The sequence below is a fragment of the Taudactylus pleione genome, unplaced genomic scaffold (genome assembly GCF_031769625.1).
Source record: "Taudactylus pleione unplaced genomic scaffold, aTauple2 ptg000330l, whole genome shotgun sequence".
Classification (NCBI taxonomy): Eukaryota; Metazoa; Chordata; class Amphibia; order Anura; family Myobatrachidae; genus Taudactylus; species Taudactylus pleione.
Genome location: NW_028284731.1, coordinates 4843865 through 4988043, shown reverse-complemented (window position 1 = coordinate 4988043; position 144179 = coordinate 4843865). Strand labels below are relative to the sequence as shown.

Sequence of the window (144179 nt, the reverse complement as noted above, 5' to 3'; positions counted from 1 at the left end):
AGAGATGATCGGGTTCGGATCTCAGAGATCCGAACCCACCCGAATTTTGAGATCCGGGGCGAGAACCGAACGTGCGTTTGGTTCCCCCGCTGGCTGGATCTCAAACTGAGGCAAAACCATAGAGACGAAATCTCGTGCCTCGCGAGCTTTCGTCCCTATGTATATAAGGGACCACGTGGCGGCCACCATATAACTCTGGAGACTGAACAGGGAGGGTGGGTAGTGTAGTGCTGGGAGAGGTAGTACTATTTACCTGTGCTGGTGCTGTACTGAGCTGTCTGCTGTGTCCTTGGCTGGTGCACTGCTGATCCATCTGTTGCTGTCACTGCTGTGCTGTCTGCTGTGTCCATCTGGGCTGCTGCTGTTGCTGATCCATCTGGGCTGGTGTTGTGTTGTCTGCTGTGTCCATCTGGGCCCAAGTTCTGGACCCGAAATTTTTTTTATTATTTTTATTTTTTTTCTGTGTGTGCGTGTTAGGCTTAGCCGCACAAGATACAGCAACGCAACCTAGTGCTGCCCGACTCCAGTCTGTGTTCTGGGCTGAAGTTCTGGGCCCGAAAAACAAAAAAATAGTATCTTTTGTCTATTTATTTTCTGTGTGTGCATGCATGTTAGGTTTAGCCGCACAAGATACAGCAATGCAACCTAGGGCTGCCCGACTCCAGTCGGCATCAATCTGTGCTCTGGGCCCAAGTCCTGGACCCGAAAAAAAAAAATTGCGGCTTTTGTCTATTTTTTTTGCTGTGTGTTTGTGCGTGTTAGGCTTAGCCGCACAAGATACAGCAGCAATGCAAGTTGCAACCTAGTGCTGCCTGACTCCAGTCGTCATCAATCTGTGCTCTGGGCCCAAGTTCTGGACCCGAAAAAAAAATAAAAATAGTGTCTTTTGTATATTTTATTTCTGTGTGCGCACGACTGCACGTGTGTGAATTTTGTAACCGCACCTTGGCTACACTATTGGTGCTTGTGACAATGCTTCAAGATTGCAGAAAATATGGAGGGCTGTCACATGACAGGAAAGCAAGGCCAAGAACCACATGTTGTAGCTGCCGCCAGCAGTCATCATGATAATGCAAGTTCGTCAACTTAGATGTCCTCTATGAAGGCCCATGCCCCAGGGCTTAAGTCACACCATGGATATGGTAAAGCTACTTTTACTGTAGTAAAGAAAAAAAAATCAAAAGGCAAGTTGCTTTTAAATAAACAAAAAATTGGCAATATGCCATTCACTACACGAAGTGGCAAGGAAAGGATACGGCCTTGGCCTTTATTTATGTTGACTGCTGGTTCTGATAGCCCTTCTGCTTGTAGTAGTAGTGGTTGTGGTACCATTAAAAAATTGAAAGTTGTTAAGAAGAGTAAGACAGCTCCGGAAAAACCAACTGTGTGCCCTGAGACATTTAAATCACAAATCCCAGAGGAGAGTGCAAGTGGGTCCGTGGTTGCCATGTGTGAGCCAGACCTAAATACTAGTGTACTGGAGGATTCTCCAAGTTCCAACATTTGTGTGGCCTCTGTAAATGTGGGGAACGGCAGTCAACATCTTGCAGACGTAGTCAGTGAGGATGCTTCTGTGGAATTGCACATGGAGGAGGAGGATATTTTGGTAGTTGAAGGCGCTAAGGATTATTATTATTATTATTATTATTATTATTATTATTATCCTTTATTTATATGGGGCCACAAGTGTTCCGCAGCGCCTTACATAGTACATAGAACTAATAGGTGAACAAGAAACAAGTAACATACAGTACCTTACAGTACAGGACAAGGACACAACTTATATACATTGCTGAAATAGTGATTAAAGCACTCACAATAAGCTGCCGGGAATTGGCGGTCCCGTGTTAGGTGCCCTAATGGGGAGTAGAGAGTAGAAGAAAATGTAAAGAGAAGCACATGAGGTAAGAGGTCCCTGCTCGTGAGAGCTTACATTCTAAGGATGATGAGGATGTTGATGATGAAGATGTTGGTGATGAGGATGTTGATGCCGAGGATGTCCTCTGTGTAAGTAAGGCAACAGCTGTTGCCCATAGATTGAAAAAGCCAAAGCCCATTGTTGTCAGGTCGGGGCAAAAGACAAAAACATCTACTTCTCACGTGTGGAATTATCTCCACCCCAATCCGGACAGCAGTTGTCAAGCCATATGTAACCATTGCCAAGCAAGAGTGAGTAGGGGGAGGGACCTAAACCACCTAGGAACATCCTCCTTGTTATGTCACTTGGAGTGCATTCATCAAATATCAAAGTGTATGTCGCCAAGTTCCAAAACTCAAAACATAACAAGTCCAGTGTCACCAACCTGCTCCCTCTCTGTGGGATCCAAGCACCTTCGATCTTCACCACCAACCCCTGCATCATCAACATCCTCATTCGTCATTGGGAGTAGTCCTGCTGAATCCAATGTTGTTATTCGAAGCATGACTGACTCCTCTCCTATCCGTGATTCCTCAGAAGGATCCTTGATGACTATGCCTGTTGCTGCTGCTGTTGCTGTGAGTGGATCTTCATCCCAGAAGGGGACAAGGAGGAAGACTACTTGTAGTGTATCCTCCAAAAATAACAATTAACTGTGCGTCCAGTATCCACCATTACTGCAGTGGGTTTTCAACAGTTAATTCAGGTCCTGTGTCCTTGCTACCAGATCCCTTCTAGATTCCACTTCGCTGTACAAGGACATTAAAAAAACCTTATTAATGTCCTCAGAAATGCCATTGTACCCACTGTCCACTTGACCAGCAACCACTTGTTGAAGATTGCATGACCAGCAGGTTCATGTTAAATTTGCCCTGCCATCAGATGAAACAAGAGATAGTAACTCGGTAGAATTCTACCCTCTATATGCTTTAGCAGATGGTTGAACAGCAAAAGGCCATCCATGGCTATACAATGGCCTATGACATAGGCCGTGGAGGGGGAATGCACCTTACTCAAGCGCAGTGGAGAATAATTTCCGTTTTGTGCAAGGTTCTCAAACCCTTTGAACTTGCCACACGTGAAGTTAGTTCAGACACTGCCAGCTTGAGGCAGGTCATTCCCCTCATCAGACTTTTGCAAAAACAGCAGAAGAAACTGAAGGAGGAACTGAAATGGAGCAATTGCGCAAGGTATGTCGGACTGAGGATCATGCCCTTGATTCACTTCACCAGGATCCAAGAGTCGTCAATCTCTTGAAATCTGAAAAATATATTTTGGCGACCATTCTGGATTCTAGGTTTAAGTCCTACCTTGTGAGTTTTTTTTTCCAACAGACCGAGATCTAAAACTATGCAAAGAGCTGTTGGTAAAAAAATTGTCAGCTGCAGCCACACGTGAAACGTCATCATCTCCTCCTTCAGTTCCTGCAGCTGCCAGGAAAAAACTACATTTTTCTTACAGAATGCCGGCTGGTCATGCAGATCGTTCACCAAAAAATTACATCTGGTCGGTCTGAGAGAACTGCCTACTAGTGACATGTCTTCTACCGTGACTATGTGTGATACGGTCTCCATTCACAGAATGGTGGAGGACTATTTCAGAGATAACATCCTAATAGGTATGTCAGACAGTCCATTTCAGTATTGGCAGGAAACCAGTGTCACCACAACCCACCCTGTTGTTTCCCTGCAGCTGACTGGGGCTTGCCACTGAGATGTGCTAGGAGGAGCAGGAGGATCATGGATGAGAGATTTGTATTGCAGCTATTGTAAGCAATATCAGCAGCATGTCCCCGGGGCTGGGGTACATGTGCATATTTCGCAGCCTCCATGCGCACTCCCCAGCTGCCGAACATGGCAATGTACAATGTCCTCTTTGCACAATGTACCTTGTATTTCCTGGGCTTCCTTTTGAGCTTCCTCGCCATTGTGCCTCTGTCCGAGAACAGTGCTGACTTCCATGGGAGGTTCCTCCTGTTCACCGAGGGGTGTGTGGCTGAGTGGGAACATCACACCTGAGACGGAGCACTCCACTGTGGAGGAGTGGTGGCTGGAGTCCGGCCTGCAGGGTCAGCGTAGGGATGGACATTGGAATCCGATTGTTTTTAAACATCAATGTTTTTGTTCCGATTGTAGTGTTATTACCATTTGATGGTGGTGGTCCATTGTTTGCCATCATCAAATGGAAATTATTATTTGCACATGTACTAGCCATGCCATTTGAGATGCTGAAACAGACACTAGCAGTTCATGGCAGGAGGGATGGCAGATACTATAGTGAGAGGAAGAGAGCCCAGAGCCCAACCAGACCCAGTAAGGTGGAGCCGCAAGTGGCTTTCTCATTTTCTGAAATACTACAGTAGTTGTAGTATCCTGATATTGAAAAGTTGAGTTTTTTTATAGATCTGAAGAAATCGACCCATGTTCTGTGATAGCTGGACAGTCATAACTTTATACCTGAGACGATGTGTATGCCCAATGGCTTGGTCAGATTTTTCTGAAATTAGAAAGCTGAAGAACCATGAGCATTAGTAGATGCTGCACTCCTACTGTAGATGATGGAGCCCTTTATCCTACCCTCCTTCTAATAGTCAGAACAGCTCTCATGGAATTTCATGGGTGGATTTACTTTTAAATTTTGATCAATTATAGGCTTCATAATGACACTTTGTTTTGTTAAGAACAAATATGCCACTTCCTTTAACTGGTAGTTTGTTCATCAACTCTTGATTATCTTTCAGTTGCCTGGGGCGTCTCTTTCCTGTTTTCTAAATTTGAAACACTCTTTATCTATATTAAGTTTCCCTTTCTCATCCATCACTAGTTTTTGAAAGCATTTATGTAGTATATTTACATTCTAGATTGGGATATTATATACCACTATTTGCATTGATCCACCTCCTAATGCTTTAGGATGTCAACAATCAAATTAGTCTAACCTTCACCTAAATTGAACCTAAACCCCACCCCAATTGCACCATAACCCTAATTGAAGCCTAACTGTAGCCAACGCTAATAGCAGCTTAATCCTAACATTAGCCTAAGCTTAACAGCAGCCTTACCCTAACTGCAGCCAAGCCTTAATTGTGGCCCAACCCTAACCGCAGCTCAACCCTAACTCTACCCTAACCACAGCCTAATCCTAACCCTACCCTAACTGCAGCCTAACCCTGAACACAGCCCAATCCTAACCCTACCCAAACCAGTAGCGCATGCAGTGGGGGTTTCTGAGTACCCAGAAACCCCCCTGACGGACCAAATTTGTTTTTAGAGACGGAGATAGCATTGTCTCCGTCTCTGCACTGCTTGCGGGCGTGACAGAGCTGCTGTGGTTCCACAGACAGAGAGCTCTGATTGGCAGAGCTCTCTACAATGGATACATGTGCAGCCGCAGCGGGCAGGTGGCGCTGCTGTGTGTCACAGTCCCTGCTGTGCTATGATTGGTTGGCCTTGAGGAGGCATCTCAGTTCAGCGGCAGTAGGGGGTGGAGCAGATGCTTGTCTCCCGGTCACTGCTCCCGCTGTTTCCTGTCATGCTGTGCGGATGCTCCCGGGCTGTGAAGGGCCATCACTGTAGCTGTCGTCCTTGTGCAGGTGCTCCGGCGGGCCTGGCTCAGCTCCAAGTCCTACATCTTCAGCCGGGAGGGAAATGCTACACATGCCGAGCAGCAGCAGCTCCGCTCACATGGGCTCCGGCGGTAACCCTCCTCCTTCTCCCTTCTAATGTTTATGTAATGTTTATGTATGTATGTATGCTGTGTATAAGTATGCTTATGTGTGTTTATATATGCTGTATGTAAGTATATATGTATGAATTAGGGGTGTGCACCGGCCACTTTTCGTGTTTTGGTTTTGGATCTGGATCTTTCTTCGTGTTTTGGATCTAGATTGGTTTTGCCAAAACCACCCTTCGGTGTTTTGGGTTCTGGGTTTTGTGTTTTGGATCTGTATTTTTTTTTTAAAAAGCATAAAAACAGCTAAAATCACAGAATGTGTTGATTTTTCTGCTCCTATGCTATTATCAGAGCCGTAACTAGACTTTTTGGTGCCCTGTGCCAGAAAGAGCATTGGTGCAACCCTCATTTTTCAAAGGGACATGATGCACCCAAAAAAGGGAATGGCCTCATGGGGAAGGGCCAAGAAAGAGTTAGGGGAGGCCAGGAGATGCTGGGGATGAAATAAGAGGAAGCTACAAGTGAGAATGATAATAAACAGAAATTTGACAGGCCCAAACAGCGCCCCCTGACCTGTGGTGCCCTGTGCGATGGCACTGGCCGCACTATCCTAGCTATGGCCCTGACTATTATTAACCTCAAAAACCTTAATTTACACTCATTTCCAGTCTATTCTGAACACCTCACACCTCACAATAATGTTTATATGTCCAAAAGGTTGCACCGAGGTAGATGGATGACTATGCTAAGCGACATGAGTGGGCGGCACAAACACGTGGCCCATCTAGGAGTGACACTGCAGTGGCAGACAGGATGGCAGTTTGAAAACTAGGCCGCAAACAGTACATAATGCAAAGAAAAAAAAGAGGTGCAAGATGGAATTGTCCTTGGGCCCTCCCACCCACCCTTATGTTGTATAAACAGGACATGCACACTTTAACAAACCAATCATTTCAGCGCCAGGGTCTGCCACACGACTGTGGCTGAAATGATTGATTCGTTTGGGCCCCCACAAAACAAGCTGGCAATTAATCTGTCCCTGCACAAACTGGCTCTACGGAGGCAAGATGTCGTCCTCATCCTCCTCATTCACCGATTCCTCACCCTCTTCAGTGTGGTGTACATCCTCATCCTCACAGAGTATTAATTCGTCCCCGCTGGAATCCACCACCACAGGTCCTTCTGTATGTTCTGGAGGCTGGTCTCCCTGGAACAGTTGACAATTAATTTTTATGAACATCATCTTCTCCACATTTTGTGGAAGCAACCTCCTACGCCTTTCGCTGACAAGGTTCCCGGCTGCACTAAACACTCTTTCGGACTACACACTGGAGGGGGGGCAACTCAGGTAAAATAGAGCCAGTTTGTACAGGGGCCTCCAAATTGCCTCTTTTTCCTGCCAGTACATATATGGACTGTCTGACATGCCTACTTGGATGCTGTCACTGATGTAATCCTTTAACAGAAAGACGCACGCTTGTCGCTGCTGCTTTGAGGATGCAGGTGCGGCTACAGCCCACACAATTCACAAAGACAGAAAAAAAAGAAGAATTTCTTTATTGTTTGTGGAGCGCACTTTGAGGGTTACACCACCCTTTAACAGACAGACGCACGCTTGTCGCTGCTGCTTTGAGGATGCATGTGCGGCTATTGCGCATACATTTCACAAAGACAGAAAAAAAAGAATTTCTTTATTGTTTGTGGAGCGCACTTTGAGGGTTACACCACCCTTTAACAGACAGACGCACTCTTGTCGCTGCTGCTTTGAGGATGCATGTCCGGCCATTGCGCATACGTTTCACACACAAACACAGAAAAAAAGAAGAAGATTATTTTATTTTGGTTGGAGCGCACTTTGGGGGTTACACCACCCTTTAACAGACAGACGCACGCTTGGTGCTGCTGCTTTGAGGATGCAGGTGTGGCTACTGCGCATACATTTCACACACAAACACAGAAAAAATATTATTTTATTTTGTTGGAGTGCACTTTGGGGGTAACACCACCCTTTAACAGACAGACGCACGCTTGTTGCTGCTGCTTTGAGGACAGGATCATATGCAGTGACAGTAGACTTGTCAGAAATTGTTGGCACGTCCTTCAGTCCGGACTAGATGTCCCAACCGGCCCTTGACTTATGACACAGGCGCACACTTGGTGCTGCTAGTGTATTGATGCACGTGCGGCTACATCGCACACAAGTCACAAACACATAAAAAAAAAAGTTTTTTATTTTTTGGAGCACTTTGAGGGTTACACCACCCTTTAACAGACAGACGCACGCTTGTCGCTGCTGCTTTGAGGATGCAGGTGCGGCTACAGCCCACACAATTCACAAAGACAGAAAAAAAAGAAGAATTTTTTTATTGTTTGTGGAGCGCACTTTGAGGGTTACACCACCCTTTAACAGACAGACGCACGCTTGTGGCTGCTGCTTTGAGGATGCAGGTGCAGCTACAGCCCACACAATTCACAAAGACAGAAAAAAAAGAATTTTTTTATTGTTTGTGGAGCGCACTTTGAGGGTTACACCACCCTTTAACAGACAGACGCCCGCTTTTCGCTGCTGCTTTGAGGATGCAGGTGGAATCTAGACGGGATTTGGAACCGGGGACACACTACCTCCATCAATTGTCTAAATCCCACTGCACTAATGGCGGATACCGGACGCACGTCTAACACCAACATAGCAGTCAAGGCCTCAGTTATACGTTTTGCTTCAGGATGACTGCTGTCGTACTTCATCCTCCTCGCTAGGGACTGTTGGAGGGTCAATTGTTTAGTAAAAGTAGTGGTGTTCCTACTTCCTCTCTGGGATGATGAACAACTCCCAGCAGCAGCAACAGTACTAGGAGGAAGTGGTTCTTGATCTTTCCCTATTTTATTTTTATCGGAGAAAGTTTGGTCCTCCATTTATGTTATATTGATATATACGTGCGGCTAAGGCGCACACAAACACAGAAAATAATTTTTTATTTTTGTTGGACACTAGTGCACTTTGTGGGTTACACCACCCTTTAAGAAATGAGCCAGCCGGCCCTTTATTTATGGGACACAGGCGCACGCGCCACAGTGCACACAATTCACAAACACAGAAAATATTTTTTTATTTGGTTTGGAGTGCCCTTTGGGGGTTACAGCACCCTTTAATGGTCAAGCCAGCTGGCCCTTTACGTATGACACAGGCGCACGCTTGGCACTACTTTGTTGATGCATGTGCTGCTACTGCGCACACAATTCACAAACACAAAAAAATATATTTTTTTATTTTGTTTGGAGTGCACTTTGGGGGTTACAGCACTTTTTAATGGTCAAGCCAGCCAGCCCTTTTCTTATGGGACACAGGCGCACGCTTGGCGCTGCTCCTTTGTTGATGCACGTGCAGCCACAGTGCACACAATTCACAAACACAGAAAATATTTTTTCATTTTGTTTGGAGTGCCCTTTGGGGGTTACAGCACCCTTTAACGGACAAGCCAGCCGGCCCTTAACTTATGACACAGGCGCACGCTTGGCATTACTTTGTTGATGCACGTGCTGCTACTGCGCACACAATTCACAAACACAAAAAAATATATATTTTTATTTTTTTTGGAGTGCACTTTGGGGGTTACAGCACCCTTTAACGGACAAGCCAGCCGGCCCTTTACTTATGACACAGGCGCATGCTTGGCACTACTTTGTTGATGCACGTGCTGCTACTGCGCAGACAATTCACAAACAGAGAAAAAATATTTATTTTTTTTGCACTTGGGGGGAGAACCCCTGATGGACAGAGCACCACCTGGACAACACTACAGCACCCCTTTAGGACTGGGATACTGCACAGGACTTTGGAGGACTGGACACAGCCCCTATGGACAACAGCAGCACAGCGCAGCACAGCACAGCACAGCACAACACTACACTACACAGCCCAGCCAGCCCTAACTCCCACCCTCCCTCTTCACTGTCCACAGCCAAGTGAGAAAATGGCGCCGACGCGGGTACCTTATATAGAATCCAAAACCCGCGAGACCCGGAAGGCGGGATGATGACGTTTTGCCTCGATTTCAGATCCGAGTAAGGCGGGAAAAGTCGAGCCTGACTCGGATCGGAATCGGATCGGGGGGGCTCGGGGGGGTTCGGATTTCAGAAATCCGAACCCGCTCACCCCTAGTATGAATGTATGCTGTGTGTAAGTATGTATATATCTTGTGTGTAAGTATTCTTGTGTGTGTATGTAAGTATGCTTATGTTTGTGTGTGTGTCTGTGTGTGTGCTGTGCGCGATTATGCTTATAAGTTGTGTGTGTGTGTGTGTGTATGCTGTGCATTTACACATGCTTTTATGTGTATGCTGTGTGTGTGTGTGTGTGTGTATATATATATATATATATATATATATACATATATATTGTGGCAGTATCACCAGAGATGATGCTGGTGAGCAGCAGATTCTGTGTGTGGCAGGAGAGGTCCACCGTCACAGTACAAAAGCATTGTAGGAAGATGTTTAATGGCTGCCTTATGGAGAGAGCTCAGGTGTGGGCTGATGAGATGGCAGACCAGTCAGGCTGCTGTTGGAGACAGTCTATGTGGGACTGTGGCAGCCAGAGAGCCCAGTGAAGCTGAGTAAGCCATTGAGGTGCCAGGAGGCCTGGGTCTGTACCTGCAGGAGGCAGGGGGGATCCCAAACTCTCAGACTGTGTGACATTGAAGCAGCTGGGCTGCATAAAAGGAAAACCTGTGTAGGGCAGCGGATGATTCGGGGTGATCCTGAGAGAAAGTTTGGCGCTGTGGGGGGAGAGATAGCAGGAAATGGGAACCTGTGTAGGGAAGGAGTTCGGGGGTGCCATGGATTGGGATGGGGAGTTTGGATCTGTGTGAGGGGAGAAAGATCAGGAAAGGGGAACGTGTGTGTGAGTGGGGGGGGGTCGGGGGTGTCAGGTGGAGGGATAGTTTGTAGCTGTGAGAGGAGAGAGACCAGAAAATGGGAACATGTGTAGGGCAGGGAGGTCAGGGGTGGTCCGGATGGAGAGGGGGAGTTTGTAGCTGTCAGGGGAGAGATAGTAGGGAAGGGGAATCTGTGTAGGGGAATGGTGGGGCACGGGGGTTGGGGGTGCCGTAGATTGTTAGGGGGAGTTTGGATCTGTGTGAGGGGAGAGAGAGCAGGAAAGGGGAACCTGTCTGGGGAGAGGGAAGGGGCGCTTTGGATGGGGGGTTGGAGTTGTGTGAGGGGAGAGATAACAAGAAATGAGAACCTTTATGGGAGGTACCATGGATTGGGAGGTTTGGACTTGTGTGAGGTGTCAAAGCTGGATAATTGGCTGAGACAGAATCGGTTTAAAATTAAATCAGCATGACGCCATTTTGCGATAAGCAATGAGATGCCATTTTGTGACTGGATGCCCAGCGCCATTTTAGTGAATCTCGCCCATTATAAGTACATACGGCGATGCTATTATTTAGTGTCGTGCGATTCCAATGCAATAGAAAGAAGTTAAAAGTCCTCATCATATAAATACTGACAGTCACTAAAACATATAAAATGATCAACCCTGCAAAACACGTACCATGGTGCACTCCACAAACACGTAGTCACACAATGCTAACTAGCGTTTTTTCCCAAAACCCCAATACTTACACACTGCACACTTACATAAAAAGGTTCCCTAGCATTAAAGTGTAATATTCAAGGTTTATTCAGTATTATTAATGTTGTGAAATAAATGTAATTTGATATCTAAGGTTTAGTACATGGTAAGCAGACAGTGTTTGGTGTCGTTCTGATCCACTGTGTCTTTGCAGATTTCCGGTACCATCGGTGAGAAGATCGCAACATGTGTCTGCAAACTATGGACCATAGAGAGTTAAACATTAAAATGTACTCTGTAATGTAGCCAGCTTAGATTTATTATGCAGCGGGAAACAGGACACAAAGAGCTGTTGGAGGCTGGATTGTGTCCATACGAACTGACCTATGAAATATACTGTAACAGAAGAACCAGGAAGAAGAACCAATGGAATCATGCCAAACTGCTGACGGAGGTTTCTACTTTGATGCCGGGATCTGGGTCCAGAGCGCGTGCGTATGTAACAACTGTACCTTGGGTCTGTATAATTTATTTGCGCTAATTGTATTTAGATCACAGCGTGTAACCATCTGTTTTTATATTGAATAATAACTTTTTGTGCTTTGGAACCGCACTCAAAGTCTGAAAGCATTTATTTCTTGTGCGACTCATAACGCTAAATAGCAACAATTTTAGAAGGTATAGACAGGCAGGAATCGATAGTTGGGGGATCGCAGTGTGAATCACGCTACTGGTCACTTAGTAACACTCGGTCAGCGATCTCTCAGCAAAAGGGTGGAGGCGCCATAGCAGGAAAGAATGCATTGTGCCTTCGAAAATCTGCTACAACTTTGTTGCTGAGAGTCCGCTACCCATTAGTGTGGCTTAAGGAGCGCTGATTAGAATCCAGGGACAAAGGAGGAAAAAATTTGTTTTCCTTCATTGATAGATTTTTATGTTAAAAAGGGGAAGTCGCACAATAGCGTAAGAGTAATAATACATTTTGTGTAGTAGTCGCATTATTGTGTATGCGACTAGTCACACAATAGCGTATACGTATTTCCTGTATTGCTGCCACGTGTTTCAAACAAAGCCGTTGAGATTGCATTGATAGATAGCATTGTTGTAAATATCTTGATCAGTGTTGCCATAGTCTGGGAAAACGTGTATTTTTCTGCGCAGGAAAAAGGTGTGTAACAGTGAATATTTGTTGGTATGGGTAACATGTTCCCTAGTTAAGGGTATCGTAGGACCCTTAAGTGCTAGGCGCCTAGTGTCGGCCTAGTGGCTCGGTAGTAGATACCGCAGTCTATACACATAAGCAGGTGTAGTTGTTGACTTTGTTGTAGTTTCGGCTCTCAGTGTGATTGCAGTATTCAGTGATCAGTTAGGGTAATTTGAGCATTGTAATTGAACCGCACAGTTGTGGCTAAATTGTGATTGTGAACTGAGTAGAGGGTGGACGAAATCACTGAAAAGGGTATGTGTTATTGGAATGCCTACATGCTAGCAGTTGAAAGATAGTCAAAAAGGGATTAGGTACGTGGAAGCAGCCTGGTTATTCTTCCATAGGTGTGTGGGCACATCCTGTTAATATCGTCCACAGGTAAGTGAAAGTATCTTGACTTTCTTTCACCAGTCTAAATCTCTATTGAAAAGCTTAGGGTTCTCCCAGAATGGGAGCCAAGCAAACGGTAGAGATGTTAGATGATGTGCTGCTGTTGGAAGCGCCGCTTGGGCCGGCACGGCATATTATGCATACTAAGGCCCTGATTCAGAGCCGGACGCTCTGACCAGAGCGCTCGCTCTGAATCAGGGCCCACCTCCATAATTATGGAGTGTCCTCCTGGACGCTCGTATAGCTGTGGGTCACCACCCATGCGCAGTGCACACCATCGACCCACTTGCGAGCGGACAGCCGCTCGCGAGTGGGTCTGAATCAGGCCCTAAGTATGGTGCTTATGCAACTAGGTACTGTGATGTATGGTATAAAATGACGATGAAGAGTGTTAGACCCCAGAATTGGCAGCTTTGATAAGGAGGTATTGAACAATGTCTGAGATAGCATCAGTAGGGTGCATTCTTGAATGAAAAAGGTAAAATATAATGAGTGTTTGAAGTTGTGGCAGCATGAGGGGGATGCGTGGCTTAAAGGTTTGCACGCGACGCAAACTAGCATCACGACCATTTTACAGGAGAGTGCGCATGCAGCGCTAAACTGTGGTGTGTGTGCGCCATGAAATAGCGCGCATGTGCAGCAAGGTAGCGTTGCGGAAGGTATTGTCAGTGGTTCACGCTCACCACCACCGCCCTATGCGGATGGGGGTGCAGGTACAGTCAATGTAAAAACCCATCAAAATTTAACAAGTAACTTGTACCCTCTCTTGAGTAATCACAAAGAAAATGTTTTTGATGCGGATAATGAACCTGTCGTTATATCTGCCATTTCTCATGCTGTACACATGTTAGATGCTCCATCACAACAAACACAAGTGGTGGCCCCATCTTCATCAGTGATAGTACAGGAAGTGTTAACATCCACTGCACCCGTAGAGGAAGTTGTTAACCACATACGTAGCAGTAATAGACTACATCCCAGCCAGGTAACAAGGTCAAAAGTAGCAGTGCGGTCGGTCTGCATCCCATACGGACAATAACTGTCCCAAATGGGAATGCGGATGCGAACGGTGTAGTGCCCACAAGGGAGGTAGCAATGCATTGTCCTTGGACAAGAGTGGAGCTAAGGGGGTCATTCAGACCCGCTCACGAGTGGCAGTACCCCACTGCGCATGCGCACGACGGAGGGAGCTCCGTCGTGCACATGCGCGAGACCCGGGGAGCGACGGGCTTTCCATCGCTCCGGGTCTCGCACCAAAGGGGGCGTGCTGTCGATGTTGATTGACAGCACGCCCCCTTTGGTGGGCGTGACGGGGGCGTGCCTGCCAGATGAGGCGTTCCCATGGTCAAGACCATCGCGACCATCATAATGGACACTCGCTATAGCTGTGGGTGGTCACCCACAGCTATACGAGCGTCCAGGAGGCCGCTCCATTTTTATGGAGGAGGGCCCTGATTCAGAGCGAGCGCTCTGGTCAGAGCGTTCAGCTCTGAATCAGGCCCTAAATTCCATAATGAATGATTTCCCTGATCCTAAAAAGGAATTAGCCAAATGCCAAAGATTTTTGAAAAATTTGGGTAGTGCTCATGAGCCAACCAATAAAGATTGGCGAGTGATATTAAGGGCTTGTCTTCCACACAAAACCGACGTGAAAAAGTTTATCATGGATTGCGTATTGGATGGAGATGTTCTCTTAACAGAAGAGAGTAACCAAGGTAACATTACCCGCATAATAACTCAATTGGGTGTATATTTTCCAGTAGTAGTTAACTGGAGTAAAATTTTCACCATAAAACAAAAAGAAGAAGATTATTGTACCCGAGCTCTGCAGGCTATCACCCAGTACACTGGGATAGAGGATATTAAAGATAGCACTCATAACAGGGGAATGATCATCACGGTACTTATGGATGGTCTAAAAGACCTTCTAAAGACCCGAGTACAGACCTCACTACCTGGCTGGAGAGGAGTTACTGTAGACACACTCATAGAATCCGCTATTGAACATGATAAAAACATCCTCAAAAAGAGAGAGTCCCAGAGCGAGAAGCTAATGGCTGTTAGTTTTCAAGCTCTAGAAGGAATGACTGTAACATCACAGCCACCAGACACACATGCACCTGTACAGATACACGTCCTCACCAATTCTGCACCACCGCAAACACAACCCTACCCCACTTATCACACACAGCCACAAAACCCATACTATCCACAACCACCATATTACCTTCAAAATCCTTATCCACACCCACAATCTTTCCCTACCGCCAAACCCATACAGCAACCCTTCCACCACCCCACTCACGAAGGTGCTTTAACTGCAACCAAGTGGGACATGTAAGTAGGAACTGTAAGGTGAAGAAGGTAGGACCCCCTAACCAGGGAGTATCTGGATATCCTCATAAGGGATATACACAGAGTACAGGAAATTTCCAACAGTCACCAGCTCCAATTGTGGCCTTAAATACTGTATTGGAGAGAGAGAGTCAACGCTAGGGGTCAGGTCATACCTGTAGTCTATAGATAGTCAGGTTAACGGGAAGTACTAGGGAAGTACCAGTGATGATGGTTGATGTAGCTGGTACTAAATATCCTTTTTTTGTAGACACAGGGGCGTCCAGATCAGTGATAAAATCTCCAGCTAATTTACAGGTGACCAGCGAGACAGTACCAGCAATGGGTGTAATGGGTAAAAGTGCAACATTATCCTGTAACCAAATCCACAGAGGTCACTATCGGGCCATTGCATACCAGACATTCTTTCCTCCTGGCAGCAGTGGCTCCTACTAACCTACTGGGAAGGGATTTGTTATGTAAGATGGGATGTGTCATATATTGTACCCCTGATGGTATACTTCTAGATATCCCAGAGAGAGTTGCGCACGAGGTGAGGGATATGTTGGACACTCTCCAAAGGATAATGTATCACTCTACTGGTTTAAGTAAAAATCCATCTCAGGTAGATCAAATGTTATCCCAAATTCCAGATTCACTTTGGACCAAGGATGGACAGGACACTGGATTAATGGCAAATGTAGCTCCCGTAATGGTAAATCTAAAAAGCGGTAGGCAAGCTCCAAAAATTCCCCAGTACCCATTAAAACAGGAGGTAGAGTTAGGGGTTTATCCCATAATTGAGCGAATATTACAGCAGGGAATTTTGGTCTGTACGGCAAGTGTAGCCAACAGTCCTATCTTTCCTGTGAAAAAGAGTGGTGGGAGGGGTTATAGGCTGGTACAGGACCTTAGAGGGGTTAATAAGGTAGTAGAGAGCCAATTCCCCATAGTGGCGAATCCAGCTGTCACTCTCATGCAGATCCCACCAAATGCAACCCATTTTACTGTCATTGACCTCTGTTCTGCCTTCTTCTCTGTCCCTCTTCATCCTGACTGTCAGTACCTATTTACTTTTACATACAGGGGTGTACAATACACATGGACACGATTGCCCCAGGGTTTCATAGACAGCCCCAGTATCTTCTCCCAGGTCTTACACAACTGTTTACAATCTTTTCAACCTGCCAATGGATCTGTTCTAATACAATATGTGGACGATTTATTGTTGTGTTCTGATTCGTTTATGTCATGTTTAAATGATACTAAACTTTTATTGCTTCATCTCTCGCAAACAGGACATGAGGTTGCTAAGGACAAACTACAGCCATGTCAGTCCAGGCTTAAACCAGTCACCCATGTTGGTCATTAGAGCTGTGGGTGTTAACCCACAGCTTAACGATCAACAAGGAGGTGGCCGTTCAGGATGCAAGCAGCCGCCCTGATTCAGAGTGACCGCTTGCATCTAACGACCGCCTCTGAATGAGGCCCTTAGTCTCTTCCTCAAAGCCCGACCATGTCATACACACAGAGGAAACAGAGCAGGCTTTCCTTAATCTTAAGGATAGTCTGACAAGAGCACCTGCATTGGGAATACCTGATTATGAAAAACCTTTTGATTTATACTGTACGAAAGCTGATGATTGCGCAGCAGGTGTCCTCACACAAAAACATGGTGATGCCAGTAGGCCCGTAGCATACTACAGTGCACGATTGGACACTGTGGCAAGATCACTCCCAACGTGTTTAAGAAGTGTAGCAGCAACTGCTCTATTGGTCAGTAAGAGTGAGGATGTAGTATTAGGCCCATATACCCCATGCTGTATCTGCTTTGCTGAATTCTGCCCAAAACAGACATGTCTCCTCAGCTAGGTTCACAAAATGGGAACTAGCCCTAATAGCACCTGCAAACATCACCATCAAACGGTGCAGTACGTTAAACCCAGAAACATATTTACCATATGTGCCACAGGATGCACAAAGGGTGGAGAGAGATCAGTGGCTGGTGGAAGGTTAGTTCTGCAGGTATATTGATGCACATGATTGTATGGAATATCTGATCAGACCTTTACTGCAAGACCTGACATACGGGTACGGGATACACCTTTAGAAAATGTAGATGTGACATTTTACACGGATGGGAGTTGTCATAGACACACTGACACTGGAGAGTTATGTACAGGTTATGTTGTTGTAAATGACGAAGACATCATAGAAGCCAAACCTCTTGGTCCACCTCACTCGGCCCAAGTGACAGAGCTGGTGGCACTAAGAAGAGCATGTGAATTAGCAGAAGGCAAATCTGCTATATTTAAATATTTACACTGACTCTAGGTATGCCTTCGGGGTGGTACATGATTTTGGTGCTCTATGGCGTCTGAGAAATTTTATGACAGCAGCAGGCACACCAGTCACACATTCCAGACATATAAAAGGACTACTGACAGTGTGACAGTGATCCAATTGCCTAAGGCAGTGGCCGTAATTAAGTGTAAAGCCCATACATGTGAGGATGATCCGGTGTCACTGGGCAATAACAGGGCAGACGAGGCTGCCAAATGGGCAGCAGATTTAAAAGTGAACATGCCAATTAACCAAATGATGTTTCAAATGACTGATATTCAGAAATGAATTGAGATGCAAAATTTGTGTTCCATTCAGGAAAAGGCAGTCTGGAGGTGCAAGGGCTGTGGGAAAGAGTCCTCTGGACTCTGGAGAGATGGACAAGGTAAGTCAGTGGCTCCCAAGGCATACTACCCAAACCTGGCTTAGGCAGCGCACGATCTGACTCACTTGGGAAAGCAAGGTATGTGCAAGTTGGTGAGAGCATACTGGTGTGCACTGGGTTTTTCTTCTCAAGCGGAAAAGAGAGCAATGTCCTGTTTGACCTGCTTGAGGAAAAACATTGGGAAAACAATCCCCACCGAGCCATCCCACATTCCTCCGACCAATGGACCATTTCAGGTAATACAAATTGATTTCATCCAATTACCACCCTGTAGGAATCTCAAGTATGTATTGGTGTGCACTGATGTGTTTTCTAATTGGGTTGAGGCATACCCAGCTGCCACTAATACTGCTGTGTTTATTGCTAAGAAGATTGTTCAGGAGTTTGTATGCAGATATGGTATCCCTAGAATTATTGAAAGTGATAGGGGTACTCATTTCACAGGTGATGTCTTCCAAAACATGTGTAAGTTGATGGGTATTAATAGTAAACTTCACACCCCCTATCGACCGCAAGCCAGCATAAAGGTGGAGAGGATGAATGGTACCATTAAAAATAAATTAAGTAAGATCATGGCAGAAACTGGACTGGGGTGGCCAGAATAACTACCGCTTGTCCTTCATAGTATCAGGACAACTCCTAGACCCCCTCTCAATCTGTCCCCCTTTGAAATACTGTTTGGTAGACAACCTCATTTGAGTATAAGTCCGCAGGAAGATTTGAAAAGTAACAACGAGGTTACTGTAAGGTATCTTATAACAATGAGTAAACAGTTAAAGCAGCAACAGCAGAAACTGAAATTGTTGTCACATGACATGCCTGAAACAAACTGTCATGATGTTGAACCTGGAGAATTTGTTATGATCAGAAATTTCTTGCGTTCAGGTTGTTTGACAGATTGGTGCGAAGGTCCATATCAGGTGTTGCTGACGAGTACAACTTCATTGAAAGTGGCGGAGAGAGATGCCTGGATCCATTCCACTCACTGTAAGAAGGCCAACCAACCAGTGGAGAGACAAGGCAAAATTGAGGCAGATAATGTAGACCTGTCAAATGCGAGTCTGTTACAGGAAGGTTAAAGGTTACAGTGAGACACCTGAGCTAAAGACATTTGTAGATCATTGTTCTCAGCAATGGATTGGTCTGCTGTGGTTATCTTTGTGTTTTCTCCCAGAGTTCTCATTATCTTGGGTTGTTTCGGGATCTCTGGTTTCTGTGATGGAGGACAGAGGACGGAGAGGGGAGCTGATGGTGATATCAATGGAGTGGAGTTGAGAGAAGGAGTGCTAAACCAACTGGGGGAGTATCTGACCAAACCCAGTACAGTAATTGTTAAGAGATCTGCTTTGTTGGAAACTCGGAGACAGTGTGAAGGTCTATCGTCTGACGATTATTGTATTTGTGAGTTTTGTGGGTCCTTAGTTGATGAGAATTGCATCCGGCAGTGCCAACCTAAGTATAACCAGTATTGGGGTAGGTACCAGACTGACTGTTGGGTGTGTTCTCATGTGCCCCAGGGACAGCATAATGTAGGGTTAGTGCCATTTCCATTAAATGTCTCTGAGGTTTTAGAACTGCAACAAGGGAAGACGCTGGATGGAAAATTTCTAAACACCAAACCACCTCATTTTAAAGTCCACCAGTACCAAGTAGGTAAATCACTTTTATGTTTGAACATCACCGACTCCAATAAACCAGGAAGTTGGGAGGTGACTGGGAATAACCAGATGATGACCTTCTCACTAAGAGCCTATAAATTTTGAACTGTTATGCACAATTAGGTTAAATGGGAGACACTTCTGATATCGGTATACATTAAGTAACACCAAAGAAATGGTTGGCAGAGTACCAGAAGGGTACTGTGCCAGGGTTATACAACCAGAAACGTGTGTTAGCCAGATGGGAGAACCTGAGATAGGATCATTTGTTAGGGAAATGTGTTAGATGATCATGTTGCATTCCATTCCTTATGTTCTCCCCGATGATGTATATTTTATATGTGGAAGGAAAGCGTATAAGTGGCTCTCTCCGAGTTCCGAAGGTTTGTGTTATCTGGGAAGAGTACTCCAGAGGTTATGACCCTTACACATGGTGAAATGTTTGGTATTCATAAAAACACACCGTCACCATATCTTCACACACAGTATGAACATAGAGAAAAAAGAAATATGATACCTGGTGATGTACATAAAGCCACACAGTTAATTAGTGAAACAGCTGGCTTTCAAGTCTTAGTCGCATTGGATCCCACCAGGATCGCTCGGGGTACACTAAATTTCAGATATATTCAAGATCTTGCCAAATTAATAGATAATATCACCGAGATGTATGATGACACATTTAGGTACACAGGTAAGGAGTCACAGGCCTACAAGAAAGAACTGGTGCAACACAGATTAGTATTAAATTATTTAACAGCTGTCACTGGAGGGTACTGCGTGACCTTAGCCACCCAATTTGGTGTAAAGTGTTGCACATATATTACAAACGATATCAGTGACCCCAAGGAGGTGATAGACCGGGAGATGGACAAGATTCTGCAGCTAAAATGGGAATTTCGGAAGAACCATAATGCTTCAATGACTGAAGTAGAGGAGAAGGTAGAGGAATGGGTTTCATGGTTGAACCCAGTGAAATGGTTCTCCGGTCTAGGAGAGTGGGTACAGGAAATGGTTGCTAGCATAGGTAAACTCCTGATCCTTATATTGGTTGTCATCTTAGTAATTGGCATATGTGTCAGGTGTGTTCCTACTGTGTTGAAATATGGTAAATGTAAAGATAAGGTCCCAAAGGAATGAAATTATGATGGTGGTCAGTAGTAACAGAATGAATACCAAGGTAATTGAAGAACTGCATTACAACCCTGAACTAGAATGTACCATCAGATGATGTGTAAATTTAGCTATGCATGAAATGTATTATGAAATGTTATTTTAAACATCTTAAATAATGTAAGTCCCTATCCCCTTCAAGACTTCCTTTATAGGTTAGGTGTATCCCCACATCTTTCCCATGATTTCCCAAGATCCGCGGTGTGCGTATAAGGGTAGTTTTATGTCCCCTCCTAGAGACACATTATTGATGGATTAAGAACCACCTTGTGCCATCCCATAATATAACATTAAATAATATGTCATAATGTAAGCCTAAATTAATTTTTAAAATCAGAATGTGATAGCGTGTTGTTTGCTATCAAAGGGTGGACTGTCGAAGCCGGATAATTGGCTGAGACAGAATCTGTTATAATTAAAATCTGCACAATGCCATTTTACGAATGGCAACAAGACGCCATTTTGTGAATGGCCGCCCAGCGCCATTTTAGCGAATATCACACATTATAAGTACATACGGCGATGCTGTTTTTTAGCGCCATGCGATTCCCACGCAATAGAACAATGTTAAAAGTCCTCATTATATAAATACATACATTTACTAAAACATATAATATGCATAAACAAAAGCATAAACTTAAGTCCCAGCCCTGCTGGGCACTAACTACACAGCAGATTTCCTTGCTACAACAATGGTAGGGCCTATTGCCCTTACCATCAACAAAACATGTGCACAGTAGGGTTTTAACCAAGTGTCTCTGAACAGGCTAGACTGCCAGCTCTCCCAGGTAAGAGACACTCAGCCACAAACAAACCCAGCTTAAATGAGCCAGTTCCAGGTGGAAGCCCTAATGAGCCTGCTACCAGGCTGAAAGGCCCAAAACCTGAAGTGGCCTGTGGATGGAGCCCTCCCTCTCCTCACATCCACACCCCCAGGACCCATTCTGGCTTTTCACAGAAGCTGACATTACTAGCCTGCTTTTCTAACAGACTTCTCCTGGGGTTTTTAAAAGACATAAGACAGGAATCTGGGACAAATATAGAAGTCATTCCACACTTATCCAGTGCTTCTATCACAATATATATATATATATATATATGTATATACATATAATATATAACATACTCACTAACACACACATATATACAAATTAACACATATATACATGACACATACATATACAATAAAATATACACAGTAACACACATATACACAATAACATACATAAACTCTAACACATACATGCATACATACATACACACACACACAGTACACATACATAATATACTTACACTCAATGCAGCAGCTGCATTGTACAGGTTGCTAGTGGGGCAGACACCTAATTTCATTAGACCCTGGCCTCTAGCGATGTAATGCCGCAATTCGCGGGTATGTGGGGGCAGGGCTTGTTGTATTGGCTCTGCCCATATTGTGGCCACTGCAGGGGAAATTAGTGTGTGGTCTGGACTCCGGAGCTAGCTGGGGCTGTGTGGTGGACCCAGTAACCCTCCTCTTCCCGCCTGCTATTCAGTCACTCTGAGTCTGTGACAGTGCAGGCAGCGGGTCTCCCTGGAAATGGAGGTGGGACCGTGTGACATCATGACATCACGCGGTACTCATGCTGTGCTCCTCTGGGAGCATTTTGACCAGCCAGATTTCTTGGGCCAAAGGGGCCTGTCCACAGGCCCCTTGGATCCTGCCAGACCCTAGGTGAGCACCTAGGTTGCCTGGTGGAAAATCCAGCCCTGCCTAGTCTGCATGGCACTGTTATCATGCTCAAATTTATGCTTTTTCTTTTCTTCTTTTTATTTGCTTTTGTGGTTTTTTTGTATGATTTCAATTTTTTCTTTGTTTATTCATATATTGCTTTATTTTATACTTATGTTTGGTTGATTTATAGATATTTCTTTTCATTTGTTTACTATGTGATATTTGTTGGATACATTTATGTTCCTCATCTGTATCTGTCTTTATTTCTATGACATTCTGTATTGTATTGATATTTTTTTGTCAAAGATACTTTTGAATCAATACAACACATTTAAAAATAAACTTATATCAAATTAATTAAATGTTTCCATTAATTATGGATCTGGAGAGTAACTTATTCTGGGCCTGGTTCATAGGTGGACAGTCGCTGAACCCGACCTCTCCAAGGCACATCGGGGTCTACCTAACCACCCCCCTGTTACATCCCTGTAATGCCCACTAAAATTCAGGGCTCTTGCATCCAAATTCATTCTGCATCTCCCAGCATTGACCATTGGTACACATGTGAAGTGCTACTCGGATGCATGCGGTATCGACATTACATATACCTCTGAATCAGGCCCTCTATATTTTCCAATAGATTATATAGAGTACACCATTTCTAAACACATTGCTGTTGACCTTGTAAGGATAAAGCTTCTTTTAGCCCTACCATGTCTTGATTTATTCTTTCCACATTTTTCCTATTTTGAAGCATAGTAAATCCACAAATATTTAAGCAAGATACCTTTATTTATTTATTTTTTACTTTATTTTAAGTGAGGAATGTACATAATTCAGTTAAAGAATCAATAGTGCATTTCCAAGACATAGCCAAGATCGGGGCAGGCGACAGACGGTTCATCTCCGGGGACGTAGCCAAGGTCGGGGCAGGTGGCAGACAGTGCATCTCTTGGGACGCAGTCATAGTTGGGATAGGTGGCAGACACTGCATATCCATGGATGTAGCCGAGGTCAAGTCAGGTGGCAGACAGTACATTTTACCAGAGATGTAGCCGAGGTTGAGGCAGGCTGCAAACAGTGGATCTCCAGTGACGTAACCAAAGTCAGGGCAGGTGGCAGACAGTGCATCTTAAGGGACATAGCCGATGTGGGTACAATAATCAGTGCATCTCCTGGGATGTAGCCAAGGCAGGGGCAGGTGGCAGACAGTGCATCTCCAGAGATGTAGCACAGGTCACAGCAGGCTGCAGACAGTGCATCTCCAGTGATGATGCAAAGGTTGTGGCAGGCAGAAGACAGTACATCTCTGGGGATATAGACAAGGTCAGGGCAGGCAGGGGACAGTGCATCTCCTGGGACGTAGCCAAGACAGGGGCAGGTAGCAGACAGTGCATCTCCAGGGATGTAGCAAAGGTTGCAGCAGGTGATAAACAGTGCATCTCCTGGGATGTAGCCGAGGTCGAGGTAGGCCGCAGACAGTGCATCTCCAGTGATGTAGCCAAGGTTAGGACAGGCGGCAGAGAGTGCGTTTCCAGGGATGTAGCTAAGGTCAGTACAGGTGGCAGAGAGTGCATCTCCTGGGACATAGCTGAGGTCAGGTCAGGCAGTAATCAGTGCATTTCCAGGGACATAGCCAAGGTCAGGCAGGCAGCAGACCATGGAGTCCTTGTGAAGTGTGACTGGGGATGCAGTTTTTCCAGTCTCTGTCTCTTCCCAGTTAATTAAAGAGAAGAAGAGGTGTTCTCGCACATTATTTACCTCGAGCCGGAAGGACTGTTCTTTGCACAGAAGCTTTCTTAAAATGTCCTCTGTTACAGAATCAGTAAGGCCTGGGAATGCTGGTTCTTGTGTAAGGATCATTGCCTCTACCTCTGATGTTGACTCTCCAGGGAAAGGGTACGATCCTATGGTGAGTATATACAAAATAACTCCAAATGCGAACCAGTCTACACCTGTACTGTATGGCTGGCAGTTTATCATTTCTGGAGCATTTTAGCCAGGTGTCCCACCAAAGACTGTGCATCGGTTTTTCCAAATGCATTCAATAGGGCCAAACCAAAGTCGGTGATCTTGACATGACCGTCAGTGGTCAGCAAAATGTTATCCAGTTTTATGTCCCGATGAATTATTCCTCTTGAATGCATAAACTGCAGTCCACAAACCAGTTTAGCAGCTATAAATGTTATTATGGTGAGGTCCAGCTCTGAGGTCTCATTCATGAAATTGAACAGATCTCCTCCACCAGCCAGTTCCATTACACAGTATAGATAGCTCTCTGTGTGGAAGGCTGCATAACCATGGATTAGAAAATTGCTCTCATGTGCCAATTCAAGGACCTGACATTCTACCAAACTGTCCTCATATTTTATAAGTGCTCTCTTCCTTAAGATTTTAACTGCCACTCTTTCCCTACAAATAGCATCTGTTGCCAGCATCACTTTGCCATAACCTCCCTCTCCAATTATTGAATGGAAAATAAATTTTTCAACTGTTAGAGGGACAGCCTCTGTGCTTTGGTGGGTGGTGGGCATAGAGCAGCTCTCTTCTGTAGTTTGTTGAACTGGTGGGATGCCTGATTTGCCTCTGCTAATTGCTGTTATGAATTGATTTTTCTTCTTGTTTAGAAATCCAGAAAACAGGTCCCAACATCTCTGTATAGCTGCTTTGCATGTTTTCTTTTTGTTTGTCTCTTTTTTTGAAAGGTTTATATGGCCTGCCCAATGACTGCATCCCTCCCCTGGATCTTCAGCAATGTCAAAGTTTCTCCTGCATCTCACTCGCCAAAATCTGGGACATCTGCTGCATGCTCTTATGAACTGATCTCTTTTCTTTTTTAGAAATCCAGCAAACCTGTCCCAGTCTCTCTGTACATCTGCTACAAATGCATTGTTTATTCTCACCTCTCTCTTTGCTGGTTTTGTCTGGCCTGCCTGCTTTCCTCTGCGTCTTTCTGCTTTTCTGGTCTGTTTTCCTTGGTTTCTCCGTCTTCCTGCTTTATCTGGAGTTTTTTTTCTCTTACTAGTTCCCATGTTATGTCAGAAGACAACAATATGGCTCTTAGAGAGTAAAACAAACTTGTAGTATCACAAAAAGTGACCGCGCAGTTTGGAGTTTCTGAAAACAGAGTTTCAGGGGTGCTGGCAGCTGTACAAGTAGATGTGTGATGCCATCAGTAACCGTGATGTCACAAGCAGCTACAGTGTGCAGTTGAGCTTAGTCCTACAGGTCCCATACATTATGACAGTTGACGAAGATGAAAGTTTCATCTTGTCCAAACTCTAAACTGTATAAGATTAAGGGGCCCATTTATAAAAGTTAATTTGAGGTAAATTTGCCGAAAACACATGTTTTCGGGGGTTTACCTCAAATATTAAGTATCCCCCGGATGTATGAATGAGGGACCGCAGCAGGTATCTCCAATACCTGCTGCGATCCCTCCATTGCCGCTGGCAGCTGCCTCCCCCATAGGTTTCTATGGGGGATGCGATGCAGCCAAATGTATCAATATCGGGAATGCAAAGCATTCCTGATATTGACCCCAGCAGCTAACGCTATCTGAAGATAGCGTTAGCCGCTGTAGTCTATGGGGACTTACCGCATTTCTGCCAGCGGAGGGATCTCCCAGATCCCTCCGCCGGCAATGGGCGCCGCTCATGTGCAGTCCGCGGGACGGCGCATGTGCAGCAGTCCCACATGCACCCCGGCCACATCGCAGGGACGGGCTCTTTTCGGAGCCCGTCTCCCTGCATGTGCCGGATAGTACATTCAGCCGGTATGAACGCATTTTGCAATGCGTACATGGGTGGTACTGGATGCCCTGATCGCATTGCAAAATGTGATCATTAATAAATGGGCGCCATAGAGAAAGAGTTCCTGTTTTCCCTATCTAGAATGTATTTGTGCCCATAGTAAGAATATTTCAATTATAGCCAGTGGGTTCCATTCAGAAAGATCACAGACTTATCTTTGTGATACTTTCTGCTATGTATTATAGAAAAAAATGACCAGTGACCTATCAGGCTTCATTTTCACTTTGGGGCCTATTTATCATAAACAGCCCTTTTGTTATAATATGTGAGACTTTTATGTCAATAAATGTAAGATGTCTGCTGGACAGAGATGTGACCCCACAGACCAATAGGAAGCTGCAGAGAGATGATTGGTCTGCGCAGTCATAGTTCCATCTGGTGCATGTGCAGCACAGTAGCACACATGTTAGCAGGCAGTTTATGTGGATATACTACAGGAAAGGAGTTACTCAGATAAACGTTAACAATTAACTGGTAGTTCACTTATAAGAGGTGACAGGTATTATTACTTATATAATTGCTTTTGAGTTTTCTTTGAGCATAATTCTTAATCAGTTGGAGTGATCCCGTTATTTAGTGATGTGATGTTTGTTTTACAAATGTGGGGTAAATGTAATAACCTGCGAGCCGGCACCGCTGCGGGAATACATGCGAGTATTCCCATATTTTTAAAGCAGCAAGCATGTTAAAGGCTAAATCAGCTTCGTTTAGCTTTTAACATGCTTGCTGTTTTAAAAATACGGGTATGCTCACATGTTTTGCCGCAGCGGTGCCGGCTTGCTGTCTATTACATTGAGCTCATGGTATGCATGGCACTGTCAGATTTAGTAATAAGTCTAACTCCCAAAAATAATCCATAGTGCGCAGTGAAGCTGATCTGCTGTTCCATGAGAAACAGGACGTGAGATGTTAAACACAGTGTGATAGTAATAAACTTTGTTAAATACATTTCACCAATATTTCTGGTCACGTTGATGTGCTTCCTGAGGTCACCTAAGTTGTGCTTAGATGACTTTGAGCTCACACCATTTCTGTATGGTAAGCATGGGGTGGTGTGTTTTGTTGTGTAACTATAACAATGTTCAAATCCATAAGAAACAGAAGTAGGATTTAGAAAAAAAAAAACAAGATGTGTGATTGTGCTGATAGTCTTCTTTATATGGGTTGTTCCAAATGTGTTTGGCACAGGTGTGAGGCTTCCTCAGTAACTAGCATGGTTGTAGCAGTAACACAATGCAGGCACAGATGAGTCTTTTTGATTGGATTCCTGGGGATGCTTAGTCCCATGAGATTCACTTTTACATTCCCATCTAGAGGTATATTTACTAAAGTGCGGGTTTTTAGAAGTTGCCCATAGAAACCAATAAGATTGTACTTGACATTTATCTAGCACCTTATAGAAGATAGTAGCTAGAATCTGATTTGTTGCTGTGGGCAACTTCTCAACTTCTAAAACCCGCACTTTAGTAAATATACCCCTAGTTGGGAATGTAAAAAGTTAATTTGAAGTGACATTCTACAACCCATATTCTTGTCATTGTCCAATAGTTAATTTAAGATGGACATGTAGTTGGCCTCTTTCCTGTTCCTTAAGAATCCACACACAGAAGCTTTGATGGAGGACTAAGCAGAAGACTCAATTTCCATCAATGTAGCATTAAATATTTAATCCATAATCAATTTCCTTATTAGGGGGGTTCACAGATTTGCCTTTATTTTAACTTTGCTTTATGGTGCATACACACGGTCAGATTTTTCCTTCAGATATGAACGATAACGATTTAAAAATCGTTCAGTCGTTCATATCTGAAGGAAAATCTGACATATCTGACATGCCTGAACGATGGACGATCTACAATGCTCGTTCCCGTTTGTCAGATAACGATATCTGACATCTGATGTGTTTGCAGTCAGACTTGGACGATTCCATTCATTTTAATGCAGTCAAAAATCGTTCAATCGTTCAAAACTTTGGTAAAAACGTTCAAATCGTTCATCTGACAAATCTGACAAATCTGACCGTGTGTATGCTCCATTACTTCAGAACTTTTTCTTCAGATAACTGAAAGCCTGGCCTTCTTTATCCAGGGCTTTCACCAAATCTTCATTAGGCCCAACTTAATGTGAAGCAGAGGTTACATTGATTTTACGTGGCTCAACCAATTGAGTGTTTCTCTCCATTTGTTTTATGTCTACAAATATACATGTAATAGCCATTATTGTTTACCACTATTACCCCCATGTGGCCATACAACCTGCATATCTCCCAACATTGAAGTTGTGCAAAATCAGGTCATGGGGTGTGGTAATATGTTGAAAAGTGCTAGACTGGCCCTTTCCCCTTTTCTACAACCACTATACTGCCACAGTCACCAGTTGTAAGTACGTAAGGCGTAAGGCACACATTCACTGCTGCTCTGCACAGAAGAGGAGTAGTTTATTGAAATACCCACCAGATGTATTATTATGATAATTCAGCACTTAAGTGTCTTAATAAAAAAAGAAAATCATGCTAAAATGTAGCCTCCCAAAAAAGACAAAATTATGTGGGTTGAGCCTGACGCACCTCACCTTGATTCCGGCTCTGCAACAATTATGTTTGCTTAGCTTATGCCAGAAGGAATAAAGGTATAGAAATGGATCTTGACAGTCTTAGGGGGAAATTCAATATGCAGTAGTAATTTATTGCTGGCTGTGTTCCCCCAGGGCTATTAAATTAGCCCCAAAGTGCAGCACTTACCTTGATGAATTTTTTTACAGATTCTGTGTGTTAACGCCCATTAACATGTCAATTTAATAGGCGTTAACATTGCATGAAAAAGGGAGCCAAACATATAAATTCTGAAGGCTACCCCCCTTTTTCACCCGTGAAAGCTTATCGGTTGTAATTGAATTCCCCTCTGAGTAGTAAATACCCAAGATACTGTACATTACCTAATCTGTACATAATATAACACTGCAATGAAGTGTCATGTATATAATACCCCTTTTCCACCAAAATTCCGGGTCTGACCCGGAGTTGGAACAGGGGCACTGATTCAGAGCCGGACGCTCTGACAGAGCGCTCGCTCTGAATCAGGGCCGTCCCTCCTTCATTTTGGAGCGGCCTCCTGGCCGCTCGCATAGCTGTGGGTGACCACACACAGCTATAGCGAGCGGCCAAAATCATGGTCGCGATGGTCAAGACCATCACGACCATCGGGCTTGCGACGAGACCCTGCGGTAGGGTCTCGCTGCCGCAAGCCCGGGAGTGCTTTTGGCTCTATCAGAGCCAAAAGCACTCCCACTGACTAGTGATGTCAGTGGGGCCGGCCCCAGACGGTAGGTGTTCCCATAGGAACGCCTCCGTCTGGGCAGCCACGCCCCCGGCACGCCCACCAAAGGGGGAGTGCTGCCAATCACCATCGACAGCACGCCCCCTTTGGTGCGAGACCCGTAACGACGGCTTGGCCGTCGTTATTCGGGTCTCACGCATGCGCACAACGGAGCAGCCTCCATCATGCGCATGTGCACTAGGGCAACATCGACCCGCTTGCGAGCGCTCAGCGCTCGCGAGCGGGTCTGAATCAGGCCCAGGGTTCCTATCCGGATCAGACCCGGAATTTAGCTGGCGCCAACTCGGGATATTCCCGAGTCAGCGCCGCTCACACCGCAGTTGGGTCTGCATAGACCCGGCTTATCCGGCGTGAAAGTGGATGTTTGGCTAGTGGCGCACTGCAGGTCATCAAGACCCGGAGTGCGCCGTACACACAGCAGGGTTTCACGAGCTACGCCCGTGTTAAACCCTGCTATTTACCTGGGTTGGATTGCCTGGTCACTCGACCCGGCAATCTAACCCTCACCCCTTTTACACCAAGGAGCTGCCCGGGTTAACCCTGCAATAACCCGGGTTAACCCTGCAATAACCCGGGTTTTAGCTCCGGTGTAAAAGGGGTATTAGTTATACTGTAGTCAGAATATCGACAGTTATAATGCAGACATAGTTAAAATGTTGACATCTGTAAATGTCAATATGGACAGAATGTCAACATTGTACCGTTAGGGTTAACATTACAGTTAGGTATAGACTTAACCTAAAACACTGTGTCGGCATTCTGATCACTTCGACATTTCATCAGTGTGGACATGCTGAATGTTGACATAGTGAATGTCGACATTACAAACATGTTGACATGTGCAATATCAACATAACAACCATGTTGATATTCTCGTAGTGTTCATTCTAGCACCTTGCATCTGTCACAACCCGTGCAGTTCCTCTTTCCTGCCTGGGGTGTCGCTCTCTGCTCTGGTTCTTCTAGCACACTTTGGTCTGTATCTCAGCGGGTTGTTGCATTAGCTGAGTGTGCTAGAAGCACCAGAGCAAATAGCGACACCCCAGGCAGGAAGAGGAACTGCACGGGTTGTTACAGGTGCAGGGTGCTAGAATGAAGACTATTCTCATGTTGACATTATGAATGGCGATGTGATGAATGTTGAACTTATACCAGTGTCTGGACACTATTATTAATAAATTCAAAAGTAACATTTACCATGTAAAATTAATGAAATACAAACACAAATACAAGATAAATTGACTAATTTAATTAAATTAAATATCCAATGGGACTTGCAAAATCCCACAATTGTCCTAGATTTGGAAGAGGGGAAGTGGATCTTTACCATTGCTTATGGCAGTGTCCAGTGGTTCAGGGCTTTTGGAGACGGGTGAAACAGGAAACCGAAGCCCAATTGGTCAATTATATTCCATTCACTCCAGAATGGGCCATTCTGGGTATCTTCCCAAGTGGTTAGAGGGTTACTCATGGTAGTAGGAAATTATTATTGGTAGTGAGTGCGGCAGCAATGAAAACTTTACTGCAAGAATAGATACACCCTACCCCTGTAAACTTCCAATTATATAGGGACAACATCCATTTTATCTTTCGTATGGATTGGCTGGAGACGCTGTTTGGTAAAGAGAAGAAGGTAGCTTTATTTTTTTACACATGGGAAAGTCACAGCACCACTCTACAAACTTTAATGCAGTCTCTTCGTAGCATATGTCTGACTCAGTGATATGAGACTCGTGCTGTTCTTGGTGATCCTCCCATTGTTGTGGCTGAAGGATGAGTGCCAGAACCTCTGTTTCATGTACTCTGTAGCTCCCAGCTTTCACTCCAGCTCCGCCCAGCGGCGGATTGGGCCGCCGGAAGCCGGGCCAGTTCCCACTGGGCCGGTCCCCTTGGTGGCCGGCAGCCGCCCAACCCACTCTTCAATTAGTGTATTGCATTCTGCTACCACGATTAGGGGAGCGCAGCATCTTAGTGACAGCGCCCCCCCATCAACAGTCTAACCCCTCCTCCCCCGGGCCACCACTCTTCCGTCCCGCTGCCGCGATCGAAGCTTAGCTCCGGTCGGGCAGCTCAGCTTCTGCACAACTGCAGAGGCTTAATGACGGAGGAGCTGCAGCATTTGCAGAGCACGGGGTCGTCAGTCAACACTGACGGCCCCGCCTCTAGCCTCCAACACAGTAAGCAGATGCAAACCGGAAGTACTCTGGCTCCAGTATGTGCGGTGTCACCTCCTTCCCTCATCCTCCGTTGCCCGCTATCAGCAGCCCCTCTTTTTCTTTGGGCCATCCCATCCTGTCCCCTGGGGCTGCTTGAGATGATGAACTGGACCACGCAGGGAGGCGGGGTGTGTGCAGCTGTGCATGGGACAGAGAGGAGCGGGACACGGATGGCAGGGGCTTTTCAACACACTCTGGCTGAGTGAGGATGATATCATCGCTGAGAGAATGATGGCGGTGAGCTGAGCTGACCCTACAGTGGAGGTGATTATTGTTTCTTTCACTCCTATCCAGCCCGTTTATTTCCACCACTACTCCCATCCTGCCCCCTTCTCCACACCACTACTCCCATCCTGCCCCCTGCTTCACACCACTACTCCCATCCTGCCCCCTGCTCCACACCACTACTCCCATCCTGCTCCCTGCTCCACACCACTACTCCAATCCTGCTCCCTGCTCCACACCACTACTGCCATCCTGCCCCCTGCTCCACACCACTACTGCCATCCTGCCCCCTGCTATCCACTATTACTCCTATCCTGCCCCCTGCTTTCCATTATTACTCCTATCCTGCCCCCTGTTCTGAACTACAACTACTTCCAGCCTACCCACACTATTACTCTAAGCCTGCACCTGCTCTGCCATTACTACTACTCCCATCATGACCTCAGAAACACACTACTACTACTCCCAATCAACCCCCTGCTTCTCAATACTACTATTCTCATCCTGCCCCATGCATCCCACTACTATTACTCCTCGCATCCTGCTTCCCACAACGGCTACTCCCATCCCGACCCCAGCGGTGGTGGAGTTTATGAAGTTTGTGCTCCAGGTTCTGGTGGGGATGTACACTGCGCACCCTATTTTTTTTTCTTGTGGAGCACAATGTGTTTTAATATTTTTCCTGCAGTGGCCAATGTGTTGTTTTTTTCTTGTGTGGTCCAATGTGTTTGTATTTTTACCTATGGGGCCCAATGTATTTGTTTTCTGTAGGGACGAATGTATTTGTTTTTTTTATCTGTTTGGGGCTGGTGTGTTTTATTTTTTTCTTGTTGAAGCTAATGTGTTTTTATTTTTTCATGTGGGGGCCATTATGTTTTATTCTTTCCTGTGGAGGCTAATGTGGTTTTTTTTTTCAGTCGGGTGTCATTGTGGGTATTTTTTTTACTGTGGGGCCCAGTGTGTTTTATTATTTTCCTGTGGAGACCACAGTATTATTTTTTCTTGTGCATTGTTTTGTGCATGAGTGTGAGTGACAGTGCGGATCAGATGCATGCACCAAGTAGTGTATGAAAATGTGTTGGGTGTTACTGGGCGGTTACAGAGAGTTGGCTATAGGGACGCTGAATTGCTCACAATGCAGGCCATACTCACTGTACATGGATGATCTGCACTTAGCATAGGGCTGTTGAAAGTTCCAATGGTGCAACCGATGGTGGTGTCTAAAGTCTTCGGGGTCTATTCACTAATCCTTGGAGAGAGATAAATGGAGAAAGATAAGTCTCAGCCAACTGCTCCTGTCATTTTTCAAAAACATCCTGTAACTTGACAGTTAGGAGCTGATTGGCTGGGACTTATCTTTCTCCATTTTATCGCTCTCCATGGATTATTGAATAGACCCCTTAGACACTGAAAGCGGGCGTCTCAGTCCTTGCATATCTGGACTGTACACGAGGGAATGACATTGTAGCAGTATTATCTTAAAGTCACAGATGAAACTGTAGCAAAAGACGCAAGGATGGCTGCAACTATTTCCAAATGAGAAACAGGCCCTATGAGAAGGGATCCCTCCCCCTTGACAGACCCCGCCCCCATTAGGGCTGCTTCCATAAATTTCCCGGGCTGGTTTTCCATCCCAATCCGCCCCTCGCTCCGCCTATTGGCACCGCAGATACCTTCTACTTCCCAACGTTTGGGCCTTAGGACAGGATGTACTAAGCATCGCATCGGTTATCCGGTACATGCTGCTTCTCTTTGGGAACATACCGCGGTTGATTACCGCGGTATGTACCTAGAATTTCGCAATGGACAGCTCTCCTGATAAGAGCTGTCCTTTGCGATGCCCCCAGACAGAGGCATTTACGGGTTTAACACTCAGAATCCCTCTGGCATCCTTCTGCGCATGCGCAGATGGCCGCCGGCCGCGGGGGGTGATGGGAGGGATACGATCGTATCCCTCTCAGGGGGAGCGTCCCAGAAACAGGCTCATAGGCTTCTATTGGGTAAGATGGCGTTACCCACCAGGACGAAGAGCCGGAATGCGATGCATTCCGATGCTTTGTACATATGGGGTAAGTTGCATATCCCCCAAAAACTGCATTTTCGTGAACTGGAGTCCTGTGGACTGCGTTTTAAGCTGTGTACACACTAAACGACTGTGTAGCTAGCGATGCAACCCACGACCCCAGCACAGATGGGTCAACATATCTGGTGGTCTGTACACACTGGACGATCTGGTGCGCTGCATGGGATCGTCAGCCGCATCGCCTGATTTTACTGCATGTACAAAAGATCAGTCGATGCGGCTGACTACTTCATGGGAGCGCGCACTGCACGATGTAGTGCACACACACTGCACGATATGAACGATGCCTCGGAATCGGCCAAATCGTTAGCAATATCGTATAGTGTGTCCCATCTTAACTGTAAAATGCAGTGTAAGAATAAAGCTGCCCAGTAGTTCTACTCCATGTGAAAAATAGGTTGGGAACGGGTGGTCGACAGTGATGATTTCACCAGTCACTATATCAACCTCACATTGGAGCCTATTTATTAATGGTCGCATTTGCAATGCGATTTGGGCACATTACCGCCCATGATCACAATGCAAAATTCAATCATAGCGCCGGGATGTATCATCCGGCACCCTGCGATATGTCCAGAATTCTGCCAGGGCTACTGTGCATGCAAAGTCCCACTGACTGCAGATGCACGGCCGCTGGCTAATAATGAGTGGTGTAGCCCATAGGCCAGGGATGGGGAACCTCAGGCCCAGGAGCTGTATAAGGCCCCAGGAATCATTTGGTCTGTCCCTCTGAGCTTTTTTCTGCTAGCCTCATCTGGATCGCAGGGTGTCTGTAATGGCACGCTGCAGCTAGAATCTATGCAGCAGTGCTGCCTGGAGCATCTTTAGGCTGCTTCAGACTGTCACACCACGGCCCTTACAACTCCCCCAGAGCATACTCAGGATGTTCCAGGCATTGCTGTAATCACTGGCGATTGTGGCCCCGTACCTGTGTGACATCACATGGAGGGGGCGTGGCCTGTCCTGGGCCCGCGAATAATGTTATATATATGAAAATGGCCCTTGGCAGAAAAAAGGTTCCCCACCCCTGCCCTAGGCTATAGCGGTCAATGACATCTGCAGAAGGCGATAGCTGCGGGGGCCAATATCTGGAATGCATCGCATTCCGGATGTTGGTAAATTTGGCAGCATCACATCCCCTATAGAAACATATGGGGGATGCTGCGGTCAGCGAGGAATCGCAGTAGGTATTTGCAGATTCCTGTTGCAGTCCTTCTCTTTCATACACCTGGGGAAAATATGAGATATGGTAAGAACTTACCTTTGTTATCTCTATTTCTACGAAGTCCATAGGGTTCCACAGGATACCTTGGGGTATAGGTGTGACGTCAGTCATCGGGCACCATAGAGTTAAGCTTTCAGCCTCCCAGGATGCACTAGGGTCCCCCTCCTATACCCCGCCCCCGAGCCAAGGCATCTCAGTTAGTTACCAAGCCATAGGCCGGAGGAGGAGAAGGAAGAGAGAGAAAAAAAGATCTGGATACACACAAGAATCACATTCTCACCAGAGGGAGACGGAAAAAACGGTGACCAGAGTAAAGCCCATCTGCAGCACAGGTGCGACAGGGTGGGAGTCCTGTGGAACCCTATGGACTTCGTAGAAATAGAGATAACAAAGGTAAGTTCTTACCATATCTCATATTTTCTACTTCAGGGTCCATAGGGTATCCACAGGATACCTTGGTGATGTCCCAAAGCAGTATCCTTTAAGGGTGGGGACGCTCCTGTGCTGAAAGGAGAATCCGCCGCCCGAAGGAAGCATCCTGAGAGGCGAAGGTGTCAAACCTGTAATACCTCATGAAGGTATGGACAGAGGACCACGTAGCAGCCTTGCAGATCTGGACTGCAGAGGCACCACGTCGAGCTGCCCACGAAGGACCCACAGACCTAGTGGAGTGAGCCTTCAGAGAAGGAGGAACCGGCAGGCCTTCATGAAGATAAGCTTCAGAAATAGCCATACGGATCCAGGCTGCCAAAGTTTGCTTTGAAGCAGGCCAACCCTTTTTACGGAAGCCATAGAGGACGAGCAAGGCGTCCGACTTCCTAAACGAAGAAGTGCGGTCAACATAAGTCCTTAAGGCCCGCACATCCAAAGTGGCCTCACTCACTGAAAGGCCAGGTGAGTTAAAGGCCGGAACAACTATTTCCTCGTTAACATGAAACTGGGAAACAACCTTGGGAAGAAATTCAGGCCGAGTGCGGAGCAAGAAAGAGCCCCTAAATCAGAAACACGTCTGGCCGAAGCTATGGCCAGAAGGAAACAGTCTTAGCTGTTAGCCATTTAAGATCCACTGAGCCCAGTGGTTCAAACGGCGGTCCTTGGAGAGCTCTCAGGACCACAGCCAAATCCCAAGGAGCCACAGGTGGAACAAAGGGTGGCTGAATGCGGAGAACACCTTGCATAAAGGTGCGCACATCCGGGATTGTAGCAATCCTACGGTGAAATCAGACAGACAGGGCCGAAACCTGTACCTTCAAAGAAGCCAGGCGAAGCCCATGATCTAGTCCCGCTTGTAGGAAGGCGAGTATCCGAGACAGACGAAACTCCCGCGGTGCATAACCTCTCGGTCGACACCACTGGAAGAACGTATGCCACACGCGAAGATATATCCTCGCGGAAGACGGGTTCTGAGCTCATAACATGGTACGCACTACAGAGCTGGAAAACCCCCTGGACCTTAACATGGCTGTCTCAACAGCCACGCCGTCAAAGACAGCCGAGTCAGGTCCGGGTGAAGACAAGGACCTTGGTCGTTTCGGCAACCGCAGAGGACTGTCCACGGACAGACCCTGAAGGTCTGAGAACCAGTGCCGTCTGGGCCACGTGGGAGCTATCAGCAGGAGCGTCCCTCCTTCCTGTTTGAATTTCCGGATTACTCGTGGAAGAAGGGAAACCGGAGGAAACAGGTAAGCGAACCGGAACGTCCACCGGACGGAGAGAGCATCCGCCAGAGATGCCTTTTCGTCTCTTGTGCGAGACCCGTACACCGGCAACTTGTTGTTGTGCCGGGACGCCATGAGGTCGATCTCTGGAAGACCCCACTTGTCCACCAGAAGTTGAAAAACGTCCGGGTGCAGGGACCATTCCCCTGGATGAACGTCCTGGCGACTGAGAAAGTCCGCCTCCCAATTTAGCACTCCCGGGATGAAGACAGCTGATATGGCCGGAAGATTGCGCTCCGCCCATACCAGGATCCGAGACACCTCTACGAGAGCCGCCCGACTTCGGGTTCCTCCTTGCCGGTTTATGTAGGCCACGGTGGTAGCGTTGTCCGACTGGACCTGCACTGGGCGACCCTGGAGAGCCCAATGTGCCTGCTGGAGGGCATTGAAGACCGCTCGGAGTTCCAAGATATTTATTGGAAGCTCCGCTTCTGTCGGAGTCCACCTGCCCTGGAACAAGTGTGGACCCGAAACTGCTCCCCAGCCCCGAAGACTGGCGTCCGTTGTCAACAGGACCCAATTTGGTACCCAGAACGGACGTCCCTTGTTGAGATGGGTCATCTGCAACCACCAGGCAAGGGACAGGCGAACCTCCGGGGTGAGCACTATCGTCTGGGATTTGAGAGACTGAGGCAGCCCGTTCCACTTGGACAGGATCAGATGCTGCAGAGGTCTGGAGTGAAACTGGGCATATTCCACCATGTCGAACACCGACACCATGGAGCCCAGTAACCTCATCGCCGAGTGGAGAGACACCCGGCGACTGTGCAGACAACTGCGCACCCTCGACTGTAAAGCAGAGATCTTTTCCCCCGTCACAAAGATCCTTTGCTGTCCCGAGTCCAATAAGGCTCCGAGGTGCAGAATCCGCCGTGACGGGATTAGAGTGGACTTCTGCCAGTTTATTAACCAGCCGTGCCGTTGCAGTAGCGCAATGGTCAGGTCCAAGTGGCGCAGAAGGAGCTCCGGAGATCCTGGCACTAATAAAAGGTCGTCCAAGTACGGCAACATGCGGACTCCCTGCAGCCGCAGAGAAGCCGCCATCACCTTGGTGAACACACGCGGTGCTGTCGCCAGGCCAAAAGGCAACGCCCGAAACTGAAAGTGGTCGCTGCGGATTGCAAACCTGAGGAACTGTTGATGGCGCAAAAGAATAGGGACATGCAGGTAAGCGTCCTGTATGTCCAATGACACCATGTAGTCCCCAGGTTTCAGCGCCAGAATGATGGACCGTAGGGTCTCCATCCGAAACTTCGGCACCCGCAAAGACTTGTTGAGAGCTTTGAGGTTGAGAATCGGACGATACGACCCATTGGGTTTCTGCACCAAAAAGAGATTGGAATAGAAACCCTGGCCCCTCTGGGAGAATGGAACAGGCACTATAACTCCAGCCTGGAGCATAGTGTGCAAGACCTTCCGCAGCTCCGTGGCCTTGTTCCGGTCTGATGGTAGACCCGAGGTGAAAAATCGAGCCGGGGGTCTGTGCCGGAAAGAGAGGGCATACCCGTGGGAGACCACCTCGAGAACCCAAGTGTCTGTCGTGGTGACCGACCATCACCGGGTGAACTGCAGCAGGCGGCCTCCCACTTTGGGATCCCCCAAAGGGAGGCCCGGACCGTCAGGCCGCAGGCTTGTCATCTGGCTTATGGGCCGGACGTCTCGTACTCCAGGCCTGCTTCCGGGGCTTGGCCGATTTCTTGGGACCAGCCTGTCGGGGAAAAGACTGTGGTTTGGGCCTGCCCTGGGCCCTATAAGACCGAAAGGACGATGGTCCTGAACCAGAAGGGACAGCGGCCGACGGGAGACATGCCGATTTGGCTGCCGCCAGTGTGGCTACAATCTTGTCCAGATCTGGACCGAAGAGAACTTCTCCATTAAAGGGCAACGCCTCCAAACCCTTTTTGGAATCAGCGTCCGCCTTCCAGGATCACAACCACAAGGTGCGATGAGCAGCCACCGCTGCTGAAGAAATTCGAGACACCAGGGTACTAATGTCTAAGGCCGCCTCGTTGACATAAGTGGCCAAATCACAGAGATTACCAATCAACTCCGCCTGCTCAGCCGGACTCGATGGACGCCTCCAACGAATCCGCCCAGCGCTCCATAGCTCTGGCAACCCAGCATATGGCCATAGCCGGCCGCGCTGCCCCCCCCCCGCAAGGGAATAAGCGGACTTCAGGCAGATCTCCACCTTGCGGTCCGTAGCATCCTTAAGGGAAGACATGGATGGCATTGGTAATGTGGCACTACGGACAAGACGTGTCACATGAGAATCCACCTGTGGAGGGGATTCCCACTTAGCAAAATAATTATCCGCGAACGGATAAGCCACCGCCAGACGCCTCTGCGGCTGGTATCGCTTGCCAGGTTGTTTCCACGCCTCCTCTAAATGGTCCACCAACTGACCCGAAAGAGGAAAGACTGTGGCGTCACCCTTCACATCCTTAAAAAAGGCATACTTGGATTTAGCCACTGGGGGAACTTCGTCCTCAATCACCAAGGCTGGGCGGACTGCCCGAATAAGTCCAGGAATATACACCTTGGACCTAGTGTCTGCGTCCTTAGTATGGAGAGGTTCCTAATCGTAAGGATCCTGAATCTCCCCATCATCAAACGTCCCTTCGTCATCCTCATAAGGAGCCGACAGAGACGCCACCGGCCGTTCATGTGGCCGCATCACAGACTCTCCTTGCAACACATCCGACAAGTGCTGTACAGAACTCGTCAGGGAGTTCAAGAACCCACGCCGGCTCCTGAGAAACCGGGAGAGGGGAAATAGGGAGACTGCGGGGTACCACCAAGTGTCTTAGGAAACCCTGCATGGGTGACGACACCACTGATTGCTGGGACAAACCCATCTGCGTAAACGCGGGCTGCGGAGCTAACTGGCCCACTAAGGTTGTAAGCACCTGAGCGAAACAAGCCCAGGGCGGCTCCTGTACCGGTGCTGTAACCGTAATAGGCCGCGCCAATGACAAACACTGCCGGCAGAGGCCCTCCGTGCTACCCTCCCCCCCTCCACGTAGTACACTGTGGCCGGAGAGGAAAGTCACTTTCAGACATGATGGTAGAAAAAGTATGTGACCCCTCTCACCAATTGTTTTAAAAAGGCGAGAGACCACCCTGCAGCACCGCACTGCAAGGGCTTTAGCAGAAAGAACAGGGACAGTAGTAAGGCTGACAGTCAGAAATGGAAAGTACAGGCAGCAGCGCTAGCACAGTCACATACAATGCAAAGAAACTCAATTCCTGCACTAACCAGCGCTGATAAATCAACTACACAGACACAGAGTCTGGTAGGACACAGCGCTGCATACACAGACCTGACCACAGCGGAGGAGAGGGGGGGGACCCAGACCACGATGCCTCCGTCCAGACTTCCAGCAGCGTTCACCATGCGTTTTTTGAAGATGGCCGCCGAGGAGCAGAGAGGAGGCTGGCCTGGGGGAGGAGCGCTGCCACAGGGCCAGTCGGCGTGTTGCAGAGAGGGCTGTGTGCAGCGGGGGAGGCGCCGGCTGTGAGACAGGGAAGGCGCGCTCCCCTGGCATGCATTTAACCCCCGGGACGCCGCAGCGCTACCGCACTGCTGCGGTCCGCTGTCCCAGGGGGGTAGTGGAAGCGCAGGTTATATACCTGGCTCCACGCTGCAGCCAGTCCCCAGGGAGCCCCCTGCCTGGGGACTCTGGACCATGTAACAGCGGGGACCCACCGCGGGACCCCGCTGCTTACCTTGCTGTCCCCCTTGATTCCGGCCATGGTCCGGAACATCTGGGGTCACCGCTAGCTGTGACCCCAGATGCTCACCAGCATCCCCGGATCTGTACCGGCATTCTGGTATCGGCGGGAGTGTAGGGAAGACAGCATGGACGTCAGGACTGACTGTCCATGCTGTACTTCCAGATGTGCAGCCACAGCTGCATGCAGAAAACTTCAGGGGCTCTTCTTAGCCCCCACTCCAACAGGTGCACCCGACTCTGGCTGGGCACCAAACTAAACTGAGATGCCTTGGCTCGGGGGCGGGGTATAGGAGTGGGACCCTAGTGCATCCTGGGAGGCTGAAAGCTTAACTCTATGGTACCCGATGACTGACGTCACACCTATACCCCAAGGTATCCCGTGGATACCCTATGGACCCTGAAGTAGAAAACTTAATATTTGCAGTTAACCCTTGAAAACATCCGACATAGCCGCAAATATAGAATGGTAAATGGGCCCCTATGCCGTTGTTTGGATCCCTACCTGGATGAAATGCTTACAGCAATTGACCCATGCGGGTGATAGAACTTTAAACAAGCCAATAAGCAACATTTTAAAGTTATATTACCCACAGGGCAAAATGCTATAACTAGCATTTCATCCATGGACTGGTGACATCTTCACTGTTGACTGCATAACGTGCAAAAGCAATATTCCTTCAAAAACAATATTTTTATGTATTTGTACATCACAAATACTGGAGACACGCTGCTGCTCTCAGGCGTCAGAGCGGGGCACAGTCACACACATTTCTGCTGCTCATCGTAACGAATTGGAGCGTGTGTGCGGTTGGCCATGTGTCTGTATTAGGCCCACCCCCTGCCGGAACACTCCCGCATCCCATGCTGCTGGCCCAACCTCTTACTGCTGGATTTCGGGGTCTCCCAAGTCATGGACCTGCAGCTCCTGGAGCATCGGGTGCGGGTAACCAGCATTGACAAATCCGGGCTGTGGTTCTACACTCACCCGCTCGTCAAGTTGTTGTTCTTACGGAATCGCACCAGGTACTTGTCCGGGAAGGTCTGTGTTGGGGCATTAGAGTCTCCCCCAGGGGGACTGTTCCCAGCACCCCCGTGTCCGCCTGCTTGTTGGGGACAATTACTGGGGCGTCTGCAGGCACATAAGTTCTGTAACAAACTGATTATCTTAGATATAATGCTGTTTTAGTTACTCATTATAGTCGTGTTATATGACACAATGCACAAGCTGTGGACGCTGATGTTACTGGAAAACCTGTCTACTTGAGCATATGTTGCCAGCTAGGTAACTGAAAGTTCAGACTTGGATGGATTTAGCACATGGTTTTATATCACATATCATTGAATAATTCCAGAAAGTCACCCTTTTGTATTACTGTAGAAATGTGTTTCCAGAATACCATTTCAATTCTGTGTCCTATACAGTAGTGGTAAATTGCATCATATGATCACAATAGTTTGCAATTCGGATTCCCCATATTATGATATTTTTGTGACCTGTCAGTAACGCCTTGTGTTCTACCTTAGTGGGAAAAAAGAACATATGTTTATCCTATCTTAAATTGGTTCAATTTTGAACGTGGGTCAAATAAACCCTGTTCCTGTGGGATAATTGCGTTTGATAATATCTGTCTATACTTTATCAATCAGTCTTTTTGCATTACTGTATATTTGCCTTTATTTTTCTGCTTATGAAATGCACCACACTCCCCATATAACTATCGATAACTGGTGGTTTCTTTTTTGACAGCTGCAAGTTTTTTAGCTTGACGGAAACTCCTGAGGATTACACATTGATGCTGGACGAGGAGGGATTCGAAGGTATACCTATATATTAGTATACAAAAGAGGAATGTATATTCTGGCACACATTGGAAAACTGATATGGATAATAAAATCTATTTTTTAAACATCAAGAGCATCTAGTGTCACATGTTTATAACCATAAATGTAATCACAAACTATAAAAACAACTTTTGTTACTTAAAACGGACTCTGTGAGGTCTGTATAGATTAGCAGCTGCTACAGTTACAATTTACCATTTAGGCCCGTATTCAATTGCCGTCAAAAAGCAGTTTTCGGCGAAAAAGATTCACCGGTGACGTCATTTTGCCAGGCGAGAGCTTATCCCCGTATTCAATTCCAAAGACTTTTTTCGTCGGTGCGAAAAGTCTGCGCCTTGTAACCAGCAGAAAAGATTCGCCTCTGAATGCAGGCGAAAAACAGTGCAGAATTGGGGGTTTGGGGTGCAAAGTTGCAGGAACACCCCTGCAGCCTTGGGACAGCCCCCAAAGGTAAACTGCATAAAAAAAAAGTTTAAAAAATACTTTAGATCACCACAAAAAAGTACTATGATTTTGGTGGCAAATAAAAACAAAGTTGGGGGACAAACTTAAAAACTAGCGAAATAGACTCCAGGGGGTCCCCCAAGTATGCCCCAGGTTTTTTTTTTTTATTTCAGGTACTTGTTGAAGGTGCGTTTTTTTTTTTTTTTTTTTTTAAACCTCACTTTAGCGAATTTTAAACATGCTTGCACCCATTTTCATGTACCCCAAATTTGCTGGGACTACTTATTTTTGCCCAAAAAACCTGCTAGATGCTATTCTTCACCACTTGTGCAAAGACGCTAAATAGCAGCTATTGAGAGCATTTAAGCACCACAAATATCTTCAGCAGACCTATTCGGGGGAATCTATAGTGATCCCCAATGTCAGTGCATCTTTTGGGGGGTGTCAGGCTGATTTCCGCAAATCTGGCAGCACTTTCGCCTGTTTGAGTTTCGCCGGGACGCATTTTTGCGTCCTTTGGAATTGAGTAGGGGAAAAGCGGTTGTGCACACGGAAAGTGTTTTCTCCAAAAACACATGATGTAGGTGGAAAGTCCGTCAGGCGAAAAGTCTGGGACTTTTCGCTGGCAATTGAATACAGGCCTTAATTCCCATTCCTACAATACAATACCAGTGTTCAGGTATATACAGTGTGTGTCTCTAGATCAGTATATGAGTTGTGTAGTATGGACATCTGATCTCAAAACTTGTCTATAATTGTGTTTATTCTAGCACCCTGCACCTGTCACAAGCTGTGCAGTTCCTCTTTCCTGCTTGGGGTGTCTCTGTCTGCTCTGGTGCTTCTAACACACTGAGTTGAAACATAGGGATGGCCATCAAAGTTTTCAAAACATCTATGGTTCCCGGCTGATGTTAACTAGTTTTGCCATCGATGTCAGAGAACCAATAGTTTTCTGTCATCGATGGATGAGTGGGAGCTGATGGTTTTATTTTCCAATGGCAGGATGGAGCTTAGCCCCAGTGTCCGCTAAGCCCTGCACCCATTTTTGATTGGCCCGCCTTGCCCACAGCAGAGGTGACCATCGATGGTGTGCAAACCATCAATGGTTCATGTGCCATCGATGGTAATCACAGATGGACCCATCGATGGACACCCCACTGATGGCCCTTTCTAGCTGAGATGCAGACCAGAGTGTGGTAGAAGCACCGGAGCAAAGAATGACACCCCAGTCAAGGAAGGGGAACTGCAAGGTTGTGACAGGTGCAGGGTGCTAGAATGAACACTAATAAACTGAGTATAATTGCACATACTGAATTCTGATTAGGTTACATAACTACAAAATATCTTTATCTGCAAAATCATGGTTTCTAATAGTGTAGTGGATATATAGTAACTGACTTCTCGCTATTGATATAATCACTGATTAAGTAATACATCAGTCAGTGACAACAAATATAAAATAGTCTCTTTATTGATTATTTTGTGTCATTTTGTTTGTTCCCTTTTTTCCTGTTGCATATTAGCTGGAACACTATCCATGTGTCATTTATTATAGTATATAAAGTTGTCCAGAATATACATGGGTTCCCTAACTTCTGCTGCTCTTGCTGACCTCTCCTCGCCCCTGTCAATTAATTCTCTTTAGAGAATGACAATACACAGACAGTAGGAATATGCGGTAGTAAGAGGAGCAGCAGGTGCATGGAAGACATTGGAGACTACTAGATATCCCAAGTGTTGGACCCCAGCTATGTAACCTATGGAGTAGTGTGGATTTTTCTCCCAATAATAAGTTTTCCAGTTTTTGGTGTAATTTTCCTTTAAACATTCAATAATCTGTTACTGCTCCATAGAGTATTACTATGCTCAGTTAGGACCCTAAATCTCAACATACACCTGTAGACCTGGTGCTCATACTAGTTACCTGTGTTATATAACTTTTTTTTTTTGTTGTGTGTGAGAAATGTTATAGGTGTAACTGTGGGACTGTAGCATCTGGGTTATTGATAACATGGCAGACATGGGAACAGGATGCTATTCTTACTCATAGTAACTTTCATGTTCCATATGTGGAATATCATGATACCTTTCAGAAGGTTAGATGGAAACTACTTGTTTAATGGCATCTTCTCAGAGGTGTATGTCATTAATTGTTTATGTAAGCTGTGCTATGAGTTTAAATGTGAACCTATTTGTGACCATGCTTGAGCACCATGCAAATACATGATGTATGGATAGGGAAACGCATAGAAAAGCTGTCCCTGCACCTTCCCACCGTTGCATATGAAATGCTTCTACTGAAAACTGTTTGAGCTTGGCAGGACCGCTTTCCACTGTTGGAGAAATGGAAAGGAAACTGTGTCAGGAAGGAAGGTGGGACGCCCTGCTCTATTATGATGGTTGCAGTGAGCTACTCTTCCTATTGCTCTGCTACTATTACATGTGAGGTTATTGTGCTGACTGTATTTCAGACACTGTAATTACAGCTTATTGTCCTGAGTGCAAATTCTCTGTTCCCTTCAGGGTTCAGTCTTTGTTTTCCCTTTAGCATAGCCTACAAAGGCCCCGGGGATCAGCGATTCTGTGTAATATATCTACCATTGCTGCACTGGGGCTTAGTGATTGTGTGTATTATATGTACCATTGCTGCACTGGGGCTCAGTAACTGTGTGTAATATATATGTACTACTGCTGCACTGGGGCTCAGTGACTGTGCGTAATATATATACCACTGGGGCTCAGTGACTATGTGTAATATATACACCACTGCCGCACTGGGGCTCAGTGACTGTGTGTAATATATATGTACTACTGCTGCACTGGGGCTCGGTGATTGTGTGTATTATATGTACCATTACACCACTGGGGCTCAGTGACTGTTCGTAATATATACACCACTGGTGCTCAGTGACTGTTCGTAATATATACACCACTGGGGCTCAGTGACTGTGCGTAATATATACACCACTGGGGCTCAGTGACTGTTCGTAATATATACACCACTGGGGCTCAGTGACTGTGTGTAATAAAATATATACACCACTGCCGCACTGGGGCTCAGTGATTGTGCATAATATATACACCACTGGGGCTCAGTGACTGGTGTGTAATAAAATATATACACCACTGCCGCACTGGGGCTCAGTGACTGTGTGTAATAAAATATATACTTCACTGCTTTGGACACTTGATGATTAGATGTCTTTGTAACTCTACCATGAACTCTGGGATGTGCCATTATGGAGTCTGTTTGTTTGAAGGCAAAGCCATTTTCTGTCTATACCATATTTTAGGGCAGGGGATTGCGAGGTGCAATGTCATCTTCAAAGTAGAGCGTCCCTAACCAGGCTCTTAAGTGCCAGATAAAGGTGTGAGACTTTGGCCTTTACTTTGCATAGCTCAATACTTGTGATGTTTGCTGTATTTTTTTTAAACTACTAGGAAAATCTCTGTCCTGCTGACCTCGTATTCTCTAATATAGCCACTTTTATCTGCACACAAGTGTCCCAATATGTGCACCCTGCCCTAGAATAAACCAACCAGGTCATTAACAGGCTTAGAAAGTTTGTTACAAGATGTCTGCTTTGTGTACCTGGTTATATGCTATTGTCCGGTATGTTCCTCTCTGAGGGGGCAGATGTACTAAGCATAGGAGAGAGACAAATACCCCTTTCACACTGCCAGCAATGACCCGGGTTATTACACGTGAACATGTAGCAACTCAAGTTACTGTGCTGATGTGAAAGGGCCCAGTTGAAATAACCCGGGTCGAGCGACCAGGCTTTTTCACCCAGGTAACGAGCAGTGTTGAACACGGGTTAAACACTGCTCACGGTGCAACCCGGGTCCCATTCACAGCATAGCAAGAGCCGGCGCTTGGAGATGATCTCGCACGCGATGGTGGTGATTTAATCGACCCGGCAGTAAGCCTTTATCTCTTTCCAAGGCTTAGTACATCTAGCCCTGAGTGTGAGCACCTGGATTTGGCCAAAGTGGAAGTTGATCCTCATGCTTGGTCTGAGTGACTAGATATCAGACTAGAATCTGATTGGCTTGTATGGGTCACATAACTTATTTTGCATGGCTACATGTGCACCAGTTTTTATAAATGCCCCCTTTCTTTGCTTTATGCTGTACATAGTTTGCAGAAGTCACCGATTTTTCCTCTTCACTCTGTCAAATATAAACTATAGAATATTTGGTTATACACCCTGTTAAGTTTTACATTCCATGAAAATATTTGTCCTGTTTCTATTTAGCCATTAACTTTAGATTTGCTATAAATATTATGTCCTTCAAGGAAGACCAGGAACATAATGTTTTTCTATGCAGTGCTCATTGTAGTCTCTTTACTTGAAGGCCAACTGTCTGTCCTCGTCAGTTTTATTAATGCAATATTTTAGCATACTAATGTGAATAAAAAGCTGGTCGTTCTCTTTAGAGCAGCTCCTCCTGTTTAGGAAAGCGCATATTCCAGTTTTTCAAACTTAGGTGCAGGACCTCCATTAAAGTAGCTTGTACTCAGGGGGGGGTCTTTAGAGAGGAGGAGGCTCGTGTGCATCCCCCGACACGGACCCCCTCCTCTCACTCCGCACAGCGCTGGGAGACCTGATGCGGTACTTTGGAGAGGTAAGTAATACAAAGTATGGGTGTGCCGGGCCCCCCTGGATCCAGGGGCCTGTGTGCACCGCACACCCTGCAGCCATTATTGATACGCCCCTGCTTGTACTGTAGTATAGACAAAGTACCTCTTGTAAAGCATAAAGGTTCTGTTATGGAACCCTTGAAATATTCATCTAAAACACAAGTACATCAGATGTGATTTTTGACGTGTAGAGGGCATGATTCAGATTAGTAAGTAAACCCAATGGTTTACACTCTAATCCAATTTTTTGGTGGTCTGCGCATGTGCAGAACTGGTCCTGCGATCTTGCTTGCAGATTCCCCTACCCCCCCAAGCCGCAGCATTATTGACATGCTGCAGGGTTTGGGGGGTGGAGTGGGGGCATGCCTGGGCTGGGTTTCTGGAAATGGGGCAACATCGCCCCCGTTTTCTAGGAGTGCCGAGGTCTGTGTGGGTGGATACAGATTTCCTGGCCTCACAAGCTGCCAGCCTGAGTAAGCTGAATCTTACCCTGACTAGCCGGTGCTGCCACCAGGGTGACCAAAGGTCGTGATGGTGATCTGATGCAGCGACTATGGATGGTGCACTCGAATCGCAATTGCTGTCAGGAGGCATCTACTTCCTATAGACATCTCCTGCAGTATTTAAATATTTGCTGGACGGTATGCACAGGCGCGTCCTTGAGGCTCTGCAATACTATCCACATCTGATTCAGGCCCCCTTCTTATTACAAAGACTATGAACTATTTACGGTCATAATACCAAAGATGCATCTTCTGAAACACAATTCTGCCATCTCCAACAAGCAGTATATACAACGCTTACAGTTAATGGTCCTGATAACTTTCCATACGATTGTGTGTGTGTGTCATACTGTTTCCAATTAGCAAATGCTGACATTATAACACTAATATTAAGTAAGATGTGTGATTAGCATTTTAAAGGCCTGAAACATAATATTGTCACTTCATTTTTCTGCTTTTAATGTGATATTGTGTTTGACAGAGCTTCCAAAGTCTGATTTCCTGCATGTGGCGGAGAACACGTGGAGGGTCCTAAATGTGCTGTCCAATGGCGCACAGACTGGAGGTGTTACAAAGATTGCTAAGTCTGTGATTGCTCCCCTGGCCGAACATAATGTGTCTGTGCTGATGCTCTCTACCTACCAGACTGATTACATTCTGGTAAGAGCCCTCACATTGTACTGCATGCTTCATGGGGTTACTGGAAAGTGCCACTTTAGGGCAATAACAGCCTGGTTCTTGGAGTTTATGCCAGCCATGGGCATTGCATGCTATGGACCAATGCACATATTAAAGAACCACAAAAAGAAAAAATTGAACCCCCAGCAAAGCTAAAATGTGACTTATTTGCAGATCCTGGTAATTGTGTCATGGATACAGATATGATTACTCCGCTCTTTTTGCAGTCACTAAGGAGCGCTGCTACAAAGTGTAATCAATAGGGCACAGTCTGGAAATTCTGTGGAATTTTTGTTTTGTTTTGTTTTTTGTACTTTTGGGCATATTTCAGATTATATGAAATAACCTTCTGCAGAAAGGGTCAGATGTTCTGAATAAAAAGTTCCAGAATTGTGTTTTACGGAAAAAAACACCACCTTGTTGTTATAGTGTATATACATTATTATCTTACAAGATAGTTAAAATTACAAACACCCTTCTACCCAATGTTGTTTTTATTTTAAATGCAAAACAGTGTCCTGCTTGATATAATATAGAGATTTTTTGTTTTCGCATTTCACAGCTTAAATTTTGTAAAAGGCTGAATAGATTAGAATTTGTACCCTTCAAGGTAACTCTTCAATTACTGCCTTTTATAGGTTCTGCCCGTGTTCTCTTGTATAGTACTTGGGAGATATAATTTGCTTATTTTTTTATTCTTTATTCTAAAATGTTCTGCCTTTTTATGCCTGAAAGTGCTGCCTGATTCATAGGCAATGTCCCCAACAATCCCACACACTGCACTACTCAGCAGCCAGCTTCTTCCAGAGCTCAATGTCAAAGAATTTACCCTGCAACCTGACCTGTGCAGTGGCTGAAAGTCCATGCAGGGAATGAGGTGCACGGTGTCTATTGCTGGAAGAAGGCTCACATTTATAAACGGCACCACTGTAGTCAGTCTCTCTCTGCTGGTCATTACATTAAATTAATGGTAATTAGAGTTGGTAATTTCCATCAAAACTCTTACTAATTTTGTGATGTCTGGATCTGTAGTAAACCTGTTAAATAACATGGAAAATCCCTCTAAGTGAAGACTATTACAAGACTGTTTTATAAAGAGAGCTCCATCTTCACAAATTTAATGCTGCAACCTTTTTTTTTTTTTTTCTTTTAAAGAAAAGGTAATTAATTCCTTGCCATTACTTCTGGGTTATGCATAGTGAGGTGTGGAGTCGGACACTAGCTAATTGAAACGGGCTCCCATCCCCTATATAACCCTCCCCCTTCTACCCTAAGCTCAGTCTTATTTTTAGTGCCTTGCAGTAAGGCATTGGCTAGGTCCTAGCTTTTAGTTACGTTTAATTTCTTTATTTTACTGTTTTGTTTGGGCGCTTAGTTCCCGGAAACAGGCGGCAAGCACTAGCAGAGTGGGAGTAGATAGTTAGAGGTTTGTGTGAACCCTGTATCCCACTCTAAAGACGGCCCCTGAGAGAGTCGCCAAACTACATAGTTCCTGGGTCTCTCTCCATACCAGACACACATCTGAGGGGGCCGCTGGCAAAGAGAAGGTAATTAATCTTCTTTGGGTTCCATAGGGTCCACAGGAGCAGGGCCGGCCGGCCCATTACGCCAGGTACGCAGTCGCGTACATCGCCAAGTTGTAAGGGCGGCAGAGTCCCGCCACTGTCCCCCCAAAGATGCCGGAAATTAATTACAATGAGTCACACTGGTTCCTTTTATGCCGCTGCGCAGCCAGCCACAGCCGCTGCCTAAACGGCTGTGGCTTGCTGCACAGCGGCATAAAAGGAACCAGTGTGACTCATTGTAATTCACACTGGTCCACAAGTTGATTAATGACTGGCCGGGGACGGCCGGAGGGAGAGGAGTGGCCAATCTCTTCTCCTCCCCTCAACTCTTCCCCTCCTGAGTGACTCAGCTTACAGGAGTCTTTGCCCGGCTGGAGGGGGAGGAGGGGCCTCGCTCTCTCCTCTCCTTAGTTCCTCCCCTTCAACCCCAGCTTCCTCTCTCTCTGTGCTACTGCTTGGATTCCGGGGATCTGACGTCACAATCTCGTGACCGTCCCCGGTGTTAAGTACTCCAGGGTTAGGAAGAGCCATCCACGCACTGCAGTTCTGGCCCCAGGTAAGTAAATTTAATTACTTTCTATTTGTCATGCATTGTCTGTCACCCTCTCCCTGTTGTCACCCTGTCCCTGTCACCTAGTGCTGTCACCCTCTCCCTGTCGTCACCCTCTCCCTGTCGCCTAATACTGTTACCCTCTCCCTGTCACCTAGTGCTGTCACCCTCTCCCAGTCGTCACCCTCTCCCTGTCACCTAGTGCTGTCACCCTCTCCCTGTCACCTAGTGCTGTCACCCTCTCCCTGTCACCCACTGGCTGTCTACCTCTCTCTGAATACATATCTTAGGGTATAATTGTAGCATAGCACCCTGGTTGGTCCTGCTGTATAGGGACCCTATAACACTTCATACATTTTCATGTAGGGGTCTGTGTGTGTTTTTTTTTTTTTTATGCGGAACCTATGTGTTTGTTTTTTTTCATGCTGTGGCCTATGTATGTTTTTTTTATTTATCACTTGGGGCCTCACACAATGGAGGTTAATGTGTATGTTTTTTTTTTTTCCCTTATTGGGTCAGTATGTAGTCAGGAAGCTTCCCGACTGTGAAATCCCGGCATGGCACTAATGATAGTCATCTAAAATATAGACGCCTATCATTATCCAGTTGCCAAAATCCCAATGCCCGGCATACTGAACGAAGGTGAGCCGGGCGTCGGGGGGCGCCAGCGGAGTTTGACTAGCGATGACGCTGGGTCCGGGACTGCAACCGGAAAACACAGGTAATGTGGTTACCCGCTTGCGGGGATCCACGTGGCAGTCCGTGTCTCCGGCAGTGGAGACCTGCCGGAGGTTGCTGTTGTGGGGAACCAGGAATGACTGCTTCTCCCACTAGACCACCAGGCCATATAAATCTGGCGCTGGGGACAGTGACGGCGGTGATGTAAAAGGCCAGTGTGCCCGGTGGATTGATGCAGTCTAGGGGAGGTAGGCTCTCCCCGGCAGCCTCTCCCCCAGCCCAGACACCGATCCAGAGGCGAGGTTTTCGTGCGTCTGGGTTGCTCCACCGTGCCTCCCTTGTATATGAGATGCCCAGAGTCCACTTTCAAGTGCTCTACTGTGGCTGCGAATCTCAGGAGGTTTGGTTAGTCTCCCTGTATACCTCTACCTCTCCTTTGGTGGCCAGGTTATAAAACTTATAAAAAGTTGTGCTTTTTGTAGTTGACTTAGATCATATTGTAAATATATTGCTTAAATGTATTGTATGTGACTAGTTCTGCTGTTCACATTTACTAGATATTTGTGAAGGTGGTCACATTGCATTGCTACCTTTTTATACTTCTATTTGCTAAGCGTAAAAGGGAAACTAGTTCATGCAGGTTTTATTTATGACTGTCAGTTATAACTATCACTGCTATTGCTCCATTTAACCCTCAATAGAGGTGTGTAAAAGTTAAATTGTACTTCACATTTGCTTGTGAAGACTGAGCTGTCCATTCCCCTCTCTCCTAATTGATTAGAGGTGCTCAGCCGCAATTGAGTGTTTACTGAGGGGAGTCTCTCCTCTCCTCTCTTTCTCCCTTTCACTATCTGGCTGTTAGCATCTGCATGTCTGCAGATGTTACAGGTGAATATGGCATTAGCCGTCTAAGCCTATATATGGACTGCACCATCCTCTCAGTCCACCCTGCTTTCAGATTCTGATATCATCTGAGGAGGCAGAGGATACATAGGCCCAGAGGGAGAAACCTATCTCAGAGAAGAGGGTTGTCATTCATCAGTGGATGTTCCTCTCTAGAAGGGGTGGTTAATTCACTCCTCATTGTACCGGCTCCTAAAAGCCTAATAATCCTGGTTTTCAGACACCAGAAAGTGATTTAGGCTGGACTACCCCAATCTGAACTACTCACTGAGTTTATGGGGGAAGCATGGAACACTCCAGATAATTTGTTCCAGATTCCAAAAAGACTAGCGTCTTTTTACCCTCTCCCATAGGGAGAGTGCATTAGGTGGGAAATCCCCCTCCCTACTGGGGATTATTGTGTGTCACCTTCCTAAAGGGTTACTCCCCAGAAGGTTGTTTGCACAACTCCCCCATCAGATTCTTTCTAGGCCCTTGCCCTCTAGTAGACCATTCATGTCTTGCTCAATTCATGAGTGATCATCCCGGTTCCTTTGGCTAACAAGGAAGGAGTTATTACTCAGATTTCTTTTTGATTCAGAAGCTAAATGGTTCTCATCGCTCTATTCTGAATCGGAAATCTATCAATAAGTTCATCCATGTGCTCAAGTGTGGTATGGAGACACTTCGGTCAATTATGCTGGCAATGGAACCTGGGGATTTCATGGCTCCCTGGACATACAGAATGCATGTCTGCATGTACCTTTGCACTATGCCACCAAAGGTTTCTGAGTTGCTATCCATCAGCAACATTACCATTGCCCTTTGGTCTGTCCACAGCCCCTCGGGTGTTTACCAAAATAATGGCAGTCATGACTGCTCATCTCAGAAGGAGTCTGGATACCGTCATGCTTGGACAACCTCCTGATATTGGCAGTCTACGGAGGTTTTACAACATCCTCTCCAGCTGACCACTGCCTGTCTGCAGGAGCAGGGCTGGATAATCAATTGGAAAAAATCTTCCTTTTTTCCAACATAACAGGTGATACATCTGGGGGTGCTACTGGATTCCCTGGCACAAAGGCTCTTTCTTCCAGTGGACAAAATTTCGGCTCTGCAATTGCGGGTGCGCAAATTGCTCTGCAATCAGAGGGTATCCATTCACTCAGCAATGCAGGTCCTGGGGTCCGTGGTATCCACTTTTGACATTGTGGAATATGCCCAGCTCCATTCCAAACCTCTACAATGACCGATTCTCTCCCGGTAGAACGGACAGTATTATCTAGTGCGGTCCCAGACGATCTTCCTCTCTCGGGAAGTTTGGTTTTCCCTCTCATGGTGACTGCAAACGTCTCATCTGGACAAGGGTTGCCCCTTCTGGATACCAGATGGGGTACTCTTCACCATAGATGCCAGCAATGACAGGTCATCATACTTTTCATAAACATCTTTGTGCAGTATACAAAAGCACTCATTCAAGCACAGGATATCCTAAAGGGCAGGCCTGTCCAAATCCAGTCCGACAACGCGTCCGCAGTAGCCTACCTCAACCATCAGGGAGGCACGCAAAGTCGCACGCAAAGTCTGGCAGCCACGAGGGAAGTTACAAACTTTCTGATCTGGGCAGAATGTCATCTTCTGGCAATATTCATCCCTGGAGTCCTAAACTGGGAAGCAGACTTCCTAAGTCATCAGGACATAGACGCCGGGGAATGGGCTTTTCATCCAGATGTCTTTCAGATCCTAGTGGACAAATGGGGACTACCAGAAGTATACATGATGGTCTCCCGTCACAATCACAAGGTCCTCAGGTACGGATCCAGAACCAGAGACCCATCAGCCGCATTCGTGGATACTCTGGAGGAAATAGGTATGCCAGATTGAAGTCCCATCTAACTTCCAATCTCCCTCCTCCTAAGGTTCATCAGGAAATTCAAGCAAGAGGGCGGCACATGTATAGCTCCTGCTTGGCCCAGACGCAATTGGTTCACCGACTTACGGATCCTGTCAATAGACACTCCGTGGCCTCTTCCTCTAAGGCTGGACCTGTGTGCACAGGGACCCTGCCTGTATCCAGACCTTCCTCGTCTGTCTTTTGACGGCGTGTCTTTGGTTCTCAGGGCTCTACAGACTCCCCCATTTGAACCCCTGAAATCAGTAGGCCTCAAATGGTTGACAGCGAAGACAGCTTTTTTTTCTTGCTATCTCCTCAGCCCGCAGGGTCTCTGATTTGGCTACGCTTTCTTGTCGCACCCCCTTTTTGATTTTTCACCAGGATAGACCATTTCTTTTTACCCCAGGGCGGGTTACCTTCTTTAAAGTAGTATCCCGTTTTCATGTAAAGGAAGAAATTGTGGTTCCAGTCTTCAGACCTGGCTGTAGGTGAAGCTTCTCTGGATGTTGTACGTGCTTTACGTATCAGGACGCGGCGCCGCTGCACGTGCAGGTGTGCCGGGCATAACGTTATCATTCCAGGCAGCAGGTAGACTCCAGAGAATGCTGAAGGCTAGAATTACATCAGGTGTCCTGAGTGAATAGGACTGCGACGGCGTGCCCGGACACGCTTCCCCAGGTATTTTAGTTGCAGCAGCTCATGCGGCTTCAGAGCAACGCAACAGTATAGCTGATGAGAGCAGCTGCGTCTGTTTAGAGGAGTTTCACAGCAGATACAAGGGGGTAGCTGTGTCCTAACAAGATAAGCAGTTAACTAGGATTATTACTTATGGGTATTATTAACCTGGTGATTTTTGGGGCTTATAGTATTGTGATTTATATACAAGCACCTTTTTTACTGCTCTTCTCGGGAATCTAGGCAGTAATATACAGGGATATACTAAGATTTGTTTGTCTTTTGGTTTTTGCAAAGAATAAGGACTTCTAGGAGTCTGGGTTTTATTTGGACTTAAAGAGATGGGTGAATTGGTCTTAATTAGCCTCTACTTGGTTTTTTGCTGTTCAATCGGTGCTATACTTTATATCCATAGGAATTTAAATAGCTATCTGTATTGGTTAGACTTGTCTTGTCTGTCCTTTTCAGTATGGATAAGATAGACAAGGGTTCTAAAAAAACAGGGATCAGTCACTGTTTATACTTGTATAAAATGTGAGAAAAAATTTCCAAAAGGTACAGAGCCAGGGTTGCTCTGTGCTGGTTGTTCACAGGGAGTTTCATTACCTGGAGGTTCGGCTGAACAGCCGGTGATGCCTGATTGGACCAAGTCTATGATTGAGGCCATAGGTGAATTACGTCACTCTCAGGAAAATATGATACCCTGTGCTCAAGCTCCTACTTTGTCTGATCCTTCGGTAGAGCCCAGAATATGGGACGATGTCTCGCTCCGATGGCAATGTCCCTAAATAAAATGGTAACGTCTGCAGGGGCCACAGCTGCTAAGAGATATTCAGGCCATTCCTCAGTGGATTTTCCTAGAGAAGAGTCTTTAGCAACCTCTTCCCACGCAGAAGGGGAATTGGATTATGACTGGGAAGACACTTCACACTGGGAGGATGACTCCCATTCTGATTCAGTTTCTATGATGATGGATGCAGTCAGGGAAATTTTGCAGATACAGGAAACAGCTATTTCAGAGATTAGTTCAGTTTCTTTCTTTAAACCTAAAAAGAAACATATCTGTTTTCCCAGAATGTTCACATTTTGAAGAAATATTAAAAGAAGCCTGGTTAAAAACCTGATTGAAAATTTCATATTTCGAAAAAATTTAAGTGTCTTTATCCCTTTTCGGAAGAGGATACCGTGCTGTGGGAAGTAGACGGTTGCAACGTCATCAAGCAGCTGCCGGGAGCAGATTACAGCAGCCATATATTAGCCGGGATCAGTGCCAACGGGCCCACTAACAGTGAGGGCACTTTACTACTGTACCTCCATGATGATGGCATCGCAAATATGATGAAGTACACTACGAAACTGCAGAGTGCGCTTGGCTCGGGCCAAAACGGGGATTTTCTGAGTTTTGACCGCATCTTTGGCTTAGTACATCCCTCCCTTAGCGATTATTTATTGTTTTCTTTGTCAATACTCTTCAGAGCTTATTGAAGGAAGACCACCAGCAAGTATCATTGTGTCTATGTAGCACTTGACAAGATTTATTTTTATTTTTTTTAAATCAAATTTTTTTATTTACTTGTAAGTGTATATAGCAATATGACACAGAACAATAAAGTCCATTGACAAGGGTATAAAGAATCAAAACACATAAGCATGAAAGTAATTACAAGAAGAAACTAAAACATTTTGAAAGTATAGCACAGTAAAAATGCATGTAAGAGAATCATGGGGGGAATAGAAAGAGAGGGGAGAAAAAACGGAGCCATGGACTGTTAAGAGATGTAAGAGAAGAGACCAGCATAAAATACTCAGAGTATGTAACTTGGCACTTGTATAATGTTTTCTGCTGTGTTATTTACTCCATGCTTTCTCCATGCTACTGATAGTCGCTGAATAATATGGTAGAGGATGGGTCAACAGATTTCCAGTGTGCAGCTATCAAACACTTGGATACATTCAAGATATAGCTCGGGAGGCTCTTTGAGTGGCTGTTGATAAGATAATAGTAGTTTATATAATGCTGAGAAGAGGCCCTTGGAATTGCGACAATTTCGACATAATGATTCCAGCGGGAAACCCTGTTGAGAGAATTATAGAAATGCCCGAGCTGTAGATACTGGAAAAAAAACTATGGAGAAACAATCTGAGCAAAAGGTATAAAAATGGGGGGAACAAGCGTAGGGGCACAATATCTACAGGAAAGAATATTATGTAGAATCCATTCACTAAAAGCCTTGCGATTTAAGCCTGCTGGAAAAGCTTGTTCCACAGAGGGATTAGTAAGGGGTGAGAAGATCGTAGATTGAATCTACGAGAACAAAAGTACCAAGCAGACAGTAAAATTTAATATTGGGGAATGACTTTGCACAGGAGGACCGACTTGAAGATGGGGATCATAATAAGCTATACAGGGAGTAAACCTGAAGGATCTCCTCCTCAATGGTTGTCCACATTCTATGGTGCAGTGGGGAGTGCCCAAATATGCATTGTGCTAAATGTGTGGCATGTCCACATCCCCTCAGAATGTCCTTTTTGAGCAACCTAATTTCCGCACAGAACTTATCAGCCCAGATAAAGACCATAAGAGTCAGTTGAAGGTTCTTTAAGATTTTCAGTGGAATAGTAATTGCCAGAGATAGCTGCAGTTCAGCCAAACCAGGTAGTAATCAACTTTTTCTGTGAGGTCAGATCAGTGAATCGCTAATTAAACCAGGAAAATAGGCAGCAATTATAATTGACTGTATAGTCTTAAGTGCTGTATATCCCTAAATACTTCATTTTATGAAAATTTGCTAAATGACCCAAACTCTGCTAAGAGGTTTGGAAGGGTGATGTGTGGTTTAGTGATCATCAAGCTCACATCATCAGCATAGAGGGCCAGATTGTGTTCCCAGGGCCCGACAGACACACCAGGCTGCCAAAGGTTCCATAAGCAGAGCAGTTAACAGAACCAATAAAGAGCAGTAAGTCCCCTATGGAAAGTACCTGTAATCTCCATGCTTAATCTCCGAGCAGTAAGTAATCTCCGAGCAGTAAGTCCCTACGGAAAGTACCTGTAATCTCATTTACTCCATGCTTTCTCCATGCTACTGATTGTCGCTGAATAATATGGTAGAGGATGGGTCAATAGATTTCCAGTGTGCAGCTGGAAATTTAATATTTGCTCACCAGAGTCTGCTAAATAAAGGGCTAGGCCACCCTGTTCAAAGCTTTTTCAGCATCAAGGGCCACGACCAGAGTTTGGAGGGCATGGGTTTTTGAGCAATATACATCAGATCATTGATCCTTCGAGCATTGTCAGCAGCTTGTCTATTTGGGATGAACACCACCTGGTCTTGGTGCATCGAAAAGGACACAAGCCTACACAACCTATTTGCCAACATTCCGGAGCTATATAGGCCTGTAGCTACTTAGTTTCAAGGGATCCCTTCCATGTTTATGGACTAGACAAGCCATTTGTTTGAGGATTGAGTGGGTTATTGCCCAAATGAGCTACTATTCATCCTCCTGAAAAAGAGTAAACAGTGAATTTCCTGTGTGGCGAGATTAATGCATGCCACTTGTCAGTGAGGATTTATATACTATATGGGTGCTAAATGCAAAGTGAATGAACAGAAGAGAAATCTAAATCAAATCAATATTTGGTGTGACCACCCTTTGTCTTCAGAACAGCATCCCCTACCCCTCGAGATCACTGGTTTTGCAACATCATCACCATCATCAATAAAGAGCACACAATTGAATTGTACTTGATAGCCAGAGTGAAAATCTTGCAGTCCTGAGTCCTGTCATCCCCAGTGGATTATTAAGCGGTTTGCACACTGTGTTGGAAGAAGTGATTTCTCCTCTTCCTTTGGTACAAAGGGGCACAACTTCTATTCCAAGCTTTTCTTGGGAGAACATCATTAGGAGGTTTTCTAACAGATCATGATCTAAGTAACCCAATCAATTTATGCAAAACTGTTCTGTATGTAGTCCATTCAGTCAATTCAGATGCCGTAGAGCAGGTTTTCTGTTCTCAAGGCACCCTAACAGTACAGGTTTTAAGGATATTTGTGCTTGTGCATAGAAGGTATACTCAAAATGAATGAGGCATTGATAAAGTCACCTTTGCTTAAGCATGGAAATCCTTAAAACCTGGACGGTTAGTGTGCCTTGACGACCGAGTTTGGGAACCACTAATATAGAGAATTACTTTACCTCCATAGATCTACAACCTCTCCACATTCCTTTCATACCACAGCATCAGTTTTTCAGATATTTCATACTTTGTCATCACTTGAAGAATCTTTATCAGTAGTTCTCATGGCTACTCTCAGGAAACAATTGCAGGATGGAGTTATCTGGATGATATTCTTGTGGCTGAATAGTTGGAGCTCATTGCCCAAGCAAGAACAGTTCAGATTATGAACTTCCTACAGGAACATGTTTTTATTCTCAATATGGCAAATAATCATCTTGTGATTTTCAACAGCTGCAGTTCTTGGAACTACAGACAGACACAGCACGAGACATTGTTTTTGACAGTAAAAAATTTAAGTCACTTCAGTTTCTAGCATTAAAACTTTAATTTCAGCAACTGGCCTTGATAAGCGGGGAGAGGTCTCTGTCCCTCAAGTCTATGTCCCTCCTTCCTCAGCCATCTCTACCTCGCCTACTTCCTGCACTCAGGTCCCCCTCTACACACTCATGCCTCAAGTCATCTGTCTGTTTCCCCTCTCCCCTAGATTGTAAGCTCATAGGAGCAGGGTCCGCCTCCCCACTGTCTCACAGCCTTCTTCTCTAGCACTTCTATGACAGCCTTCACCTTCAGAGCTGTATTATGTTTGGAGAATTGTGTTGCTAATTGTCACTTGTGCTCTGTTTATAAGTTGGTTACTGTAATGTAATGTTCTGTGTACCCTTTACTGTATGTACGGCGCTGCGGACCTCTTGTGGCGCCCTATAAATAAAATGTAATAATAATTGCCTCGTTATTATTATTATTATTATTGCCTTTATTTATATGGCACCACAAGGGTTCCGCAGCACCATTCAAAGTACATGATCGAGTGAGCCAACTAGCAGACGGTGACTTACGGTACGAAACAATGCAGGACAAGGACATGGTTTATAAACATTGCTGCGATAGCGATCATAACACTCAACAAGCAGCAGGGTATAAGCAACTAAGTGTTAGGTTTCCTTGTGGGGAGTTACGAGTAGATGATAATATGAGGAAGGGAAGGAGAAGCGCATGAGGCAGGAGGTCCCTATGCATGAGAGCTTGCATTCTAAGAGGGACGGGCAGACAGACAGGGCTGACATAGATGGGCTTGCTTTATTCAAACATGGGGGCTAAACGCAGATTCCCAATCCTCAGGCACTCCGCGTGCACAGGACCTATTCTGTGAGTGTGCAGAATGGGTCCTGCGTAATCACACGCAGCCCTTTTAATGCCTCTGCCTGATTGACAGGCAGAGGCATTTAAGGGGCGGTGTGTGATCGGCCGACGTTTTCAGGAAGCGGCAAGGCCAGGGACTGCGTCGACGGATGCAGTTTCCTGGCTTACTCAGCTGGCTGATGGCCCGGCGCCATCCACCATCGCGACAATTGACCACCAATGATCGCGATGGAGATTCCAGCCTGCGGTCTCGGTCGCAGTACTGGGATCGCAAATGCAGCAGGGAGTGTCATACACCTCCTGCTGCATTTGCATATTAGTAAGGACGGAATTGCAAAGCTGCCTGCGTGCAGCTTTGCAATTACGTCTGATGCAGAATCACTGCCATACTCTATTACGTTGGATCAAGGATGTCATTGCAAGTTTACCAGTGAGTAGATGTGCAGGAAGTTCTAAAGGTGCATACTACAAGGGTGGTAGCAACCGCCTGGGCATGCAGAGACCAAGCCTTTGCAGATGGTCTTTCCAAGGAGAGTAATCTCTTCATACCATTTTACCAGACATTATCTTCTGGATGTAATGTCTTATACTGATACTGGGAGCGGCGACAGATCATTACACCTGTCAGGGAAGGTGGATGGCTCAGGAAAGTCACCTACCGATAAATATTTTGGAGCTTCGTGCAGTGCACAGAGAGTTCGTTCTGGCGCAGGACCTCAATCAAGGCAGGCCTGTTCAGATTTGGCCCGACAACGCGACCGCAGTGGCCTACATCAACCACCAGGGAGGCACACGAAGTCCGACAGCCATGAAGGAAGTGGCAAACATTCTGCGGTGGGCAGAATGCCATCTTCTAGCAATCTCTGCAATATTCATCCCAGGAGTCCTCAACTGGGAAGTGGGCTTCCTAAGTCATCAGGACATACACGCCGGAGAATGGGCTCTTCATCCGGACATCTTTCAACTCCTGGTGGACAAGTGGGGACTACCGGACTTAGACCTCATGGCGTCATGTGACAACCACAAGGTCCCCAGGTACGGGTCCAGAAAAAGGGACCCCTCAGCCGCCTTGGTGGATGCTCTGGCGGTGAGGTGGGACTTCAGGTTGGCATACCTGTTTATTCCAATCTCCCTCCTCCCAAAGGTTGTCAGAAAGTTCAAGCAGGAAGGAGGCAGGATGATACTAATAGCTCCTGCCTGGCCCAGGAGACATTGGTTCACCGATCTGACTTGTCTATCCATAGACAGTCCACGTCTTCGTCTGGCTACCTTGAGACTTCAGGTTTCTGCATTGTCTGTTTTGGGTTACAACACAGAATTGCCACCCTGCCAGATGTTAGAACATTTTTGCAGGGACTTCTCCGCCTGCAACCGCCGTTTGTCCCTCCGGTGGCACTGTGGGATTTATCTTCGGTTCTCAGGGCGTTGCAAGCTTCTCCCTTTGAACCCTTGGATAAGGTGGACCTTAGATGGTTGATAGAAAAGATGCTTTTTCTCCTCGTTATTTCCTCAGCTTGCAGAGTTTCTGATTTGGCAGCACTGTCATGGTGCTCCCCATATTTGATTTTTCATCAAAATAGAGCTGTCCTCCGTACTAGAGCAAGTTACCTTCCAAAGGTGGTATCCCGTTTTCATATGAATGAGGAAATTGTAGTCCTAGCCTTTCAGTCTTCAGACCTTTTCTAAGGGTGAAGCTTCCCTGGATGTGGTTCGAGCCCTGTGTATCTACGTAGATTGTACCAATTCCATCAGGAATCGGATGCGCTCTTTGTGTTATGTGGGTTTCACAAACAAGGCTGGCCAGCTAGCAAACAGACTTTAGCTCGCTGGCTGCGTATGACTATTTCTCAGGTCTATACACAGGCTGATCTCCCTGTCCCAAACAAGGTGACAGCACATTCTACTCTCTGTGGGACCATCGTGGGCAGTTAGACATGGCGCCTCAGCTGAACAACTCTGCAAGGCAGCCACTTGGTCTTCCATCCATACCTTTATGAAATTCTATGCATTTGATACTTTTGCCTCCCAGGATGCTTCCTTTCAGTGGTGGATTCTCCTCTCTGCTCAGGAGCATCCCCACCCTTAAGCTAACTGCTTTAGGAGTCCCCAAGGTAGTTCCTGTGGACCCTATGGAGCCTGAAGAAGAAAATAAGAGTTATAGTTTAACATACCTTTTTAGTTAACTTTTTCTTCAAGGTCCATAGGATCCATAGGGCACTCACCCTGACACACCTAGCCTCGGTTGGGATCTGTTCCTTTCTTTTTGTATCACTGATTACATTTATTTTCCCGTGAATGGGTGGGTAGGGGCCCCAGTGCATTGCTTTGCCCAGGGTCCACAATGCTGTTAAGACAGCTCTGCATAAGGGAACTGCTTTAGGATGTCCCCAAGGTAGATCCTGTGGACCCTATGGAACCCAAAGAAGAAATACAGAATTATAGTATAACCTACCTTTTGATCACTTTTCTTCGAGGTCCACAGGGCACCCACTCTGAGGCACCTGACCTAATTTGTGATCTGTTCTTTAAGCCTTTTTTTCACAGATTTCCTCTTTGCATTGAGTGTTTTTTGTGTACATTGTACTTCCTTCTCCACTTTCCATCCCTGGCCGTTAAGCTTGTTTGCAAACTGAATGCTGGGGGCGGGGTATATAGGGGAGAGGCCCTATGCATGCTGGGAGCTTGAAAGCTTGTAAGCTGTTTGGTGCAATGGATCACTCCAACTACATACCCCCCAAGGTAGTTCTTGTGGATCCTATGGACTTCAAAGAAAAAGAGTTAACTAAGGTATGTTATACCATAACTCTTTGTTGCATTGTCTTTACTGTAACTATTGATTATATTTAATCCACCCTTTTTCTTTCATATATTGTGGCTACCATGCAGTTTTATAAGAAATGTAGAGAATTATTACCAGTAACTTTAATTTCTCTGAAATAATCCTTGTCAGCCCAATATTTCCACTAGCGTTGTCTGTGCCTGATTCATTACGGATCGCAACTGCGAATGCAATAGCGATTATGCACGCAGTCTCATTGCGATAGTATGCTTATCCACTGCAATCACTATGCCATCGCAGCACAACATAAGGACGCCCACTTTACCTTAACACATCCGTAATACTTAGCAAGGCTGTGAAATCATCAGAAAATCCGGCGGCCAACACCATGCTTCTGGATGCGGAGGGGGAACAATATATCGGGCGGTTGTACACCAGATTGTGTGTACGGACCGTCCGATATATTGTGCCATCGCATCTGCTGTAGCTGGATACACCCATCGCCTAGTGTGTACCAGTGGCGGCTCCAGAGATGGGGCTGCAGCACAATCCAAATTTCAAATAGGGGAGCCACATCTTTGAATCCCCAGTATTTCTCTATCTGCTGCTGCTGTGACTACTTTAGGTGTGATTTTATTGCTATATATCCTCTCTGAGGATAGTACAGGATGTATTGACATGAATTCGGCAGCTGTTCATAACAATATTGGCTACAGCAGCCTGATTGTTCCAAGTAAAACATTTGCATTTGGCCGGCTCATCCATGTCCTAGAGAAGACCTTTTTCCTGTTGTTGGTTCCTTGACAACTGACTTATACCATCTGGATGACCATGGCAACAATATTACTTAGAATCTACAACCCCCCTCTTCTACAACTTTTGTTGTTTACATTGTCCAGTCTTTCAATGACCCCAAATGCCTTTTTTATTTGGAGCAATGTTTTCCCAAATTCCTAAAAATACACTGCATTAATGTTAGCAAGATTATGGGGAGATTTTGGTGGAATCTGTATGATCCTGACAACGGCTGCCAGACATGGGTGAATATCCTGATCGTCCCTAAGGTAAGTATTCACTAACCTAATTCCCTCCCGTTACCCTCCTTAGGGGTGCCTAACCCTAACCTTCCCCCCCCCCAGTGCCTAAACATAACCCCCCTCTTCCCCGCCGCCTAAACCTAGGTCCCCATGGAGGGGGTGCCTAACCCTAAGTCTCTCCCGGGGGGGGGTGCCTCACCCTAAGTCTAACAGCCCCCCCCCCGGAGCCTTAAACCTAAACGAATACCCCCCCCCCCCCTGCGGCTGTCCGCGCTCGGCGCCTGGCATCACTTCGGTCGGTCTAGATTTAGACGCCTGTCATTTAACCCTCGCCGGGATAAAGCGATCGGGAAGCCGGCTGTCGGAATTAGGTCCGCCGGCTTCCCGACTACATATCATTTTGGTCCCTGTGTACTTCAAAGGATCAAGAGAAGCCCAATTGGTGATGTAGCACTTGGTGCCCACTCTGGGTTTAATAAATAAAATGTCTCCACTTTCATGTGGTCTGTACCTTCAGCCCCAACTAATATTTAAGTCTGTGTTTTATTTCCCAACCAGAACAGAGATCTGTCATGGCCATTCTAACTTTTTCTTCTTGGACGTGAACCTGTGATTTAAGTGGTGGGTGTGGAACACATTGGCATTATTTTTTAAACTTTCATACTGATTTATTTTTTAACTGTCACATATTCATATAAGACTATCTATTTTTTTTTCTAATTAAATAATCTGTTCAATGGCAGTCATCACATCTATTAAATAGAAATCTCAATACAGTGACTCTTATTTGCTAGCTGTTAACAGACAGCTCTAAGGGTCTAGTAGTAAGGTAAATATGTTTAGGACCATTTAATAATAATAAATTGTTACAAATATTTTTAACCACTTGCAAAGTAAGTTCAGTTTAACTGTAGGAATACAGTTATTTTCCTTCTTTGGGCGGTATTCAATTGTTTTGCCCCTCTACGAGCCCGACAGGAGCTATTCAATTGTTGCTCCCGTCGGGCGTGATCAGCTGCCAGTGCGCCATGTCAGCTCGCAGCCCCACTGGGGGTGCGAGCTGAAATGTGCGAAAAGTGACCTGTTTGGGCGACCAAACTGCACTTTTTGTGATCGCATCCAGCACTTTGTTGAATACCGCCCTTTAAATTCAAAGGAATAATGATGTTCATACAGTATAATTACCTTGTATCAAGCAAGATTACACACAAGATGTAGCTTCATTTAAGATCTTTTGTATTCTCATTACCATTGATTTTCAATAACAAACCTTACATATACTATAAAAAAGGAGCAAAGATGGTGTAAGGCTTATGGCAATACAATATATTTTATTATGGTTTTATATTTGTTTGTGGTGTTGGTGTGTGTCCCATGCTGCTAGGTTTTGTGTGTGGGTGTGTCTCATACTGGGAGAGATGATAAAGTAGTGAGAGATAAAGTACCAACCAATCGGCTCCTAACTGACTTTTTTTCAAACACGGGGCCTAATTCTGCAGCGATTGCAGCTGCAAAAATATGCTAATGCCTGCCACAGCTCAGACAGCATAAAGACATAAGGACGCCCACTGCTGCCTTCTCATATTTATCCAACATCCGTACCATTGGCGCACATCGGCCAGTCATGCAGCATTTATACCACGTCTGACCAGCCGCAGACACTGCAAGTCTCGTTGCACGCAGAGAGCTCTTAAGCTGCATATGCAATCGCTGTGGCTAATTTATGCACGCCCATGAAACTGTTCAAACGGACAGACACGCCTGCTGTTTTCTGACCACTCCCCCATCACCACCCCCCAAACGCTGATAGTCTGTGACTCACTTTGTGATGGATTCCTCTGTGCATCTGTAATCTCAATGAAATCGCTGTGCGCACGTAGTGCGGCTTGTACACATACGCAGTAGCAAACAATAGCTCAACTGCGCACGTAATCGCTATTGCATTCACTGCTGAATTAGGCCCACAGTCTGTAAAATGACAGGAGCTGATTTGTTTGTACTTTATCTCTCTCCACTTTATATTTCTCCAAAGCTTAGTACATATCCCTCACTGTATCATAAACAGAATATAAAAGGTGAATCTGGCTCCAGTGTAGCACATTTACCATCATTTTGATTCGCATCAACCATACCGTATATTCTAACACTCAATTAAGTTAGCTATGGCACACTACATGTGGGGAAAAAAAATACTAAGGGCCAAATGTAATAGGTAGTCTGTTTTAGTAACAGTACAAACTCGCACTTTTTAAAAGTGCGAGTTTGTACTGAAACTCGCAAATTCAATAGCCTGCGAACTTTTCAGCTTGAGGCTACTGCATTTGCGAGTTTAGGCGAGTTTAGGACTATGTAAACTGACACCTTTTAATGCGACTAGCATTAAAAGGTGCGAGTTTTAGAGAAGCCATCACAGATCAGTGAGATCCGTGATGGCTTCTGTGTGTGTGTAAAAACAAACCAAAAACGTGCACCCCCTCCCCAAAAGCATAACCAGCCCCGGGCTTTATAAAGCCTGTTCTGGTTCTAAAAATACAGGCGCCAAAATGCGTAGGGGGCCCCTGTATATTAAGAACCAGCACAGGGCTTTGTTGAGATGGTCCTGGTTCTGGAAAATCAGGGGACAAAACGAGTAGGGGTCCCCTGAAAATTCCAGAACCAGCACCAAACTCGCGACATTGTATAAGTGCTAATAATAGATACCCCTGATGACGTTCTACTTACATGTCGTCATAGACAACATGCATTGGGTTGATATCCTGATCTAGTGTATGGCATTATCTACCTGGTCCCCCCCCCCCCCATCCAGGAGCAGCTTGGATCATCAGCAATGCCCTGAATGTTGCCATATTTCTCCAAACTGCACTGTTCCTTGCATGTCTTCACCGCAGGATCCCTTTATGGTACACAGGCCGTGCTCTACTTGGCCTGGGAGACATACCAGCACTCAACATTCTTCCTGCTAAGAACAGAGCACTTCCTGGAACTATACCTGGGGCCTGCAGTGGGCAGCCAGGCACAAGTACAGGTAGAAGGATCAAGGTGTTGGAGACTGGACTGCGAGTAATGCAAGCAGGAGAGGGACAGTCCCCATGTGTCACACATAGAAACTGTTGCTTGCATTTTCGGCGTGCCACTGAAAACTCTTTTGCATGACACATCTGGCATGCATGCTGGGAGATGCCACCCTTGGTTTATAGTCTTTCATGTATCTCTTAATGTATATGATTTGGTTTTTTAAGCTTACTGAACTTTATTATATTGTGACACCATCAAGGCTTTAAGACCACTGCCCCATGCTTGACTCTAATATGTTTACTGTCTTCCTTTCTCCTACTGCCTTAACAAATTAAGCTGTCATGGACAGTGCACTCTTCCCTTATGTCTCCTCTCTGTCCACTCTAACTTGTAACGTTCATGTTTGTCTTGTGGATCTTGTCTATATGCCTTGTGATTTGTTCATTAGTTGCATCCATGCACACTTTATTCTGCTCCGACTGTTCCCTTTATGTCATATCTCTATAACTCTGTATGTCATTGGGAAATCTGTGGCGAATTGTAAGTCAACTTTGATGAAATATCTAATCCGCAAATCACGTGGCAGCAACGCAATGCATAAAAGCATGGAGACCTGGTCAAAAGGTTCAATTTGTTGTAGAAATATTATCTATGTGACTTTGACCGTGGAATGATTATTGTGCCAGACGGGGTGGTTTGAGTATCTTCTAAAACTGGGATTTTCATGCACAGCAGTCTTTACAGTTTACTGAGAATGGTGCCCAAAACTAAAATCATCCAATGAGTATCCGTTCTATGCACAAATATGCATTGTTAATGAGAGGGGTCACAGGAAAATGGCCAGACTGGTTCAAGCTGAACTCAAGTAATCATACGTTACAGCACTGTTATGCAGAAGATCTCAATCTCCGAATGCAAAGCAGGTCCAACCTTGATGGGCTACAGCAGCAGAATTGCACCATGTCCCCCCACAGTCAGACAGGAAAGTGAGGCCGAAGTGGGCACAGGATCATCAAAACTGGATTAGAAAAACCTTGCCTAATCGATAGAACCGTCTTTCTTGCTGCAAGTGATCCATGAATACGTTCTCCCTTATGTGAATAGTTAAAGCTAGTAGTGGTGGTAATGGGGTGGGAAATGTTTTATTGGCACACATTAGGCCCTGTAATACCAATCAAGCATCATTTAAATCATACTTTCCAACTCTCCCTGATTTGTCTGAGAGACTCCCTGAAATACTAGCAATCTCCTGACTCTCTGAAGAGCCTAGTAATCTCCGTGATTGCACGTTTCCCACAATATGAAGCTGAGATATATAAAGAGAGACTTACATTCAAATTGGATAATTAGTATAATTTCCCTGCATTGGTTACAAAGGCACAATGATCCCAATGGTTACATGTATTTTCTGAAAAGTATCAGTGTGTTTTCATCAACAAGTAGATCTTGCTAACTGTTTTGGGTCTCGTTTACATTTGGATGTAAGTAAAGTTTATAACACGCCCCTCAGATGTAGCAGAACACGCCCACTTTACTGCCACGCTCATAGGTGTTGCTTTCACAATCTCCCTGAAATGCTTTTTCAAAAGTAGGCAAGTATGGTTTAAATGCCACAGCTTACCTGAGTATTATTGTTGGCCATGTGTATCACTATATTGCCATAATTGTCCCATTTTGTAATTGCTACTTCCAGCAGGATAACCTGTCCTATCACAAAGCACACATCATCTCAAGCTTCTTACATAAACATAACAATGAGTTCAGTGTACGTACTCCAAAGTCACAATCTCTTTCTCAAGGAGTATTGTTGGAATGTTGTGGAACTGGAGATGCAAAGCCTGACTATACAATCTGCAGCAACTGTATTGTACTATCCTATTAACATGGACTGCTATAGCATATTTTATTTTTTATTTATGTGTGCCATTAAAGGGGGCGATTCAATTGTTTTTTAAGGCGTGATAATTAAAGAGCGCCCAGTGTTGCAATTCAGTTGTTCTGGGCACTCAATTATTGCCCTCTTTGCCCTGGGTTTAGCAGTGTAAAATGGCTAAACCAGTCTAAAGTTCTGGTTAGGGTGTGCGAACTGCGGTTGGCGTGCCCTAACCAGGGGGTTTCTCACACATTTCTGCTTGCACCCTCCTGTGGGTGCGAGCAGAAATCCCGGCGCCAGCAGCTATCGCGCCCTGATGGCGATAATTTTCCGACAGGCGAAAAGTCACAATCGGCGAAACTTTTTCGCGGATCTCGGCTTTTCACATCTAATTGAATACGGGCCTTTGTGGTTTAGTCTCTTGGCTCCTGGAAAAGTGGGCAACCCTCCCACAACCCACCATGCTCTGTGGAAGTGAATGGCAAGGGGCATGATGACAGAGTTCGCTATGAATCTGATCATCACTGCCCTGCCCCCAGCTGGCGAATGCAGAGTTTGTGTTTGTGTGTGTGTGTGTGTGTGTGTGTAAGTAAGAGATCTGTACATTGATAGACTTTTGGTTTAGAGCAAAGCCAAGTTGGCTGCTGAACCTATAGGAGTTGAGATGTGTATATTAAAATAGCACAAAGACTGCTCAATCTGTTACCCATGTGCTGTTTATATAGCATTGTAAGATGCTAGGAAAAGGGATCGATGTAGCATATTTAGGGGACGCTATGGGACTGCAAACAAGAATTGTCGAGTCTGGAGCTACTGTAAGTGCGGCATATAACGACACTTCCATGCTCGTACTCGCAGGGCGAGTCTAATTGAATTGAAGAAGTGGCTAAGTTACCCTTCCACAAAAATTGTCTCATGTTATGGTTTTGAGAAACCAGCCTCATTGCTTGGAGGCTCATGTAGATTACTCTTCTATAAGGGAAAACCCAATCCATAAATCCATCCTCCACGCTTCTAGTTAAGGACACTTTCTTGTGCATAATGAAAAGATCGTTTCTTGTGTGTTTGATAGGTAAGGATGCATACAGTATTTCACAGCAGCAGACTGGTCTAAAAAGATGCTTCATTACAAATTTTAATAGTTATACAAAATGGTTTGCTTAGCTTGTATCAATGTATCCAACTCAAGGTTTCACTATTTATATGAGAGTTATAATTATATGAGAGTTTTGTTGATCCAGAGTGTGGACCTCATTCAGAGTCGGTCGTTGCGGCCGCACGGTCGTACGGGAAAAGGGGCCGGATATGCAAATGATGCACTCGCAAGTTGCGTCCCTAAGATCGGATCTTTAGCTGGCCGACCAAGGGGAGGAAGCGGCCGGAAGACAAAAAAAATACGGCCCCTTCTCGTACGCATTACATGTCATCTCTGGGCATATAAGGATTAATCGAGACCATCGGGAACCATCGGAACTGGTCGTAGAGCTTAAGGTTGACCATACCCTCTCTTAAGCTCTACGATCATGTCAGTGTAAAAACCTCCCATGTCACATGTGCCATGACGCTACTTTGTTAATTATGCACTCCCATAAAACGCTGTTCGCATAATTAGGCACGCCTGCGTTCGGATCTCCACTCCCCCGTTTTCAAGCACCTTCCCCTGTTATCACCCACAAATGCCTCAATCTGTCACTCAAACTACCGACCTGGCTGTGTTCAAGGAGAGAGAAATTTCTGATCGTAGCAGCTAGTTTGCGCACACGCATTGCGAACTTTACGCATGCGCAGTTTAGCGAACATCGGTGGCGTACGACCGTGCGGCCGCTACGACCGACTCTGAATGAGGTCCTGTGTCCTTTAAACTGAGCATCCACCTATTTAACACTATACCTGCCTTCAGGGATCTATCATATATACAATTATAAAATAGAACAGGATTCGATAGCCTCTGGATTATCAGTTGTTGTGGAACTAAAAGTCCCAGCATACCCTGCAGTAATATCTGATCATCTGATTTATAGGGCCATATTTACTTATGAAATATTCTAATTGGCTCACATCCCAATTTTGCCTTTGTGTCCTCTAGCTAAAAAGGAGCCCCATCAGCTTTTTGCCAGACTGATATGGTTTGGGAAATGATGTTCCAGCTGTTAGATACTCTTCTAGATTTTTTTTTTGCTGTAGCAATACCAAGTAGGGAATTTCATTAATTTTTAAGTTTTAAATATTTTAGATCTGCATTATTGTCACAACGATAAAATGAGGTTAGCCTGAAACACCCATGTCCTGACAGGTTAGGTACAGACATTTATTGGCTGATTCAGTATGGAATAGTAACCAAAGCCAAAGTTTATTTTAGCCGAATGTATTAACTTCAGAATAAAGACAACTCTCTCTGTCATAGGTACGGGATGATGATCTGCCTGTGGTTTTCCACACACTTTTGGGTGAACTTAGGATCTACAGAGAGGAGAATGGAGACTTGGTCCCAATGAATCTGAGTGAAGCCAGCAATGGCTTGAAGACAAAGAACTGTAAGTTACTTATCAGAGGCCTCTGACTTGTGTCATTTACTCTCAATGCTACATTATTATTTTAATTTTTATAGTCAAAACTCTGGAGTACAAAGTGAATTGCAGGTGAGGCACTGCCTCTCCTCTCTGCCTTTTCCGCACATCCCTGATCAAAACTTTCCAGCACTATATACTTCTGCACCTTTGTATAATGCCCACATGAACCTTCAAGTTCATATATGTATCTGTAAATCTGGCTCTGCTACTAGCAAGTGCCTCCCCAGCCATTTACCTCACCGCACATCACTGGCATTGGTATATCTACAATGGGTCCAGGGACGCCCACACCCTGCACCCATAATTATACTTGCCTCTCCGGAGTCCCACATCGGTTGGCACTGCCATCTTCTCTGTGCTTGCGCATAACCTTTCTTTCTACTTGAGGGTCCATAGGGGGTCCACAGGGTTGACCTTGGAGTATAGCTGGATCTGGATCCACGGGCACCACGCAGTTAAAGCTTGCTGCTCCCAGGATGCACTTGGGTCCGTCGTCCTCTATAGCCCGCCCCCGAGCCACAGCACCTCAGTTTTAGTTGGTGCCCGGCCGGAGTCGGGTCACCCTGGGCAGTGGGGCTGCATAAGCAGCCCCTAAGCTTTATTTTTTATTATTTTTCAAGAAGATTTTATTTATTTATTTTTTTACTATCTTCAGAGCGGCAGCATCAGACTGTCCATCTGGACGTCCACGCTGCCGCTCCAACATCCCCGCTGTTGCTGCAACGCCAGTACTGATCTGGGGATCGCAGCGGGACCCCGGAGTCAGTACTAGCGTGGCTCCGGGACCTCCCACTGACTGCTGCCGGACAAATGGGGCCTGGTAAGCCGCGTGCAGCGCTTTGCGCTGTGCGCGGTGGATCTAATGCAGTCTTCAGCCACCGATCTCTGGGGACAGACCGGCGGCGTTTGTAGCGGCGGCGGGCTCCCCCTTCACAGGAATACCCCGCGTGACCGCTGGACCACCAGGGTGTAAGGACCGGAAGGGAACCGGCATCCCTGGGGTTAAACACTAGCCAGGGGAGGCAGCCTTCCCTGGTTTAGCAGCTCCTCCCCTCAGCCCAGCGCGCCTTCTCTCATGCGTGCTGGCATCGCTGGGCTGTTCCTCTTGCGGCCACTCCTCCTCAGAGCTCTCTGGCGGCCATATTCTTGTGGCTAATGCAGATCTCCCAGGCGGTGCGTGGACCGGTCCCCTTGCGTACCTCTCCCCTGCAAAGGACAGTGTTCGCAGCGCTATAGCCCTCCCAGACACTGAATCTGGGAGGTTGATTGTAGCGAAAGGTGCAGTGAGTATAACTTCTCTGCATGGTATGTGACTTTTGCTAGTGCTGCTGTCTGTGCTTATTTCTACTTACTGTCAGCTTATCCCTATCCCTATCCCTTTCCTTCTCCTACGGCCCGCAGGTGCGTGGGGGAGGGGTGTTCTTTCTGTGTACTTCACTTATATAGATCTACGTATTTGTGAGGTCCGTCACATACAGTGGTGTGCTACACAGTACCATATTGTGAGCTGTTTGTGTTGCATACGTGGAAGTGCATGGGTGTTATACGCCTCACCTCTTCTCGGTGATACGCTTTTATTGCAAAAGTTATTGTGTCATGTCTGATGAGGAGAATGAGCGCTCCGTGTTGTTTTCCTGCCGGCACTGTTCGGCAGGGGTTGATGGGGTGGATTTGTCTCAGGACGGTCTGTGCGGGCGGTGCCAGCTGGTATCTGGTCCCTCTAAACCCCTGGTGGCGCAGGATCCTCCTTGGGCGATGTTTACGCAAGTGCTGGCGTCGATCGCGGACCGGCTTACGGTCCCGACTGTGGTCCCTTCTAGGGCGTTGCCCCAGCCTACCATCCCCCGTTCCCTGGGTGTTACGCATCTGGTGCAGTCTCCTCCCAGGTCTCAGACTGTGGGTCCTTATGCGGGATTGCCTGTATTCTTGCAGTCTCCCACGGTGACGCAGCAGTCAATGGTACCCTTTCAGGGGTATCCTCAGACGGTTCCCCCTCCCTGGGTGGATGTCCTCTCCAGCTCTGTTCAGAACCTGGCGGCCTCGTCATCGGCTTTTCAGTCAATGTTACACAGTGATTTGCCCCCAAGGCGTCCAAGCGACCCGTTCCGGCTTCACTGGCGGCGCAGTTCACGGACATGGAAGTGTCTTCGGATGACTGAGAGATCCATGAGGACTCTGACTCGGATGCCGGGGCCGACATTAGTTAGGGCGGTGCGGGCCATCCTTCATATAGAGGAGGATGCGCCGGCTCCCAGGTCGAAGTACCCTAATTTTAAAAAGGCCAAAGTAGCTTCGTCTGTTTTTCCCCTGTCCGACCAGTTGACGGATCATATGGCAGGGGCCTGGCAGTTACCCAGCAAGAGATTCCAACCGCAGAAACGGTTGGCATCCAACTATCCTTTTCCTGAGGCTCATTGCAGGAAATGGGAAACTCCCACGTCACCCGCTTAATTAAAAGTGCTACGTTGCCTTTACTGTCTATCTCCTCCCTGAAGGATCCCACGGACAGGAAAGTGGGGACTTGTTTAAAGTCTATCTACTCTCTCTCTGGGGCTGTGGCCCGTCTGTCCATGGCCATCTCTTGGGTGGCTAAGGCCATCGAGAGCTGGGCCAACGCTTTGGAGGATACCTTTCCGGATGATGCTCCGGATATCCAGAGAGCGTTGATAGGACAAATGAGGGATGCGGCTTCCTACATTGGGGAAGCATCGTTGGATGCAAGCCTGCTGAACTCTAGGGTGTCGGCTGTAGCTGTGTCGGTGTGTCGGTCCTTGTGGCTGCGGTCCTGGAGAGCTGACGCAGACTCCAAAAAGGGCCTGGAGGCTTTACCTTTTAATGGAGAGTTGCTTTTTGGTCCAGACTTGGACAAAATAGTGGATACTCTGGCTAAATCTAAATCAGCCTTCCTCCCTTCGGCTTCAGCACCTGCAAAAGTACGGAGCTCTGCCTTTCGGTCCTTTCGGGTTCAGGGCAAGGCCAAAGGACAGTCCTTCCCGAGGCAGTCAGCGACCGAGACCGCCTCTAAGCCCAAGAAGCAGGCCTGGAGTGCGAGGCGCCCTTCTTCCAAGCAGGAAGATAAACCTTCTGCCTGATGGGACGGGCCTCCCTCTGGGGGACCCCAGAGTGGGAGGCCGACTTCTTCAATTTGCCCAGTGCTGGCACAATACCACCATGGATGCCTGGGTTCGAGAAGTGGTCTCCAGGGGTACACCCTGTCTTTTCGGCACAGACCGCCCCACCAGTTTTTCTGCACGAATCCTTCTCAGGACAAAACCAAGGCTTTACAGATTGAGGAGGCTATAGAGTCCTTGCTGAAAGCAGGGGTCATTGTTCCCGTTCCTCAATCACAACGAGGGACGGGGTACTATTCTACTCTGTTTCTGGTGCAGAAACCCAATGGTTCTCATCGCCCTATCCTCAATTTGAAGTCTCTGAACAAATTCCTCAGAGTTCCCAAATTCAGGATGGAAACATTACGTTCCATCATTCTGGCGATGGAACCTGGGGATTACATGGTGTCCCTGGATATCCAGAACGTCTACCTCCATGTTCCGATAGCACCTTCGCACTAGCGGTATCTGAGGTTCGCTATCCTTCAGCATCATTATCAGTTCCGGGCGCTACCCTTTGGCCTCTCCACGGCACCGAGGGTATTCATAAAGGTTATGGCAGTCATGGCCGCACATCTTCGGAACCAGAATGTACGGCTGTTGCCGTATCTGGACGGGCGAGCTCCCCGGAGGTACTGCTTCAACATCTCCACCTGACGATCCCTTGCCTGCAAGCGCACGGGTGGTTGATAAATTGGAGAAAGTCCTCCCTGATTCCATCACAGCGGATGGTTCATTTGGGAGCCCTGCTGGATTTTCGTCAGCAAAGGATCTTCCTGACTCCGGAGAAGGTCTCCTCCCTACAGCTGCGGATACAAAGTTGTCGCCTGTCATTCCATTCGGCTATGAGAGCTCTGGGGTCCATGGTGTTGACATTCGACAAGGTGGAATTTGCCCAGTTCCATTCCCGGTCCCTGCAGGGGCTGATTCTATCGGAATGGAACGGGTTACCTCACCGGATCCGCTCTCAGATGCTGGTGTTGTCCCCAGAGGTTCGGCAGTCTTTGACTTGGTGGCTTCAGACAGCTCATCTGGTCGAGGGGCGCCCCTTTTGGATCCCGGACTGGGTCCTGCTCACGACGGATGCCTGTCTCCGGGGTTGGGGGGCAGTGACCGGCTAATTGTCACTTCAGGGTCGTTGGTCTGCGGAAGAAGCACTTCTCCCCATCAACATCCTGGAACTGCGGGCGGTATACAGGGCCCTGCAGTCGTCCGGCCCCGCTCTTCATGGAAGGGCGGTTCAGGTGCAGTCCGACAACGCCACCACGGTGGCATATATCAACCACCAAGGAGGAACTCGCAGTCGGGCTGCGATGTCGGAGGTGTCTCGCATCCTTGTTTGGCGGAGTGCCACATTCCAGCGATCTCGGCGGTCTTCATCCCCGGAGTCCTCAATTGGGAGGCGGACTTCCTCAGCCGTCATGACGTGCATCCCAGGGAATAGTCGCTTCACCCAGAGGTGTTTCAGCTACTCGTGGACAGATGGGGGCTGCCGGAGCTGGACTAGATGGCCTCCCATCACAATCACAAGTTGCCCGTTAACGGGTCAAGGACAAGAGACGCAGGCGCATGTCTGGTGGACGCGCTGTCGTTGAAATGGACGTTTCACCTGGCGTATCTGTTTCATCCGATATCCCTGCTTCCCCGGGTCCTGCGGAAATTCAAGCTCCGGCGTGGCCCAGACGTCCTTGGTACTCCGGTCTGACGAGCCTCTCCATCAATGCTCCGTACCTTCTTACTCAGCATCAGGACCTGTTGTCTCAAGGGCCCTGCCTTTACCCGGATCTGGGTCGGCTGTCTTTGACTGCGTGGCTCTTGAGACAGCCGTCTTGAGGTCTCGGGGCTTCTCGAGTTCGGTTATTGGTACCATGCTCAGAGCACGCAAGCCTGCTTCCACGCGGATTTACCACAGGGTGTGGCGCACTTACTTTCAGTGGTGTGAGACCAGAAGCTATGATCCTCAGGTATTCCGAGTTTCTAGAATCTTGGAATTTCTTCAATCAGGTTTGGACCTCGGCTTACGCCTTGCCTCTTTGAAGGTTCATGTGTCCGCTTTGTCAGTGTGGTTCCAACGGCGGATTGCTACACTGCCAGATGTTCACACCTTTTTCCAAGCTGTTCTCCGAATCCAGCCTCCCTTCGTGCCTCCTGTGGCTCCTTGGGACTTGGCGGTGGTGCTACGGGTCCTGCAGGGTCCTCCTTTTGAGCCTCTTGAGTCAGTGGAACTCAAGTGGTTGACGTTTAAGACCGTTTTTCTCCTGGCAATTGCTTCTGCCAGGAGGGTGTCAGAATTGGGGGCGCTTTCCTATCGTCCTCCTTTTCTGATTTTTCACCAGGACAGAGCGGTGCTCCGCACTCGTCCAGAGTTTTTACCTAAAGTGGTTTCGAAGTTCCACCTCTTTCAGGAACTTGTTGTGCCAGCTTTTCAATCGCCTGATCTTTCCGCTGGTGAGGCTTTGTAGTCTGGGCGCTTAGAATCTATGTGGGCCGGACTGCTTCTGTTAGGAAGTCTGATTCGTTGTTTGTCCTCTTCGGTTTTCACAAGAGGGGTTGGCCTGCCAACAAACAAACGTTAGCCTGTTGGCTTTGTTACGTTATTTGTGAAGCTTATGCACAGGAGAGTTTACCTGTGCCAGCCTCTGTTAAGGCTCATTCCACTCGTTCTGTGGGTCCCTCTTGGGCTGCTAGACGTGGCGCCTCTGCTGTTCAGCTGTGTAAGGCGGCCACTTGGTCTTCAATTCAGACGTTTTTGAGGTTTTATGCGTTTGACACCTTCGCCTCTCAGGATGCATCCTTTGGGCGCCGGGTTCTCCTTTCAGCACAGGAGCGTCCCCGCCCTTAGTTGAACTGCTTTGGGACATCCCCAAGGTCAACCCTATGGACCCTGAAGTAGAAAACAAGAGATATGGTAAGAACTTACCTTTTGTTATCTCTGTTTCTACGAAGTCCATAGGGTCCACAGGGCTGTGTGGCTGGTCACCGGTTTTCCGTCTTCCATTTCTGTGAGTATGGTTTCATGTGTGTTCCAGTCTTTCTTCTCTCTGTTTAGTATCCTCCTCCGGCCTTGGCTGCTTACCAACTGAGGTGCTGTGGCTCGGGGGCGGGGTATAGTGGAGGACGGACCCAAGTGCATCTTGGGAGCAGCAAAGCTTTAACTGCGTGGTGCCCGGGGATCCAGATCCAGCTATACCCCAAGGTCAACCCTGTGGACCCTATGGACTTCGTAGAAACAGAGATAACAAAGGTAAGTTCTTACCATATCTCTTGTTTTGTGGCAAGTGATGGGTGAGCTTGTTTCTAGTTAGCTCCTGCATCTCCAGCTCATGGAGCACCAGGATGATTGATAAACAGACAGATATAGATATATCTATCTATGTTCCAACAACACACACACCACACACACAGAACGGAAGGCTCTCCAGGTCTTAGCCGCAGGAAGAAAGATAGACTCTGTCTTATATGGTAGTTCATGTTATCAAGACTGAGTCTTGATAAAATAGCTCACAGCTCTAAAACGTTGACTACCATATAAGACCGAGTCTATCTATCTTCTTGCGGCTGCTGCTGAGACCTGGAGTTTTTCTACCCATGCCCACTCCCTGTCCGGGGCGCCCTCCTCTCTCCCTGGCTGCCGTCAGCGAACTGACAGCAGCAGTAGACTCTGGGCACTAGAGTGTGCCCGGAGTCTACTGCGCAGGTCACCGGGAAAATGGCACTACAGGACCAGACACGAACAGCAAAGCTTTTCAAACCCAGGATGCTCCGGTCCTTCCCCCTATACCCCGCCCACAGCCTGAGGGCACTTCAGTTTCGTGGGTGTCTGGCAAGGAGCTGGACCACCATTATAACAGGGGGCTGCCTTATGCAGCCCAAGCTTTTATTTTGGAATTTTATTTAATTTTTATTTTTACCAGAAGGGTGAGCATCACCAGACTGTCCTCTGGACGTCTAGGCTACCACCCCATCACCCCTCCCCCGGCGCTGTGACACTCCGAGGGGGATAGCTAGCAGGCTCCCCGGACCCCCAGACAGCAGCCCGGAATCCAGGGGACATATAAGGCGGAACTCTGTTTGCGGGGATTCGCATATTGGTGCAGTCAGGAGACAGACCGGAGACGATGATGTGGACACTGGCTCGCCCACTACTCCACTAGACCACTACTACTGGCGCAGAGGCATATTATTAAGGCCAGGGTACCCGGTGGTAAACGTCAGCCAGGGGATAATGCACTCACCCTGCAGCCCCTCCCCCAGCTCAGGGCGCCATGCCACTGCGGACCTGGTGTTCCCTGGGCTGTTCCTCTCTCACCCTTTGACCCCTCAGAGATGCGCGGTGGCTATTTTAGGCAAGCTGTCTACGGGAATCGCTGGTACCAGTCTCCCTGTATACCTCTCCCAAGGGCCAGGTTATACAGGGCTATATCCTACCAGCCACAGTAGACTGTGTAGTTGATAATAGTGCCCATTACAGACATGTAATGTTCTTTTCTGATTTGTATGTGATTTGTGCTAGCGCTAATCTCCGCTTTTCTATACTGTAAGATATAACTAGAGATGAGCGGGTTCTAGTTATAACTATCCCTATATTTTGCTATACCCTCTCATACTAAGGTATAGAGAGGGTCATTGTACCTCACACTTGTGAGGGCTCTCACATACTTCATACCACATTGCACACTACATTGTGCCATATCTAATGTGGTTGCACGCTCCTTGGTGTCATATATAGCACTGCTGCACACTACCTTGTGCCATATATAGCGCTGTCGCTCCGGCGGGGCCACCAGTAGCACAGTTGCACACTATATTGCGCACTGTTGCACTGTTGCACATTACCTTGTGCCATATGTAGCGCTTTTGCGTACTACATGATGCCATATATAGCACTGTTGCGTACTACATGGTGCCATATATAGCACTGTTGCATATTATATTGGATCATATATAGCGCGACTGCACACTACATTGTGCCATATTTCACATACTGCAGGGTGTTCACTGCACTGTATCATTACTATGGCTTGCAGAGGAAAGAATACCAAACATCCTCAGGTTCCTGCCCCTATTCTGTTGTCCTGTAACTCCTGCTCAGCGAGCTTAGCCCCAGAGGACTTCATTTAGGATGCGCTTTGCACTAATAGTTACACAGCCCCAGGTCCCTCAGCCCCGGTGTCTCTCCCTCAGGACCCACCCTGGGCGGCCATTTCATAGAGGCTGGCAAAAATTACGGAGCAGAGAGCGGTCCCCGTAGTGGCTCCCCCTGTGGGATGGCCACAGCAGGTACTCCCTGCAAATCCTTTGCCTCCCCTCCACTCTGACTCCGTCTCAGGAGAAGAGGAGCCACCCTCTAAACTAGATATACTTGCTCTTGACAGAGCTGTAAAATCTATTTTACAAATAGAAGAGGATGAACCTAAGAAAAAGAATGCACTTTATAAACGACAAAATGTAGTTTTACCATAGTTCCCTCAATCAGACCAGTTATCTGATCACATGAGTGAAGCATGGAATATGCCTGGTAAAAGGTTTGAAATTCCAAAACTGTTCAGTTCCTTTTATCGTCTTCCAGCTATTGATTGCACCAAATGGGAAGTTCAGACAGTGGTGGATTCACATGTAACACGTTTGGTTAAAAATGCCACGTTACCCATTTATACTGCTACCTCCTTGAAGGAGACTACAGTTATACGAATAGATGCTTGTCCTAAATCTATTTACTCTTACAGGAGCTATTACTCGTCCTGCTAGGGCTACGGCCTGTGTGGTGAAAGCCATTGAGAGTTTTGCAGAGACTCTAGAAACACTTCCCCCTGATGCTTCAAGGGAGCAACTCTCCTATATATCTCACATTAGGGATGCAGCCTCCTACTTAGGTGAGACAGCTATAGATACGGCTCTCCTGGCCTCCAGGATATCTGCCACTTTGGTAGTGGCCCGCCGTATTGTTTGGCTCTGTTCCTGAAAAGCAGATTCAGACTCCAAAACGGGCTTTGGAGTCTCTCCCTTATTCGGGAGACATCCTATTTGGTCCAGAGCTAGATAAAATTGTGGCAGCTTCCAAGTCGGCATTCCTACCATCTACCTATAACACAAAACCTAGGACGTTATCCTCGTCCTTCCTTTCCACGGCAACAGACATCAGCCAAGGCCTCCAAGCCTAGGGCCAAACAGGCCTGGGCTACTAGATGTCCAGCTGCCAAGTCTGCGGACAAGCTTGCAGCCTGACGGGGCAGGCCTCTCCCTGGGGACTCCCAGGGTGGGAGGCCTACTTCTTCAATTCGCCTAGGTTTGGCATCAAATCACGTCCGATACCTGAGTAAGAGAAGTGGTCTCCCATGGACACGCCCTCTCCTTCCTGAGGCTACCCCCCTAACAGTTCGTTTTCACAGAACCTCCATCGGACTCTGCTGCTCCACAAAGCCGTTAAGTCCTTACTGAATTCAGGAGTAATAATTTGGGTCCCCTCTGCACAACGGGGCAAGGGCTATTATTCTACCCTTTTCTTAGTTGAGAAGCCCAATGGGTCTCATTGGCCTATCCTCAACCTCAAATCTCTGAACAAGTTTATCAGGGTGCCCAAGTTTCGTATGGAAACTCTCCGTTGTATTATCCTATCTATGGAGCCTGGAGATTTTATGGTATCCCTGCACATTCAGTACGCTTACCTACATGTACATATATAGCACCTTCCCATCAGCAATATTTTCGGTTTTCTATAGTACAGCAACATTACCAATTTCAGGCTCTGCCGTTTGGCCTCTCAATGGCCCCCGGGTCTTTACCAAGATCATGGCAGTTATGGCGGCCTCTCTTCGTCATCAAGGGATCAGACTGCTCCCATACTTTGACGATCTTTTGCTGTTGGCAAGCACCCCAGAGATGCCATCTGCAGGTAACCATTACCTTTCTACAAATGCATGGTTGGCTAATCAACTGGAAAAAGTCTTCCCTGACACCCTCTCAAAGGATGGTTGGGAGCCCTCTTGGACTCTCGAGTTCAGAGAATCTTCCTGATGGCAGAGAAGATTTTAGCACTACAGTACAGACTACACAGACTGCTTCACAGTCGCAGGGTGCCGATTCACTCTGCAATGCAGGTCTTGGGATCAATGGTATCCACCTTCGACATGGTGGAGTTCGCCCAGTTTCTCTCCAGGCCCATACAACACCTGATTCTCTCCAGGTGGAACTGGCTACCCCATCTGCTCAAGTTCCAGACGATGAGCCTCTCCCCAGAGGTTCGCCTGTCCCTAGCCTGGACCCCCGAGCCGGTCTCTCCTCATCACAGACACAAGCCTCCGAGGGTGGGACGCAGTAACCAGCCAACATTCCTTCCAGGGCTGATTGTCCCCAGTCGAGACAGTGTTGCCAATCAACATCCTGCAACTTTGAGCCATCTACAGAGCTCTCACTCTGGCTCAGAATATTCTGAAAAACAGGCCAGTACAAGTACAGTTCCACAACTGGCATGTCTGTGGCCTACCTCAATCATCAAGGAGACACTCTAAGTCAATCAGCACTGACAGAAGTGTCCTGCATTCTCACATGGGCCAAACGCAATCTCCCAGCCATCTCCGCAGTGTTCATCCCGGGGATTCTCAATTGGGAAGCGGATTTACTCAGCCGTTACGACATGCATGCAGGAGAATGGTGTCTACATCCAGAAGTCTTTCAGCTTCTGGTGGACAAATTGGGTCTTCCAGAAGTGGATCTCCTGGCCTCAAGACACAAGAACAAAGGACCCCGACGCAGCCTTCATAGATGCCTTGTCAGTGACATGGACCTTCCAGTTGGAGTTGGCGCATCTCTTCCCTCCAATATCCCTGCTTCCTCGAGTGCTTTGGAAATTCAGACAGGAGCGAGGCACAGTCCTGTTAATTGCTCCGGCTTGGCCCAGACGTCATTGGTAATTTGATCTCCTAAGACTCTCTATAGACGTTCCTCTTCAACTTCCTCTATGAGTAGACCTGTTGTCAGGGTCTGTGTGTACATCCGGACCTAGCCCTTCTTTCTTTAACAACTTGGCTCTTGAGACATTCCTCCTAAAGGCTTCTCCAGCTCTGTGGTCCAGACCATGCCCGGAGCATGTAAACCAGCCTCAGACAGGAGTTACCACAGAATTTGGCATTCATATTTCCAATGGTGTGCTCCATGAAACTATGACCCTCAGCTCTTTTTAAAGTATCTCGAATTCTTGCCTTTCTTCAGGCTGGACTGGATCTAGGCCTCCGCCTAGCATCTGCAAGTTTCTGCTTTGTCTATCTGGTTTTAGCACAAGATTGCTTCTATACTGTCCATACCTTCATGCAAGGTGTTCTACGGATACAACCTCCTTTTGTCCCGCCTGTGGTTCCATGGGATTTGTTAATGGTGCTCAAAGCACTTCAGGAACCTCCATTGGAACCTCTGGAATCGGTAGATATCAAACTGCGAAGACTCTGTTTCTTCTTTCTATAGCATCTGCCTGTAGGGTATCGGATTTAGGGGCATTTTCATGCCGCTCCCTCTTTTTGATATTTCATCAGGATAGGGCTGTTCTTCGAACACGTCCAGGCTTCCTTCCCAAGGTGGTTTCTCGCTTCCACCTGAATGCGGAAATTGTAGTGCCAGCCTTTTATTCACCAGACCTCTCGGCAGGTGAGGCATCTTTGGATGCGGTCCGTGCTCCAAAGATTTACGTGGACCGTACTACTTCCATCAGGAAATCAGACTCCCTCTTTGTCCTATATGGATTCCACAAGAAGGGATGAACAGCTGTGCAAGGCGGCCACCTGTTCTTCTGTCCACACCTTTCTTAGGTTTTATGCCTTTGATACATTTGCCTCTCAGGATGCTCCCTTCGGGCTTAGGGTTCTCCTATCAGCGCAGGAGTGTTCCCGCCCTTGGGACACGTCGAAGTTGGATTATTGGCTGAGACAAGATCAGTTTAAAATTGAATCGCAGCGACACCATCTTGCGACTGGCCGCAAGATGCCATTTTGCGAAATGGCCACCTAAGCGCCATTTTAGATAAACTCACATTTTAGTACATGTGGCGATAATACCATTAGCATCATGCGAATGCATCTGTGATCATCATCATAGGTTGCGGCGATTCACTAAAAGCCTATTTCATTACTTTACGTATTATAAAGGATATATTCCAGAAATGGTTTTACAGTATTGCATTAAGCAAGTGGCCAGGTGACAACTGGCTTGTGTAGATAAGCTTCCTGCATAGTGTTTGCCCACAACGGGTGGTCTGGCTAGAATAAATAAGCAGGCTTCCTGCAATGACATGATTTCGGGGGCTGGAGTGTCACCTTGGGTCTGTCTCTTGTAGTTGGGATATTTTGCATTTTCACACAAGAGACCAACAGAGGTATCTTTCCTTTGAACACAGGAAAGGTGGGAGGGCCTGTTGACAGGACATGTAGAACTATCTAGAAAATGTTAGAGACAAATGCACTCATATTCATACACACATTATAAATATGTCTTTTTTATCAAAACCCTGAATACCCACACATTTCATATTCACTCATAAGGTTCAATAAGCATCAAAATGTATGATTTAAGTTGGTTTAGGTGGTTTAAATGCTGAGAAATAAAGGTATTTGATAATTAAGGTATTATACATGATAAGCAAGTTGTGTTTGGTTTTGTTCTGATGCGTACGCTTTTTACAGCATTCTGGTGTTATCGGTGGAGAGATCGCGTTACTAGAAAGATTCCCCTGTTGTTAGAGGCAGGTAGAGTCTATTTGAACCAGCCTGTTAAATGTGCTGTAACATATGCTTCTCCTCTGGGAACCAATAACATCAGCAAGAAACTTCCCCATTGTCCTGTTTTAGTCTGGGGGGGATAAATATGTGTGCCCGGATACTGGTTTTTTAGTCCATACTGAATGCTGTATGAACTGAGGGTCTCTATTCTGAGGCCTATCTCTGGGTCCGGAGGCGCAGCGTATGTATACTGTACTTGGGTCTGTATTATTTCCTTTTACGCATAAATTGTGTATGTATCAATTGCGTGTAACTGACTGAATAATACTTGTGCTTTGGAACCACAGATTCCACTCCTGTCTTTATTTGCGGTCAGACTGCGTACGCAAATTAGCGTTATTCTTAGAGGTTTATAGGAAGGATTTTAGAAGGTATAGGCAGGGGTATATAGAGGTTCTGATCCAGTTTCGTTAGACATCATCAATGTCTCCCTGTGGAGCCCTATGGGCCCTGTAGAAGAAAATGAAAGTTATGGTAAAACTTACCTTTGTTAACTCTTTCTTCGAAGCCCATAGGATCCAAAGGGCACCTGGCTTCTATGGGTTTCTTCTCTTGGTCACTTGTTTTTCTTCTCTGAGTGTGATTCTTTAGTGTACCAGTCTTCCTTCTCTCCTCTCCTGCTCCTGTCTTGGGCTTGTTAACAAAACTGAAGTGCCCTCATGCTGTGGGTGGGGTATAGAGGGAAGGACGGGAGCATCCTGGGATTGATGAGCTTTGCTGTTGGTGTCCAGTCCTCCTGGTCCCACTTACATCCCAATGTCTACCTGTGGACCCTATGGACTTCAAGAAAGAGAGTTAACAAAGGTAAGTTTTACAATAACTCTGTCTCCCGGTGATTTCTTACTGCGCTTGTGCCGGGAAAATGTCAGTGGTGGCCATTTCCCAGGCGATTTCTGTAGCATTTCTCCGTGGGACTTCGGAGAGGTGTGCGGTGCGGACCCCCCTGGGGCCCGTGTGTACCGCATACCCTGCACCCATTATAAATACACCCCTGATTCCAGTAGATTGCAATAAACACATTTTTATTTTGTTGCAGAAGTGATGTTTTGGATCTAGTGTGATCCTTTATATAGCTGTATAGCTTGAGAAAGGATCACCAGATGTGTTTGCGACGAGATGGGTACGGGATGCCAGCGCTCAGGATCCTGGCGATTAGAATACCGAAGCCGGCATCCCGACAGGGTTAGGCTACGACACCTGTCAGTAGGTATCCTAACCCTCCCCCGCTTCTTACCCTAGCCTTCCCCCCCCCCCCTAGTGCCTAAACCTAACCTCCCCCTGCCTGTACCCTAACCCTCCCCTATTGCCTAACCGCTACCGCTAACTCTCCCCCTAACCCCGCTACTTACCTTCAGGATTCAGGCGGTCAAGTTTGAGCTTTGACTACATTTGCTGCTGATATCTTCATTCTAGCCCCACTGTAACATAGTGATTCACCTCAACTGGGGCTATGCTTGCTCAAAATCTTGTCACCACAGGCCCTCTGATCTCCCGGAGGGTTAAAAATAAGAAATGTTTGCGAGCTCACAAATGATCACATTATACATTTATAGATGTGTCCCCATACATCTATCCTCCATGCGCTACAAGTTGCGCCACACATAACGCGGGAGCTCCATGTGCCTCAGTAGCACTGAGCGTCTTTTGTGCGACTTTTTACCTTTTTAAATGCGTCTTATTTACACAGTGATGCGAATAGATAGCACAAGCATATGTGGGTGTATCTGCATGCGAAACGCTACGTTACAGTGTATTTCACCCGCAGATGCACACAGAACATAGACATGCTGCATATCATTTTAATCAGCAGAAGCTGCTTTTGCTATCTATTCGCACTGTGTGTATATGACGCATTTGAAGGTAAAAAGTTGTACAAAAAGACGCTCAGCGCTACCGAGTCACGCCACGGCATGGTGCTATTAGAAGGGCTCTTTAAGGTGCAAGGAGGCTAGATGTATGAGGACACATCTGTATTTTATATTTAATCCAGCCTTTGACAGTTTATTCAGAAGTAGAGATTAATAGACTATACATAAAAGTAACAAACCTTACAGATACTCCTTCACATTTAGTGTCGTCCTTCTTGCCACAGTTCGTTCATCATTTTGTAAACTGCTTTGCCAATAATGCAACACCTTAATAACCTCATCTCCCCCCTTTGAGTCTCATTTTTTATTTATTTTATACACCCTAAAACTGCATCCTGCTTATTTCCAAATATATTTTAAAATATAAGGTTACTATTCTCAGGAATAATGTATGCTGTACTATTTAAATGATAAAGAAGTTGGAAGCTGCCAACTAGTAAAAACGTGGCTTACTGATTTATGCCTTTGTGATTTATAATTTCCTTTATGATTTACAGTAGAGCATAAACACCACAGGGGAGATGTATCAAACATTGGAAGAGATAAAGTGCCAGCCAGTCAGCTTCTAATTGTCATATTACAGGCTGTGTTTAAAAAAATAACAGGAGTTGATTGGTTGGCACTTTATCTCTCTCCACTTTATCTTTCTCCAAGGCTTAAGTACATCTCCCTTTACATGAGGCAAAAAGATTCTGATGAGGCTTGCTACATGAGTATGTTACATCTAGCATTCTGTATGTTCCCTGAGCCTCCCATATTAATATGACCCAATGTGACTAAGGAATATAATTAACACCGTGCCGTATCTTACAGTAGATTATGTCCGTTGTACTGCAGTCCTATTGCCACAAGATGGAGATACAGACCAATACATTATGTTCCTTGCAGCAGGTTGGCTAACCTAGATAAAGAACTGCTGCTGCTGATTAACTGTTCATTTTATTGTCTTAAAGAATTTAAAACTTTTCCTTAGCAACCATGTTGCTAACTTCATGTGAAGACTGTATGACTAGATACAAACCGGCTAATGATCTGTAGTTTGTGTATACCAGGACATTTCCTATGTATGTTTCCTGGTGTTTGTTCCTTAGCACAGCTATCACTGGTTTGTTGTTGTTTTTCATAGTGTTTAATCTCACAGTGCATCCTGTGCAGAGTCCTGGGAACAGGTTCTGTATTCTGACCCTTGATCGTGACACACTGCCGTCCATTTCAACCATTCTCTTGGACGTCCTCTTCTACTCCCATGCGTGAGTGTGTAAATAAATGTGCTCTGTCTGCTTCAGCCTTATTCCTTTCCAATCAATGTAACTAGTCCTTAACAGGAGTCATCTCGGTATGAGAAGACATTTTGTGCTATTCCCGAGTGCATAGTGGCCATAAATAGTATTGTCCCCATTTACCAATTTTCACCCTTTATTTTCTTACATCATTGAATTAAAACTGATGCAATAGGAATTCTTACCCCTGGTCAACCCAAAATACAACTGTAAAGGTATTTATTCCGAAGTTAATTTAGTCATTGTAGTGTTCTTCCCAAAAATTGTTGCCAGAGGAGTGGGGTTATGAAGTAGCCGAGTGGGGGCAGTGTAATCTGGCTGGACACAGATATTTTTAAAAACTCTTGCCCATATTGCCCATTTGCTGGCTGGACACAGATATAATCCTGTCCAGCAATGCACAGTGCTGCATGCTTAGGGACCATACATGTCTGTACTCTCAGTATACCCTCACTGCAATGTTCCCACCATACAAACTGCGCCCTGCCTCCTAAAGATGGGGAGGGGTCTGTGCCTGTCACAGTATCATAAGCGCAGAGCAACTCTGATTTTGGCTGTCAGACCCCTGGAGCATTATAGTGCCTGGGGAGAACATTGGGCCTGATTCAGAGCTGAACGCTCTGACCAGAGCGCTCGCTCTGAATCAGGGCCCTCCTACCTTTTTTTGGAGCGTCCTCATGGACGCTCGCATAGCTGGTCTTGACCATCGCGATCATCGGGCTTGCGACGGAGACCTGCGGTAGGGTCTCGCTGCCGCAAGCCCTGGAGTTCCCATGGGAACGCCTCCGTCTGGCAGGCAAGCCCCCGGCACGCCCACCAAAGGGGGCGTGCTGTCAATCAACATCGACAGCACGCCCCCTTTGGTGCGAGACCCGGAGCGATGGAGAGCCCGTCGCTCGCCGGGCCTCGCGCATGCACACGACGGAGCTCCCTCCGTCGTGAGCATGCGCAGTGGGGGAACATCGACCCGCTTGCGAGCGTACTGCCGCTCACGAGCGGGTCTGAATGACCCCCATTGTGTGCACATTGGGGCAGATGTATGAAGCTCTGAATAGTGATAAAATGGAGAGTGATAAACGATCAGCCAATCAGCTACTAACTGTCATGTTACAGGAAGTGTTTAGAAAATGACAGTTGGGAGCTGATTGGTTGGTTGTTTATCACTCTGCACTTTATCACGTCCTAGAGCTTCATTCATCTGCCCCATTGTCTTTCTATACCGTTATAGAGTCTCGTTAATTAACCACATGCTTTTATACTTTGAAACTTTATAAGCCAAATCTACTTCACACCACATTACATACATCCTCTAAGTCATACACACCAGCATGTGACCGTTCAACATGAAGCAATATCTGTGTATAGAGACATTAGCTTTACCCTGTGTATGTGTACCATAGGTGTATCCCAGATTTCATTACAATTCCCACCAGTATATGCTAAATATTCATATATAGTGCAGCACTATATTCAGGGGCATATCAAGAGCTATGGGGGCCACATAGCAAAATTTCCATAGTCCTTCCCACTCACATTTGCTGTGACCGATCATCGGCGGGTGAATAGACACCATGCGCACAGCATCTATTCATCGTGAGGGGAGAGCTTGACGGAGGCCCAGCATCTCCATAAGTGCTGGGCATGCCCATAGGTGTGACAAATTGGGGGCGTGTCACAAGGACATGCCCCTCTAGAACAGCCACGCCCCCTTTTTGGGAGCACGCACGCCTTCAGCGCGCGCAGAAGATTCCCACCCCACGAGCCTGCTCTCCCCACTTTCTAGCGGGAACACTATTACTATATGTTAAGCACTATCATTTAATTCTGTACGTCAACTAAGCAGGCATATAATACAAACTTTAGAACATTTAAAATCATAATGCATAAGCAACAAAATTATTTGCATATCTATCTATCTCTATCTATCGACTAGTGCAAACTCCATAGCCTCGTAGTCATCGCAAACTATATGCCACATATAAAACCTATGTGCTCCATTTAAAATACTGTCCTCCATATGCCACTTTGTTTAATGTAGTTTAATGGGAATGTGTAACGTGTGGCTCTTTTGAAGGTCAGCAGGGCTGTCCAATGCTGCCCTTCAAGTGTAATGCTGAGTGGTAAGAATTCCCTATAAATGCATTTTGCTTCCATTATTTATAAAAGTTAAAATTGGAGAAGTTCTAAGAAGAAGAAATTTTAGATCCACTGTATAATATATACTGTATAATCCTAATAAATGACTAGATTGCCTATTGGTCTGTTACTAGCCGTCTCTGCTAACTGGGATGAGACATCTTTGCTACATATCTACCCTGAAAACTGTTACTCAATGCAGCTTAAGAGTATTTATTTTGAATTCCTTATTTGAAAGCAAATTTCTAATGTATAGTTTACAGATGTGTGCCCTCAATTTCCTATTCCCCCAGATTTGGAGCCCTATTGTATACACATAGATAGCCCTAGAAGAAAGTTTACCAGATCTGATAAATGCAGGGGGTGAAATAAAAACCAATTTGCGTATCATTAGCTTTGATTTGATCAGCGAGTGAACCTGCAACTATAATTTTATTTTTCCCTATAAAAAATAAAATAAAATTTACAGCGCTATACAGTTATAACTGCTTTGCACAAAAATGTATTATGTAATGGTATATAGAAGAAAAATGCATGCTATTGATAACTTTTCTTAATACTTCCCCCTTAATCTCATGTACACCTAATAGTGATTCTGTCCATAAACCATGATGTTGCTTTTCCTTTCCAGATCACAGGAAGATTCCCTTGCAGCCTCACAGAAAATAGCGAATCATTCAGCTTCTTTGCCTTTTCCTTGATAGATGGCTATATATCCATTGTCATGGATACAGAGATACAGAAGAAGTATGTGTTTGTATATAATGTAACTGTATTGCTGCATCTTTTTATTGTGTTGTATTGCAACATGTGGAGGAAGTGGCTTATGCAATGAGTAGAGGTTCATAGAGCAAAGCTAAATCTGCATATAAGCTTCGTATTTGCCATATGTGCTTTTACTCCATTGATGCCATTGTTCAGGCTTAGTACAGTGTATAAAATATTCATATTTATTTAGTACTCATTTATGCTAGCTTGTGTTGAAGTCTTAATTACACAAATGTCTCTCTTTAGAACTTCTCTGTGTGTGTATGTACTGTATGTCGGTGAATAGGGAGTCTGGCCACCACATGCGGCCAGTATGGCCTCGATGCACCATGGAATGGAGTTATACCTGATGCACAGGTAGGGTGCAGCACCATGCTCCTCAAGTCCATCACTGGGGTGATGCCTGGTTAGTGGACATTATACCAGGTTATACCACAAACGCTCTTTTGAGTTTAGATCTGATGACTGAGAAGTAAATGATATGTGGACATCAAACTTGGACGATCACATGTTCTATGAATTGGGGCATTGGTGTTTAGTTCATTGCCTGAGCATCTTACACTCCTGAACTCTCAAACATGCATTTTCAATTGTGATTAAAGTTTCATGCACTGCAATATGACAATGATATACTGCTCTGTGTAATTATTGTCAGCTTGTTTTAATGAGACTGGCTACTTGCACTACAGGTTGAGATTTGCAGGCAGTCTGCAGTTGTATTATATATTTTTGCACAGATATGCTCATCCTGGCGTATGTTTATCACCCACTGTTTCCCTTTGCCGATAATTGTCCTTTGGAGTCCCATGCTGGTATCACTTTAGACACTATTGCTCATGAATCATTAGCAAGTTGAGCTGCTTTGGCTACTGAAGCTTCTGCCATATGCATCCCAACAATCACCCCTCATTTACAGTCACTAATGTCTCCTCTTGCAGCCATGCTAGCCATAATTACAGGCATCCAACACAGTCCAACATTTTTATACCTGACCCTGATCATTTGCTGAACACATGAGTCACACCTGTGTGGATGCCCTTGCATTCAATTTACTTGGGGCTTCCCAATTTAAGTTTTCAAATGTATGAATATAACATAATGTATGTTTATTTATTATAGATGGGTTATACAGCGTATGCAGAGTAATGCTTATGCAAATTAGATGCCTTTACTCATCACTTCTGGATGATGTGGAAAGCGTTTTTGTGGTTAAATTAGCATCATAGAAATAAAAAAACAAACATAAATAAATCTGTAGATAATGTTACTTCTGCACAATGAATAAGATGCTCTATAATGAGTGTATGACAGGAAGCCTGCTTGTGTATGTACGGTAACTGTTGTGAAAAGGTCAGGAGGTCACAGGGTTCAGTATCTCGGGGTGTATGTGTCATCATGTTTACGTCAATAACTTTGCAACTTCCCTCAGATTTCCGACTGACCTTCTATTGACCAGTTCTAATGGGGAACTATGGCGAATGGTGAGAATTGGTGGACAGCCCCTTGGCTTTGGTGAGTGTTCTTTTTTTATTTTTTTTATTTACCAACACCTCACCAATGGTACATTTGAAGGTGGTTGTTCATGTACAGTAGTGTTTTTGTACCACATACAGTAAATGTACAGTATCCAGGAAACAGGCCTAAACTTGTATGTGTAACTCCAGAAAGTATTAATGAACAGGGGCTATTGAAGTGAGTTTAACTAACACCCAAATGTACAAATGCATATATTATGTTTGTCATTTTTATTCAGCTTGTCCCATAGCCTGCCCTCTCTCCCACTCTGCCAGTGCATGTTCTCAACAGAAGGTATGGAATATTAATGCCGTTCAGTCGCTAATTTGCGGTGCAAGTCGCTTTAGAAAGAATTGCTTTCCAGTCTAATCGTGTGGTTTCAAAGCACAAAAGTTATTTTATGTAAAAAGGGGTAACACAATATAAGTTTAACAATTAGAGTAAAAAGCAAGAAAATCAACAATAGGTACAGCCGATACATACGCATGCGCACTGGTCCCAGTATACAGTCATTCAGTCCAGAAGTCTGCGGTCGCAAAGAAGATGTCTGTACACTGGAGCCAGTACACAAGCCTATATAGGTACAGGTTACAGAGATAACAAAGGGACAAGTTGGCAGGTTTTCATTGGTTCTTGCTTCTGGTCAATCTGGCCATTGGTCAGTTTCTCACGGTGTCATCAGGGGTATGGATCGGTCTTCCAACGGTCACATTGTGTATCTTCCCGCCGAAGAACTGGTTAAAACTGGCTACAACACTGCATACAAGAAATAGCATTCTACTCAATAACTCCCTATCATCCATAACTAGCGGACGCATGATGCGACTTCTTTGCCAATAGAAACGGATGTCTGCAAATAAACAGGGATTTAGTATGATACCAAACATGACATGTCCACTGTATTCTGAACCTTCTATCTCTTTTAAGTACATCTTACATCTTAATTATTAGCTAACAATACCTTTAATAACTCTGGGCCTGATTCAGAGCCGTTCGCTATTTGTGGTTGCTCGTTTAAAAACAAGGGGTGGCTATTCAAATGATCCGTACGCACATTGCAGTCTGTTCACACCTCTAAGTCTGAACGAGCGAGCAAAACATACGCTCGTTTATTTGTTAAAAACGCCCCCTGGCCGCTCGCATCCTACGTCATGTCCGCTATTTATTAGATTAATCGAGTACATCGACCAGCGTATGAACTGCTCGCTATTCTTGTGGTTGGTGTTTGCTACCACAAATTTGCGAGCAGTTCTGGCTATAAAATAACCCAGTGACGTGGTCAATGACGCTGCTGTTTTAAATATGCACACCCATAAAACGCCCGTTTTGACCTTTAAGCACGCCTGCGTTCGGATCTCCACTCCCCATTTTCAAGCACCTTCCCCTGTTACCACCCACATACGCCTCATTCTGTCACTCAAAATAGCAGGCACTCGCAATATAGCGTACAAACGATTTTCGGCCGCACTGACTAGTTCGCGCATGCGTACTAAAAACCGTACGCATGCGCAGATGTGCAAACATCGCTCGGAACGAGCGTACTGCCGCTAACGAGCGGCTCTGAATGAGGGCCTCTGATTATTATCTATAATGTGTGGGAACCATTTTATATGTATACGTTCGCATATGTGCGTCTGTGTGTGGAATTTGCATATGTGTGTATGTGAATACATGTGTACGTTCGCATTTGTGTGCATTGGATTGCACCGACTCAAAGTAGCGTCCTAATAACACGCCATCAGACTATAGACGACTATATCGTCAGATAATTGTAAAGCGATCATACCCAATTATTTGACTTTGATAGGACTGTCACTGAATGCTGTATCACTCAATGGGAAAAGACCATGGTTACTCTTCATACTGTCTGCAGTTGAATACCCAACAAATACATTTGTTTTCACTTGAAGGCTAAAAGGGTGCTCTTCCCATCAACCAGGAGATTGGCGGTGCACCTCACCCTGTATGGTCTATAAACCTGTATAAAACATGCTATTTGTAAACCGCACTGGTAAGGCCAGAGTTAGCAGAGGGATTGGTAAAGTGCTGCTTGGTGCCTTGGTTGTTGGTTAAGTTTTTTTTTTTATTAATTAATATATGGATTATTTAGTTTTTAGAAATACCTCAGTCTAAAGCTAGGTAAAGACTATAATCGGCGGATCCATCGGCACAGTGTGTACCCAGCTTTAGACTATAACCCAATTCTGGACAACCACATTTTTGTTTTGCTTTTTTACATTTTTTCTATAGAAATTTGAACTTCGCAGCGTTGCAGTTATGCTTGTCGTTCGGTATCTAACTGATTGTATAGGGTTCCATAGCTGCACAACAAGAGGACCAATCTCTCTGCTTATTTTTACCCTCTTCTCTATTAAGCCAAGTACATTACTGCAGAATCGGGAAACCACTTGTACATGAATCTTCTAATTCTTCCACAGTTTCTGGAACACATGGATGCGGCAGGGTATACAAGTTGTATTGTATAAAGAACTAATACCATCTTGTGTAAGTTTTTTTTAAGGGAACATTCTTTAATGACTATTTTGATAAACGATTTAGCTACGTGTTATTTGATGAGTGACCATCCCTCATGATCTAGGCTTTTGCCTATATCTTATTCCAAGACAATTTAGATTAGATGATTACATTAATCATCAATGGAAATCCGCCAGTTCCAGAACAAGCTCTGCCTATACTGCGCAGCTCCTGATCCATATTCTTAAAAATGGTCCTCTTCTCTCGGGACACGAGAGACCCCAACTGGTTCTGGTAGCGTCCGGTTAGGGGTGTTAATCAAGCCATCCCATTTAATGGATAGTCTTTTACCGGTGGCTATTCTTTACAAGACTAGAACAAAACATTTTAAAGCCTTGGTAGATTCCGGAGCCGCCGGAAACTTTATCTCTGAGTCTCTGGCACTTATCCTGGGAATACCGGTTACTTCCCTTCCGGCAAGCAGGCTCTCTCTGGAGTAGATGATGATGATGATGTCATCCCTGTAGATGCTATTTCTTAATATACCCACTCTGTTACACTCCCGAATAGGATGCCTTCATCAAGAAATGATAGAATTCCTAGTTTTACCTAAAACCTCTGATGATCTAGTCTTAGGTCTGCCTTGGCTTAAAAAACACAACCCTACGTTGCATTGGTCTACCATGCAAATCCTAGTGTGGGATTCTAAATGTTTTCATCAATGTCTGTCTCGAGTGCTTCTTGTACGAATCCATCAAGTTTGAACTGGATCCTTTCCTAAGCCTCTTACTTCCGATCAATTGAATGTTAACCCAGACCCCCTTCGCCGGAACCATATCAAGATTTTGCTGACGTCTTTAATGAACAGGTTGCGGACAAATTGTCTCCCCATCGCTCTTGGGATTGTGGCATCGATTTCTTTCCTGGGAAAATGCCACCCCATATCTCCTTCGGTTCCGAAAACAGCTGCTATGTCCGATGACATAAAATCCTTGGCAAGGTTTTCTTTTATCAAACCATGTTCTCCTGCTGGGGCCAGGCCACGTATGGATTACCGTGGGCTCAATCAAATCGCCATAAGAAACAGATACCCCTGCCACTTATCTCTGAACTCTTTGACAAGGTTCATGGGGCATCTTTTTTCATGAAATTAGACCTCCATGGGGCCTACAATTTGATCCGCATCAAGGCGGGGGATGAGTATTTGGTGATGCCTTTTTTTCTTTTGTAATGCACCAGCTGTGTTCCAGGGTTATGTCAGTGACATTTTCAGAGATGTAGTTATGTTAGATATGTAGATAAGTTGTGGGTTACCTTGATGATGATTTTTTTTTTCTGAGAACTTGCGTCCCATCGACTTCATGTCAAAGGTTTTATCCCGCTTTGTGACCACTGTCTGTATGGGAAGATTTACAAATGTCTTTTCGAACATTCCTCCGTGCCATTCTTGGGGCACATCATTTCTGGTAACTCCCTACAGATGGATCCAGATAATCTAAGAGCCATCCGGGACTGGTGCCAACCAAACTCCTTGAAGGCCATGCAATGATTCCTAGGCTTTTCCAATTATTATGGAAGATTTATTTTGAAATTCTCCACTCTGGTTGCCCCCATCACAGCTCTCAAAAAAAAAAAAAAAAAAAAAAAAAAAAAAAAAACTAACCCGTCTCGTTGGCCTCCTGCAGCAGTAGCGGCTTTTCAAAATCTCAAGGCAGCATTCTCCACAGCTCCTATCCTTCCCAACCACAGCTTGAGAAACCTTTTATTTTAGAGGTCGTCGTCTCTTCGGTAGGAGTGGGAGCTGTACTATCTCGGACAGCTGAAGACTGGAAGAGTCATCCATGTGGGTTCTATTCTCTCAAATTTTCTTTGGCCCGAAAAGAATTATGCCATTGGAGACCAAGAGTTATTGGCTATGCGATTGGCACTGGAGGAGTGGAGACACCTTTTGGAAGTGCTAAATACCCTGTCATTATCATCACGGATCATGAGAATCTTGTATCTCTCCAGGCAAGCTCGCTGGTCCCTCTTCTTTTCTAGGTTTGACTTCAAGCTTCAATTTTGCCCTGGAGCCCTGAACAAGAAAGATGACGCTCTATTTCGATCCTTTCTCCACAAGAGGAGGGGGATCAATATCAAATTCGCACAACTCTGGATCCGTTCATCTTTGGTCCCACTCAACTCTTGTCTCCTCCACCTGGCAGGATCTTTGTGGCCCCACAGCTGTGTAAAAATTTATTGACATGGGCCCATGCCTCTCTTTTTGCTGGTCATTCAGGCATTATCAAGACATCAAGTTGGTGACCTATGAAGGTCTTTGATGTTCGAAATTTAATTGTATCTTGCGCCGAGTGTGCCCAGCATAAAGCCATCCGCAATAAAGTTGTTGGCCCATTGCGTCCTCCGCCTGTTCCGGATGCCCCTTGGACTCATCTTTTGATGGATTTTTTTTCGGAATTACCACCTTCCAAGGGACATGACATACCATCTGGGTGGTAGTATACCGGTTTTCAAAGATGGCCCTCCTTTATTCCCTAGTCAGTCTCCCTTCCACACCACAATTGAGAAAAGTGTTAATCAGTGACATCTTCAGGCTTCATGGCTTGCCCAAGGACATAGTGACTGATCGGGGTGTACAATTTGTGGCAAAGTTTTGGAGAGTTCTTTGTGTTTCTTGCGGGATTAAGTTAAAATTCTCTTTTGCCTATCACCCCCAAACAAATGGGCAAACTGAATGGGTGAATCAGGAACTGGAGATGTTTATCAGTCTCTTTGTGTCCTCTTCTCAAGATGACTGGGTTGATTTATTGCCTTGGGCAGAGTTTGCCCACAACTTCAGATATCATTCTTCTTCAAATTCTACTCCATTTCTTGCAGTGTATGGTAAACATCCACGAGTACCGGATTTTCAAGAATTACCTCCCATGGAAGTTCCTGCAATTACCAGCCTTGTAGGTTCATTTTCAGATATATGGAAAAATATTCACTGCTCTCTGAAAAAGGCTTCCAGTAACTACAAAAAATTTGCAGATTGGAAACGTCTCACTGTTCCCCTTCTGAGAGTTGGAGACATGGTGCGGCTATCTTCTAAAAACATTCGTTTGAAGGTTCCAAGCATGAAATTTGCTCCACGCTTCATTGGGCCATACCGCATTTTTAAAGTTATTAATCCAGTGGTATATAAATTGGAACTCCCTCCTCAGTTGAAAATCTCCAACACATTTCATGTTTCTCTGTTACGTCCATTAATTCTTAATTTCAATGTTCTCCACTCAAGACGCGTCAAGTTCAGACTCAACTGGCAGATTCTCGGAATCGGTCGAATTGTCTCCAATATCTTATTGATTGGAAGGGATACGGACCTGAAGAACGGGCATGGATTAAGGCCTCTGACGTCCATGCTCCTTACCTTGTTTGAGTTTTTCACTGAAATTTCCTGATAAGCCTTGTAGGTGTCTGGAGTCTACCCTGAAAGGGGGGGGGGGGGTACTGTCAGGTTATGGGCTAGGATCGGCTGTTAATCACCCCAGCGCTAACTTTCCCTGACTTCTGGATCGATCAGACGTCGGGTGCGGCGGCGAGTGACGTGCTGAGGATTATTCCTTGGGACCGCTTGGACTTTCATGTGCTGCCCCATGACTTGGTTACTGCGGTTGCCGTCATGGGTGCAGCCATGACAGTCTTCATCACCCGACTGACCCTTTACCCAATGGTAGCGTGGTTGCTGTCAGCTAATGCTGTCCTCCAGTGGACTGCTACCTTAGGGTATATAACTAGGCTCTGGATGGCCGGAAGTTGCCTGTACAATGTCGTTTTTTCTGGTGTATGTTTGCTGTTACTACGTTCCAGGTTCCGTGTTCCTCTCTTGTCAGAGCTACTTCTAGTGTTTACCCACAGCGTGTGTACTCTCAACCATCAAGTACATCTCGTGATACCATTCCTCAGTGTCTGTGCTGCGACTCTAGCCACAGTGTGTGTACTCTGTACCATCATCAAATACATCTTGTGGCACCATTTCTCAGTGTCTGTGATTGCGTCCTCTATTCCCACTGGTACCGGATACCTGACCAAAGGGTCGCAACCTGCCTGTTGGGTACAGCATAAACCCAAATCCCAATTGGTGGGGTCACTGGTGAACACCTCCTAGCAGGTTAGACTCTGCGCCTTTTGGTCAGGTCTCGTCAACCTCCGGTACTTGTGGATGAGGACGATGTATATCCAGGCCTCTCACCTCCGGGTCATTTCCCCACCCAGGACCTTGATTTCCAGCTCCTTAGTAGGAGCTCTCCTTGATAGGGATGTGACAATCTGGAAGCTATATGCCTTATAAGGTCATAATAATAAAATAGGGGGCAGCAATTGTTGAAATATGGTTATTGGTAAAGTATCATAACAAGTGACATTGACATTTATATGTTCAAGACTCATTGCTTTAAGCCGTAAATATCACACAATCTTAGATAAAACTAGTTACAATATATAAGTAAAGCACATTCTTTTGAGAATCATATCAAAGGGCATCTAATAAAACAATAGAATATTTGGTCAACATAGTTGAATATTTGTATCAAACTGCTGTACGTATCTCTATTTCTTACTAAACACATATTAAGCACTGTCATGTCCCACAACATATATACTTCATATGCTGTTTAGTTATTGTCATGTTACTATTGCAAGGCTTTGCATCTTGTTAATTTTGTCCTTCCTGATTCTCTGTAGCTAGGATCTGATGTAGTCATCAGCCTTCATTTCTTCCTGTCTCTAGCTCATTGTGTGTCTGCCATTTTAGCTTTCAGTTGCTTCTTGTTAAGTTCTGGCAAATTATCATCTTTTCACCTACTATTTGTGCATAATTACAAGAATATCAGCTTAAAATAAATAGTCATCTGGATTCTTCATACGTGCCTTACTAGTTGAGTTGACACTGTCTGACAAAGTCTCTTTGTGTAAGTACTGGTTCAATACAGATATACATAGAGGAATTATCTCAGGGGCCTTACACTTATAGCCTGGTTATTGAGTCAGAATAAGCACAACCTTATCATAAATGTATGTGTGTGTAACAGATAACAAGAAATATTCAAGCTTTTACCACTTTCCGGTTAACAAAACACATATATACCTATATACATCCTGCTCTAAAAAACCCATGTCATGTATATATGAACATTCTTGTTTTCTAAACTCATCCATTCCTTCAATCATACTGATGTCCGCTTTGTGAATGGAATGAATCGCAGAAAACCCTGTATACTTAATTTTGGGTGTCTTTGTCTGCTCACATCTTCTTTGACATCCCATAATAACAAGTCTTTATCAACTTCATGATAGTCTCTTATCCGGTATCACTCTGCTTGAGAACTTCATTCCTGAATGACTCTGTTCTGTAACTGTCCAATACAGCACACTACTTCTTTTTGTTGGAAAACAATGAATTCAAATGGCCATACTGCAGTTATAAAGTTCATAAGGCCTCTTTCAGTATTGAGCAAGGCAGGCCACATTTTCCAGCTGCTAGCACATGTGATCGCTTTCTGCAATGTGTCTGACCATAGTCTGGATATAGACAATCCCTGTAACTTGAGTTTGCTGGTCTGCATGTTTAGATGGGCTGACCACGAGTACTCAAGAGTAAGTGTCCACAGCTGTACAACAGAATTTGAGCCCCCACGTCCAGTAGGCAAAGGTCCAATAAAGTCTGCCACACCTGTTCGGCACACTCACCTCTGCAGATAGAGCCCAGGTCTCCCATCCATTTATTCCTGTCATTCCACAGTTGACATGTTTCACATTTTTTCACAATTTCTCTTGCCATCTGCTGTGTCATTGGGATGCCTTCTCTGTGCCCAGGCATCGGCCCACACTCCCAAATTGTGTAGTTCTGTTTGTTTTATGGGGTAAGTGCCATTGCTCTAATTTGAACCATTGCATTCACTACTTCATTGCCTTCTAGTCCAGTGTGGGAATTTCCATGGCCCACCGACACAGGCCTCTGGTTGCATGGATTCCAGATTTCGTTCCACATGACGTGTGTCACTCCAGATCACTTTGCTATGTATTTTCCAGTTGTTCTGTTTCCATGTTTGCATCCAGGTGGTTAGGCCTTGGAACACGGCCCAGCTTTCTGTGTAGATGACCAGAGGAACTTTTGGTTTCTTCTGGCACCATCAGAACAGCTCGCAGTTCCGGATATTGGCTTGATCCACCTACGAACCAGGCATATTTGGGTTGACTAGTGGTGCTCTACACACGTTGCATGGCGGTGTTGGCTACCAGGAATGTTTTCTCTGAGGAGGTTAGCTTCACTGTTTTGATCTGTACTAATGCATTTGTAATTTCATTGCCTTCTAGTCCAGTGTGGGCATTGACATGACCCACAGACACAGGCTGCTCACTTCAGAAGTTCCAAATCTTGTTCCACATTGCTCTTCCTCCCGAGATGATCTTGCCATAGTTTTTCAAGTCATGCTGCTGCCAGGTGGGCATCCATACAGACAGGCCTTCTTGCCTGACCCAACCAGCTACCGGCATCTTCGTTCTTTTGGTAACTGGCTGTTGGTTGATGGTACATTCCACATGTTAACAAACACAAAATGGCAGCTGCTCAATCAATCTGGCAATATTATTCAGGTGCATGAAAGGAAGGGAAGGGGTCCTATTACCATATAGTTTTCATTATTTATTTATTATTTTATTTATTACCAGTTATTTATATAGCGCACACATTTTCCGCAGCGCTTTACAGAGAATATTTGGCCATTCACATCAGTCCCTGCCCCAGTGGAGCTTACACTCTATATTCCCTATCACACACACATACACACTAGGGGTAATTTTGTTAGGAGCCAATTAACCTACTAGTATATTTTTGGAGTGTGGGAGGAAACCGGAGTACTCGGAGGAAACCCACGCAAGCACAGGGAGAATATACAAAATCCACACAGCTGCCCTATATATTCATATATTGTTGCAAGTATAATTCAGTGTGCTGAGGAACAATAGGGGGTTAAACCCCCCTCTCTTTTTCTACATTCCACATGTTGCAATTTTGTATATGCTGCCAGCAATGTCTTCTCCGAGGAGGTATATCTGGCTTGTGCTGTTGCAAACTGCTTGTCCCAGAACCAAGTGGGAGTCTTCTTCTCTCCACTGTTTGCGCTCTTCTGCCATAGGCCCCAGGACATACCATGTTTTGTTACCATCACATCCAGGATGAGGCCCAGGGATGAGGCCCAGGGCGTTATATACCTGGATAGCTTCCCTGGCTGTTTGAAATGCATCTTCTTGTTCAACTGTTCAAACAAATCCAGTGTTCTTGCAGGCCACATTGTAGATGGGTCTTAGGATGAAACCCAAGTGAGGTACAAGTGATCTCCAGTGCCAAGTCTCTTACATTTGTACGCAGGATCCTTGCACCTTCATTTTAAATTTCACCAACCCAGCTTGTGGTCGCAACATAAAAGGTACAACATAGCTTTACAAACGTCCTCTCTTTCGTGCACACCATTCTCTGTCTATGAAAGTCTTTTTCCTGTGCTTTGCGGTAATGAACAATCAATTTTTCTGTTGTGATCTCTGAAAGACGCACACTTACAAGCTGAGATGTTGATTGCTGCAGTTTCAAAGACATTGACTGAAAAGGTTTTGTCAGAAAATACATTGGGGTCTAAATTTTATTACCACTAACAAAATCTGAGTCACATAATCCCCCAGTCAGTATGTGTGTTGTTAATGCATGTCCCTTATGCATTGCCATGTTTGATGGCCCATTTGGTATCCGTGCCAGTGTGTTTTTCCCAACCACTGTTTCATCAGTAACTGATAACCTATAAACGTCAATTGCAATGGACACTTTGTTAAATTTCTTTATTGTTACATTCTACAAGTACAGACTGGAATTCAGGCCATGTAAATGATTTCCTCACGGGGGCAGTCTCCTGTCTCAGGGGCATGGACTTTGTCTACAATTCTGCCTATCTCCCACCCCCCTGGCTCTTGGTAACTCCCATGTCTCATCGGGCAAGGCATCATCACTTGGCCCCACCCCTTCTAATGGGTCTCAACCACTTCCTGAGTCTGTCGTTTTAATTACATATTCCTTCTAACAATGGGTGATTATCTTGTGTTTGCATTCTCTTGCTCTCCACACAAAAATTATCTTTCTAACTCCCTTCGCTGGACAATGTAAATCAGTACCTATCACTGCGAATTCTGCTCTCGCTGTGGGATCTCTTAAAGAGAAGCTGTCAATTTTCCTCTTCCGAGGACTGCATGTCTATTTCAACTAGATATGCTGTCACATGCACACTTTTCTTACACTCACTTTAGAAACATACTCCTGCTCTGACAATGTGTGGCTATCATGATCTGTAATGTCAGTGCAGGTACATCTGTAAACTTTTCCTCTCAGTTCGGGCTGTGTAGTGAATTTCCTTTACTGCTCCTCCCATCTGGCCTGTGGAATGTCACTCCTCCCTCCATTCACACCAGTTACGGAGAGTATATCAGTATTTCCAGGCAATAACAAATACTGAATTTCATCATTAATTAATTCAGAATCAATCCCTTTTGCAATCTTCCAATCCAAGCTTTCAACAGGTGTCACCAGAGAAAACAGCAATTCTCGTATCTCTCGAGAACCAGCATATTGACCATTCAATTTCTGCTTAACTTTTCTACACCCAGGCACACCTGCTAGGAACCCAGCCAACTGAGAGTCCATCTTATCTCTCGCAAGTGTAACATTTTTCTTAAGAAGTTTAAACATTTCTTTTCAGCAAGATAAAACCCCACATACACACTGATTTTCATCACATAACCTCGCTCATATTGAAAGAGACAGAGAAACATACATCTGTGTTACGCTGCAAACACGAAGTTCAGGACAATACACAAAACATACATGCTGCATATAACCACAAGCTAGTTCCACTCATGCCAACCCAGGGTCCAGATCTAAGTCAGGCATGTAGGATAGTAAACATTTTCTTAAAGAAATACATTGTGTCAAAGAATCTGCTCCTGTGCTGTCCCTTCGTGGTCGCCAAATAAGTTTTCGGGGGAACCGGAAGGTTCAGGAGTACAGCAACAGAGTGATATGAATGGCACAATACACAAACAGTTTTTAAGTTCATTAATTAAAATGGTTATTTGAACTTGTCTCCGATTTCTAGTTAATTCCGATAGCGGTCCAATACAGCACAATTGCATCTGGGAGCCTCGCCTTACATGATAAGGCCAGATGAGTACACCGTCCCAGCACTTTCTGCAGTCAGACAGGGAGTCGTGAAATAAGGCTCCAGACTTCCACATTTCACACCTAATTATAGGGCTCTTAACAAAGACTGGATACTATATTCCTTATAAGGTCATAATAGTAAAATAAGTATTAACAATAGGGGGCAGCATTGGCTCAAGTATGGTTATTGGCACAGTATTATAACAAGTGTCATTGACATTTATATGTTCAAGGCTCATTGCTTTAAGCAGTAAATATCACACAATCTTAGATACAACTAGTCAAAATATATAAGTAAAGTACATTCCTTTTGAGAATCCTATTAAAAGGCACCTTTGAATAAAACAATAGAATATTTGATACTAATATTTAACTATGTTAACCAAACTGCATAGCTAAATTAGTAGAAAAACATTCTAATGATATTAATCCAATCACTAATATATATACATTAAAAGTACCGTGAACAGTTTAACAGCAAAATAGCACAACAGCCATTTTGTTTGTATCACATGTTACAGATGGCCACCAGCATCTTGGTGGTCCACAGTGAGCATGGCTCAGGACTGTATAGAGATATCTCACTCCATCTCCCTTCATTTAGGCTCCACAAGTTAGACTGAGCTTTTCGGCCATAGCTGGGACTATTGGAGATGGTGGGTAGAATAGATGGAATCGGTAAGAAATACAGATTCCCGGTTCGATTCCCGGCAGCGCCTGGCCGACATTAGCAGAGTTCCCGGCAGCGGAAGCCCGACAGCGCTGGAAATCTCGATCGTGGATAGGCAAGTACTATCTAACCTAACCCCCTAACCCTCCTTAGGGGTGCCTAACCCTAACATCCCGCCCAAGTGCCTAACCCTAATCCCCCCCCTTCCCCGCTGCCTAAACCTAAGTCCCCCGGGGGGGGTGCCTAACCCTAATTCACCCCCGGATGCCCTAAACCTAACCCTCCCCCCGCGCGGCTGTCCGCTCGCGGCGCCCGGCATCCCTTCGATCGGGATGCCGGCCATTTGTCTCCCGGTCGTCGGGGAAATGTCAGGCATCTAAATATAGACGCCCGGCATTTCATCCTCGCCGGGATATGACAGTCGGGATTGCTTTAAAAGCTCCAGATAAAGCGGTGTTAAGTATCTGTTAAGGCACTGGTGGTCTCTTCTAGTGGAAGGACTTTTACAGTACAAGGTTTTTCCCAAGATGAGGGAATGTTGGGCCTGGTTAGAATACTCAAGATGGTTGAGGCGCAGGAACCAGGCTGTTATAGCAGGTATAGTCACCAGAGGACAGACCAGATTCTCTCTCTAGGTGATTGGAACACTATTGCTACTCTACAGTGCCGTAGCTAGGGTAGTGCGGCCGCTGTCATCGCATAGAGCACCACAGGTCAGGGGGCGCTGCTTGGGCCTGTCAAATTTCTGTTTCTTTTCATTTTTGCTTGTAGCTTCCTCTTATTTCATCTCCTGGCCTCTCCTATCTCTTCCCTGGCCCTTCCCAATGAAGCCATGGCCCTTTTTGGGTTCATTATGTCCCTTTGAAAAATGAGGGGGGCGCCAATGCTCTTTCTGGCACAGGGCACCAAAAAGTCTAGTTACGGCTCTGCTACTCTATATGTATTTACTCATTGGGGTAGTATGAACCACATAGTTGGTGCACAGTCTCTCTTCCATGCTTTAATACCGACAAATTCCTGTTAAGTGTAATTCTTATTAGTGGTGCCAGTCTCATTATTATAATTATTACTAGTTTGTTCAGATAACATTTTATTAAAGATGTTTTGCAGTTTATTTTATTTATATATTTCTTCTGCGGGTTCCATAGAGTCCACAGGATCTACCTTGGGGTATGTAGTTGGATCACATCCAATGTACCAAACAGCAAAGCTTTGGAGCTCCCAGCATGCACTGGTCCTCCACTATATACCCTGCCCCAGCCACAGGCATTAAGTTTTTCTGTTTGGTGCACGGCAAGATGCACCTGTTATAACAGCAGGCTTTTTCTTTTATGTTTTACCTTAAGTTTTCGAAACTTCACAGTTTAGCAATACCAGGCGCCGTGAAAGACTCTGGCACCGCGACGCCTTCTACCTCCGCCAATACACCAGCATAGCTATATGCTCTGCGGTTCTCTGCATGCCAGTGGCTTAGCTGGCGGCTTAACGGTGAGGTCCGGGACTGTGTTCGGGTCACGGAAATGTCAGGTAAGCGATTCCTCTCGGGGAATCATGCGCGTAGCAGTCCCCTGCCTCCGGTGTTGAGACATTGGAGGCAGGTGAAGGTCACGTCTAACGTGTCCTCACTGAGGGGGCCAGGGCCATATCGTCTGTCGTCAGGGACGGGTGGTAAGGTGCACTAGTCAACATCTTAATACTGTGAGGTCAGCGTACCCGACTGTCAAAATCGCAGCCTAGGGGAGATAGGCGCTCCCCCGGCCGCTCCCCCCCCCCCCCCCCCAGACGCAACTTCTGAGTATGGATTCCCGAGTCTGGTTTGGTAGATTTGACCACCTCGTGTGTGAGGCGCGCGCAGTTTAGCGTTTGTCCGTGCACTGCTGAAGGTTTGGTCTGGCTCTCCATATACCTCTCCATTGGGTTTGGCATATAGCGCACTTTATATCCTACCATCACCCCTCTAGGGCTGGTCAGTTGATCCAGAGTCCATACTGCTGTAGCAATTGTGAGTTTTTTTGCATTGTATGTGACACTATGCTAGCTGCTGTGTGTACACTACCTATTTTTTCAAGACTGTCAGGTACAACTATCAGTGTTTCTCCTCATCCCTCTGAAGGCGTGTGGGGTGATTCATTGATACAAAAGTCACATTGCATTAATACTGTATACCTTATACCATTTATACATTTTGTCATGTCTGAAAGTAAAGGGGAGGATGGGAGGGCTCCTGTGCTTATATCCTGTAAGTCCTGTTCTGCAGGCCTGTCTGACCAGGATGTTAACCAGAATGGGTTCTGTAATAACTGTTGCTAAGTTATCGCATATATCTGGTACTCCTGCACCAGCAGCAGAGTCATCTTGGATGTCTATCACACCTGAGGTTTTGTCATATCTAATAGGTAAAGCTACCGAGGTGTGGGCTCCAGCTGCTGTAGTGCTATGGAGTACTCACAGCATGTACATCATCCCATGTGTTTGCACCCCATGAATCCCTGTTGGGTTAATGCGGCTGCTCACTCTAGCCAGAGTATACTACCGTCGTCAGCCTCTGCCCAGGTGGATAAACCAGTGGTTGTAAAGAAGCAGCGGCACAAAAGAGGTACTCGTCATATGTTGCCTCAGGAGTCTGACTCGTCCTCCTCATCAGATAATGAGTCTGAGTTCTGGGTCAGTCTCATTAAAAGAAGACCATCAATCCCTTGTGGATGTTCCCTCTCTAGTAAGAGTGGTGAGATCTGGCCTCATTATAGAGGAAGAGGAGGTTGCTCTGGCATCTAAGGAGGTAATCTTTAGATGTCAGGCGGTGACGAAGGATTATTTCCCTCAGTCGGGGCAGTTGACAAATCTCATGTCTGAAGCATGGGATACTCCTAGTAAGCATTTTCATGCCACTAGGGTTATAACCTCTCTCTACCCATTTACACGAGGGGCATGTAATAAATGGGAGGTTCCCCCAACGATAGATGCTCATGTGACAAGATTAATCAGGAGTGCTACATTACCTATTCCTGCAGCATCCTCTTTAAAAGAGGTTACGGATAGAAAGCTTGATAATCACTTGAAATCAATGTTTTCACTATCTGGGGCTATTACCAGACCAGCTACGGCTGTAGCCTGGGTGGCCAAGGCTATGGAGGATTGGACGAGGTCTCTGGTGGAGACTATAGTGGATCCAATAAAAGAGCAGCAGTCTCTTCTCAGCCAGATGCAGGAAGCGGCTATGTATTAGGGGGAAGCAGGGATTGACGCAGGCATATGGCTCTGGAGTCTTTGCCTTTCATAGGGAAGGTACTATTTGGACCAGAGTTGGATGACATAATGACCTCGTTGGCAACAGCGAAGTCTGCTGAATTGCCATCTACATCTACTTCTAAGAGGCAATGGTCATCCCGGTCCTTTCGTCCACAGAGTAGGACAAAGAAACAGTACTCGGCCAGACTGGGTCAGTCTCACAAGAAACCGCAGATCAAGAAATCTTGGTCAACCAAGCGCCCGGCCTGTAAGCCTACTGTTTGATGGGGCGGGCCTCCCCCTGGAGGATGTCAGGGTTGGAGGCTTACTGTTACAGTTCTCTCCCAAGCCTGGCAGGGGACAACTATGGATGCCTGGGTATGAGAGCTGGTTTCGTTGGGTTATGCCATTGCATTCCTAAGGCATCCCCGTCAGAGGTTTGTTCTCACAAACCTTCCTGCACACCCGGTCAGAGTTCCGGCCTACCGGGAGTCTGTTGGGGCCCTCCGGGAGTCATAGTCCCCGTCCTTGTGACGCAACAGGGAAAGGGTTATTACTCAAATGTATTTTATTATTCTAAAACCCAATGGGTCACACCGCCCTATCCTGAATCTAAAATCTCTCAAAAGATTCATCAAGGTGCCAAAATTCCGCATGGAAACTCTACGGTCAATTATGCTGGCGATGGAGCCTGGAGACTTCATGGTCTCACTAGACATACAGGATGCATATCTGCATGTCCCGATTGCAAGATCCCCCACCAAGCCTTTCTCAGGTTTGCCTTGGATCAGTAACACTACCAGTTCCGGGCTCTACCCTTCGGTCTGGCTACAGCCCCTCGGGTGTTTACCAAGATAATGGCAGTCATGACTGTGTGTCTCAGACGACAGGGAGTCGGGATACTGCCATATCTAGACGACCTCCTGATATTGGCACAGTCTCAGGAGATGTTACGATGTCATCTATGAATGACCATTGTCTGCCTACAGGAGCATGGCTGGGTGATCAACTGGAAAAAATAATTTATTTTTCCAACTCAGGTGGATGGTGCACTTGGGGGCGTTGCTGGACTCTCTGGAACAGAGGATTCTACTACAGAGGACAAGATTGTGCACACGAGACTGTAGTGCTACAATCTACATTGCAAGCAAACAGTGTCAGTTCACTTGGCTAAGCAGATACTTGGCTCCATGGTAGCCACTTTCGACATGGTGGCTTATTCCCAGTTCCATTCCAGGTCCCTATAGCTGTGGATTCTGGCCCAGTGGGATGGATGGTCAGCATCATCGTATAAAGCATCAATGATTCGCATCTCACCAGGTTCGGCTCTCCCTTGCCTGGTGGCTGGAGACGACTCATTTGGACAAGGGTCGTCCATTATGGATCCCGGAATGGGTGGTACTCACCACGGACGCAAATCTGCGAGGATGGGGAGCAGTGATGGGTCGTCGCACCTTTCAGGGAATGTGGACAGACCAGAAAAGTCTACCAATAAATATATTGGAGCTTCGGGCAGTGCACAAAGCACTTATTCTGGTGCAGGACCTTCTTCAGGGCAGGCCTGTCCAGGTTCAGTCCGACAATGCGACAGAAGTGGCCTACATAAATCATCAAGGAGGCACACAAAGTCCGGCAACCATGAAGGTAGTGGCAAAGATTCTGCTGTGGGCAGAGGGCCATCTTCCAGCAATCTCTGCAATTTTCATCCCAGGTGTTCTCAACTGGGAAGCGGACTTCCTAAGTCGCCAGGACATACACACCTGAGAATGGGCTCATCATCCGGATGTGTTCCAACTCCTGGTGGACAGGTGGGGATTACCAGACGTAGACCTAATGGCGTCACGTCGCAACCACAAGGTCTCCAGGTACGGGTCCAAAACAAGAGACCCTTCAGCTACCTTCGTGGACGCTCTGGCGGTGAGATGGAACTTCAGGTTGGCAGACCTGTTTCCTCCAATCTCCCTCCTTTCAAGAGTTGTCAGAAAATTCAAACAGGAGGGCAGCAGGATGATACTAATAGCTCCTGCCTGGCCCAGGAGACATTGGTTCTCCAATCTGACATATAGACAGTCCACTTCCACTGCCTCTAGGGCAGGATCTGCTAATGCCAGGTCCTTGTCTTTACCAGGATTTACCTCGGCTGGCTTTGACGGCATGCCTCTTGAGGAGTCAGTCTTGAAGGCCAGGGGTTTCTCTGCTTATGTGATTCAGACGATGCTGAGAGCAAGGAAGCTGGCTTCTGCTTGCATTTATCACAGAATTTGGCATTCTTTTTTTCTGTGGTGTTTCCACAGAAAATATGACCCTAAAGTGTTCTTGTAGGCGGGATTAGACTTGCGTCTTCTCCTCACTACCTTGAGAGTCCAAGTTACTGCTTTGACAGTTTGGTTTCAGCGCAGGATTGCCCCTCTGCCGTATGTTAGAACATTCTTTCAGGGGGTGCTTCGGCTGCAACCTCCACCTCTCCCACTGGTGGCACAGTGAGATTGGTCTTTGGTTCTCAGGGCTCTCCAGACGCATCCCTTTTGAACCCTTGGATAAGGTGGACTTAAGATGGCTGACAGCGAAGACTTTTTTTTTCTCCTCGCCATCTCTTCAGCACGTAAAGTTTCTGACTTGGCAGCACTGTCATGTTGATCGCCATATCTGATTTTTCATCAAGATAGAGTAGTCCTCCGTACAAAGGCGGGCTACCTCCCTAAGGTGATTTTCCGTTTTCATATAAATGAGGAAATTGTAGTCCCGGCCTTCAAGTCTTCAGACCTGTCTACAGGAGAAGCTTCCTTGGATATGGTTTGAGCGCTTCGTATTTACGTAGATAGGACTAGTTCCATCAGAAATCAGATTCTCTCTCTGTGTTATATGGATTTCACAAGAGAGGTTGGCCAGCAAACAAACAGATTTTGGCTCGCTGGCTTCGTATGACATTTTCTCAAGTCTATACACAGGCTGCTCTCCCTGTTCCTAACAGGGTGACAGTACATTCCACTCTGTCAGTTGGACCATCGTGGGCGGTAAGACACTTGGTCTTCCGTTAATACGTTTATCAAATTCTACTAATTTGATACGTTTGCCTTCCAGGATGCTTCCTTTTGGGCGGCAAATTCTCCTCTCTGGGCAGGAGCGTCCCCACCCATAAGGGAATTGCTTTAGGACGTCCTCAAGTTAGATCCTATGGAACCCGAAGAAGAAATACAGAATTATGGTATAACCTACCTTTTGATCACTTTTTCTTCGAGGTCCACAGGGCACACAACCTGAGGCTCCTGGCCTCATTTGGCATCTGTTCTTTAAGCCTTTTTTTCACAGATTCCCTCTTTACATTCAGTGTTGCTTGTGCAATTTTTCTTCCTTCTCCACTCTCCGTCTCTTGCCGTAAGGCTTGGTTACAAACTGAATGCCTGTGGCTGGGGGCGGGGTATATAGTGATGAGGACCAGTGCATGCTGGGTTCTCCAAAGCTTTGCTGTTTGGTGCATTGGATGTGATCCAACTACATACCCCAAGGTAGATCCTGTAGACCCTAGGGACCTCGAAGAAAAGGAATTTTCTACTTGTCCATAGGGGTCCACAGGGTCATCCGGGCACCTTACGCAGTCACCTCAGTTTCGTTGGATTCCTGTCCGGAGTCGGGTCACTGCTATGTGGGGGGGCTGCTTAACAGCCCCTAAAGAGTTTATTTTTATTGCTCTTAATTCAACTGCGGACAGCACGGACGCCTGCGCTGCGTGAGATGCCGGTACGGATCCAGGGGTCTTGGTGGGCCTCCGGGGTCTTGGCTAGCAGGGACCCTGGAGGATCCCTGGACTCCGGGCGGGTGCTATGGGGACTAAGGTAAGCAGCGGGTCACCGTGGTGGTGACCCGCTGAGATGTAGTCCTTTTCCCTCGGGGCTGGGGACTCCCTGGGGATGACGGCATGTGGAGCCAGGCACTGAGTCCGGTGCTTCCACTAGACCACCAGGGACAGCGGGCTGAAGTGATAACTGAATATGCTCCAGCATCCCAGGGGTTAAACTCTGGCCAGGGGAGGCTGCCTTCCCTGTTAAACAGCCGGCTCCTCCCCGCTGCACAGCGCACCTTTCCACTGCGGTCTGGCTGGCCTATGGCAGCCATTTTTTCCTGGCCTAGTCGCAGATCACACAGGCGGTGTGGAGCCCGGGTTCTCCTATGTACTTCTCCTCCTAAAAGTGGTCAGTGTATGTAGCTCTATATCCTACCAGACGCTAAGTCTGTGTAGTTGATTAGTAGTGCCATTAAGTGCAGGTGTTATTTATTCTGCATTGTATGTGACTTTATGCTAGCGCTGTCTGTCTGAGTTTCACTTTGTTCTGTCAGCCATTTTACTTTCCCTGTGTCTTTTTTTTTTTCTCACTAAACCCTAATACAAGTGTTGTCAGGGTGCAGCCTCACAGTCTGTTATTCTGTGTGTGGGTCACATACAGTATACTGGTATCCTCTTCACCATGTCTGGTAGTGAGAGTGATTATGCCAAGTTTGGCTCCCGCCCGGCTGTTATGTAAAAAGTGTACAGCGGAATTAGGGGTGGGAGACATGGTCTTTGAGGGATTATGTTTGAGGTGCTATGCTCCTCCAGGTCCCTCTACGGTCTCTGCCACTCCACAGGAGCATCCTTGGGTGTGCTTTGCACAAGCACTAATGGTCATTGCGGGACGTTTAACTGACCCTCCTGTGTTTTCCCCGCTAGGGTTCACACAGCAGCAGCTTCTGCCCTCTGAGCCTGCTTCAGCCGACTACACCCATGCAGGTGTTATTCTCCCCCCCCCCAAGATATGTCATCTGATGATTGGGTGCTGCCAGATGACTCTGACTATGTGTCTGCTACACATGAGGCGGAGCCTAGGTCAAAAATTTATATTCCTGGTCTGATACTAGCTGTCAGGGCAGCCTTGGTCATAGGTGCTGGAGGTTCGTCCTCCTCTAAGGCCAAACAAGCCTTTTTTAAGGATGTGACCGTGGCCATATTCCTGTTGTCTAACCAGCTGGTGGCATGGAAAACACCTGGAAAGCGTTACCAGCTGCAGAGACATCTGGCTTATGCTTACCCTTTTGCTGAAGACTATTTTACTAGTCTTGGATGGATTCAAAATTGACGCGCTTGGTTAAAAGCGCAACCCTCCCTATGCCTTCCATGTCGTCTCTGAAGGATACCACAGATGGGAAGGTGGAGGTTTGCCTGAAATCCATTTATTGCCTTTCAGGTGCCGCGTGCAGACCGGCCATGGCTATCTGCTGGGTGGGTCGGGCTATTGAATGTTGGGCTAGCACCCTGGAAAACTCCTCATCTTTGGATGCTACCAGGGAACAGTTGAATCTAGTGGGCAACCTCCGAGATTCAACTACCTATATTAATGAGGCTGCCTTGGATGTCAGCTTATTGAATGCCAGGATTCCATTGTGGCTCGCCGCTCCCTGTGGCTTCGCTCTTGGAGGGCAGATACGGACTCCAAGAAGGGCTTAGAGTGTTTACCTTATAACGGTAAAGTTTTGTTTGGCCCTGATTTGGATAAAATTGTGGATACATTGGCAGCAGCTTTTCTGCCTTCTGCTCCTGCTACCTCGGTGTCTCGGACCTCGTCCTTTCGGACCTATCGGGCCCCAGGTAAGGTTAATACTCAGTCCTTTCCTAGGCCGTCAACCTCCAAGAAAATTTCCAAGCCTAAGAAACAGGCTTGGAGTGCGAGACGTCTGGCTGCCAAGCCTGACGACAAGCCCTCAGCCTGACTAGGTGGGCCTCCCCTTGGGGGATCCCAGGGTGGGAGGACGACTTATTTAGTTTGCCCAATACTGGTGTCAGACCACCACAGACACCTGGGTAAGAGAAGTGGTCTCTCACAGGTACGCCCTCTCTTTCCGCAGAAGGCCTCCCCATCAGTTCTTCTGCACAGGCCTCCTGTCCAACAAGGACAAGGCCTTGGCAAATCAAGAGGCAGTACAATCCTTAATTCAGGCATGGGTTCATTGTACCGGTCCCGTTATCCCAGAGGGGAACGGGTTATTATTCCAGCCTTTTCTGGTTCAAAAACTGAACAAATCCCACCGACCTATCCTCAATCTACGTCCCTGAACAAATTCCTCAGGGTACCTCGGTTCAGGATGGAAACTCTACGCTCCATCATACTGGCTATGGAACCTGGGGATTTTATTATGTCACTGGATATTCAGGTTTGCTGTGTCACAACAACATTTCCAGTTCCGGGCTCTGCCGTTTGGCCACTCTACTACACCTCAGGTGGTAACCAAAATTATGGCGGTAATGGCAGCCCATCTGCGGCTGCAGGGGGTCCGCCTGTTACCATGCCTGGACGACCTCTTACTGTTAGCAGGGTCTCCAGAGATACTTCACCACCACCTACAGCTGACTATATCTGTGCTTCAGTTGCACGGGTGGTTGATCAATTGGAAGAAGTCCTCCCTGATCCCATCTCAAAGGATGTTCTTAGTGCAATGTCTAGTAGCTTAAAAGTATAATTACTTCATGAATCTGTGTTAAAAAAACAATTTGCCTCTTTGGAAGGTGATGCCTGTATTAAGGATAAATCCTGAAATCTGTGCTGGCGTCCCAGCACAGATAACTTGCTCTGTTCAGCCGCACTTGGAGGTATTAATACCGGGACCTCTATTCAGGTTTGACGAGTATCCCGTAGATGTGGTTTCCACCGGTGTCTGTGCCGACGATCTAGGTAGAAATAAGAACCCGGTTTGTGCAGGAACCGTTGACTGTGTAAATACTGACATCATCATCTGTGTAGTCCTCGTTCACTAGTCGGACACCTGTTTGCTTCTAGCTGGATACCTGTTTGCCTGTCTGCCCGGAGAATCCAAGAAGTGAGCAGACCGTTTCCTCCAGACAGCGCAGCCCCGTATGCACGGATCTTACTTACCAGTTAGCTGCAGTATTTACACTCTGTCAACAGTTCCTGCACAAGCGGGTTCTTACTTCTACCTGGTCCTTGCAGGGATGGTGGACAGCAGAGGAGTCTGCTCTACCAATCAACATATTGGAACTTCGGGCAGTCTTCAGGGCCCTGCAACAAGCCAGACTCATACTTCACGGAATGCCCGTGCAAGTTCAGTCAGACAACGCCACGACCTTGGCTTACATAAACCATCAAGGAGGGACTTGAAGTCAGGCGGCAATGACAGAGGTGTCACGCATCCTGTCATGGGCAGAACGCCATCTACCAGCCATATCAGCAGTGATCATTCCTGGAGTTCTCAATTGGGAAGCAGACTTCCTCAGCCGCCACGATGTGCATCCCGGGGGATGGTCTCTTCAACACGAAGTGTTTCAGCTCCTATTGCACAGGTGGGGCCTTCCGGACGTAGACCTCATGGTCTCGCGATAAAATCACAAACTGCCACTGTACGGGTCCAGGACAAGAGACGCCAAGGCTCTCTTGGTAGACGCTCTGTCAGTCAAGTGGACCTGTTCCCTCCAATCTTCCTTCTTCCTTGAGTACTTTGGAAGTTCAAACAAGAAGGCGGCACTGTCCTGGTGGCTCCAGAGTGGCCCAGACGTTACTGGTACTCAAATCTTCAGAGTCTCTCCATCGACACTCCGTTGCTGTTGCCTCAACATCCGGACCTGTTATCTCAAGGTCCTTGTCTTTACCTGGACCTGGGTCTTCTGTCTTTGATGGCGTGGCTCTTGAGACATCTCTCCTAAGGTCCAAGGGTTTTTCCGGCTCTGCGGTTAACACCATGCTCAGAGCACAAAAACCTGCCTCTGCCAGGATTTTCCACAGGATGTGGCATACCTACTTTGAATGGTATCATCCCAGAGGTTACGACCCGCAAGTGTTTAGGATATCCAGAGCTTTGCTTTCCTGCAGGTGGGTTTGGACCTTGGTCTCTGAAGGTGCATGTCTCTGCCTTTTCAGTGTGGTTCCAGTGAAGGATCACTCCTCTTTCTGATATCTGCACTTTCCTACAAGGGGCCTTCGCATTCAGCCTCCCTTTGTCCCTCCTGTGGCACCTTGGGATTTGGCTGTTCTTCGGGCCCTCCATTTGAACCCCTGGACTCGGTGGATCTCAAATGGCTTACTGCAAAGACAGTTTTTCTTCTGGCTATTGCATCTGCCAGAAGAGTGTCAGATTTGGGGGTTCTCTCGTCGTTCCCCACTTTTGGTTTTTCACCAGGACAGGGCGGTGCTTCGGACACGCCCTGGTTTCCTTCCTAGAGTGGTCTTTAGTTTCCACATTAATGAGGAAATTGTTGTGCCGGCCTTTAATTCCCCAGACCTCTCGGCGGGCGAGGCCTCATTGGATGTGGTACGTGCCCTCAGGATTTCTGTGCACCGTACCAATTCCCTTCGGAACTCAGACTCCGTGTTTGTACTCTATGGTTTCCACAAGAAGGGTTGACCAGCCAATAAACAAACTTTGGCTCGATGGCTTTGCATGGTGATCTCTGAGGCTTACACTTATGAGGGCCTTCCAATGCCACCCTCTGTTACTGCTCATTCTACTCGGTCTGTGGGTCCTTCATGGGAAGCACGCTGTGGCGGCTCGGCTGTTCAGCATTTTAATGCGGCCACGTGGTCTTCTGTCCAGACTTTTTTGAGGTATTATGCTTTTGATACTTTTTGCCTCTCAGGATGATTCCTTCGGGCGGCTGACTCGTCAGAGGAGGAAAGGGGGGTGGGATTTTGGCAGATTGTAAAGTGAGCTATAAGTCCCTGAATTCCTCCACCATTTTTTTCTGTCATAGGTGAATCCTTCTAGTTTTTTAGAATGCAATTTGTCAATCATTTCTTAAGCCTGTTTACGCCTCAAACTTGTTTGCTAACAGGGTAACAATATTGTCCGCCTTATCGTAAAAACGCTAGCATAATTTCTGTAGTATATTCGCAGCTCGGCAGGACAGAATTCGTTCAACTGGCCTTTTATGCAGTTTTATATGTGATAGAGGCGAAGCAGATGGAGAATGTTTATGTTGAGCTAATATAGAGGATATTGTTGACTCTAAAGACAGGATTTCTTGGGTTGCCTTTTTCTTTATTACAGAAGCTTTTGCAAGGAGTTGGCCTCGGATGGTGGGCTTGTGTGCCTCCCAGAGAATTCCAGGGGAAATATCTGGGGAAGTATTTTCCTCACAATACTGAAGCATAGCTACTTTGATGTTGGAAAGAGTGGAAGGGTGCAGTAGTGTGTAGTTGTCCAGCCCTCTGGGGGCTCTATATAGATCTAGTAGGATATAGACTCCAGCATGATCAGTCCAATTGGGGCTATCGAGTGGGAAATGTGAATCATATCAATATTGGAGTAATGCTGATGTGATGCTGAGAAATGGAAATAGTCCCTAGCCGAGGAGTGCCTAAGGCAACAGGAATCCTATTGATTAAGCTGCTTGAGAGAGGACGTAAGGGAAGCCGTGGATGGGGATCAATCCTTTTTTATTTTAAGGGCAACCGTATCTGTCTAATAGAGGGTCGATAACAGTATTTAAGTCCCCTCCCAAATTTTATGTCCTTTGTGCTACACGTTCTGTATGTTGAGCCAAAGTATGAAAGAAGTGTGATTGGTTCTGGTTAGAGGCATATATTGAGATAAGGACTTCTGAGTGGAGGCTGCCAATCACCATTAAATAGTTACCTTCTGGGTCCCCCACCGTTTTAATATGTGTAAATGGAATATTATGGTGCATGGTTAGGTATATTGCTCACCTTGAAGCTGGGAGTGGAAGCCAGTAAAATTAATTTCCTGAAGGAAAACTGTCAGCCTTTGACCTCCTAAAGGGGCTCAAGACCACGGTGCGTTTCTAAGGGGAATTAAGCCCATTAACCTTATTGGATAATAATTTTAGGGCCATGGTAGTATTGAAAGGGGAGCCCTAAATAAAAACAGGTCCATCGTCCAAACAATTAAAAGAAGGCCTCCGAGGGCACACCTCATAGAAAAAAGAAAGGGATAGAGAAGTGTGAGAAGAACCACGAACATGAAAAAGATATAGAGGTAGAAGTTGAGAGGTACCCAATAGAACAAAAACCCTGCAAATAAGGGTCCCAAAATAGGACCGCCACAGGTGTATTTAAACTTCCAACAATTATAGCTAAGAAAGGGTGCATGGGGGTAGTGGTGTTTGAACTCAACATGACTAGAAGACCTGGTCCCTAATTAGTCAGACCCCAGAAAGATCAGCAGCCACTCGTCTAAGGAGCACCAGGCACGGACCAGCCAGCGACCACAGTGCACCAGGAGTAGGCCGCGGTACAGATAAGGTGCCTGCAGTGACCAGCATGGTGTTTTATGGGACAGGTTTTGGGCTTCTAAAATGGTGGCTAGCGGGAGCGGACCTACCTACGCCGCAGCTTTCAGAAGCTGACCGGGGCGATGTGATCCATGAGATGATGACCAGGAGGCACTCCATAGATGGTAGAGGCACCTGAAGAGGTACCTGGTCCCAGCTGGTAATGGAGGCAGGAGCCATGGTACATGAGTTGGAGTGCACCTGGGCAACAGAGGCCTGAACGATGGTTGGCGGCACTAAAGTACTGTAGGCCTGTGGAAGCAAGTAAGAGGTCCAAGCAGCAGGTGGAGGCTAGAGGGGAGAGGCGCCACCGGGCCACTTCCTAAATTGAGTCTGGAGCTTTAGAGGGGAGGAAAGGCAGCAACCTGCAGGGCTACTGGGGGTGACCCCTATGTCCGCTACCAAGTTCCAGCACAGCCCCAGGAATCTATAACAGGGCTAGTAGCCGCAGGGAGTCAGGGAAGTTCAGCGAATGAGGAAATAGTGGGTTTTAAAGATGCCAAGTGGGAGCTCAGGAGACCCACGTCCCCTGGTTTTGCTGTTTCTAAAGGTGAGTACACACCTGACAAATATCTTTCCGCAGACTGTCAGCTGACCACCTACGGTGTAGGAATTACAACGGTTTCTATATGTGCCTCCCACTTTTTAAGGGGCCAAAAGTAATGGGACAAACTAAACAATCCTAAATCTAACTTTCACTTTTTAATACTTAGTTGCAAATCCTTTGCAGGCAATTACAGCCTGAAGTCTGGAACGCATAGACATCACCAGACGCTGGGTTTCATCCCTGGTGATGCTCTGCCAGGCCTCTACTGCAAATGTCTTCAGTTCCTGCTTGTTCTTGGGGCATTTTCCCTTCAGTTTTGTATTCATCAAGTGAAATGCATGCTCAATCGGATTCAGGTCAGGGGATTGACTTGGCCATTGCATAACATTCCACTTTTTAGCCTTAAAAAACTCTTGGGTTGCTATTGCAGTTTGCTTCGGGTCATTGTCCATCTGCACTGTGAAGCGCCGTCCAATGAGTTCTGAAGCATTTCACTGAATATAAGAATATAATATTGCCCGAATCACTTAAGAATTCATTCTGCTGCTTTTGTCAGCAGTCACTTCATTAATAAATACAAGGGAACCAGTTCCATTGGCAGCGATACATGCCCACGCCATGACACTACCACCACCATGCTTCACTGATGAGGTGGTATGTTTTGGATCATGAGCAGTTCCTTTCCTTCTCTTCCCATCACTCTGGTACAAGTTGATCTTTGTCTCATCTGTCCATAGGATGTTGTTCCAGAACTGTAATGACTTTTTTAGATGTTGTTTGGCAAACTCTAATATGGTCTTCCTGTTTTTATGGCTCACCAATGGTTTGCATCTTGTGGTGAACCCTCTATATTCACTCTTGTGAAGTCTTCTCTTGATTGTTGACTTTGACACATATACATCTACCTCCTGGAGAGTGTTCTTGATTTGGCCAACTGTTGTGAAGGAGTTTTTCTTCACCAGGGAAATAATTCTTTTGTCATCCACCACAGTTGTTTTCCGTGGTCTTCCGGGACTTTTGGTGTTGCTGAGCTCTCCGGTGCGTTCTTTCTTTTTAAAAATGTTCCAAACAGTTTATTTGGCCACACCTAATGTTTTTGCTATCTCTCTGATGGGTTTGTTTTGATTTTTCATCCTAATGATGGCTTGCTTCACTGATAGTGACAGCTCTTTGGATCTCATATTGAGAGTTGACGGCAACTGATTCCAAATGCAAATGTCACACCTAGAATCAACTCCAGACCTTTTACCTGCTTAATTGTTAATGAAATAACGAGAGAATAGCCCATACCTGTCCATGAAATAGCTTTTGAGTTGATAGTCCCATTACTTTTGGCCCCTTAAAAAGTGGGAGGCATATATTGAAACTGTTGTAATTCCTACACCGTTCACCCGATTTGGATGTAATTACCCTCAAATTAAATCTGAAAGTCTGCAGTTAAATCACATCTTGTTTGTTTCATTTCAAAACCATTGTGGTGGTGAATAGAGGCCAAAATCTGAAAATTCTGTCAATGTCCCAATATTTATGGACCTGACTGTATATGCAGATATATTGTGCATTGGCTATACAGCAAATCCGATGCAAAATGTGTATGAACGACGTCGTTCACAGACCTATTGCTGGCACAGTATCTCTTGTGACTGCAGGTGGCACTATTGCTCATATGTGGTCGATCCTAAATCACTCGCACTTGCTGAAGTCAGGCATAACTTTTATATGCTTTTTGTTCATTTTTAGAAAAGTATCCATTCAGTGTTACACACATCATATTTGAATCACAGTCCTGTTTTTACAGGGCCAGGGATGCTTATGTATTATAATACAGGTGTTCTTGCTAAGCATTGATCTGAAGGCCACAATGATGTCTTGGGTGACTGTGTAGTGTGCCTTCCTTTCTGTGTCGGCCAGTAAAGCTGTATTTACTTGTTGTGTGAGAAGTAGTGAAGTGGATTCAGATTGGATAGATCAAGAAAACCTGGACCCACACACAGACAGAAGCTTGTGATTGATAGGGGGAAGGATGGAAGGGAATTGCAAATGCCAGCGTTATAGACTGAATGCCAGGGTTATAGACTGAATGCCAGGGTTATAGATAGAAAAAATCCTTCATTTAGCCTTCACTTCATAATTTATTACTAAATGTGTATTAGATATGTGTATTAGCAGTGTTCTGTTGTGCTATATTGCAGCTGGTAGTCTTGCTGGATATTGTAACCTTAACTGTCAGGAAAGCCACACATTGCCTAGTTTGTTAAGGTATTGTTACATTGCAACTATCTTATTAAATTAATTTAACAAGTTAATTTATCAAGTCCATTTCTGCAGGTCTATATTAATTTGTATAAGAGGAGGCTGGAGTTATTGTGGCTCCACCAGATGTTAAGCAGAGGATAAGGGTATTTAAAGCCATCTCTCCATTATTGACCTAAACCATGGAAATCCAAGCAGTTTCTCCTGTTGGTGTAAGCTCAGCCACCAAACCGTTTACATGCATTTTGGTTCCATATTAATGTCTGTCACAGCCGCATTCCCACCATTCAATAAGCCCACTTCTTTTTTTTTTTTTTTTTTTTCTTTTTTTTCCCCCTCCCTTGGCCTATACAATTCTGTCCAAAACATTCACTTTCACAGAACCCATAAAACCCTTTGGCTGGGTACACACCATATGAGACAAGTTTGTTAAATGTTTGATCTAAACAATTTGTTCAAACAACAGTTTTTGTCCTTTTTCTGGCGTTTAGGAGCAAATTGCTGATCATCAGTTACTCCCATACGCTACCAGATTTTCATTCCAACCAATCAACTAGTTGGATGGTTGGACAGAAAATCTTTAGCTGTGTATGCACTCTTTGGCTATGCTGTAGTATCTCATGGACTTGATAATTTAAATGATCTTCTATTTTTTTGCAGATGAGTGTGGAATAGTGGCACAAATAGCTGAGCCGCTAGCTGCAGAAGATATATCGGCTTATTATATTAGCACCTTCAATTTTGACCATGCTTTGGTAAGTGGATAATAAGGGGGCAATTCAATTTGTTTCTGGTGGTGTCAAATAGTAGTTATAGAATGCCTGGCTTTTCCAGCCATTAAATTACAATATTGTTAAGAATCTGTAGAGGCTCTCAGCAGTGAATGGAAATTTGATGTTTCTATCACATAATTAGTACTACAGAGTTTCAGCTTTGAGAAATGTTTATTTTGTCAGCTGGAGCAGCTCCTGTGTAAGGGAAGCTAGATTTCTTCATTTCTACATGACTTCCGCATATTGCAATTTAATGACTGGAAGAGTGTCACACGAGCGTTCGTTTGCTATTCTATACACAAACTGGCTAACTAGTGTGTGTGTGTGTGTGTGTGTGTGTATGTGTGTATATATATATATATATATATATATATATATTGTGTGTGTGTAAATAGAGGCTTGCCATACAACCTCTTAAATTGTGGACTCTTGAATTAAACAGGTTCTGTGGCTGATTAGAACAATGTGAAATGGAAGCTTGAAGTCAGCCACCCTCAGAATCTGTATAATTCATTAGTGTCTCGAGTTAAAGGAATTATATGGCAAGTGTATGTATGTATATATATATATATATATATATATATATATATATATATACATACATACACTTGCCATATATATATATATATATATATATATATATATATATATATATATATATATATATATATATATTTTGTAATCTGACATCTCCTGAGTCAGTTTAAACACCGGCTAGGCTGCTGCTTTATGGCAAGGCGCTGTGAATTAATGAAGTTTTAATGTGGCATGATAGTGCCCAAGTGATGGGGCATTCCATTTCTGAAGTTGGGCAGACATTCAACGTTCCTCGATGTATGGGTGTCACGTGTGTACCAGGCATACCTCATGGAAGGCATTACCACCCACCATGGACAGCACAGTGGCCACCCACAGATCAGCTGTGCCTGTGCAGAATTGTCCAAGGTAACAGACAAGCGACACTGGCTCAAATCACATCCACATTCAGTGCAGGAGGTACCAGATTGGGAGGGGGGCAAAATCATGAGTGTTTTGTGCCCCAAGATTTCCGTTGTCGGGCCTCACTATAGGGCTGCTTTGCAGCGTTAATATTTTGCCTTTTTAATATTATTAAAGGCTATATTCTATTTGGATACCAAATAAAAATGTAATACTGTAACAGAATATTACTACTATAAAAGTACACAAAAAGAAGGAAATGCTCTCTATTTGTAATTAACTAATCTGTTCTATATGGAGGAAATGAACACCATACTTTTATATAATGGAAGAACCCCTCTGGTCATTTGCTGGTCAAATTAACTGGAACTCTGCCATATGTTGGTCACATTAACAGTAACTGCATTATGTTGGTTATATTGGTATGGGTTACTCCACCTACAAATCTCAACACATCTGATGCTGAAAAGTAATATCTAAGCTGCAGAAACTGAAAGAGTTGTTAAATACAGTAAATACAAATCACAAAGTTGTCATTTAGCTCATAATATACTAATTTCAAAAGTTATTAGCACGTTAAAAAGTGACCTTTGTGGCCAATTTCAGTAGAAAAAGAAGCCACAACTTTTCAGTGTCCACAAAGGGAAAAATCCATTCTAGAGGCTCAATAAGAGCATGCTTCCACTTTCACATCATGCATTCACTGCGTATTGAGTGGAAACTAACAGATGTGTGTGTGTGTGTGGTTTTTGTCTTGGTGGCCAGCACGTGTGTAAAATGTCTGTGTACAGTATACATATTAGCTTTTAATGTATCCCTATAAACAGTGCCAGATTAATGTCCACATGGGCCTGGAGCTGAAATTTATGATGGGCCTATTGTATGCCGCTGAAGGGGGTGGGACAAGTGCAGTAGCAGTGTGACTGGTAATGTGGGGCCATGACCAGTGCGGTGTGGTTGTGGTTTACATAGGGGTGTGGCCAGTGCAGCATTCTCCCAGGACGCTCCGGGCAGTGCTGCATTTTCAGGTGCCGGTGGCCTCAGTACCTCTACGCAACGGCATGACGTTACGCACTTAAGAGGCACGGGGCTGGCACAAGGTGCTCCGGAGTTAGCCCTGCTATGCCGCTGACTGTGCATGTGTAGGCCAGCACTCCTGTGCAAAGTATAGTGCTATAGCGTCTGGTGCCCTCCTAATTACCTCTGGCTGTGAAGGGCGGGAACCATGTAGCAGTCGAATGGGCGGCACTCTGGATGACTTGTATAAAACACATTAAAATCCATTTAAGTTAACAACATTTCAGAACTTGTATTCATCCTTTCAGTAATCCTGACGAAAGAATAAATACAAGTTCTGAAGCGTTGATAACTTAAACTGAGTTTTAGTGTGTTTTATAAAAGCCGTCCAGAGTGCCGCCCATTTGACTGCTATATATATATGTGTATGTGGGTGTGTACATACATACACACCCACATACACACCCACATACACGTAAATTGTGTAGGTACAGGGGCTTGAGGCACACTTAAGGGGACTGAAGCAGGTGTGGTGTAGTATGTTGACAGTCATGAAAATGTCGACATTAGGGTTAGGCTACATGGGGGGGTTAGGCACTAGGGGAAGGTTAGAGTTGGGCTACGGGGGTAGGAGGATAGGGTTAGGCACTAGGGGGAGGTTACAGTTAGACTGCGGGGGGAGGAGGTTAGGGAAAGGCATTATAAGGTAAGGGGTAGGCATTAGGGTTAGTGAGGTCATGACCCAATCCAGAAGCCGTGCTGGAGTCACTGCAGCCATTAGGAGCAGGTCAGTGAGCGCTGGGCCAACAGGGATGATATGTCGACATTCCATCACTATCTACATGAATGTTCGACACGGACAACTTCAACATTATGACCATCTTGACATTCTCCTATTAACATGATGAATGTTTACATATCATTCCACATCCGCTTCAGTCCCCTTAAATGTGTCTGAAGCTCCTGTACCATCCCTATTTACCACCATGTGTGTGTATGTATATATACGCACACACGTACGTGCATATATATACACGTGTGTGTGTGTGTATATATATACATATACACACATACATATATTCACACAAGTACGTACATATATGTGTGTATATATACATACACACACATACATATACACACACACAGACACAAGTACGTGCATATATACACGTGTGTGTGTGTGTGTGTATACACATACATATCCACAAACATACATTTACACACATACATATACACACACAAGTACGTACATATATGTATGTGTATATATATATATATATATATATATATATATATACATACACACGCATATATATACACACAGACACAAGTACGTGCATATATACACGTGTGTGTCTGTGTATACACATACATCTACACAAACATACATTTACACACATACATATACACACACTCAAGTACGTACATATATGTATATATATATATATATACACACGCATATATATATATACACACATACACACAGACACAAGTACGTGCATATATACACGTGTGTGTATATAAACATACATATACACAAACATACATTTACACACATACATACATATATATACACACACAAACAAGTATGTGCATATATATACACATATATACAGTACATGTGTGTGTGTGTGTGTGTGTGTATATATATATATATATATATATATATATATACACACACACACATATACGTGTGGGTGTATATATATATATATGTGTAGATACACAAGCTCTTATACCCACCTAATATTATAGATAGATAATAGATAATTACATACATATATAGAGTAGATAGAGGCCAGACATTACACTGACCTGAGTAAAGCTAATCCTGACATGCTTGGCTGAGCTGCCTTCCCTCTTCAACTAGGCACTTGACACCGCTTTGGAGTAGGATGGTTCAGGAGGTGGAGCCTCGGTATAATGGAGGTGGAGCTTCGGCGGGGCTTCCGAGGTGGGCGGGGCTTCAGCGGCCCGCGGGTGGGCGGGGCTTTGTCCTGGCCTGTCGATCCTCCAAGAGGAGGGGGAACGGGTGGGGACCGGGGAGGTCAGAATGGGCTAAGCTCTATTTATGACAGCCATTAGGTGAGAGAGCTGGCTGAGCTGTTCCTTAGTGTTGACAGGAAAGAAAAAACTTTTTTTCCTGCCTGCACTGCAGTCGGTGTGGGCCTATTTTCAATGGGAGGCCTGGAGCTGTAGCTCCACCCGCCCCATTGTTAATCCGGCCCTGCCTATAAACCACTTTTATGGTATTTCTTAGGAGTTGTTCTCAATAGTGTGTACACGTTTATGTCCTCTTTATTCAGATCACCCCAGGTTGTAAGGTCCAGGTAACTTGAAGGGCTGGTCTGGTTTAAAGTCCGGAGCAAATCCAGCTAAAGAAGGCAAATTTGCACATGGACAAATTATGCTGCAATGCAAATGGCGCACATGCAGTCTTTATTATTTTTTTGCATGCTGGGAAAATATTGCATGTGGCGCACACATACTGGGCAGATTTATGTCTACACTGTTTCTTCTAAAGCAACAAATTGGGCAGAAATTCCACATTAGATTTCTCCAACTATGGGGTATATTTACTAAAGCGAGAGTTTTTAGAAATGGAGATGTTGCCCATAGCAACAAATCAGATTCTACTTAACATTTAACTAGCACCTTTTAGAAGATAATAGCTAGAATCTGATTGGTTGCTATGGGCAACATCTCCATTTCTAAAAACTCTCACTTTAGTATATTTACCCCTATGAGTGTTCTATTGACCAGAGTTGAGCATACTCCAACATTCCCTTATTTTACAACATGTTTTTTTGTGTAAAAATGCACCTTTTATCTGGATTTAGGCCTCTATATTATTAACTATATTAGGCCACAATTCAATTAGTTGCTGGTTTAGTTCCTGCCGGTCAAAAACCCACATTTGCAACGTTTTCCAGCTCAATTACAATTTCTTGTGGGTTAATGCAGATTTTAGTTTGCAGCCCCTGAGTAAGTCAATAATAGGGAAATTTATTTTAAGATATAAATTTTGGTACCTTATGTTGAACATTTGGTACACCCCCTTCCATTGAATAATTATGCACTTGGAGGCATCTAAATGGCATAATTTGGGCAATAATTGCATGTCCTTTTTCAGTGTTTTTTTCTGTAAAATGCTCAAAAAAGTATTTTTGGGTGTTGTATAGATGGAAAATAATTTTTTGAACTTGCAGATGGGAGTAACAAGTGTTTTTTTTCCCAATATTGTTTGAAACTTGCTTAAAAACAATTAAATATCACTTTACATTTTTCCTGTACCACAAAATAATCTATAGAATTTGTTATAAACACTTGCTTACTGTCATTTTTCACGGTTAATAAAAAAAGGTAAAAAATCAGCCATTTGGTACCTTTTAAAAACATAAAATACTTTGCTTATGGCCACTAATACCCTTCTATACTGTTATCGAATCTTATTTGCCACTCTTTGGGGATTCAGGGTGATTTCCCCACTTTTTCATGTACATTCCCAGGGAGGGATGTACTAAACGGAAAATGCTGTAAAAACACAGTTTTCAGGGTTTTACCGCATTTTCCATATGTATCTTCAGCTGGCCGCCGGGTCTCCGATGTGGAGGGTAACGCCAGCTTTCGCTGGCGTTACCCTATAGCAGCCTATGGGCTTCTATTCCGATCGGATCCCTCATATCGGAAGAGCTGTCCTTTGCACTACTGATCGCATATATTAGTACATATGCGGTCAGTAGGAATGCGAGGCATGGCGGGATGTACTTCGCAAGGTTAGTACATCCCGCCCCCAGGGTCGCACACTGTAGAATTAGAAAGCGACATTGTTATGAATAGGCTTTTACAATTGAATTGCGCAACTCACGGGAGTGTGCTTGATGAAAATAACCCGCAATGTGGGTGGTGATGTAATGTGGACTGAACTTACAGCTAATTGACTTCAGGCCTACGTGTTCATCTACATCTGTACAGTGATTCATTAGTGTTCATAGTTTGTGATTGTTTTTAGGTTGGTAGTTATTTGATGGATGTTTGGTGTGCCTCACTATTTTTTTGAGCGAATATTACATATTATGGACAGAACTAACAATAAAAATAATATATAAATCTAAAGTCACCCATAATATATAAAAAAATTACAAAAGTAAAAAACATAATTATAAGTGAAAATGCAGCTGTCATGTTTGAAAATGAAAGCACACCCCCTGGTTCAGTAGCTTTTAGAAACACCTTAGCAGCAATAAGTAAATTGTCTTCTGTATGAGGGGAATTTAATTGTTTTGTGCTACTCGCAGCCCTCGTCCAAAGTGACCAGAGCAATTCAATGGTTTGTGCTGATGGGAGACCATTATCTCAGCTCCCACCCTTTTGAGGTGGCAAGCAGAAATCTGTGAAAAGTCTGGCTTTTGGGTGCCCAAATGCAGCGTGTCCAGTACTTTACACGTGTTTCGCTGTTTTACGCGTCTAAACCCAGTGCGTTTGGGCACAATATGCATTATAAGTAATAGTCGCTCATTTACTCACGCCCATCGAATATCGCCCTGTCACTTTAGACAGAAGATGGGGCCCGAGAAAACAATTGAACTGTCCCCTATGAATTTATCAGTTTCTTAGATGGTATTTGATTTGTTGTCCACTCCACCTTTACAAATCTACTTCAGCTAATTTGATGTTTGAGGCATCTGTTCATTTGCCTCTCTTGAAGACCCACCACTGCATCTGTTCATGCACCTCTCTTGGAGACCCACCACTGCATCTGAAAGGGCTTTGACTTGACAATTCCAAAACCTTGATACTGTATATACTCGAGTATAAGCTGACCCGAATATAAGCCGAGGTACCTACTTTTACCACAAAAAACTGGGAAAACTTATTGACTCAAGTATAAGCCTAGTGTGGGAAATGGCAGCAGCTGGTAGTCTCCCAGTAGTAATTCCCCCTGGTTGTGCCCCCAGTAGTAATCCCTCCTGGTAGTGCCCCCAGTGGTAATCCCCCCTTTCAGTGCCTCCAGTAGTAATCCCCCCCCTGGTAGTACCCCCAGTGGTAATCCCCCCTTTTAGTGCCCCCTGTAGTAATCCCCCCCCTGGTAGTGCCCCCTGTAGTAATCCCCCCCTGGTAGTGCCCCCCTGTGGTAATCCCCCCTTTTAGTGCCCCCTGTAGTAATCCCCCCCCTGGTAGTGCCCCCTGTAGTAATCCCCCCCTGGTAGTGCCCCCCTGTGGTAATCCCCCCTTTTAGTGCCCCCCTGTAGTAATCGCCCCCTGGTAGTGCCCCCTGTAGTAATCGCCCCCTGGTAGTGCCCCCTGTAGTAATCGCCCCCTGTAGTCCCCCCCCCCCCCTAGTAGAGAGAGACATGATAAGAATAAATAATAAATAAACACTTACCAGAAACTCCCGCTCCTGGTCCCGCCGCTGTCCGCTCCTCCAGCCGCTTTGCATGGGAGAGACGTCGTCATGACGACGTGTCTCCCATCACCCACTGCGGGAGCCGGAAGATGGTTCCCGCAGTGGGAGCAGCAGCAGCCGCTGAGAGTCTGACAGACTCTCAGCGGCTGCTGATTACAGCAAACACACAGCTGCCGGCTCCGGTGGCTGTGTGTTTGGCAGTGTGTAGCGCTGACCGAACTCCGTCTGGTCAGCGCTACACTTCACTCGAGTATAAGCCGAGGGGGTACTTTTTCAGCACATTTTTTGTGCTGAAAAACTCGGCTTATACTCGAGTATATACGGTACTTGTAATTTTTAGACATTCAGTTCAAAGAGGATGTACTTTCTTTTTCACATTACTGTATACACACATACACAAATATCACAAGACTAAACAGCGTTATTTAACAGGGAAAAATATTAAATGTCTTTAATTCTTGGTTTGTAAGGTTATGCTTTCTTTCTGAATAGGTGCCAGAAGAAGACATTGATTCTGTAATTAAGTTATTACATCAGCGTTGTGAAAATAACAGTTAAGCGAAAAGTGTGCCGTGCTGCAACAGGGATTACATGACTGGATTCCTGAGCGGTGTCACTGGATTGTTGGAACTGCAATTTGCACTCTCCATTTCTCGTTGGCTCTGTAACCAGACATACTAACCATTTTGAGAACGTTTTGTATTCTGTTTTTTAAGGTGCTACAATAACTCCTTCCAGTGCCAATGACCTGGAGACTTACTGAAAGCAATACTCCGTTCAATACTGACCAGATGTTTTGAATGTACTGAGAGCAGGTTCTTAATGAATAAGAAATAAGCATATATTTCTCTGTTGTCATGATTGCCTATTTGGCAAATTTACTTGAGTTTGTTACATCTACAAAGCATATTTTATGCATTTTCATAAAACTATTGTTTATTGAAAGTTAACACACTCCTTTTATGTAAGAAGTGGGCCTATTGGTTTTTTCTTTGTGTATTTTTTTTTTCTTCGGGGTCTATGTACTTACAGGAGCAAAGGGGGAAATGCGCTAAAGGCAGAGAAAATCCCTGTCCATATCGCTTCTCAATATGTACTAAACGATTTTCTCTGCTGTCTTGCTGCCTGTGCTAAGCTCATGCGTGTTTTTCTCACTACCATAGGCTTCTATGACAGTGTTAAGTGTGTCAGGTGTTACTAAAGTGATAGGTTACCGAATGCTGACTTCTCCTGCATTGGCATCGTGCCTCTTGTTGTTATTATCTTGTTCCTGCATAGTCTAAAACCGCGATCTGGACATCTCTTATGTTGGCTTGTTACTAAAGTTGGTTTAAAAAAAAAAATTATATATAGGCCATATTTGATTGGAGGATAGAATAGGCACATGCACAAATAACTTTAAGTGATGCGCTATGTACACTGCTCTCATTCCCCCTCTTTGGCAGGAGCTGCGTTACCTGCTTTGCAGCGATATCAGGCGAAGCGGGGGTGGCTTTATATATACACGGTAAGTGGAGGTTTAGTACATAGACCTGTTAATCTTTTAGTTTAACGATGCAAAAGTAGTTGCTACTTATACAGTCCATACTGACAATAAGATTGTTAATAGTTGATTGGATTGAACTAAATGTTTTGTGGAACAGCAAAAACAAATAACATTTAATGTTGATCAGTAGAGGTTCCCTCAATGGTTTAATCTGCCCTTTAATTGTATGTTCATATTTTCCAAGTGAAGTTCATTTTGTTGAAGGTGTTTTACACTGTCCTTTCCCAGCCTATAAAGGTGTTTTACCCAGTGCTTTCCCTGCTGAATTCACCCTTTATGTTGACGTTGTTACCATCAGTATAGTATCAGTTAATTTCATAGTGGCAGGTTGGTGCTGTCAGCAGCTATAAAGGACCATACCTTGTTTTTTCCCCCAGCTCTGTTCAGTTTTCTGTCCCCTCTGTTATATGTAATTAATTTCCACATTCACTGTTCCATACGTTTTTCAGGTTTGCACTCAGCTGCTTACCAACCAGTATTTCTACTGCATGAAATAGTGCAGTAAGTATTGTACTGTAGATGGCTCTAGCTATGCACTTTATACAAAATAGATGTAACTCATTTCTTAATGTTAACATAAAGAGACATTTCTAAAACATGATGTCATATATTACCAGCATCAGGATGTTGCTCTGTCCAGGATGTTATCAAATGTATTTTAAAAGAGTGCCTTATTACAGAAAGGAATGCCACAGTCTCCATACATTCTCTGCAGAAATCCAACTGCTGTTACCACTTACTTTGATTCTACATTATTTTGCATAATTATAACAATTCTGTAATTTGTGTGCATTGGGGGATAGGGGGTCTCATAAGGGAAAATGGATTCCTTTTTGGGGTAGGAAGTGAACCTGCATTGGATAATAAAATGATGAACTAGCTGTGTATTGTCTCATTTCTTTGCCTGTTTTCTGTTTTTGAGCAATATCTGAAAGCTGGTCTGTAAAACCTTCAGTATATTTTCTGAACCTCTGATAATCAATGTAAATGCTACTGGTTCCATACCCCATTTTGAATAAAGAGATATTTTATTTTTAGTTATAGGAACACTATGTAAAACAAAAAATTATTTTGAAATGGAAACTGCATTCAGATTGTCTTTTAATCTACAGTATGACCATTTGGTACTTTCCTGACCATTGCTGCTTACTTAAAACATATATCCAGAGGCAGTTTAAGAGAGGAGAGGGCCTGTGTGCAGGCTTCGTCCGGGCCCCCTCCTCTCTCGCAGGGCTATTGCGCAGGTCTCCAGAACATGGCGCTTATGCCACGTTTCCGGAGACTTCTCTGCTGCGCCAATTTCCCAGTGATTTATGGTGCACTGCATTGCCGACTGATGTGGGACTCCAGAGAGGCAAGTTTAATTATGAGTGCAGGTTGAGCGGTCTTGGCCCCCTGGACACCACACACCTAGCACCCATTATACATACGTCAGTGTGTATATAACTACGCCACCAGAGTGCATAAGAAATGGAGATGACTTGGTGTAGAGGACGATGTGTACTAATGTTCGCTGAGTATTTAGAAAAAAACATAGTGAAATTAATCCCTTCTATAAGTATAATGCTGGTAATCCTAAAAGCCCCATATTTCTAAAGCTTTTATCTACACTGGAGAGAGAAGACAAGATAGGGGAGTCAGCAAAAAAACTCCTAGCTGGTTACCTCAGCTTATGATCTGACCCTGGGTCACAAAAACACTTGTCTTCTGGAAATGTCAGCTGTGGCACAATATTGTCACATCAGGCAATACTGTGAAGCACATAAAAAGATCAGAGAGCCACTCCCACAAACACTTCTCAGACGTCAAGAGGAGGGTGATAGAGAAGATGGCTGAAGAAAGGAAGGTGGCTGAGCTAGTGGAAGCCATCAATGTGAGCCACTTGGATGCCCCACACTCAGCAGCAGGTGGACGGTGTTTCATTATTGTATTTCTTATTACTTTGCAAAACTAATTTGCATTCTTTGTGAACGAATATGAGAGAGTTAACAAAGGTAAGTTCTTACCATTTCTTCGAAGTCCACAGGGAGACCTGGGGTGTAGGTGATGGATCTGAATCCAGGCACCACGCAGTTAAAGCTTTCAGCTCCCAGGATGCACTCTGGTCCACTCTCCCTATACCCCGAGCCAGAGGAACCTCAGTTCGTAAAAAGCCAAAGCCTTGAGGAGGATAAGAGAGAAGGAAGACTGGTACACTCAAGAATCACCTCACACAAAAGGATACGGAAAACCGGTGACCAGCAACATAGGCCATATAAAGCCAAGTGCATCAGGGTGGGTGCCCTGTGGACCCTATGTACTTTGAAGAAAGAGTTAACAAAGGTAAGTTCTTACCATAACTCTAATTTTCTTCTTAAGGGTCCATAGGCTCCACAGGGAGACCTTGGGGATGTCCCAAAGCAGTAAGGGTGGGGACGCTCCTGCGCTGATAGGAGAATCCAGCGCCCAAAGGAAGCATCCTGAGAGGCAAAGGTATCAAAGGCATAGAACCTTAGAAAGGTCTGGACAAAAGACCACGTGGCCGCCTTACACAGCTATACAGCCTAGGTGCAACGGCGAGCTGCCCACGAGGGACCCACAGACCGAACAGAATGAGTATTAACAGAAGTTGGAACATGCAGGTCCGCCTGTGTGTAAGCTTCTGAGATACTCATACAAAGCCATCTAGCCAATGTTTGTTGGCTGGCCATCCCTTCATGTGAAATCCATAGAGCACAAACAAATAAGGAGTCTGATTTCCAAGGAGGCCTCACCTGCCGAGAGGTCTGGTGATGGAAAGGCCGGTACTATAATCTTCTGATTAATATAGAAACAACTTTAGGAAGAAACTCAGGGTGAGTGCAAAGCACAGCCCTGTCCTGGTGAAATATCAGAAAGGGAGAACGACAGGAGAGCGCTCCCAATTCTGACACCCTCCTGGCAGATGCAATAGCCAGAAGAAAGTCTTAGCCGTTAACCACTTAAGTTCCACCGAACTGGTTCAAATGGATTACCCTGGAAGGCCCAAAGAACTACTGTCAAATCCCAAGGAGCCATTGGGGAGACAAAGGGAGGTTGAATCCGGAGGACACCTTGTAGGAAGGTGTGGATATATGCGGGAGCAGAGCAATTCTACATTGGAACCACACTGACAGAGCAGAGACATGCACTATCAACGAGGCCAGGCATGGGCCGAGGTCCAATCCGAATAGAAGGAATGGCAGAACTCTGGAAATCCGAAACACCTGAGGGTCGTAATCTCTAGTATGACACCACCGGAGAGAATGTATGCCACACTCTGTGTGGTAGATCCTGGCAGAAGCAGGCTTACGCGCTCCAAGCATCGCGTTGATGACAGAGCTAGAGAATACTTTGGACCTTAGGTGGGATGTCTCAAGAGCCACGTCGTCAAAGACAGACGATCCAGGTCCGGGTAAAGGCAAGGACGTTGAGGCAGCAGGAACGGAGTGTCGATGGAGAGACTCCGAAGATCTGAGTACCAATGACGTCTGGAGCAAGCTGGAGCCACCAGCAGGACAGTGCCTTCATCTTGTTTGAACTCCCGAAGAACTCGAGGAAGAAGGGAGACTGGAAGGTCCACTTCACTGAAAATGTGTCTACAAAGGTTGCATTGGCTTCTCTTGTTCTGGACCCGATTGTGATTGTGACCCGTTTGTGATTGTGTCGGTAGGCCATGAGGTCCACCTCTGGGAGACCCCATCTGTTCACTAGGAGTTGAAACAACTTTTGGTGAAGCAACCATTCCCCAGGATCCATGTTGTGATGGCTGAGGAAGTCTGCTTTCCAATCGAGAACTCCCGGAGCTTATCTCCCATCAAGCTTTGATACATAGGCCTCTTAGTGTGTGTTATTACAAAAGCATGGTCATAATAAATGTTTTAACTTTTTTTTTATACAAATAAAAACATTCACATTGTTCTGAGGGTATTGTGCAGATAATATTTTGAAGTGCACTTTAAAATTTCAATATAACAAACTCATGCTTAAGGCCCACCACCCTGCACCGTATTTTGGTTTATACATCTTTTAAAATTAGTGTATGCACAAAAACATTCAGTATTTTAAACAGCTTTAAATACAATATATTTTTCAAACAGGCAAGGTACCCACAACATGCTCCAGTTATAAGGCTGGATTTAATTAGCCACGGTAATTAACCTCTGGCTAATTGGTTGGGTAGAGTTATTCAATTACATGGATTTCTGTTCGAGCCTGAGGGAGGCTCGAACAGAAATCTGCGGAGAGTGCCCTTATCGCGGGTGCTGCAAATGCGTTAACCTATAGCGCCTCATACTTATCCTTCAACCTATGGGTCAACCTGCGTTAGCCGCAATTTTACTGCATGAGGAAAAGCGGTTGTAATTGAATAGCCTCGGTCGCAAAAGCCTGAGACTACCATCTTTTTCACCAAGCATTAAATTTACTGTGGCTAAATGAAGCCGGCTCACTTTTGTTATTTAATATAGCTGGCAAATGCTTAGCTATAATTATAATGAATCTCCTTAAAGTTCTGTTGCCCAGTATTATTCATTCTGATCAGGTGGGCTAGGTTACTGGCAGAGAGACTAAGGACAGTACCACCAATATTATTAATTTACTACACCGGGTCTCAAGACGGGGGGTCTTGAGACCTGGTGTTATGCCACTATCAACAGAAGCTGAAAAAGCATTTGATCTGGTCGATTGGTTCTTTCTTTAAAACACTGGAGCGCTTAGATCTAGGTCCATCTTGTCATGCACAGGTTTTATTCCTGTATACTCGCCCACAACTAAAATTAAGATGAATAACACACTCTACTGCATTTTCTAAATCAAATGGTACTAGGAATAGCTGAACTTTTGTCCCTATTTACCTTTATCATGTGTATAGGCCCGGCACGAGTAGGAGCCTTTAGGGCAAACCCTAAAGAGCATCAAGTCAGTGTCGGTAGAATACAAAGTGGTTTTCTTTGTGGACAACCTCGTGGCCCTGATTTCCCTGCAACATCTGGTGCAAGACCTGCATGCGTTTCCTTATAGTTGCCATTTTTTTTTAATAGGAACTCTATCTGGTAGAAGGGTTGCACAGGCCTCATTTGAAAATGAATGTCCAGCTCCATCAAATATTTGTAAATGGTCCACACAAATAGGACGCTGGACTGGACATGCCAGGGTGGCATGAAAGAACACCGACTTTAGAAGGAGACTATCTTTATGTTCCTACAAAAACTATTCTGTGAACCCGACCTTCCACCCACTACAACCAATTACCAATCCTGCCCTATGTTTCTGTATAAGTATTGGCACCCTTACATTTCTCTATAGCTTTTATTCTTCCAGTACCTTATTTATACTGAACTTTAAATACCCACTATGAAATGATGGAATATAGCGGGTGTGCACGGGGTTGGTCGGCTAATGGTTGTAGGACATGTGGACTTGTTCAAAGTGGTGCAGGAGCCCAAACTAGGAAATCTGGATGTATATGCAAATTTAACATTACTTGGGTTAAAGATAATGATCGTGGTAGGGGGCATAACTCCATTGAAAACTCTGACCTTCCTTGGGAGTTCTTCTTCACACAATCTTACAAATGTAAGTATTGATCATGGCTCACCATTATATCAATACTGCCTCAATCAACCTGAAACTGAGCAATAAACCCTGGGGAAAAATATTTCCAATATACACTTTAGCTTAAGTGTATTAGTTATATACAGAGTCAGACTGGCCCACAGGGGTACAGGGGAAACCCCTGGTGGGCCCCACTGCCTGAGGACCCACCCCCCCCTCCTTAAGGGATCAGGTTCCAGACTGTGCACTTGAATTATACATGTTACCTTATACTGCACAGGAGTATGGTGTATTTTCTACAATGCATTACTGTTATTAATCTGGTATATTATCATGCATACACTAGCAGTATTTACTATATATTATTATTATCCTTTATATAGCGCCACAAGGGATCCGCAGCTCCTCACAAAGTAAATTAACAAATGAACAAACTCGTAAAACAGCGACTTATAGTACAAGACAAAACAGAATGAGAACATGGTTTATAAACATGGCTGCAGCGATCATAACACTCAAAAAAGCAGTAGGGCGTCAGCTTCCAAGTGTTAAGTGCCCTTGTGGAGAGTTTTGAGTAGATGATCATATGAGTGAGGGAAGGAAAAGCACATAAGGGAAGAAGAGGGCCCTGCTTGTGAGAGCTTACATTCTATAGGGGGGGGGGGGGGGGGGGAGACAGTCAGGAAGAATCATGTAAGCAGCAGGTTAGGATGAGAGCTGGAAGGCTTTGAAGTAGTGAGTTTTGAGAGCCCATTTAAAGATTTGTAGAGAGGTGGAGAGTCGGAGAGGGAGAGTACCAGAGGTAGGGAGCAGCACGGGCGAGATCTTGGAGGCAGGAGTGGAAGGAAGTGATCAATAGGCAAGAGAGGTGGGATGCATTTGTAGGAAAGGGAGGGAGATTAGTGTGATGTAGATGAAGGTGTGGTAAAGTGATAGGGAGAGGAGGGTGGGTGCTCAGCTTAGTGGTTGGGTAGTAGGACCATTGTGGGGGAGAAAAGAATGAAAGAGGAGTAACAGGAGAGGAGAAGGAGGGAAGCAGGGGAGGAATACAGACATGAGGGGAGAGAAGGGGAGGAAGAAGTGGATGAGACTAGGGGGGAATGATAGAGGTGGGAACAGGGGGCAGAATAAAGGATTAGGTAGGCACTGAGTAAAGTGAGAATTTGAAGTAAACAAGGTCACTGTTGGTGAATGGGTATGCTTGATGAACAAAGTAGGGTTTTTTTTATTGAGGGGAATATAAATGTTTTGAAAATGAGTAATAAAAAAGTTCAAAGTTGTGAGGCTAGGCAAAAGCAATGGTAAATTAGACCGTATATGCAAGGTTTAGAGGTTACTTTGCATTGGTACAAATAAAAATGGCTTAAACAAACATGTAGCACATACCAAACATTTAGGTCTTAAGTTCAATCATGCTACACACAATCTAAAGACATATATATATATATATATATATATATATATTTTTTTTTTAAAGGGGCCAAGACCATGCACTCTCTAATGGTTAACCACACCCCCTCTGAAGACTGGCCACACCCCTAAGTAGGGGCCCCTATCACTGCATTCCCCACGGTGGGCCCTTCATGCCCCAGTCTGACACTAGTTATATATACACACTCAAATATAAATATATTGCTAAAATATAACTTTTAATGGATATAGTATAAAAAGCATGCATATACAGTATCTTTTGACAAAAAGATTATTTTGCATACTTAAAGAAAAGAAGAATACATTGTGGCTAAGGTTAGTAATATGGCTAATGCAGTCCAGCTAAATCATGATCAGGTAACTGATCTCCTTATACTCACTTGCTGTAACTGTGTTAGTCCTAATTCTATGTAGCAACACTATAGGCCATATATGAACGTGGGTGAATATTTGAAAAATATATTTTCATAAATCTATATAATAAGCGAGAAAGCATGTCTGTCTGTCTTTATGCACGGCTAGAGTTTTGGACCTAGCTCCACCAAATTTGGCATGGGGGTATAGTTGGCCCAGTATTAGGTTTTTGACTAGGTTTGAACTTTGACATACTGTCACACAATCCCTAAAAATGGGGACACTCTTAAATTACAAAAGTTCAGGGGCTGGCTCCAGTGGAAATTGGCAGTCTGACAAAAACCTGTGAGAATGCAACAAAAGTATCATTTTCACAGTCTGAGCAAACTTGATGACTCATGCAAGTGCATATTAAATCCAGAGCCTCTGTTTGCATGTAATTAGAACTTTGTGGCTGCATAGCAATATCCCCCCCCCCCCAAGGTAATAAAAGACACATTTGCCCTCACATAGCCCATTCAGATTATGCCACACAGAGCCCATTCAGGTTGTACCACACAGTAGTTCTCCTTATACACATTATGCCATGCAGTAGTAGTGCCCCTTATACATTATGACCCACAGTAATGCCCCTTACACATTATACCAGACAGTAATGCCCTTTACAGATTGCCACATAGTAGTAGTGCCCCATATAACACCTTATTCCCCGCCCCAGCAATTTACCTCCCCATGTCCAGGGCCAGCCTGAGCCTAATTTTTTGGGTAAGTGGCTATAAATGTTGGTGCCCCTTGGTGTGTGAAATATCAGGAGTACATGTAATTATGTAACAATTACAAAAAAAACTATTACAAAAGTGTTATAGCGCCCTTATACAGCAGGATCAACCTGGGTGCTAAGCTACAATTATACCCAAAGATACATATTCAGAGAGAGGGTGACAGCACTTTGACAGGGAGAGGGTGACGACAAGGAGAGGGTAACAGCAATGGGTTACAGAGAAACAGTGACAACAGAGGGTGACAGCAATGGGTAACGGGAAAGGGTGACAGGTAGAGGGCGATGACAGGGAGAGGGTGACAGCAATAGGTAACAGTGAAAGGGTGACAACAGGGAGAGGGTGACAGGGAAAGGGTGATGCCAAGAGAGGGTGACAGCAGTGGGTGTCAGGGAGAGGATGATGCCAAGAAAGGGTGACCTGAAGAGGGTGATGCCAAGAAAGGGTGGCAGGGAGAGGGTGACAGCCAGTGGATGATTAATACACAGCATTAACATTGTCTTACCTGGGCCCAGAACTGCAGTGTAGCTCGCGGAAGGCGGCTCCTCCTTGGACTTTTAACGCCGGGGACAGTCACAAGATTGTGACGTCAGATCCCCGACGCCCAAGCACAGCCTTCAGTGAGGGGAGGAAGCCGGGGAACATAAGGTAAAAGGGGAGGAGCTGAGTAGAGGGGAGAGCGTGGCCCCTCCTCCCCCTCCAGCCTTGCACGGACGGACTCCAGTAAGCCAGGCTGTCTCTCTGGGGGTAGTAGCTGAGGAGAGGGGAGGAGAAGAGAGCGGCCCCTCCCCCTCCAGCCATGCCTGTACTGTCAAGGCTGCGGCACTGGTGGGCAGCACAGCTGCATACAGTATAATAAGTCAGTGTGACTTATTGTAATGTCGGCTGCTGTGGTGGACAGTGGCGGGACTAAGGAGATGGCGCCTTAACAGATAGATGCAGTAAGTGGTTGCATACCTAGCGTAATGAGCCGGCCGGCCCCTCCCACCAACAGCCTCTCGCATCTTCCTGTGTGTCATTAGCCAGCAGGTGTGGATTTGGGGTTGGGCTGCTAGCTAATTACAGCTGGTGCAGCGGCAGACATGGACAGACAGCGCCGATGCAATTTTAATCTGGCACTGGTCGCGAGACAATCAGAGCTCGTAGACCGGCAGCCAATCAGGAGCTGCCACTGCTGATTGGTTGCCAGTCTGATTGCCTTGGGACCAGCAGCGCTGTCTGTCCATGACTGCCTGCCAGTGCATCAGCTGTAATCAGTGGCGGGCCGGCACCATATCAGCATTACTACGGCCCTGACTGGAACGGCCAACCTTATGTGCGTGATTGGGTGCAAGAGGACCGGCGGGCCACAGAAACAGCTCGGGCTCCCTTGCACCCACAGTAGTTACGCCACTTTTTGCAAGCATGTTAGCAAACAGTGGGGTCCTTTTTGGGATCAATGGAATGGGGCTATAGATGAGGACTATGTAAACAATTAAAGGCTGCAGGTGTACTTCAGGGTCCAGTCTTCAACGCAGGCAATGCCAGGTATCCCAACTAGTTTATTATAAGCCTTTACATAGGGTAATTATAATGGGAAAGGTTTATGAAGTAGTAATTACACACATAAAAAGGGATATATTAAACATATAATCAATAGGTACTGAGTTGGATGGAATATTTCCTAAGTACCAGATTCCTAAGTATTCCAGTGGTAGGTTCTGAGAAATGTACAGCACCAAATATAAATATAAATGTTATTACATATTGTTTGTCTGATAGTGATAGACTCTGCAACAACTGAATGGATTGTGATGCAGTTTTTACCAATGTGTAGGTAATTTTCTCAGGCAGGTTTTATGCTAAAGATCAGGGGTGTATCTTGGGGTCCGCGCACCCCTGGCAAACTAAGGGACTGGCGCCCCCCTCCAATGACTGCTTCTACTTGAAAAAAATAAAATAACACACACTAGTAGGGGTATTCAATATGGGAGCGATAAGTCCGTTTTTGCGTTAATATTGGAGGTATGACGTCATTATCGCAGGTTTTACTTTTACACTGTATTCAATTTCAGAGACTTATCGCAGTTTTGAAAAGTCTTTGATAAAAAACGGAGATAACTTTTCACCACTGAATAGGTGGTGAAAAAAAGTGCAGAATTGGAGTTTAGGGGTGCAGGTTTAAAAAAAAATAGCCTGCACCCTTCAGAATGACCCCTTGAAACGATGTGTCAAAAAAAAAAAAAATCAGAACACCCCAAAAAAAGCACTTTGAATTTGGGGGCCCAAAAAAAAAATGTTGGGGAACAACGTTAAAAAATAGCGAACTTGACTCTGGGGGGGTCCCCAAGTATGGCCCAGGTGTTTTTTTCATTGCAGCTCCTTGCGCAAGTGGGTTTTTCACGATTTTTTCAAGTCTCTTTTGCAACTGTAAAATATGCTGACCCCCATTTTCAAGTACCCCAAATTTGCTGGGCATAGTTATTTTTCGCAAAAAAAAAATCTAAATGCTCTTCTGCACCACTTTCTTCAAAGTCGCATTTATGCACTTGCCGCTGCTATTAGAAACCCCGACTTCCTTCAGGAGTTAAAAATGGGGGTACCCATAGTAATCCCCCATGTCTAGACATCATTAGGGGGGTCCCTAGAATATTTCCCGAAAATTCCCATGTTTGTTAACCTTTAAAAAAAAAAATGGTAAAAATTTAGAAAAAAAATGACATAAGGTCCCCCCCCAAAAGCCAAACCAGCCCCAGGCTAGCCAGCCAGTGGTGGTTTCTAAAAATATGGGTAACCAAATGTGTAGGGTTCCACCGTATTTTAGAAACCAACACCAGGCTGCAGGGACTAGTGCTGGTTTTAAATATAGGGGGCAAAAATGACGTGGGGTACCCCCTATATTTAAGACCAGCACCAGACCCAACCGACAGGGGTGTAATGCCACAGCTCGGAGACCCAATCATCGGGGCTCCAGGTCCAAAGCATTACACCCCAAGTCGGTCAGCGCAAGCCGGTGATCTCGGGGGAGTCGGGGGCCCCCCTAAAAAAGGGTCCCCCCTCTCCCGAGCACCACAGGCTTGCGCTGAAGCCTGGGGCTCATCCCCATACCCCTGGAGCGGTGGGTATGGGGGTAATAGGGGGGCCAAATAATGTAACACTATTGTACTTTACAGTGGAACTACAAGTGCCAGCAGACATGCGGCACCTGTAATTTCACTGTAAAATAAATAGTTAAAAAAAGACTGGAATCCTGGAATCTTCTGGAAGATGATGATTTAGATACAGGCAATAGTGTGCAATTAAAGAGAGTATTTATTCAAACAATTGCAGTATAGTCAAGAAATTATTTTCTACAATAAATAATACACTTTTAACACGATCAACCACAATTTGTTACACACATTTGAATCAGAAAACTGCACTGGGATCCGTAAATTTTATTAATACCGGAACTCTGGATTATCGTTCCAACTGTGGGAGGGAATAGGTTAATTGCAACCAAACATGTAATGTCACACTCATATGCAATTAGTGTTCACTCTAGCTCCGGCGGTGTGAACAGACTGCAATTTGCGAACGGATCATTTGAATAGCCACCCCTTGTTTTTGAACGAACGACCGCAAATAGCGAACGGCTCTGAATGAGGGCCTTAGTGTCTGATCAAAGGGGGCGTGCTGTCGATGTTGATTGACAGCACGCCCCCTTTGGTGGGCATGCCGGGGGCGTGCCTGCCAGACGGAGGCGTTCCCAAGGGAACGCCTACCGTCAGAAGCCGGCCCCACTGACATCACTAGTGATGTCAGTGGGAGTGATTTTGGCTCTGATAGAGCCAAAATCACTCCTGGCCTTGCGGTTGAGAAACTCAACCGCAGGCTTCTACTCGTAATGGCGATGGTCGCGATGGTCAAGACCATCGTGACCATCATCCTGCACGCTCGTATATGCTATGGGTGGTGACCCACAGCTATACGAGCGTCCAGGAGGACGCTCCATATTTATGGAGGTGGGCCCTGATTCAGAGCGAGCGCTCTGGTCATTGCGTCCGGCTCTGAATCAGGGCCTAAGTCACCTGTGCTCAACTATGGCTATCCTTAAAACCTGGATTGTTAGTGTGCCTTGAGGACCGTGGTTGGGAACCCCTGTCAGATGCTTGAAACAGTGGGGGTCATTCAGACCCGCTCGCGAGCGGCAGGACGCTCGCAAGCGGGTCGATGTTCCCGACTGCGCATGCGCACGACGGAGGGAGCTCCGTCGTGCACATGCGTGAGACCCGGCGAGCGACGGGCTCACCATCGCTCCGGGTCTCTCACCAAAGGGGGCGTGCTGTCGATGTTGATTGACAGCACGCCCCCTTTGGTGGGCGTGCCGGGGGCATGCCTGCCAGACGGAGGTGTTCCCATGGGAACGCCTACCGTCTCAAGCCGGCCCCACTGACATCATTAGTGATGTCAGTGAGAGTGATTTTGGCTCTGATAGAGCCAAAATCACTCCAGGGCTTGCAGCAGCGAAACCCTACCGCAGGGTCTCCGTCGCAAGCCCGATGGTCGCGATGGTCAAGACCATCGCGACCATCATCATGGACGCGTGCTATAGCTGTGGGTGGTAACCCACAGCTATGCGAGTGTCCATGAGGACGCTCCATAAAAAGGTAGGAGGGCCCTGATTCAGAGCGAGCGCTCTGGTCAGAGCGTTCAGCTCTGAATCAGGCCCAGTGTTCACACTGCAGGCTATACCCGTGTAATTGCCGTGTCTCCCTTTGCCGGTGCTTAGAGATGTTATAAGTTTGGTGTGAAAGGAGTATTACTGTACATAGACATAATAGTGTACAAACTCACCGGGGCAAACATGCAGAATTGTTCAACATATTTTAACATTTTTGTGCTAATAAAGTACAGGGAGTTTCACTCAATATTGGCCTCAAAGTTTTTCTTATAAAGTAATTTTGTGAAATTTGACACAGCCCTACCTCTTGTATCTGTTTTACTTGCCGATATGAATTGGTACACAGCTGAACAAGTCGATAAAGATTCATATAGCCATGTAACACACAGACACAATGAATGTGGACGCCTCAGTACACAACACCACTGTCAGAAGCAGGAATACCTACTGACTAGCAGTGGTGGCTCCAGAGGTGGGTCTGCAGCACAGTTCAAAATCAAAGCGGGAGCCACACGAACAGTTGGCGTGTGGCTCCCCTATTTGAATTTTGGACTGCGCTGCTGACTAGGGCGGTGAACAGCTGACCTTCACTTCGCGCATGCGTGGACAGCTGGCCTGGATGCTAATGGCGAACACTTTCAACACTTGCTATAACTTCCTCATTTTTCTCATAGACCAAAGTGTGTCTGTGTCACTTTTCACTAAATTAAGTCAATTACTTTAAAAGTTATAAGAAAAACTTTGGGGCCAATAGCGAGTGAAACTCCCTTTATATCAAAGTGTATAAAAGAATGCAGTTATTACTGATCAAACGTAACAAATGTTGCAGATATTAATGAGTCATATAACTCATATAAAGCATAATAGCATTGCTCAAATTACATTT

At 45.6% G+C, this 144179-nt stretch overlaps 2 protein-coding genes across 2 annotated transcripts; one reads left to right on the top strand and one right to left on the bottom strand.

Moving 5' to 3' along the window:
• Positions 1-23968: 23968 nt before the first annotated feature.
• LOC148509206 (protein kinase C delta type-like) lies at positions 23969-25398 on the bottom strand. The gene is given in 2 exon segments (XM_088443484.1): positions 23969-24378; positions 24381-25398. Coding segments are annotated over 2 exon segments (1428 nt in total).
• A 16133-nt stretch (positions 25399-41531) lies between these two features.
• On the top strand, positions 41532-131409 carry CASTOR1 (cytosolic arginine sensor for mTORC1 subunit 1). The gene is given in 10 exon segments (XM_088443480.1): positions 41532-41740; positions 42465-42535; positions 48633-48811; positions 71562-71691; positions 87596-87719; positions 90517-90547; positions 90550-90632; positions 92083-92165; positions 121513-121607; positions 129481-131409. Coding segments are annotated over 10 exon segments (975 nt in total). The 5' UTR covers positions 41532-41627; the 3' UTR covers positions 129547-131409.
• The last annotated feature ends 12770 nt before the right edge of the window (positions 131410-144179 follow it).